The sequence below is a fragment of the Diuraphis noxia genome, unplaced genomic scaffold (genome assembly GCF_037042655.1).
Source record: "Diuraphis noxia isolate RWA-SAM2 unplaced genomic scaffold, SU_Dnox_SAM2 contig0002, whole genome shotgun sequence".
NCBI classification, from domain to species: domain Eukaryota; kingdom Metazoa; phylum Arthropoda; class Insecta; order Hemiptera; family Aphididae; genus Diuraphis; species Diuraphis noxia.
This window is the reverse complement of record NW_028301712.1, coordinates 53,427,084-53,544,622: the sequence shown is the minus strand read 5'-3', so window position 1 is coordinate 53,544,622 and position 117,539 is coordinate 53,427,084. Positions and strand designations below refer to the sequence as shown.

The window sequence follows — 117,539 nt, the reverse complement described above, 5'->3', positions numbered from 1 at the left end:
GTTCCAAGTAGTTGTAAAAAAATCGGGACTTTCTTGTCCCGCTGGCTTGCAAGACGGGACACGGGACTAAAATTTAAAAAACTCATAAAAATCGTGACATACGCGTCCCGCTAAACATTGAAACGGGACGCGGGACAAGTATATTAAAAATCGGAAATGTCCCGCCAAATCGGGACGTATCCCAACCAGGGCCGGATTAAGAGGAGTGGAGGCCTCGGGGCATCAAAGAAGTGGGGGCCCCCTGGCCCCAAATTATTTAAAAATAAAATGAACAATTTTTTTTCAAAGTAGATTATTTTTATTTTATTAGTATTTAACAAACATTATATACAATATATATAATGATAATCAGAAACAAGAAAATAAATTTAAGTGTTAACAAACGGAACCATCCGATCTTTTTTCGCCGAAAAATCGTTGATAAGTTCGCTGAAATCCAGTTCGCGAAGTAAATCACTTTCAATGCTCTGGAGAGAAAGTTTTGATAGACGGGTTACGCGTTATTGTATTATGCTGCTGCTATTCAAAATGTAAGCATTTAAATATAAATATTGATTAATAATAAATTATAATGTCGTTCCACTCACACATAGAAAAAGAAAAATCGAATAATATTATTATTGTGCGTATAGCGCTTGCGAGTGCTGTATACCTATCTCTCGATGATACACAAAATAATCGATGAACAATTAATACTATTTTGAATCACTTTATTATACATAAAACAAACACACAAAAATACGGGTCTCTATGAATCGTTTACAAACATAATATCGTCTCTCACTCGAAACCCGCACTGTCCCTCTCCTGTGGTGCTTACGTCCTTAAATATTATTTTACAAAGTGCTGCCTCAGCTCATTTGCTTCGTTGGCCTAAAATTACGCAATTTTAACATTTAGCTAAAAGAAGTAATATTTATCTATTATCATTAATTGGCACATGCCACATACAACACGAGTTCGCGTCAATCGTTAGAGGCGGTGGCGGTAGCGGTGGGGTTTAGGACGCACCGGATTTACTGATAAACAAACTTGTTGGCGACATAAAATTTCACGGAATTACTCATCGGCAATCAGTGTTAAATTTATTTTTATCCTATTGGCCACTTTCAACGGGATGGCGCGCGGTGGGGGACGGTGCATTAGTAATTTGAATGATTTTTTTTTTCCGAAGTCACTATTGTGGAGGCCCCTTTTTTGTGGAGGCCCCGGGGCTATCGCCCCGGTTGCCCTCCCCTAAATCCGGCCCTGATCCCAACCCTAATGTTATACAATGATATGTTTATAGTTAATTATCCATATGTCTTTTATATTAATTGTTAATGATATTTATAAGTCTACGGCACAAATCAAGAAATACCATATAGGTACCTAACCTGCTACTACCTAGCCACCAAGGTACTTTCCTACACCAGCTCTTAACTGCAGCTCTCTACTGCGATTTAAACTGTAGTTTGTAAAATACAAATCCCGGAATTTTGGTGCACATTGACTTGGGGGATGGGCGTATCTCGAATGCTTTTCATTTAAAACTTTCAAAATAGATAAATAGATAGATTTATTACGTATAGATTTTACCAATTATAGTATTTTAGGGCCTGAGTACAGCAAATCGGATGATACTAAACAACTAAACATGGCTCAATAATATATGATTCAGCTAACGTTACAGAAAGTGCATTTTTATTAAGTCCAAGTATCAGTACTATTTTCTTTATATTATTAGGTACAGAATACAGAACGTCTAATTTACAAATGAAAAGTGCATTAGGTACAAATTTGATTCTTGCTATCATTTATTATAATAAATGCACCCCCAAGCACAAGACAATTAAAATTAAAAACCGAACTAATGCAATCTTAATCTTTATTTCAGTAAAATAGTACACTATCTTTATGTAGGTATATCAAAAATAGATACACATATTTCTTTAATATAATACTACTAAAAAGCGGGAGGTCCTTCGAGTAATAGCGCCCAGCCCATAAGGTAATTTTCAAAAAAAGGACAAAATTGAAATAGGTTCTGAAATCTATTTATACTTTATACCATTTATTATGCATTAAATGTTTTGGTTGATGTTTTTTTGAAAAAGAACGAGGCAGAAATTGATTAATACAATAACACAAATAAATGCTGTTTGTTGAATAATTTAACTGGTTTCTATTTTATTTATACTATATGTGTATGAAACTTATGTAAAACACTATTGTATAATGAAGTTTTTTTTTATTATTTATTTGACGAAAAATTATATTTACAATCTGTCAGAAGCGTACTCAGAAGTTTCTAATGGGGGGGGGGATTGAACATTTTGTTTTTTATCACTTGGACTTTGTCAACTTCTTTTTAAAAATATTCTTACTTACCAATCTAATCTTACAGTTCTTAACAGATAATGCATGCAATCGTTGTATATTGCATGTTGACATACGATTTAAAATAGATATATTTTGTTTATTTTTTCCCTTGAAAAAATTTTTTTTTAGAAAATTGCTCCTGTGAGTTATATTATATATAGGGGAGAGGTGGACACAATGAGACACTAAAAATAACTTTTTAAATACAGGCATGTAGTCCTAAAGTTATTTATGAGTATGCTACATATGTGGCAGCTTTTGTCATCAACCCAGGCCCGTAGCCACGGTGGGAAACGCCCCCCCCCCTAAAGTTTGCTTTGCCCCACCAGAAAATTTGGTCTGGCTACGGCCTGCATCAACCCCTCCACCTCCACCTTCTTTAAATTATATAAATTAATAACATATAATTAGTTATTATTTTATCAAGTTGATTTTAAATTATAATAACTTTAACAATGTAATTAATATTATTATAAAGTATATTTATTTACCTAATACATAATAAAATAATACTTCTGCCAGCTAGTTTAAAACAATTTTTGTGAAGTGGGTATACGCATGTTTTTCAGCGCATACTTCCGGTCTCAAGTTTTTTTCTTTAGTATGCTCTCTTTTAAAAATTTTAAAAGTGGGTATGCGCCGCATACTCACGCTCATGCATACCCTCCACTACATCCCTGTTTAAATATTGTTTTTGTTTTAAGCGATAATCCTTCAACAGCGTTATGGTTTTATTCTAAATATTATTGAGCATTAAAAAACATATTAATACATTCTAAAATTTAACGAAATTTCAACCCAGAGAAATTTCTTTTTTAAATGTCATAGTGTCTCACTGTGACCCAGCCTTGTACACAATGAGACACGTCACGGGGCACTACCTACCTATGGTACATAATATAAAACCTTTTAAATTTGTAGTTTATATTTTATATTTAAACTTTTCATTTCACAACATTTATAATATAATATGATAAAACAATTAAAGAGAATTTTTTTAACAAATTTTAAAATAATTTATTGTGTTTTTGTACAATTAAAAAAATGTAGGTATTCACTTTGTTTATTTCAATAGTTTTATGTTTAAGTTTTAAAAATTAATTAAAAATCATAACCTATAATATCGCTTTATTATGATCACAATTTATTTCAACAGTCTTGTTTTAGAGTTAACTGATGTTGGGTAGGTACAGGGAGACAACAGTATTTATTTGTCTCACTGTGTACTGTTTCAATGTATACCGATCTATTATTTTGCAGATTTTTAATTATTCTCGTATGAATATTTATGATAAAATATTATGCATATAACTAAATTGTGCACAAGAAAAATTTAATTTATACATACCTTAAAATACGTAACTTTGAATAAAATTCGATACCAAAATTGAAAAAAACGAAGCTCACATTTTTCACGCAATCACGCTTTGATAACCAACAAAAAATAACAATATTATGATAATATGATAGTATCATTTTTGACCTGAACTTACTAATAGTACTAGTATCTATATCCGTGACTAATAGTTAACCATTATGTTTATTATGATTTTATGAATCTTCTGGATTCTCCATCTGATGGTTAAATATTAAATTAGTCGACTTATATTTAATGGATCACTGTGCCCCGTGTCTCACTGTGGCCACCTCTCCCCTAAGCACGAACGCACAAGACTACATAGGTTAGTGAGGTCATGGGGGAGGTTCAAACCCCACGAACCCCCTCTTGAGTACGCCCCTGCAATCTGTATTTTCAGATATACAATAAGTAAATGTGATGGTGATTGATTGGCAGGAAGGGGAAGTCGTCCAGTGATGGCACCCCGCGGCCCGCATCATAATGAAGTTATGGCATATAAAATGTATTTATGAGAATGATGAGATTAGCCATTGATAATTCTTATATAGGATGGATTCCCCCATGGACTTTCTCAACTACTTAAAATACTGTGCACCTTACCAGTGTGGCAGTGTCTACATCAACACCCGAAAGAACGTTCGCATGCCTTAAAAGGTTGCAAACATATGATGGCTGAAGTAAAAATTAATAGTTATTTTTCGTTTATACCAGTTGGTATAGGTCTATTTTTGTATTTACTTTTCAGACTCGATTAAATGGATTAACATTGTTATCAATTCATCGGGAAGTTCCTACTACGCCCGAAGAAATTCTTGATATTATGTCACATAAATCTTGGAAAATAGACATTATATTGTAGATTGACACATTTTGTAGAAAAAATAAAATAATATTTTTTATACAAAAATTTTCTAGTTTATATATCCCCCCCCCCCAAAAAAAAAAAATGAAAATTTCTGTCTACGCCACTGAATACTTTTATTAGGTACGTAGTTCTTTCTGAAAAATTTATAATATTTTTCCTTTTTGTTTTTACTATTTCCTAAGGTAGTATTTCACTACTTCTACCACATCATCATTGTATCAACCCTACTATCTTCTACGCAAAAAAAATTGAAAAAATATAAAATACACCAAAATTGATTCGGCTACTTAATCATTGTAATAATAAGTACAGCAGTGTTTCAGTAGAATATATTACTTTATGATCTATATGGATACAAAAAAATAATATTAGTAATAATATAGAGAAATAATTTATGGCCACAATTCCTGAAACTATTTAATTTTTTTTACTGTTACAAAGAATACAATGTACATTTCATAGTAATTTAATCTATGAAATCTATAAGTAGGTACTTACCTATAAGTTATAAGTAAGTTATATTGTTCTTATTTATGATCATTTATCATAAATTCACTGCAGGAAAATATTTAATTTCTTGGAAAAATTATTTTCGAATTGTTATTTACGTATATACCTATTTACAAATAGTAACCTAACCTAACCTAACCTAACCTATCATACATTTTTTTTTTAAGTAATTGAACATTTTATATAAGCCAAGTATATATTATTTTGAAATTCTGAATAGAACATGGAACTATGGAAGTAGACTATAATATGCTTATTAGTTATTATACCTTTATACCTTTATACCTATACATTTCTTACAAAATTATGTTCGTAGTTTTTCTATTTGTATATTTCATAGCCTAATAGTTTATTATGATTCGTGATAATATAGTTTATTGTTATGACAATTCAGTAAACGAGAAGTCGGAAATAAATTTATGAGTACCTACTTATTTATGAAATATATTTTGTAAAATATTTACTTTATATTATTTTGTTTTAAAAAAATTCAAGGGAATTTGGAATGGTTTCATTTTTTATACTATTTATTATACCTAACAGCTAGACGAAAATATGGTCATTTAGAACGGATCAAAGTCAATTTATAGTTTTTACTATTAGAACCAGTGGTCGAAGTGGGTGGGGGAGGGATACGGTAAGATGGCATCCCTCCATTTTTTATAAATCGTAATTTCCATCCCTTCACTTATTTTGTGCAAACTAACGCATTCCCCATATACTCGTAATTATATCTAAAGATTATCGATTTATATTGGTGTTATTCATAAAAATTGTATTTTTCTACTAGAATCTTTTAATTAGTTATACAAGAATACAATGTTGTTGTTAATTTTTGTATGAATGAAGTATTTTTAACTCATATAAATTTGACCATTTGACGTCTACATCTATAATAAATCTAAATGTAATTTCTTATAATTTAAAAAATATAAAAATACAATAAGCATTTTTAATAATTTGTTTCTGAGTTATTACACTTGTATGTTTTATTATATTGTTTTGATTTACTGCGCTCAACTAAAAGTACAATTAAATCTCGTAATGTAATTTTGTATCAATAGACAATATAGTTATACAAATTAGTTACCTATTATTAGTTTTTGTAACAAAAGCGCTTTACAAACGTGTCACAATCTTTAATTATTTTTTTGATAAAACATATTATATTTTGTATAATAAATAAGGTAGGTACCTATTATATCAACCCAACTCCACCTTCAACCACACTCTGACCATAATTATATAAGAAAATTATAAAATTTTAGGTATCCATCTACTTATTTTGAGCTATTTCGACCATTGATAGGAGCAATCTTATATATATCTTATGTATAAAGTTATAATACCCAAGCAATAAGCTTTTATCATAATCTGATGTATAAGACTTCATTGGAATCAACAAATTAATAAATCGAACAATTATTTTACAGAGCTATAGTAAGTTATTTATATTTTTTTATTTTCTTAATTTCATGTAGGTTAGTTAACAATAAGCAACTTGTTAATTTTGAATTGTATCTCAACTAAGTTTAAAGGATACTAACATAGTTACATTTTGTAATAAGTAGTTGTAAATTTAAACAACATTGACAAATTTGTTACCAGGAAGTAACATTATGCAAAAATAATGAGCAAAAAAAAAATGTATTTCAAATCTATTGTTTACTTGTTGTCGTAAAATGTTATTAAACAAAACAATAAATATGTGAATCTTAGGATTAAAATGTTATAATGCAATAGGAAAAATCAATGAATGAAGTAAAGATAAAAATAATAAATAGACAATGTAATCAACCATTTCTTTTAATGTATACAATTTTATTTTTATAAATAAATTAGTTATACATACATTTTTAGGTAGGTAATGATAACATTTTGGAAAAACACTTAGTAATTATTATTATTTTAAGTTATATCAGATTCAAAAACATACGTTTTGTTCCATTTTATTCTTAAATTTACCCAAAAATATTAAATAATATAAATTATAATAGTATACTTTCTAAATGCTTAAATAATATACCTATCTATAATATAATATAATATAATATCTTACTAGGTATATATTTTTATATAATAGAGTGATGACGAAAAAAAAATATAATAATAAAAATGAGAAATCTTAATTGTCCTAATAGGTAGTGTCTTTTAACAATTAAAAAAGTAATCTTAATTACGAATTCGAAATAAAAAAAACTAACTAAAATAATCAGAATTTAATAACAAGCGAGACGTACAATATAATATTGGAAGTTGTAGATAAGTCATTATAACCATTATATTTTGTTCTTTTATATTGTTTCTTTCACTATTATTCTTTCTATTGTTATTTTATTGTCATTATTAAAAATAAAATAATAGATATGAATAATAATAATAATAATAATAATTTAGGTACTTAAAAAAAGAATATGTGTATACTATTTATCTAAATGTAATTTTTTTTTTTTTAATTATCGTATTGTATCATAATAATTATTATAATTCAAATATCTAACTATAAATATATGTCTAACTTAATAATGCTGATGGTACTACATAGTTTAAAACAAAGCGCTAGACAAAGGTTAAAAGATAATTACAATTTACACGTTTTGAGTAGGCATAATTATTTAAATGTTTTAAAAATACTGTGTATAATACGAATGTCCAACATGGCTAATGAAAAACAAGCATGTTTTGACTAGAAAAATGCATTAGGCGATTTCGTTAAAATTTTTTGTAAAATAATGGATATGTTATTTTTTTTTTTTTAAATAGAATGAAAATAAAACGGCACTTTTGTCTAGAAGTTTACTGTGGTCCTTTCTACATCTATGCATAAAACGACGTTAATTTTGTAATTAATCAGACCTATATATTATATATATTATATATTATATAGTTATATAGATACATTATACATATATATATATATATATATATATATATATATATATATATATTGATAATATGTTCCTATTTGTATCACGTACATCCATATTTATGTAAATATTTATGAATATATAGATAAATGGTTAAAAACGCTGCTGGGTGGTTAAAATCGTCTCCTTAAGTACGTTTCTCGCTATGTGGGCTATATTTTTTTTTCTGAAAAATAACATATAAGAATACAAATTATATTTTTGGTGATATTAAACAAAGTATGACAGTTAAATAATTCTAAATGATAAATTAACAAAATTAAAATTATTTGTTACAGGTTGAACGCACTTATTGATCTTTGACTTCAAAATATTTATAAGTGGGATTCTCGTATCCATTTATCTGCATGTTGGCCACGTGACGTTCCTCTTGAGATATACCTTGATCGACTTCGATGAATCCCTAAAAAATGTAAAAAATATAGTTATGTAACAATGTAAACAAATAATAGGATTTAACAAAAGTATAGTGCGATGACGTTACCTGATTTTGTGGCAATCTAGCGTTTCTTCTGCGAATCACAGCTACTCCGACACAAATCGCGGCTATTAACGACAATCCTGCAAATGCCAAAGTTAGGTGGACGTTTCTTGAATCATGGTGGAAGTTCTTTCGGGTAAAGAATGTCTGAAAAAAATTACCGAATCAGAAAAAATTAGTTCACTAAATACATATATTAAGAGGCAGAGTGTATCTTGAAAATTTTTTTCGTAGGGTGGAGGTATATTTAATAACTACTATGAAATAATACAAAATCCAATAGTATACCTAGCAACTTGGTATGAATGTACTCACTTCACTAAAGTATTATCTATATGAAAACATCATATTTAATATTCATTGGGTACATAAAAAATAAATATATTTAATAGTAGTTAGGTAATTCTTTTGATGCTACCCTTTAGGTACGCCGCTGTTATGAGTTATAGTTAATAATTTTAATTATATATTATAAAAATTACCGGTTCTCCGTGGCTTATATCATGCACTTGAGCATGAGAGATTTTAGGTTCGGAATCGTGGTCGTGGTGTTGTACGGCAGCAGCGGCGGTGTTTTGATCTGGTTTGGCTGCTGTTGGTTGTTGTTGAGCCTGTAGCTGCTGACCTGAGTGTGATTGGGTTTCTATGTTTTCGTTAGCATCGAACTCAGCGGCTGTTTCAACTTGAAGTTTGGCCTCCTTTGATTCAACCATTTCGTGCGGTTGATTGCGTTTCATTTCCATCGGGTATCTTGCACGAGATTTGTCTACAAAACAAACACATTCAAATATTACAAAAATAAATCGATTGTTAATCTATAATAAGCTCTTAGTTAACCTTCTTGTGTTGTCGAGATTTCTTCTTTGTATTTATCCAGTATACTAGCTTCGGCATCACGAGTCATGGCTAAAAGCGATCCTGGAGTATCATCTTTGCTCCTGAGTGCTTGGATGTAGTCCGACATCAATTGCGAAATCTTGCGTGACAATGTTGGATATCTGTAATGATACAATAGAGCGAAGTGAAATATTTTTTAAATAATGAATTGACTTAATAACATTGTTCTAAGCTTGCATACCTGTAAAGCATTTGCAGTGATTGGTTGACCATGTGATCAATGTCTACCAAATGTTCCAACGTTACTGATTTTTCACGTTCTGCCAATTCAATACTAGATGCAAGTAAGTGTCGGTAATGTGCTATTGTGTGATGCCGGTCCTTATGCAATGATCTGAGAAGTTTTTGAAGACATTTCTGTACTTTGTGTGTCTGAAATCAAGCATAAAAATCATTAGTAGAATTGATATTTATTATAAGGGATAATAATTTGTTCGATACGAACAACTGCATCTAAATAATAATATTTGATTAAATTAGGTATTTAATACTTACATTCGGAGGGTTTTCGTTAAGAGCAAAAACGTAGCAGTTCATGGCTTCCTTCTTTCTATGATTAATATGGGCGTTCACTCTCTGTTGATGCATGGCAAACAGTTGGTGTTTTTCCGCTGAACCTTCTTCCTCCAGGGACTGTACGGTTTGCTGGAATCGGAGTGTCATTCGTTGTTTGAACTCTTCGGCCATGTGTGGGTCCTTGGAACGCATTTCTTGATACCGTTCTTCCAAATCAGACCAGTCTTTCATTACTTTGGTCACCTTTTCACGGTGCAATTCTTCCAATCGGTTTAGAGCTTCTTTGTACAACTTATGCTCGTCTCTGGGATCGAAATGAGTGAAATACGTGTCCGGAGTTGGCAAGTTTCTTATAGGACTGGATGGTGTTGTATGAGAGCTATCGGGAGTAGATGGTGGCGGAGGAGGTGGTGGTACGGTTGTTGTGGTGGTAGTCACTTTTCTTGTGGTTGTTGCCATCGTGGTAGTGGAGGTACTGGTTGTTGGTGCTGCAGTCGTAGTTGAAGTCGATGACATGCGGGACGGTGGCATGTCATCATAGTTATCATAATCATCGTCGTCATCTTCTTCGTCATTTGTTTCATCATCGTCATCGTCATCGTCATCATCGTCATCGATGTCTTCTTCTACGTCGAACTGATCCGAAGAGAGAAGACTATCTGCAGCTACTGGTGCCGTTTTCTTCAATTGAATTTTGTCTAAATATAGAGGAATCATAGTTAAGTTAGAAATAGTAGTTGAGTTTGAATCATCTTTGACGGATAACAGTGGTATAATAACATTAATAACTAATACATATTTATTATAAATCTATGATAATAGTTAAGTAATTTTAGAATCGCTCTTGATACGTTTTTTAGTAGCTTTTAATCCTTAGTGATAATTACTCCCTCAAAATTAATTATAAATTTCCTATTTAATAATGATTTTATGTATTATTTAACAAAATATAGTTTATTTCAAAGGCCGATGCATTTTTTTTTTTTAATTGGAGCTTGCAGATAATGTTCAACTTTTGTTATTATTTATAATATTAATATTGAAATGAATAATATATTGATTAAACGCCTCGAAAAATAGAATTTTTATTTAAAATAGTTATAATAATCTATGCAAATTATATTTTATTTAAGTATTTGTGTGATTAAATTTATTTACCTTTGTATGGACAGCAAACAAATTCTACACCGGAAAACAACGATATTCCACAAGGGAGCAACATAGCGAAACTTCTTAAGTTGTGGTCACGATCTTGACAAGCTTGGCCCGCAGTTTGGTTCCAGCGATCAAAAGGCCAGCATTTGCTCTGATTATGAACGTGATCGAATATACAATTTTCAGGCACCAAGAGAGCGTCACTTTGGAATTGTCCTTCTGTAAACGTACAAATTACATTAAATTTACATCATATGTAACCATTTATTTACTTTTTTAGCATGTTTATAATTTCAGGACTAACGTAAATAATTAACTACCAGCAACCAACTTTGTACCCCTATAATAGAACATCGTAGAGAACATTTTCGACAGACATTTAGGAAATTCATGGATTCAATTTACCTAGGTGGTAAAGTTGTTTATTTAATACCAGTAAGTTGTAGTTGGTATAATCATTACACCTAAGGATACAAATATACAATTACATCAAACTAATGTTATATTTACCGGTTTAGTTATATACCAATCTAGTTACCAAATTAACGTTGAACAGTTAAATACGAGTAATGTTGAAATAGCGCAAAACTATAAATAAATGATTTAATACTTATGTTAAACTGTAAATAAAATTTAAAATAACATGTGAAATCGTACTAATAAAAATATATAATGCTTGATTCAATCAAAATAATTTTATTGGTATAAAATTAAAAAAATAATATACTAAATGTATCTTATGCTATTATATGTATAGGTTTTTAAATATTAATGAAAAATACATTTAATTTAAGTAAATATAAAAAATTATTTTTTTTATCACATGGATCAGTGGGTTCAATCGATTCTGTTGTAAACAATTACTTTAAACAAGGATAGGATTAAATAGAGTAAAAAAAAAATTTTAAATATTAAAAAAAAAAAATTATTGTATAATACAATGACTTTGCAAATTTAAAAACGTAAATAGGCCAAAGGACACAGTATATGTCTACATGATAAATTTGAGTCATAATGTATACAATACTATACATATATATTATATATATAATATTTTTATGTATAAATTACTAAAACAAGTTACTATAATTACTATGTTTAGGTCATTCATAAGTCGGAAACAGAATCTCTCGAGTTATGTGTCCCTCCGTATTCCCAACTATTGTAGACGACTACATATTTACACAATTTTAGTAGAATCGTAACTCGTAAGTAAAATACGACATTGAGCATACGAGTATATCGAGAAAAGCAAATTATATTTTCCACACATATACTAAATAGACACTATCGAGACAATTCGAAAGATCAAAGAGTATTTTCTGTAAAACAAAATTAAGATAGTTTAAAATTCTTGCTGTATATCATCATATGGTGTAGCACTGCTGCTGTTGTATCTACTAAACTGTAGTGTGCTATTTTTTCACTCTTCTCGCGATACATATCATCTTAGATATAGGTATTTAAGAGACGGAAAAAGAGAAAGAAATTCTATGATATAATTATAATATATTCCTTCTTTTAATATAACCATCTCCCCACTTCTTATTAAATGTACCGGAATGTATTTTTATCGTTTTTAAGTAATTCTGGTAAAAATTTAAATTCATTTTCATTTAGTTGTATCTATTTATAAAAATTGCGAATCTATAGGCACAGAAATTTAAAATTTATGTACAGTGTTTATTTAAAATTTAAAACAATACAATTATACAAACTAAAAAATTAAATATTTATTTAAAATTACATAATTAGGAATTAAAAGTTCTAAAAAGAAGTTCAATTTTTTACTTATGGATTGAAATTTTGAAATTGTTTTTATTGTAGTTTTCTTCTACTTGAAACTTTTTAATTAGGGGATCTAAAGATTAGATAATGTTATGAAAAAAAGTATTATTAATTTTTTTTTCACATGTAGGTATTCCATGTATTTCGAGTACTCCCATATTTGTATGTATAAAGCAACTTCAGTCAGTTATATTTAATTTTATATCTCAACAACTAAAAAATTAAAAATATTTTAATACTTATGAAAAATATTGTATCTAGTAGATCTAGTTTAAAGGTACTATGAAGTTTTTGGTTAATTAATTATGGTTGACAACTTGTGGTAATTATTTACTGTGATTTTTATTAAATTTTAATAGTACATTTTGAGAAAAAACTAGGTATTTAAGATATGGTTGTGCTTTTGATTTTATATGTATTTTTTGTTTTTAGGGAACTTAAAATAAATCTAAATTGCATGATAAATAATAATTAGTAATTATGGTGGTATTTATATTAATTTCTTACACTAATATAAATTTATGATTGATAAATATTGTTTTATCTAGACGTAAATCATAAAGAATTTTCATAATTTAAACATGTAGGCGTCGTAAAAAATAAACAACATATATTAGTAAGATACATATAGGTACAGCAATATAAAAATGAGGTAAATGAAGACCTGTTAAGCATAGTTAGTTAGGTAATAAAGATAATATTAATAATATTAAAACGTTCCGTGGCTCTCAGTTTACCTTCCTTTATGTTATAATTAGGGCTGGGATTTTAATGCCCTAAAAAACCAAAAATACTGCTTTTATGATCTAAAAACTCTAAATAATGCTCTCAAAACCCTCCCAAAAATACGCTTAAAAAAATGATTATATGACCTAAAAACTCGTACTGAACGTCGAACGATATTATCGGACATCGATTTTACCGATTTAAGATTATTTAACAGGAAATGCGGGTAGTGGTTACTCAAATCTTGTCCGATAATATAATACGAATTATGAGTACCTACCTACATATAATCTGTTATATTTATATAAATCCATGTTGGTGTAAAAATCTTAAAATAAAATATCAAATTCAAACTTGGTTTCCAAAAACTCTAAAATGCCCTAAAAAATTAAGGAAATGACCAAAAAACTAAAAAATTCCAAAAAAATGCAAAATAAACTTTCTTATTCTCATTCATAAGCACATTAAACAAATTTGTAAATAGACGAGCATCGTACAGTAAGCTTTGGAAAACAATGCAAAGTGCATCGAAATCCCAACCCTAGTTATAATCATTTGCGTGAGCCGAGTGGATAAAGATATCGGTACCAGATTATGAGCGTTGTACGAGCAAGGCAATTGACGAGTTTTTAAGCCCTGGATAATCTCTTAAGAGTCTATTGTTTTTTAATTATAATTTCAGTGATGGCGTAGGTAAGTAGGATAGGTACCTACTCTCTTTTACGCGAGTTTAAGCGTAAAAATGAGGAGATAATATCCATTGCGTAATACTTGGGTAAAATATACTTTATATTATGAATTTCAATTTCAAACACTTAATGAAAATATTATTCATTGATTTTAAATACTTCGTATAAATAAATATAGGTATTAAATAAAAAAAAAATTCACTTTAGCTAATAAAATATAATAATATTATGTTGTTAGAACCTATAGAACCGCTGGGCCAGGTATGGTTTTGACATTGAACGATTATTTATTTTAACCATATTATAATAAAATTGAATTTTAATTAAAGTTAAAATCAGGCAACTACACATTGTTTAATTGTTATTGAAACTGTACCCGGTAATTGTATTACATTTATTATTTTTGTTTAAGCATTGTATATTTTTGTGTTCTACAGTTTATATTGGATAATATTAGAAGTTAAAATAAGAATATTAAGAACCGTCAATTTTTCTGATAATTATTAGAATGTCATAATAAAATCAATTATTTTTGCTAACGCAATGGCGTGTTTTCCTTGCATGTATCTACTATCAATATATTATAAAACGTCTGTTTTGGTTTTATTTTCAATTCAGCATTCAGAGCATAGAAAAGCTTTTGAAAAGGTACTGCCAATCAGTAAGCCCTCCAAAGTCCAAATACTCGGTGTAATTGTAAGTCAAGACAAGAAATGGTGGCGTGAGAGAGCTAATCAATCACGGGAATAAGGAACGAGAGCCATAAAAGACTGTAAATCGACGGACTCAGGGGTGGCGATGAGTGTGGTAAGATGGTGGGACCAGTATTAAAGGGAGATTTACAGACGAGAGAAATTATGGTCAAACAAAAACGGCAGCAGTTTAATCTCGTTCCGGTTGAAGGGTTCGCGATAAATAAACCTTCGTGTACACTTACCAAGACATCTGTACGGTTTCACCCAATCAGTGTGCTTGCATTTGTTGAATCCCATTTTACACCAGTTACCGATTTTTACGTAATGGCTGGATTCTACTATGTTGGTAATGTCGTTCTTGGGGTAAACCTAAAATACAATAAACGCACGATTTTAGATCGTATTTTGATACAAGTACAACTTTTTATTTATTTTTAATTTTTATAGGCATTATCTTTAATATTATATTTGAAATATTTTACTAATTTAATTTTTTTTCTTAACCATAATAACTATTAATAACTAGGTAGGTATACATTTATAAAATATTTTAGCTACAAGCAATAACCTCTTAAGGTATGTCAGTGGCGTAGCCAGAAATCTCTCAAGGGAGGAGCCCACCAGATATAACACCAAAATCATACGTTTTAATATATTATAGGTATTTTATATTTAATTAAGATTAAGACAATTAAAGTACTTATATTAAAGCATGTACAATTTAAGTAATGTCTATTATTTTGACCAGTCTTGAAGTTGCATTCTCCTGGCGGAGATTTTTATGAAATCTTGTGCTATTTCCTCCACAGTTACATTTTCTTCCTTATTAATGTTTTCATATCAAATCATTATTTAATCATACATTATAAAGTATTAAAGTATAATACAAGTGTCGATTACTGAGTAGTATTGTGTTATACTATTATAATATGTACTACACGGGCCAAGGGGGGGGCCCGGGCCCCTATGGGCCCCTCCCTAAATACGCCACTGAGGTATGTAGTAAAAACAAAATACTATAGTACTATACCTATCATTACGTTAGTATTAGTGCCATGGCCTATCATTATCAATAATTATGTTTTGTTTCGAAAATAGCGTATTTAGGTATAAACGTATTCTTACTTTTTTACAGTAGTCCAAAATGTCAACTTTCTCCTTTAAGCATCCGACTTTGCGTTTCGTGTCGGAGGTCCACCGACCATTCTCTGACATGTACTGGCTATAATATGGGGTATCTGATTTCACATCGCAAAGCACAGCGACTTGTGGCTCGAAGTGTACCGGTGACGGTCCATCTGCGCCTATGCCCTATACAACAAAATATTTAAAAAAAGGGTTGTAGTATATTATTTTCATAAGTTAACAGTCTGTTTAATCAAAAAGTCATTGATTGTCTTATTAAATTGATACAATATTAAAAAAAATATATATATATATAAAATTATATGTCTGATACCTTATCTGCCATAGAGAGTTAAAGTATATTGACAGTTAATATAAGTGACTCTTTTTTAGTGTAACGTAAAATTATAAGAAATTTCTTATCGTATACAACGTAACATAATAACTTATTATCAGCGAACGACGACGATGCATGTTCACTTTCATGATGGTGATATATATGAGGTAGGTATACAATATGTGTTATACCGTTGTCTATAGAAATCTTTGGTTTCAAACATTATAATTTATAAGCGTCTCCCTTGAGTGGGGTGGATGTATCATCGTATTCTGTTGTGCGAGCAGCGCATTCGGACGACGAGCACACCAGACTACTAGAAGATGGTTTAAAACGACATCAACAGGATGTGGAATGAATCCATGTGTGGAGATTGGAGGGGTGTTAGTGTTGGCGTCTGGGGTGTAATATGACGCACTCGATAAGCTTAAATTGTCAACTGCTGACAAGAATGGCGAGGATGTGTGAAATATTATAACGTAATGGCAAACGACAGGCACAAGATGCGACTACTGGAAAAGGTAGATAACGACGGCACTATATATATATATATATATGAGTGGTTTGACGTACGACTTGCATCTATGGTAGATTTGAAATATTATTGCGAAATGGCATACGTCAAGTGAAATACGCCAGTTGAAGACCTTGTGGGTGGACGATGGCCAGTGGTGTCGTGGCGAGGCAACCAATTCATATATATATATGTAATTAGTACCACCTAATAATTGTTTCACGATCAGATTTGTACATGTCTATTACGAGTATTGACTATATACTATATTATTATAGTAATATACTAATATGTAGGTATATTGTTGGTTAAAATTGATTTCCTAGTTTAGTGGCAGTGTACCTATATAAATACCGAGAATATTGCGTCATAGTGGGGTGAATGGGTGGAAGGGAGGAGTGATGGTGGACGAACCTCTATCAACAATTATTGGCGTATAGATATAAGTATGATATTCTATGTTTTACTACTATTATTACCCCCATTTCATTGTTAATAGCCAATTTTGCATACATATAATATGTACATGATGTACCTATATAGCTAATCGAATTTTTAATATAGTATTACACCTATTGTTATAATATCCATTATGTTTGATATGTCAATATATCATCACGATCACGAGTACGAGTGTTTAATTCAGATTTATATTACCTGCTGTTTATATTATATTATCTATTATGTTATACATGCTCCATATGCACATTGTCAACAACTATTAAAGCCGCTTGTATTAAATGTAATTGATTTATTAATAAATGCTTTACTCTAATAGTTTATACGTTTATCACATGTATCCGTTATATATATAAAAAAAAAATGATAGTGACAAAATAGGAGACGACCAAAATAACAATAAACAGTCGCAAATTTAACACGACGTTCAACCTAAGCTAGCGTTATATATTAAATCGATATTATTCGAAATGATTGAATTCATTTTACCTCGAAAAACATCAATATGGATTTACTTGCACGTAGCATTAAAATGTATACGCGTTTGCGTGCTATATTTCACGTTTTTATGTGTAATCCGGAAATCGAATGCAAATTTTCAGGAAATATAATAATATATCACTTTTTCGTTTCAAAAATTCCAATAGGTAAGGTATAGGTCGTTACGCGACAAATTCTGAACGTACATAGTACTGTCTGCTACTTAAACTATTATATTCTACGAGTATAATGTAATAAGTATGAAGTATACTAATATGTAGATTTTAGATTGAACTCTTAACACACGTGATAAATAAACAGATTTTAGCAATAGAACATTAAAATCAATGTATAATAATATAACCAACGAAAAATTGTACTTATAATTAAAAAAAATCTAATCAAAATTTAGGATCACGGAGCTTATAAGTTTGTGCGCAGAGAACATAAGCATAATATTAGATATAACATTTCAGATTTCTGTGTGTGCTTGATGCTCATGAAAGACGGATACACATTTAATACACTTTAATATGCCAATGAATTAATATTAATTTCAATAGGGTTACTAACCATATTTGTTAAAGACAGCATTTATTCTTTTTTTAATCTCAAGGATATACAAATATATTTTTCCCATTCAAATATTCATGAAAATAATTTAAGTAAATACATTTCCTCTAATACCAATAAATGGGACATCACTTTATATTACTGCGTACGTGATCGTTGCATTCAATAAATAATAACATAGATATGCGTATCACATAATTATACATAAACATGACGCTTAATGATATTCTTAAGTATGCATAGGTTTATGTCACGGACTTGGATCTTCTGATGAATATTTATATTGTGTTAAATTGTATGATTTTATAATATACTCACTTAGAATATTAATATTAATTAATGATTTGGTGTAGTTTTAAACGTGTAGATAGTTATCGATGGATTGGAATAAAACTATATTAGGTTGCATCACGAATGTCTGCAGAACTTGCAGTGGTTGATAATATCGTAAACAGGGGTTCTAATCATTTCGTAAATTATCACAGGGTGGATTTATTTAATATAAAAAAATGGTTTAATTTAACTTAATTTTAATTCTATGACAAATATTATAATAAACATAACAATGGAAATCTTATCTATTCAAAAAGCTAAAAATCCCTCGAAATATGTCAACTGTGGTAATAACCTCTTACACGTTTCAACCCCCCGAAAGCGCTGCAGTCACTCACCCTTTTAGTGAAAGCGGCTATAGACGTATTAATTTATGATAACATTATAACTATTGTCATTTCGTTTAATATGTTTTCTCTACGAGAAGTGGATCCAAAATGGTTATCGTTGTGGTTCTATAATTTAAATTCATTTTATGGGTTTTATTCACTGAAATTGTCAGCTTTCAACTTTTCAGTGGGTGGAAGGTTGACGGGGGTTCAACTCTATACACGGACCGTCTCTTTTGTTTAACGATCTTGCCCTTTGCATTGTTTACGTGTGCAGTGGACGTTATAATATTATAATAGTACGGTGGACGGTGGCATCGATGACGCATCAACGTCTCATCATATCGTTTTTGGTTTTAATCGGTACTGATAACACTGAACATGCAGGACAGCCTGTACAGGGGACCAGTGGGTGTAGGTTAAAGATATGGCTGCCGCCGTTGTCGTCCATCGTGTTTTCGTGTCGTTAAATGAGTAGCTCTGGTTGAACGCGATATTATATTGTGCGGGAAAACGATCAATGAGCACGCGAAGGCACTATAATAATAATAATAATAAAATATAAACTACTGCACACAAGACGAAGTAATAACGATTATTTTTTGAACTGGAATTGTCGTTACGATGAGAGATTCAACCAAGGTAGTATATAGGTGATTGCGGTGCGCGAAGGCTATATAGCTGGGCAGAGAGAGGTCACGAATTGGTTTTAGAAATATAATGTATAACCTTCGCATATCAGTGTATTATATTATGCATTGTGTCTCTCGCACAACGCAAACACTATGATTGAAAATTCCACCACAATGTTATAACGGTATAACGTAGTATATTATATTATTATACACATATTACACAAGACACGCTGCATGACGTTGTTCAGATGATAATATGCAAACAACAAACACTGGTTAATTAGAGGCTTGTGTATATCCTGTGGTGTGATATATTGCATTATCTATAGATATATGTTATATATGTACATTGCAGTCAATGTATACTTTAAATAGATGTGATTTCCTGTATAGTGTTCACATCGAGAATATTACGGATGAAAGTTTGAATTTTACATTTGGTTCGTTATGATGATTATTAATAATAATGATTAAGCCCATTATAAACTGGTGTCCAGAGAGTGTGAATTTTTACAAAATATATAATAATATGCCCCCGGTGGTCGAAGAGACGACATTTTAAGATAATTATGGAGTAATAGAAAAATTAATATGTTATTATCAATATCAAAATATTTTTTTAGTCCTAGATATTAATAGTTTTGTTAAAATTATCTAAATTAATGATTACCAATAAGCATTATGCATTGTTTCAATTAAAATAACTATAACGATAGATTGAAATTCTATATCTACAAAAATTAAGGTTTACGTCAATACTCCATTTAAATTTACTTCAAAATCCTAATATAACGTGGTTTATTTAAACAACTGACGCTTATAAGTGAGCATATTACTTTGTTTATAAAGTCTTGGAGTGAGATATGACCGCAACAGTATTTGACCATTGTTTTAATTATAATTTTAGTGATAAAAAATAAATACAATAAATAAAATTGATCCCCCCCCTCTTTGTCGATGTTTTTCTTATTATAGTTAATTCGGATCACTCTCTTTCTCTCAGCTCTAAATTTGTTATTTGTTCACATATTATTCAACTATTCCATTGTTAATGCATCTTGGCCTAGTAATGACTTACACTATACTTATTCTATTTATTTTTTTGTAGGGTATAAGCTACGAGTTGATTAATTTTTATAATTTTATGTAGGAATTACATTTGTAAAAAAAATTAGCCTTTGTTTTATGAATGTGTGGTTATTCAAAACGTCGATTTCATACAAAACAAATATACGTGCAGCTTGAAATAATATCGTAGGTTACAGGCTATAACAATATTGTACACTGATTTGTTGTTAATTAGAATAATTTCAGATTTTGTGGCTAATATTTACGCCATTAGGTTGGCGAAGGCTTTACTTAATACCACCTCTCTGCACTGTAGCAGGCTCGTTACACCGTCGTAGCGGCGCTAATGGCAATATTGTTTCGACCTATATTGTACTATTATTACCACGATCTGTCATCTAATCTATACTCAAGTGAGCCGAATTGTGCCATCGTTCGATAATGCTATAATACCACTATACCACACATGAGTGCATAATACATAACACCACCACAAACGCCGAGGTGAATTTTCTTTCCATTAAGGAGACGTAATTGCAGTAGATTAAGGTTTGTCTTTTTTTAAGTAGTTTAAAAAAAAAAAAAAAAATATAATTAAATTAACTTTTTAGGAATATTATAATCTTAATGGCGACAAAAAAGTTTCAATATTTTTTTACAAAACAATTAATTGTAAATTAGGTTGTCTCATGTATCTCATTTCAAAATTTCAAATTTGTCTAAAAGCAGACATATTACTAATACTATTCAATTGTTTTACACGTATTCTATTCTCGTGACCTTAAAGATTTAATATTTATTGTAAACTTTTTTTAAATATAATACTTCAAATGTTCTGTTTTATTATTATAAACCATACCAAGTGTGCATTATTGTTTAAATAGAGTATTCAAAATATGTCACCTCATCATATAGGTAGTAGATACACGTTTTTGATTTTTTTCGGTAAAAAATTAATTTTTTTCGACCATTTATGTCTTATAGCATACTTTATTTTAAACTCAATCTCCAGTCTTTAATCTGTATACGTATCATTGTTGTTAAATAATTTTGCATTTAGTTTATGTAATCATGTAATTATTTAGTTCATTTATATATGTATTACTTCAATTACTAATACTTTTATTTATGTTTAACTATCTTTTTAAAATAGCCACAAACTAATATGTTCTCTATTATCCATAGATGTAGATAACCATAGACTATGAATGTCTTATTTTATTAATAAAAAAAAGCATACTATATCATACCGTTGTGTTCTATGTATTTTATGTTTTAAATATTATATGAAGATGATGTTTGTTCGCAGTAGGATTATATTACTGTTGTACACAACATGCTATATGTATTATGTAGGTAATATTGTGATCCATACATGATATGCTGGATTACTATTGTCCTCCATGTTGAAGAGGAAACGAAAATCGCAAGACGTGTTTATTTAATCATTCGGATTTCGGAGACGGCAGGTTTTTTTAAAATAATAAATACGAAAACTCTCGAAAACACACTACTATATTACTATAAGATCAGTAATGGTATAGTTTCAATGAAACATCTGGATATACACAACGAATTATTATGTTGGAAGAATAAATACTTTGGTAAACTACAAAGAGTGGACACTCAGAATAAAATTCGTATAGGTACTACGTATATACCACTAGGTACCTATTGGACAAGATAAAAACATTATTATACTGAAAATCTGGTTTACTGTAAGGTTTCCATTTGTTGGAATAATTGTAGGTACGTATTATGGCGAGTAAGCACCACGAAGTCAACGAAATAATTTCAAACACTCCTTTAACTATTATACCACGGTATAGTGCGTATTGCGTTTAAATTATATATTATCAAGGAATAGAGAGGAGGAATGCGTACATCACGCGTTTGTATGAAGACTTTGTGGCTTAATAAACAGTAAAAACGCATTGCCAAATTCGATCGTTTACATTTCTTTTGGCCACTGCAGCTTTCGCGTCAAAGAAAAAACGAATGTATACTATATAACTATGGATGAAATCATTATTACATCGTTGAAAATTGAATTTAGAGTATATGGTTACGAGAAAGAGCTCCCTACTCCAAGAAACTACACTATGCCATATATATATGTATATATAAAGAGAAAAACGGTAAGAGCTCTTCTTAGGCACTTTCATCATCGTCTGTGAGTGTGCGTATCGATATAATAATATACGTACCTACATACGATGTGTATGGATCTCATAGCAGATAACGATCCGAAACATTAACCTTATACACTTTGTATACACAACGGGCACAAATTTTCAACGTAACGATCTTCGTAATTTGCTTATATAAATATATATAATGTTTTTTAATGTGTTTTTATTAAAAATAATTTTAATCAGACGTCGTTCGACGGTTGTGCGGTGCACTGTGCGGGTGGTAATCATAAAAACATTAAATTTTCGTAAATAATTTAGCAGGGTCGTAATAGGATAGCGTTTAGTTATGTGTTAAAATAGCATCGTAAAAATTGAATTATTAACATACGATCTCCCGAATAACACATTAAGTATTTTAGTAACACTCATTAATTGGTCGTGAATATTTAAACTAAACCAAATAATGGAAGAGCATAATAATTACTATTATATCTTTATGGATGAGAGACGAATAGTGCGTTTTATATTTGTAAATATTATAACACAATGTCGACGTGTATTCCACCCCGCCACCGCGGTATAGACACTAGACAGTAAACAAAACTATAATATAATTATTTAAATATTATAATTGATATTATTATACGCTGACATTGTCTTAAATGACGTATTCAAATGCGGTATAATATATGTTATATATTTTATGTTTGTGTTTGCTTTATGCACTCCATACTTTTAAGTTGCATAGTTAAAAGACAACGACATAGGTAATTAATATGTATAAAAAGCGTGCGAGAAAAAAAATTGGATAACTAAGGGGAGATAAATTTAATAACCATTTTTTTTCACCAAGTAACCTATACTAAGTCTTAAAAAGTTTTTTTGGACAGGGATTCATTAACCAAATTTGTTTTTATAATAAAATGCTAAACTTATAACAATATATCATAATATCTTCATAATTAACAACTTGGATGGAAACTAGCAAAGTTCATAACCACAAATTAAGATAATTAACATAAGTGGGTTTAACAATTTGCCGATCCTATGGTAAATTGAATATGTCACTATTCTATTGAGATATTCACTATATTTATGTCTTTATTTTATGATAAAAAAAAAATCACTTCTGCCCAATAAAATATTCACGCATACAAATTTGTTCATAATATTTCGCATTGGTTTATTTATTCTCGTCCGTATGAATTACAATTTAAACAATCTCCCGATTTGAATTATTATATACCATTTAATTTAATAAATAAGAATTAAGTTATCATGTTTTCAAATGCTAATAATAGTTGATAATTTCAAATTTGTAATGCCACAACTCCTCATAGTTGGATAATTTTTTTAGATGAGTTTTTTCTATATTTTATTCTTGCAGAGTCATTAATGCTATCCTTATTAAAATTTAATTTAATTGAATATTATAAAGCTAATATTCTTATCATAAAATTCATTTTGTATAATTATAAAATAAAATTGAAAACTTGTTTTTTAAGCAGTTTCTTAAGTCCACCATTGATAAAGGATGAAAAATGACTAGATGTTGTAGAAACTCTTGTTCTAGCAGAGAACAGCTCAGAATGTTTTCATTAGGAATTATAATTATATCGCTTTACAGTCGGATGTATTTACTACTCATTAGTAAACAGAAATAATTATCATTACATACGGCATTTGTCATTTGAACCCTTTCCTCGTGTGCAACGACATAACGAAGTTATGTACTACTGCAGCCCACACAGTCACCAGGAAAAGTTTCCAAACATTGCGAGCGCTTTTGTGTGTATCTTCGTATATTTACATTCGATTAACAGTGTATATATAAACGTGGTTAAGCTATTTTCACTTTGTCGTTAAAACTGATGTTCGTATTGACGATCAAATCAGTAATATCGTAACAGTCATGTTTGTGCAACGGAGATTGTTCAATGGAAAAATACATATTATATTATACTTTGTAGAGGTATACCTATACAAAATAAATAAAAGAAAAAAACCGCTAGACAGAAAGGGCAATCGTATATACAACAAGTCTTTGTAATGACGGTCGAGAAGGGGAGGTATTTATATATGTATGAAAAATAAATAACCCATGTGATAAGACGAAGCAGACATTTTAGTCATGCATAAACTAGCTTCTGTGTATGTATCGATCACTACCGTTAAAAATGTACGATTCTCAGCCATTCATTACCTTTATTTATAATGTAAACAATGGTTATGGTGTATATAATAATATATAAAAAAAATTTCGTTGATATAGGAAAATTTAATCATTTTTTCGATATCCTTTCAATATATAAAACCTCCTACCACATAAATCTATTTATTTTATGATAAAATGTCTCTAAAATTTAGAAGATAACATTATAACATTTACAGTCACACATCTGAAGGTACATCAGAATTTTAATTCTGCTAAACGTTATTCTATCATCTAATTTTTAAAACGCTACTGGAAAAATACTATGTTGTATTAAAAAATATATAGAACACTTTAAATATACGCTAGCTATGCATACTTAAAATGAAAATTAGTCAAAACAAGAACATACATTTCTTTAATTAAAAATATAACACATTTAGTTTATGAAACAGAATATAGTTAACTAAATTTCAATAGTATTCTCTTTTTAACTACTACAGTCTACAGTTATAATATACAAAATATATTTTATTTAATGATCATTATTATACTACGATATAGTATTGTAACAGCTAGGGTTCTTCTACACAGAAATGTACCTATATTGCCTATACATAGCGCCGTTACATACCCTACTGGTCTTTAAAATACACAGTCAAAATTTAGCTATACTTTAAGTTCAGCCATTTTAATTGAAACAATGTATTTATTTATTGAACTATAAACGGTGTAATAACAAACAATAAAAGTAAAAATGGTAAATATATAGAACGAAATGAAAAATAAAAAGAACAACTTCTACTAGAATAGTAAAAAAAAATATGAAGTACATAGTTTGAATTTAACTTAACACACATTCACTAACTAGATCGTTGTGAAAATTTGAAATATATGCCATACATAAAATGTATATGTATATAAAACAGGTCTTCCAACATGTGTGTTTTCATTTAATCAAGATTCACTTTTTAATTCCACAATGATTAAAAAAAAAATCACGAACAAAATGAGATACGTTTATTTATACGATATTATTATACATCATAATATAACATTACGGCGTGGTATTATCGTCGTTATTGTTACGAATACACAAGTTTTATCGATAGTTCCATTTCTTATTATATCCAACCGTCTGCAAGTCAAATTTTTTTATGCCTACTCACCATGGCAATAACAACCATATCAATAAGGTATATTTTATTTTTATACAAATTTCCGTAACAGTCTAATAGTAAAGTATTCTATATGTATGCATGTCACGTCATTAGTTAACCTTGTAATTTTTTAATTATTTTTCATTGACCGTGCGGCGGCGGCAGCAGGCTCGAAGGAGTGTTGTGTAAACTTGGTATAAAAAAATGTATTCGTGTTTATATTCTAATAAGTATAAAGTATAAAATGAAACATAACCCCCTCCGAGTCCTCTGTTTGATTATGCAACGCGTCTCGCTGTGTCGCAGTAGCTACTAAAATACATTCGGTGTCGACGAATTTTGAAGGGCCTAAATTATCCATCTCAGAGACAATTTCCCCGGCAAGCAACTTCAAACTATTGTAATATAATACAATATTTACATACTATCAAATACGGCCATAAACCATAATAACAATGGACGTATAAAATTCTATTATTATTTGACACAACGACGGCGCAGCGTACACTGATGACGGACGAATAGCCAAATAATAATCACAAAAAGTGCCCCCGGTCGGTGGCGTATCGACGTTTTTTTTCGTTTCATATTCATGTCATTGTCTCGCATATCATTTTTAAGTTAAAGCAATAATAATAATTATGATTATTCTTGACTACTATAGACGCGTATAGTATATAATATGATTCGAATCCGATTGATTTCTCGTTCGCCGACAGTGGTATATTATTATTATTATCATCGTGCACGCACGTGACTATATAATAATAATATACTTATCATTACGCCGTTTATGCGTGTGCAACTATGTCGTCGTCGTCTGCTGTCGTTGTTTTATACACGCGTTGTATATAATATATTATTATCTCCGACCTTATAGTCACCCCCTCGTCACGTCTATCCCTAAATCATGTATATTATCGTATGTAATATGTGTATATATAATATATATAATATATACATAATGCATATGTATATAAGCGATATATATGCACGTACCCCGAGATCTAGCCGCTCTTTACCCGGCCAGGGCCAAGGTTGGCCCGTCGTAGTTTATCGCGTCCGTTTCGCTGTATATATAACATCGTGTCGTACAATAACGACGGGAGACCGGGTAATTTCGTCCCTGCCGCCGCCGCCCGAGGGAAATCAATAGCGAGCGGCGCTTTGCTCCGACAACGACGGTCGCCCAGCGCGAAATAATGCCAGGCGCGCGCACACACACACACACACACAACGAGTGTGGTGAAGTCTCACATATTATTCGATGTTGGTTTGGTATTAAACTCGAATTAATATAGGTCCAATCGTACATCACAACGCGTTTCTTATTATCGATTTCTGTACACGCGCACGTTCTCCGGATCCCCGCGAGCTACATCATCATAATATTATATACGATGACATTATACGAGACGTTTGTTTTGTTCCGTGGCTGCATGCTTTGCAAGAAACGACGAGACGCTCGTAATCATTATGCAAACGGTTCTCGGGAATAATGATCAAACGCCAGCTGTGACAGTAACCGCGGCATGAGACGCGCGATGGCGGCTTAACGCGCTGCAGCGGCGACACCGCGGGACCTATATACGGTTCACGCGCACGCACAGAGCATACCGCGGTCGACTTTTAATCCTAAAACACCGACCACGGTTGTGGTAGCCGGTAGGTATGTTCTAGTGGTGTACGTTCGAAATCAAAACGACTGTGCGCGAAAAAAAAATGGTCGACCCTAACAGCAGTCGTACCTATACAGGTAATATTATGTTAAATGCTATTTTTTCTGTTTCTACGGCTCGAACACACGAGAGCGTTTTTTATTCTACTGGACAGCGTACGTACGCAGGTACACACGTAAAAAAGAAAGACGACGTGATAAAAACGGGTACCTGCTATAGTAAAAGATTATCACGGACCAATCGAACGGTTAATTAGGTATAGGTATATCTACGCGTTTATTATTTTTCAATGACAAAACCTGAACGAATTTCTGCAGAAAGGTACTAAATTTATACTTTTACCAATTTCCCTTAATTATTTCGATGATGTACGTGTAGTTGGATTTTAAAAATATATATTATCCTTTCTAACTCTACCTCAATAGGAATTCTCCTAAATGAATTCTTTCAACTGTGGCACAGATTCGTTAACGATTTTTTTTTGTAATTTAATTTCAAATAATTGATTTTACTTTTTCATTTATTTAAACGTGTCATTTGTTAAAAAAAATATGGGAGGTATGGGTACGAAAAATCGTCGTGGGATTGAATTATGATGGTTAATTAAAAGAGAAAATTGGAAAATGGTTCTCAAAGTGAATTATTCTGTTTCGTTCGCTAAAAGCAATTGTTGTGTAATTGGTGTGCAAATTGCTTGTTGTTTTATGACAAAAACGATGTTGTCTCTACTTCCCAACTGAATTAAACTTTCTCTCTCTTCATATATATATATATATATATGTATTATGTATATATTATAGTGCATACAAATTTCTACAATAATAACATATACGCAGATACGCAGTCGGGCAGTCCACACATCTGTTTGGATGAAAAAAAATTTAATCTAACGAGAACTGTAATAATTATAACCATAATTATTTTGCAGTTAGCAGTTAAATTTTCAGACAATTATAATTATAATTTCCGAAGTAAAGAGTTCATAACGAAAAACCTATAAAATAAATATTTTAAATAATTGTTGGACTATAACTATAGGGATGCTTAGAAGATAGAAGGCTTTGTGCATCTAAAAATGTATTTTTTCTAGACCTTGTAGTTTTCGATTAGCTAAGTCTAAATTAATAGCTTTAAAATCGTATATCAATTTAGAAAAATTAAGGTTTTTATTCAATTACTATTCTCCAAAACAACACATTTAAAAAAAAATCTATTGAAATTATTTACAATCCATGCAATTTAATAATAAAACGTATGATAAGCAATACGATAATATTACCTAATAATAGTTAATGACAGCTGAGATTATCACTTACGAGCAGGCACTCAGCATTGCTACCCGAACTGGTAAACAACATTATATAATGATATAGTTTGAGAAGAATATGTTTCACAGTATAACACACTCGTTATATCATTATATAATGATATAGTTTGAGAAGAATATTTTTCACAGTATAACACACTCGTTATACTTGTTACATGAGTATAATTTATTGAAAAGTCTTCAAATATTCATTCGTATTATTCTTTCTTTAGAATTATTATTATTTTATTTTTAATTAAGTATTAAGAGATGCCCCATATAGGATATATTTATAAAATTAATAACGTCGAAAATGATGCAAATGAAACTCGTTTTATGTACACAAAATCAAATTTTATTTATTCCTATCGTAGTTGGTGTATCGGTATGATATTCTGATATAATATGTATACTGTATACCTACCTACGTCGATAATATTATTATGCGTTTATTTTCAATATCGCCTTATTATTTTCGACACGAGGATCATCTACTACATGCGAATAGTCTACCGTATTTATGTAAATAAATTTGCATATACAATATAACTCGCACATCGTTATGACAAAAGAAAGAACCCGCCATAGTAGTTAGGTCACAGTCTACATCGACGCAATGCCCGTATGAGGTTTATAATAATAATATCACGCTACGTTCGATCTCTTTGTCACTTATTGTGGCCTCTGCACGTTTTTAAGGACGTGTTTTATTTTATTGTCTGAGTCACGTCTATATACTGATTCGACCACCACCACAGGTGAATTCATTATAGTTGGGAGGTATATAAACATAAACCACCTTCATGGCCAATAGTCAATTATCACGATTTATCTGGAAAAACAGTACTTGTAGGTAGTGCGTTTCAATTCTAAGTTCGATGGTTACTAACACACGTATATATTGTCATTGTGCATGTGCATTGACCAGGCACTGCACAGTGGTATTGAATAATACACTACCAACTCCTAAATATTAGATACCGGAGTTCATAATATTAAAGCAGTAATAAATAATAATCTATGGCGTTATGTATACGTATACAGAGGGGCAGTGAAAAAATGTGGCGTCACCAAATGAAAATTTACACGAAGATTACAATTTCTTCGCTGAAGGTCGAGCTTGTATTATTATAAGTACATATACATATATACATGGCTTAATATTTTATATTGTTTCACAAAACCTTTGCTCACATAAACTTCCCTTGTAGTAACTCTTCCAGATTTATTGTGCTGGCCCAACGTTGAAACCCAATTAAAAGCCAAACAATGGCTGCCGCCACCGCCGCCGTTAGAAACGTATATATACACAATTTCCATTTATTATTCCCTAGTCACATCCATCTACCGGCAATGGCACAACCCTCTTCGCCCTCGTAACTCATCCACTCTCGACGCCTACCCTCATCACCTGTAGGAGGCCTGTAGCACGACCACCGCCTCCGATCTCGCTTTACACCATCCCGCGCAAAAGATAAGCTCGTTTTTGTTTCAGGTGTATTAACGCAGTTTTTATCGGTTCGTTCACCTCTCCTTACTCACTGTATATATATTTGTGTGTGTGTGTATGTATTTTATTTTTGATGAATTATCCTTCTGTGATAAAGAAGACGGACGGAGTATATTTCCAAAGCCAAGGGATTACCGGAGAGATTTATAAATATAGGACCAATTTTTATTTATTTTTTTATTTTAATACAACTGAACAATCCACCAGTTACGTTGAATTCCCAGAGCTTCATATTATATGCACACTCGACTCAATTAAAAACAATCAATTATGTCTACCAAAATACGCGGTGTTTATATATTATGTCCTGTAGGAAAAAATAAAAACCGGCCCCACATAAATAGCACACAGGGGTATTGTTAAGAGAGAGAAGTGAAAAATTGTATAAAGGTGGAGTATTTTATATTTGTTCATAATTTATATCCGTCGCCCGAGCTCGATGCGAATAACGTAAACGAGAGTACATTCCACCTACACTGAATTATATGAATTTATCTAGCCCATTTGATTGCTGGTATAGAGGAAGGGAGTAGTGGAAAGAGTTACAATATATTATATTATTACGAAAGTATTACCTAGGTACAATATAGATTGTTTTCGTCGTTCCTCGTATACTACCTACGCTATTATCATCCCAAAAAAAGAACACTCCTAAATTTATGTGAAAAATTGCATAAAAAATATGAAATCATTAGCATAATCATCCATAGCCTAAAATACAGCAATATACAATTGTTTAGTATTACAATATTTTGAGCATATTAATAAGATTGCAGTACAAATTATTTTCAAAAACTAAGCATTGGGATCAGTCAACTATAAATTCTTGTTGGACATCGTATAATAACAGTACAACGTATACGTTGTTTTTTGATTATACCAATATTCATTATTATTGGAGTTGGTGAGTAAGTTTGTTAAACATTACGTATTATACTAAGTAATATTTACTGTGACATAACACATAAAAGTTCTGATTTTGGAAAAGCAACCTCACATTGTGTTCTCCTTCGATGATATTGTTTCATTAAACATTTTTTTTTACTGCAATTCAGTTTATGTTCGATCGAACCGCTCAAAAAAGTAAAAACTTTATATAAATAGCATTACCGATTAATTTATATAACATATGATGATCATATTCAGCAGTTAGGCGCCTAGAAAGAGAGTAGAAGTATTACAGTTACATTGTATACTTTTTTATAGGGTCAAACAAAAGTTTCGTGTATAATGTGTACTGTGTAGAGATGTAAAAGTTGGACGTTTCTTTTTACTATTAATTCTGTGTGCTACTCCAGTGGATATTGTATAAGTATTATCTACGATAACGCAAATGTTTATAGTGGTAGTTTTCACGAAAATTTCACGTAGCTTGACCATTATAATCGTTCCGAAACATCAGAAAAACTTTTTTTATTTTTAATCCACTGTTTATATCCATTGATACTCATACCAAAAATATAATCACTGTAGTTTTTTCCGTTGAACATAGTTTTTAAGAGTTTTTATTTGTGTCTACCATATTCTAATAATTTTAAATATGTCGGTTGCAATGTTTTTTCTTTGGAAAACATTCATAAAAAAATACATAAGTAAACAAAATATTGAAATAATTTTAAAATATAGTATGACTACAAACACTTTTACGTTTATTCAAAGAAATGCTGGGTATAGTCTGGAATGGACATTTCGGAAACACTACTGCGACAAACATAAAGTTCTACGTACGATAAAAATTTTTAAAGTGGCTTTTAAACTATGCATATTTATAAAGAAAAACTTCAGCCAAAAATTGATTAAGCTTTTCTTAGTGTAGAACTTTATTGAAAACTTATTTCTAAAGTTCATGACGATTAAGTATTCCGACGATTTGATTATGTTATTTTTTCAAAAGTTTCTGGGGAATTAAATTTTAATTAATTGTTTGTCAAAATATGAACACGGGCTAATATTATGATCTGAAGCTAAGAGCGGATGCTTGATAAAATTTTAATTGACAATTTAATTCAATACTCAATTACTATCGTCAAGTTATTATATTCTCTTTTTACGAAAATACAGTTTTTGTGAATAATAAATTATCTCACTTTTTAATAATAAAATCCATGTAAAAATATTCACTTTACAGCTAATTAGTGTCTAGTTTCATTATTTATGATTATAATTTTCGGTATATTTATAAAAACTGACTAAATTTGAGTCAAACAAATTACAAAATAAATATGGATTTTTAATGAGTTAATAAAAAAAAGACTTATAAAAAGATACTATATATATATATATAAATTATACTAGTAATTTATTATGAAAAATGTTTAACACAAGAGGTTATAGAACTTACAAACAATAAATATGGTTTTTCGTCAATTATTTTTTTTACTATCTACCTATCCATATTATAATGATACAATATAATATACTTTATTTTTTTAAACAAAAAGAAACTAAATTTGGAATAAGATAAATAGATAATAACATATAATAGTAGTTTAATCTAATCTAATTTTGCAATCAAAGGTTTGACAATTTTTACCGTGCCCAAAGTTTGTAAACACTAAATAGAGCATAACTAATGTAGTGATAATATGGTAAAATAATCAATTTTACATACAGGAATATTATAACTTTTAAAATTTTTATAATTTATTTCTTTGTATATTTTACAAGTAAAATTTTAAGAATAGCATGAATGTTCTTAATTTAAATTTTACACGTGCTATTAACATTTCGCAAACGTGCTACTTTTGGTAAGCATGCTATTGGTTCGCCACCCTTGTTATAAAATATCATAAAATATAATGAATTTTATATGTAAGAAAGTTTAAAAAAAAAATGGGTTTTGTTTCAAGGCATGCGTGTTCAGCTTGACAACATAATCTATTAGGATATACCTAGGTCTATTTTTATCTGTGGCGTATAGCTATTTCAGTATAGAATCTAACCTAACCAAAGCGGAAAACAAAAAATAATGTAACTAGTCGATTTAGGCAGACTGGAAAAAAATATTGTGACGGTGGCGGGAACCATTCAATTAATTCATTTTCGACTGCAGTGTAGGCATCTGCCATACTCGTGTGTACGTATTATGCGGCCAGTGCGGTACATTGTTGAACGATCGTTCGTTATTCGGATTTTTTTCGTTTTTTTTTTCATGCTTTTAAGTAAACAAATATATAATGTATAATAATTGTATATACATATATGCATATAAACACAAACCTCGCTGGAGGTGGGTGGTGGTGGTCTCTATGGGGTACACATGTATATACGCATTACGCATGATATATGTGTGCATTGAAATCGATTTCATCAACTACGACGACGACGGCACCCTCCCATACCTTCCAGAACCAATAATGACCACTACTATCCAGATCCCTATACTTGCGGTATATGTTCCATCCGGAAAAGTGTCTAACGCGCTACTCATATCCTATGCAGTCACGGGGCTTACTCACGTCCACCCGCTCACCGCCATCTATATATCAGTAAAAATATGCGTATACTCGTGTATATTAAACATATATTTATATATTATATTATTATGCAAATATATCTACAAGTAGGAGACTGCAATCTCGCATTCATCAACTTTAATAATATAATATATATAGTAGGAACACAACTATAATAAAATACTACACATCATCAGGCAGTATGTGATGTATATATACAATATATTACGTACTGTATGTGTGTTCGGTGCGCGCGTGTCGATACGGTCGTTAATAAGTCGTTAATTAAATTGAAATCAACGTTGTACACCCGCTGCAGCATACCACCACCACCACCACCACCACCACCACCACCACCACCACCACCACCACCACCACCACCACCACCACCACCACCACCACCATCATCACCTAACCGTCGTTGATAATCTTTCCACCGGTTTAACCCTTAGCGTAGGGCGTACGTGAAATTCAATTTTCCCATGAATTGCTATAGTTAGAAGTGGGGAGGGAGAGGGGAAGGGCTAGGTATATATAGATTGTATTTTTCAAACGTCAAGAACTCTGCAGCATCGTGTATACTACAGCGACCGAAAGACGATCGTCGAGATCGAAACTACGAGTCTGACGAAGGGCGCTTGGCGGCAAAGGAGAAAATCCGAGGAATTTAATTACCGCAAAATAATGTGTATCCTCTCTGTAGTTGTCGGGGAGGGGGTAAAGGGCGTGCGCTCAGGTGGAATGCGAGAAACCGATACACGCACACGTGTACCTATAGTTGATTGCTTCGCATGCGTATTTACTATTTACGAATAATATAATACATCATATTATATACCGCCAAAATTTTAATAATCATCTTTGAACAATACGCAAGTGATTTACGCTGTTCATACTTAAAATCAATAGGTACATACATTTCTCCTACAAGGTTATACTTGTGTAAAAAATAAATTGCAAAATGCAAAAGGGTAGAAGCACCTCCTTAGAATTTTACCTATTTGCAGCACCACTCATATACACCTATTTATATAATCAGTGGTTTGGAAGGGTTAAGTATAAATTAAACTAAGTTTTTCACAGTTTTCGTATGATATGCATTGAATTTATTAGGGGGTAAAGGAAATGAGAGGTGGTTAAATATCCAAAACCCCCTCTAGCTACGCTACTATAAATAAGAGACGTACCACCAAGCGTAAGTTGTCTTCTGCTGTGATCGATGGTAGATCTGTAGTGATGGCAGTTGTAGACCACTTTCTGCTTCTTTGTCCTATACACAATATAATATGATCTCTAGCTGTTATTCTCTCTCAATTGTATCCTTTAAAACGCGAAACCTCAAAAGCCTTCAAGGGGTTTTCAGTCGTCACGCCATCTTATGTTTTTCCCACACGCTATACCACGGCCACTCTTTGGCCGCCCGTATAGCGTGTGTATATGTGAACAGTCGCGTCTACAATAAGTACCTATATAGTTGCAATGTTGGTGAAGGGTATAAAAAAAAAGTTTCTACCAACAGCGACAAAAATCGAAACTCTTCATCTCACGTAGGTGTATAGTGCATTACTGTAGAAAATCACCGCCATCTGTACCACTTGCGAACTGTATATACTTATATGGATGTGAATCTGCTAACATTACGTATATATGTTTCGGAAGAGTTTTGCAAAAATTTGTCGTCCGAAATGGGTTGGCATAAGTACATATAATAATAATAATATTTTCAAGAGAGGAAAATTCAGTTATTATTGTGTTCGGGAGGGGATGGTATTTATGGCTGTCTTTACGAAAATAACTCTTTGGTCGATTAACGCATTACAGTGTATCCTAGCTATGAAAATATATGTGAGGTTTCCGACGATTAAGGAGAAGAGGATGGAATGTCACGAAGAGAGATTTTATTTCTTGAACTACGACATACAATTTTTAAACCAACATAGGTTTCGATAAGTAATTTTTAATGTTACACAACGTTAACTTTATAGCTATCGGCATCGTTATGATGTTAAAACACCCTAAGCATTATTATAATTTACAAAAAGAAAAATAATATAAAATTACAAATTAATAAGACCCCTTATAAAATATTAAGCAATTTATAATAAATAATTAGTTTTTGTTTTAAATTAAAATATGCTTTTTACTAAAATGTAAAAATAATAATGTTAATGAATTTTTCGATACTTTTACTGTAAATTATTTTGAAAAGTTATTGGTGATCTATATTAACAATCTTTATACACGTACACGTATAAAAAAAATATTTTATACTTTTAAATTAATAGAATAAATGCTAACATTTTATTTTAAGTTAAAATAATATGTAGATGTATTTTTTGTTGTATTATTTCATTTGAATGTTTGTAAAACTATAACTTAGAAAATATCGTATAATTTTGATGTGGAAAAATAAATTATTTAAATGTAAAGGAATTAGGAAACAATTTGCAGTGAAAACATTTTACACAAATTACTATAATATATTATGATTTACATGGAATTTTTTAAACGCTAGGTATTTTGTATACTATTTTTTAACAATGTCAACAAGTTTGTGTTAATTCGTTTTTTACATTATAAGTAAAGCATTCAATAATTTATAATAATTAAAAAAAAAAATGCTGTTACACAAAGCTATTAGGTATAGTAAGTAGTGGCCGATACATACACACATGTATACATATTATATATTTTAGTAGACTTATTTAACTACCGAGGTTAATATCTGCAAACAACGTATTATTATATGTGTGTACACTATATATCCATGTAGGTTAATGGGACGTTTTGATGATGACACGGCTTGTGGCCTAATTTTTTTAATATTTAATTCAGGAGTATTTCGAGATAATTGAAAAATTCTTCGCTTAATATGAATAATTTCAGTAGAAATATTGTTTAACATAATAATAAAATGGATAGTCGTGTTCTACACGATATAGCTTAAATACGTTAATACGACCAATGGGCCAATGGTCGTGAACGTAAAAGATTTAAAAAAATAAACTCGAGTTTAATATGACATACGATATATTGTATATTTTAAACTATAATAAATTGTTTAAAATATTTTTATAAATAACTTAAATAAATATTATACGACAAGCAAAATATAATGAAACCTCAATAGCTCTAGCAGGTTGGAGGGGGGGAGAAATCGAGTTATCAAAAATTCGATCCATACTAATAATGTTATATGCTTATAAAGCACGTCTACGTATTTCAATAAAACTATATATATATTTATTGATTTCGCCATTACAAGGTCGAAAAAGTTCAATTTAGGTTTCTATAAAATATTTTTACAATCTATAACTATTATCATCTTAATAATAATACTGTACGTCAAGACAAATTTCTGCTCGGGAAACGACCGATTATTGAATTTGTAATTTATTATTTAAAGTCAGGTGTTCATGGTGCTATTATATACAATATAATAACATCGTATTGCAACCATAATGATGGTTCAATACAATAATATCGTTAAAGCTTTAATATTATACGCGTTTATAGAACGGTGCGGCGGTATAGGACGAGACGTTTGACAAGGGGTTGTGCACTGTGCAATGTACACATTTTATATTTACGTACGCGTTTTATATTATGCATTATTACGTATTATATTTTATTTATAATATTTGTCAATACGTCTATGGGTTTTAATGTTTTATATATATATATATGATACTACAACACACGATAGCACCCGAGACCGATGATCGTCAATGCGCGATAGCCGATATCGATAATAGTGATAAATCGATGGCATACATTCGACACGTGAATGGCTAACAACATAAATTATTTAATTAATAATTATAAAATACAATACACAATGTGGGGTGTACGCTTTACCTATATTATATTGCGTGAAATCGATTGGCTTTCGTGAATTATTGATTATATTATACACGGTGATTTTTTTTTTGTTTTTTACTTACCTCCATTTTTCACTTTAATAGTACATTTTTATTATTAGAAAATATAATCAAGAATGGATTACTATAATCCCAATGTAAAATATATAATACCTATGGTACTATTGTTTACTATAATTAATGTAGATTGTTAAAATATTCACACAGGTTAAAATTATTTGTAAACATAATAAATGTGAAAAAGATTTTCATTAAAAAAAAACAAAAAATGTTTCATAGATAATTTTATGATTTGTTTTATCAAGAAAAAGCTTATTTATCATTAAAAGATAACGAAATTAAAGAAAATTATATTATGAATATTATAGATTTATAGATTAAATACTTAATATTTTGTAATAAACTACTAGGATAAACATAAGTACTATATAAGTATGCAGTGGTAAACTGCTAAAAATGTTTGTGTTTACCTAAGCCACGCCTGATATTTGTAAGGATCTCCATCGTACTATGTGATCCAAATAGAGAAATGTTGAAGACGAATTGATTGGAAAAACGACAGAGAAGAATAAAAAGGAAAACGGAAAATTCATACTCAATCGTAATACGTATTTTCGTTCGCTGTTTCTGTAATAACGTCGAATACGAATGCTCTCGAAAACTGGCTGGCTGATTGCCATGGAATTTGTCCGCCACATATTGTTCAATATAGGTACATGCGTAAATCACTAATACTATATTTTTCTCCGTTTTATTATCTTAATAAATAAACATAATATAATATATGTGTGCACAGATATAAATAAAAAAGCACAATTTAAGGTTCAGGATGGAGAGAGGGAGAGACAGAGAGAGAGCAATATAATATTGGTTTTACAGCCATTATGAGTATTTTATCTGTGTTTATTTTTGATGAAACATTTTTGGAGCAGTAAAAACTCTAAATCGCTTAAGCTCTAAAACACCAACATATAGCAACATATATAACCTAACCAAATAGAGAAGAAGAAGGAATTCTTCCAAAATCGTTATAACTGTTTGAGAGTAATTGTTTTGATCAAAGTAATAACGAATGTTGGTAAAAATTAAAGTGATACTGATTTAAATATATCTACTTAACCATTTCGAACCAACTACAGAGTCATTGTGTTTATAATCGTTCTTTGAATTCAAGAATCGATAGTTTAAATTAAAAAAAACATTTATACAATCGTTATATATATTGTGCAAATACTAGAACATTATTGTTAATGTTCAATTTATTTTTCTGCAAAATCAATATTGTATAAAAGAGGGTCATAACTATGTACAAAGTAAGGACTAAATAGAATAATAATATTCATTCTTCATTCTTCTTCTATTTATTTTATGATATAATATAACTATCAAGTATAAATTACTGCACTATATTTTAATTTATTTCTTATTATTTTTTCTACCATCTCTGGCTAAATATATTTTTCTGTTTTTAAGCTAATTGGAACCTCAGAAGACATCTTCGTATTGCTCTTTTAAAAAAAAATTTGTTTTTCCATCGAATAACTTAGTACACCGGTCTAGGGGAAATGTTATTTTTTTCTTTTATATTTAATTTCACCTTCCGGTGTTTTCCAGTAATTTAATTCAACGACCCAAAATACATTCCTTTTGATGCTATAAATCCAACGGTCGTAAAGAGGATTAGTTCTTTACGTTCTAGAAAAAAAAATATATTTTTTTTTTAAAGTAATCACCCGTGTTTAAGATAAATTATATGATAGCAAAAAAATAATAAATAATGATATTAAAAAATAGATTTTGATTAATTGCAAGGTGAAAATATTTAATCCCCGTTCCTAGACCACGTCCTGAAGCTGTATATGTACCTATATATAATATTGATTGCCAGATTTGTAGATGAAATTTACATCCGCTAAGAACAATTTTTCCTTAGGATTTCACGGTGGAAAGTTAATCTATTTGGTCATCTATATAAAACATTATTATTATTATTATTATAACCACACACTCTTTGACAGCGCTATTTATATAATATGCACGCGTGAGCGGTGTTTCCTGGTACACGATTTTTTCAATCGCATACGAATTCATATACCTACAACATAGTTGGCAATATTATTATTATTATTTTACACTCCCACTTTTCGGATATAACATTACTACTCGTGTGAAATTGCCAACATATCAATAGGGGTGTGAATATAATATAACTCGGGATAAATCGATACACGAACGTATTATATGTTATTATGTGAGTGAAAAAAATAATATATGATATAATATTATTATGTTTTCCCGTAGTGTATATATTATATCTCAGCTGTTGTACGGCTCGAGAATAACTGCGATATAGTGGTAGTGCCACTGGCATGGTGTACGTTCTTATTTTTGAATTTAATTTTAATCCACGTGCGTTGTTAGGTATTATATTTATATATGTGTGTGTGTGTGTGTGTGTACGTGTTCGTACTGCTGCAGTAATAGTGTATAGGAAATTAGTTTTGGGTTAGAGGAAAAACGGATTGGATTTCTGTCCCGGGAGACGATTGTTAGGGAATATTTATATGGTTGTTCGATTTCTTTTCCTCGCCCATATCGTATACCTATTACCTATACCAAAACATAAAATTGTATACATTGTATATTGTATACATTGTATGCCACACCGGTGAAGCGTGAGGGAGGTGGGTCTCTCGAGAAATTTCAGTCTACGTTTAAACGTCATTTTCATTTCACGAAACCGTTTTCGCACGTCATGTTTTTAAAAATTTTAAATAAAACCATTTACAAATAGCATTGTGTTCGCATGCCACGTATAATAGTAGTATTAAAGTATTAGCTACATAACATTGTATGTCGCGAAGTACTATACATCTATAATAATATGATCAAACTGTTTGTGTTGGACTAAATGTCTTATAGGTTTAGCACGTGTACGACGATATTTATTTATGTACGTCGCTTTTGCATTAAAAATAAAATAATAATTGGAAAACAACGAGTCAAGTATTTAAAAGGGGACGGGACAGATCTGAAGAACTCTCTAAAATCGATTTTCACGAGTTGGGCCCATCGGTTTTACCATTATGAATATATTTTGGACAAAGGAAAAACGTAGTTTCGGTTATCAGACCGTGGTCACTGGTCACGAAGACGATGCTCGAGTTTTTGAAAGTAATCAGTTGGCATCATATATTATATAATAGACTCTGCCAGTCGGCTCATTCCAGAATTATTTCCATTACCAGAGAATTTTAGAGAGGATAATATTATAATATGAATAAAGCAAAACAAGTCTTTTGCAAAGTAATTATTAGGGATCGCAATCCGGAGCGATTTTTTTTTTTAATACCATTCAAATATGTAAATCCGTACACATTATGATAGGTATTATTTAAATAGTATATAGATTAATGCTGTACAGAATTACCCATATCGCATGACGGGTATTGAGATGACTAATTTATTTATAACGGACACTTTAAATTTTTTAATCATTAAACAATGCATCATCCCATCATGTTATGTAAACACGATTCGTTTAATTATTATAAAATATTCGTGTGTGCTTCGATATAATATGTACATGAATAACAAATCAAATTAAAATGTAATTAATTGATAAAGACGGACCGGGGTAAAAAAAATCAGACATTAAAATTGTATACGTAGTTTTACCAAGCTGATAACACAAGAACCAGTGCTCCGATTATAATATTGTTATAATATTACAGAGTTAATAACACTATAGTTATATGCAGAAAATTCTTAACAGCCTGAGGGGTGACTGCCTTCGCACCGATCGTTTCAATGCACCCCAGCTAAGTTGTATTCTTTTCATCTACCTACTTGAATTATGTTCTCTTTGTGTACATTTTTGCTGAGCTAAATACATATACGACGCACTGTTATATAAATATATGATCCATGACGCTTTGTAGTTTATGGACGATAAATATTTTTGCTTCCACGCTAACGGGTTCTCTGTTCATGGATATAATAATAATAATAATATCAATACTAATTCCACCACAATATTTCGCTTCGATAAATTTCACTCTGTGTAATATTGCGTTTGACCAATCAAGTTGCGATAATTATGATATTGCGTTTATAATTATTATTATGTTATAATAATATATTTGGTCAAATCAATATTATCTGTGTTATAAATTTTGCTTACAGTATTTTCTAAAGGGGATAATATTATTCATCAAAATCTGTTTGGTAAATACATTATTAAACTATAAGGAGAATACTGCAGGTAACTTATACCAAAAAATAAATAAATAAGTTGCCTTAAATTTCGAAAGAAGGTTTGTACGAATAGAATAAACATTATTTTTATACTATAATAAAAGTGTATAAAATAATATGTTTTAATAAAAAAAATATGATATATATATTGAGATGAACTTTTACGAAATTGATTGTCATTTCATAAATAGCTTGAATTTAAATCTTTGTCAAAGTACATTTATTTAATACCAGCCATAATAAAATGTGCTCGAACAGAGTTTAAAGAAAAACTTTTTTTTTGTATTTTTTCTTTAATTACATTTTTTTTACGCGTTTTGACATCATAAACTTTTTACAATCAGAAATTAATAAAAAAAATAGTAGTCATCAGTGTTATAGAATTTTTTTTACTGAACATATTTGACATGAGCAGCAAAGACCATTAGTCACAATTAGTAAACACAATTTTTTTTTTGATTTTATTATACAGATTGGGTTTTTTAAGAATTTGATAACCCGTTTGATAGCGATAGCGTGCGGTCCGAGGCTGCGTCCAACGTGATGGATACGTTTGAATTTCTTCGTTCATTCGTAAATTATTGACGGTATTCCGTGATTATGTGGCAGACTGTTAGTTTAGTTCCACAAAAAATGCACAGTGGTTTTTCTTCTTTTTTCATAAGATAATAAGATTTATTTAATATAATTTCAATTTTAATATTCCTAATAATATGCAAATAAAATATTATGTTAAATACAAAATATTATTTCTAATCGTTTGATTAGGTATATTTGGCTATTTGGCTAGCCATTGCGGTATCCTGTCAACTATTTTGGTTCCACATCAAAATCAAACAATTCTCAGAATTCATACAATAATATAACCACAGTATCCTCGTCGTCTATATAGGTATTTTTAAACAATAGGATTCCTTGTCAAGAGATTATAACAAATCCGTCTTTTATTCTCAACTTTTGCTGTGGAATAAGATAACGGAAATTCAATTGGTTAATTGGGAAGTGCCACGTCGGATTTAAGGACCGCAAGTAGAGTTAATCAGAGAAAATAACGAATTGTATTTATATCAATATACACCTATCAGCTATTGAGTCTGCGTATTAAATTTAAATTTGGACCTTAGATAAACGGAAAAGATAATTTAAAACTGTCACTGGAATACAGGATGTACGATATACATGAATAGACAAGTTTTGGCAGCATTATTTCATAGATATATAACTCTGACCACGATGAATGAGCATACTTGGCGTCATCAATATTGTTGTATTCTAGGGTCGGTGGCTGTATTCCCCGGAGTGCCGAAGTTCGCAAAGTGGTTCCGGTCTTTAACAAAAGGAGTCCTGCAATAACTTTGGGCAGGTCAACATCACGCTGGAATTGGACGGAAGTTATTAAAGAGTCAGCGTAGATGTTTTGAATCGATAAACTTTTGTCCTTACTTTCAAACTTCATACAGTTTTACAGTAGATAAATTTCACCAAACAAATACTCTTCGAGTAGGTATTTATTATATTTTAATATAATATACACTATGTAAATGGTAGTAGGTAGATCATTACTCATTTTTACGTTTAATTATTTGCTTATATAAGAATTCGGTAGAATTTATATCTCATCAATAACAATGTGCAACGGGCAATAAACAAGACATATTTGATACAATTGAATTTCCAAATGTGTTTCAATACTTGTCGGGGAATTGTCTATAAATCGGCAGAGTGTTTTTCAGCACGTGTGTGAAAGACTCGAACAAATTCGACTACGAACTTTTTCTTATAACTTGACGTATATTAAGGGGTTACTTTTTCATTTTGAAATTGTTTGTCGCGTTATCGAACCATCCTCTACAATGGGTGTGTGCAAGAGAGGGAAAAATAACAAAAATAACGTAAAACTTTTCTCCTGAGACTTTGTTTTTAACTAAGTTTTAAAAGAGATTGTTGAAGTTTGGCTACACGATCGATTTCTAGAAAGTGACACAATCAGAAGGAAAAGGAGGTGAGAATGCCAGTTCAATAGATTTTTTTTCTAAGTTCGTAAGATATGTTGTATCAACATGGCTCTATTAGTTCTGGTTTTTTTGGCAATATTTTTTTTTATTTCGTGTTAGGCTATACCATTTGGCAATGGTATCACAATTGGCCATTTCCTTAATGTCACTCGTGTTTAATAATAAGATTTATCGTTTCTTTGTCAGGCATGTCATCATTCCATTGGAAAAATCTGACTTTTAAAAATAATTAATTTGTTAATTATATACGAAAAATGATGAAAATGTAATTTTGTATTGCCTAAAAAGTTATGTTATGTATAATGTATTCATAAAGAAGATCATAATTTTATATTTCTTTAAGATACCTAATCACTATAAGAATAAATTATTTTAATATTTCTCTTTCTAGTGTTTATTTTAATTAATTATTAATGAATTCAATCAAGTAATGTAAATATAATCTGAATTATTAATATCGCTTTATCAAAGCCATAAAAGAATTTTCATTTTATATTATAATTAAATTCCGTAGTATATAATGTAAGAGACCACCCCGAATACAGATAATTACATAAAATGTAAGGATCAAATGAAGTTGATCTAATTATTATTTAGTTTTCCAAAACTAAGCATTTATGAATATTTACATGAGTATCTCTATAGCAATAATTATCTAATTATAATGTTACAGTTTATTTGAGGTATATAATAATATTATAATACCCTGCAGTGTGAAATATTATATAACCAAGCGTTTTTACAACTTTTCTACTTAATACAAATTAATGGTATTATATTTTGTACATATTATTTTGTTTAAATTTTACCTAAAGTCTTAACATCCCAAAACCTACAATAATTATAGTTATTCGAATAGCATAAATTAAAATATTAAGTATTACTCGCCTATTATTATATTATAGTGTTAATTGTGCAAAAAAATATAATTGTTTAGTTGAATTATTTTTAAGCCACAAGTATGGTAGGAAAAGTACGCGGGGATGCATAAATTGTAAAGATCATATCAATATCGATTTATTCATCAATATTAATGAAGAAAATAAAATATTTCGAGTTTATGTATTGAAGACCATTATGAAAATAAATTAAATTAATAAATAAATTATAATAAATTATCAAAGTAATTACGAAAATATTATTAATATTATTAATATTTAAATAGTAAATAGATTTAGTGGAATTTTTCGCTAGGGATTTATGTAGATAATTTTGAAAAGCGCGAGTTAATAAATAATTATAACAAAAAGGCTTTTGTGAAATATTTCACATAGAAGTCTGACGGCGAAGGTACTTAAGAAGTATAATTACCTTTACTGCAGTGCTGTGTACAATGGCGAGGGGGAGGGGGTAGAACCGATAAAAAAAATCTAGTTTTAAATAAGTGCGTGTTAACATCAATCAGATAAGAATAACGAAAATGAACGGAAAAGACATTAAAAATGTTTTCAGCGCACGTAATCTGCGAGTTTATAATGTATAGATACTATATAACAAATATTGTGTAATCAACGAAAACATTTCGCTGTTTTTCAAAATATAGGTATATTTTTGCATACATAAGTAATGGACAGACAATTACGGTGGGTAGATATATGTACCGAATGAATAAATGGCTAAATTGAGTTATGTTCACGCGAGTCAATACGATATCGATATAAATTATACAGTATTTTTATTTTTATACATATGCGGCTTGAGAGAAACATTTTTCTAGTGCGTAATTCATTAAGGCGAATATATATAAAACTAAGAACTAAATATTAAGTATCATATTAGTGTACAATGATTATATAATGTTATATAGGGTTATTCAATAAGTATATAGAATACGGATAAATGTGGATATTTGATTATGTATATTATATTGTTATACATAATATACTGATTCAATAATTTTAATTTAATAAATATATTTTACATTCTATGCCTACTATACAAATATTATTGCATTATGGCTTAAGTAGTTATTTTTTAATTTAATTATTATTAATTAAATAAAAAAAATAAATAAATAAAAAAAATAATTATATTTTACTAAAATTGTCATACATATGTGATGCACTATATAATTATGCGTATTTAATGCCTGTTATGTGTATTCAATTGATCATATGGTTTCAACAATAAAACTTGTAAAATCAATAGGCGCTCAGGTGAAATCTTTGACTGAGTGGTGATTGTTTAATATACAATTGTAATTGTATATACTATTATAACATAACAATTTATCAATATTTTTTATTTCGATTTAAATTGACCTATGTTTTTAAAAATACAATTTTTAAAAATTCAAATTCAAAACCTCTAATTATAATATTATTTTAAAAATATCAATTGAATCACGTAAATGATGTTATGATCATTAAACACAACTCAATTATACAACTAAGTAATTATCTACCTTAAAAAAAAAGAAATTGTGAAGTGTGGTGACTTTTGTTTGATAATATTATTTTGTTGTTTCCATACATACAAATTAAGATTCTATATCGCTAAAAATCGATAAATTTTAACTATTTAAGGATAATAATTAATGTATAATTATAATTGAGATCAAATATGACAGAGATATTGTGAGTGTCCTATACTATTTATACCTATTACAATTGGTAGTGGAGCATTCAATGCCTTTTTGATATTTATTTGTACCTATTTGTATTGTGGATATAACACGTCAGAAAAAATATAACGAAGAGAGGTTCGATTGATTTTCATCCTTTGACAGGTTTTGTGTTGATAGTGTGCATAACAATTACAAGTGGTACCTATAGTACCTACCTATATACTCGTTTTCCATTTGTGTATGTTGTATTTTATTTTGTATAAAAACTTTGATAATCTGTCGACGAAGCTCTCGAATTAATAAACGATATAGGTACTTGATGTTGGCTTTAAACATATAAAAATATATAAGGCGTGACCTATATCTTTCTGAGTTCAAAAATTATTATTAACCGAAAAATTGAATTTCAAAAGTTAGTAATTATTTTTTTTTTTTAAACTCATGATTTAATAATATCGAAATTCAAAAGTTTAGTAATATCCTATTGGAGGTTGCATAATAAATAACGTGATAGACAATAGTTAAAGTGAAATTAACTATATTATGTATTATTATGATTTTCTCACATTTGAAAATTATCGTTTTAGATTTTGGAAAATCGACAATCGGGGGATTAGAGTGGTTTGGATAAATTTAAATTACATACTCCTGATATATATTATATTATATCTACAGTATACACTTAAACTAATTTAGTCCTACACGGAAATCGTTTGAAAATCTTATTTTCTTATTGATTTCTAGATATATTATAACTACCTAAATGTAAAAATACTACGAAATATAGGAAATTGGCATTATACGTTTAGAATATTAATTATTTTAGTAAATTCGAGTGAAATTTGGTTGTATTTGAGAAAGTTACGTGGATTTTATTTCACGTTTAATACGTTTATATTATTAATTATTTTCATTATAGAAACGCTTTGTTTAAAAAATAATAGAATAGATAAAATGTTTGTTACACTGCTGACAATTGTATTTTCATTTCCTATTGTTTCTTTGATAATATTGACAAAATTGAAACAATAGAAATAGTATCCTATTTGTAAAATATTAATTCAGATTTATCGTGGTATTATATTTTATCATGGTACAATAAAATGGAAGCCTATTACAATTAAAAAAAAAACCCAACATGTTAAATGCAATACCTACGAATGAATGTTGTACGTTTATAGTACAGTTTAAAATTTGTTTACGAATTTAATGATTCAGTATTTTTAATATAGGTACATTAAAATCTAGTTTTAATAATATATTGTATAGTTTTCACCACATCCTCTGTAATGTCCCAATAAAAAAAAGCTTCATTTTATTAATGTTATATCTGCTGAGCGTTGACACGATTTGTAAATGTTATCTGTTGCGTGAGTTAATACATGATTTATAGCATTTTTCATAATAGCACATTATAAATATGCGATATACATCTGATTTTGGTTATCAGTTCGGCTTCACTTATCTAAAAGTCGAGTAAACAAATCGCACAAAATACACTTCGATGATAATGGTATGCGTAGTAGTCCATCATACACTATATATATATATACTAATATAAACATTATATTATAATATAGTAATTCAACCGAATTAAATGAATATACTGCAATATCAGTTGGGGTGATTGTTTCATTCACGTATAACATTATAATATATACCTAATATTGAAACGTAGACCAAAATTCCCTAATACCTATTACCTATATCCTATATATCATTGTATTATTCATCATATAATATATATTTTTATATTCGTGATTGCGAAAGTCATCCGAGAGCTTTGGTGCGAGAGTACACCGGAGTATTACAAAAACAAAACAAAAATTAAACCATCACGATTAATATACGATACATAACACAACGTAATATTTTTATATAAAGCCGTGACTCGATGATTTACACACAATACGTTATAATATATATATCATAACATTGCCTCTAATCCTATAGCTTAGCAAGTTGAATATAATATAGGTATTCACTGCCGCGACGTAAAATATACATATATGTATTACGAGAATATGTCGTATGTATATAGGTTGTTGTGAATGGACTGGAGGAAAAAAACACTACAATGCATAACATACCGAATAATGATATATAATACTTAAATGTGTATTGTATATACACAATGTCGCAATGTGATGTGCTGACTCGGCACGACGTTCCAAAAACACGAGTAAATGATGGTCGATGCGAATGTTGTGCTGACGAGAAGAAATCCAACGATAAAAGGTGGTGTGTCGCGTATTTTGCATTTTTATTATCAACGCTCTCTACATAGCTCGAACTTGTAGGCGGACTAGGCGGAGGAGACGTCGTAATGACATAATAATAACAATAATAACAATCATTAATATTATTATTGTTATATTCAAGTCGTGCAAAGGTTCACGCTCGGCGACATTTGTCGTCGGACTGTTTTATTATTATTAGCTCAACGCTACACTGCATTACTGCAAGCGTATCTTCCATCACAATGATTATATTTTTATATAATAATATTGCTTTTATTGTAATATATTGTTATTTTTAATGGATGTTTAATACCACGTTGCAAACACGATTTCTGCTATTATGGGACCTGTAGGTATCTGTAATTTCTCTGGCCACGTATTTAAGTATTTAATGGACATGTCGAGCCTCCCAAGCTGCAATACCCATAAGTTCTTTACTCTCAGGCCACAACACACTAATGCAGGTATATCACAAGTCGGCTTGGATAAATTTAGAATTTTCAAATTTTATTACATTATAAAAATTGAGTCTTTTATACGTCACGTATTAGCTTTTTGTCCTAAGTTCAATTATAAATTTAAAAATCATTTGGTTGTTGTACCAATTGATGAGTGTTACTAACAAGGAATATAATATTTACTAACATATCTGAGTGTTATTTAATTGTTCAGTGCAAAACGTGTCACTCGTACGCGGTTTGCTTATAATATCTTAACATAAACTATTTATAGCTTTTAGCTAAATGTATTTGTAGAATAATATACGATATATAAAATTAAACTTTTTTTGTATAAAAAAATGTTATGTAATTATACTTTTCGAGACCAATATTAGGTTTCATAGTTGTTGATACCTATATTAAAATGACTGTAACAGAAGTAAGTGATAAATGGTATGAAATAACTTTATTTATCATTTTTAACAATTACTTAAAAACATAATAATACATAAAAAAAATATTAGAAAGATAGTTCTTTTATAGTTATTCAATTACATTTACCAGTTCCATCTGTTACACTTTATAACTTATCGTAGTTATATATTTAATATTTTGCTCCACTACAATAGGTAGAAGTTAAAACAGTTTCTTTACTTTTTTTTTAATCATCACTAAACAATAACTAACTTAGATATTTAAATTATAAATATCTAAGCTTCTAAATACAATGCGAGAGCAGTTTTACTTTGTTTCCGGGGCATATTATTTTTATTCTGTTTCTATTTTTAGAGTTACGAATCCATTGTTTTGTTCATAAAATTAAAACTTACTTTCTGCGCAAACAATTGACAATGGGCATGAGCTTACCTGAAACAACAAAAAATGAAATTATAAGTCTTTTAATTTAACAAAAAAACAAATACTAATGCGGTATTATATGTGTTTTTAGCTCTTACAATATTGCACTTTAATACATTATTATGAAAAACGGACCAGTGGCAGATCAAAAATGTAAATGAGTATTTATGTCGGTGGATTAAATAACACAAAACATTTCGTGCAATGTTCGCGACAGACTAAAATTCTTCTGTATATTATCTCCTTCACGTATAAGTATACAAACAACGAGAACCGTTTTGGGTTTCAGAATTTTGATAGCGCCACGGGTACTATATATACCTAGCCAAACTATATTATAATGCGAAATATTTACAATACATACGCATACATTTTTAATAAGTAAAATAAAAACGCTAAAAAGGGTAACCGTCCGTTCAGCAAGCGGTTGCCACAACAACTCGTGGTTGCACAACAAAAGCGGTTCCTTTTCCGCGCAGTGATAAATTATTTACCATTTTGTTCGTCCGCACACGTACAACTCCACCAACGACGACGGACGTTTTACTTAACTCTAAAATCGCGCGCGCGCACACACACACACACACACACCACCCACACACGTACTCGCTGCATCTGTTCAATTCTCTTAAAAAAACACATTAAAAACACGTATGCGTTGTGGGACTATCGCCAGCCACAAATCGAACGCGTTTTCTCGAACTCGTAAAAACCACTTGCTCTCGCTTTCTCCACTTCACCGTCACCCCCTATGGGCAATACATAAAATACATAATGTATAGCTTCTCATCGAAATTTCCGCAACCGACCTATTATAATATATATATATATATTGTATACGAACTGTTATAACAATATTTCTTTCACCCGTGGCGCGGCCGGCTTTGAATTTAATAATAATACATATAGCCATATAGGTAATATTATCATTTTACCGACCAGTCAGAGGAAATAACATTTTAAATTATAAGTCGCATTAGTGATTATAGTCAGACTAACCTAAACCTACCTACCTACGAATATTATGACAATAATATAATACGCATAATGCGGTCACAACCGTCCTGGGTTGGTGGCAGAACGAAATAGTATACAATGCGCGTGGTATATCGTACAAGGAATATGATATTGTGGGTATGTCGAAAAAATCGACAGAACACGAAAAAAAAGTTTTGTGTGATTTCGTATTATATAGGTAGGTACCTACCCTTATTGTTCGACGAAATCGCGTGAGTTCAAACGACTCAACTAGCGTACATAAATATTATATTATATTATCGTACGAAAAAACTAGTAGGTATATTGATGGCGAAAACATCAAGCAAATATCGATTGGATACGAACAGACTGAAAATGTATAATATGCTCTGGGCATGTGGTATTATATAGGCGATGCGATATTCAACACGCTACTATACTTAAACAATTTTATGTCTATAGTGTTTATAAATCATGTACCTGCAGGGTGATGAAATGTGTGTATGTGTGTGTTTAAATGGTTCAGTACTTATATTTTAATGTATAGTAATTATTGTAATATATGTGCATCGAACATGTACGCTTTTTAATCCCTTAAAAGTGGTAAATAATAAATAAAGTTAATAATAATATTATGCGAACTGCGTTTTCAGATATTATTGTATTGCGACCTTAGTGATTTTAAATAGGCTATATCAATACTTAACACTTTAGAGTTTAAATAATCTTATATTTTAAGAGTTGATAAGCCATCGTAGTTATCAAAGTTATTTTTTTTATTATTATTTTTATATTAATTCATATTATAAAGACCCACAAATGGCCTTGAATGAAATCGTAAAAAGTAAAAATGAATAAAAAAGCATTTAAATGACCAAAAGTACTGAACATATTATTTAAATTTTGATTAGGATAACTGAACGATAACTTTTTTCATAATTTCGATGCATTTGAATAATTAAAAATTCCTACTAATTGTTATAAGTTTGTTATCGCTTAGAAATAATTTTCTATACAGGGTAGAGGTAGGTAATATTGAACTCGTCGAGTTGTCGTGGGTTCGTATCTCACAGTGAAATAGAAAAATAATAGGTTTAAATACTAATTAATGTTGTGTTTCGATTAACCCAGGTGACGACGACCCTTTCAAAAAATAAATGTACAAAAAATAGTATTTTTCGCAAGAAATGTGAAAATCAATTGTTAAATTTAGGTGGTAGTCAATACTACCTATAGATTACAAAACATGTAGCACTTTCAAACGATTTTATCTCATATGCTATTGGCACGAAAAATATTTTCCTTAAACACGCCCGTTTTGAAAACACTCGTTAATCGTTTTATCTTCCATTACAATACCTACTGACGAGTGTGTAACTCGAATCAACTGTACCATAATATAATATATTTATTTGGTGTGAAGCAACAGAAGCAGCAGCAGAAGTGAACTACTAAAATATACTATCAAATACTCTCCTCGGATTTGTGTATTTCGTTTACACTTCCACACACACGAGGTATTTACTCGAAATCAAACGAATTGTATTACACCGAATTACGACGTATATATAGTGTATGAGACTAAAGTTTGCATGCAATTTCCTTTTGACACAAGCGCATCAATCGTGTACACGCGTGGCTTCCACGGTGTTCGTATACATTTAAAGTCTTTACGGAGTGAACATATATTACACTCATACAACGATATCGGTCGATATATAATAATATTGTTATGTCAATTTACACTGGTTTTATGTTTTAGTTTACATTTACCAATTCGACCGGCATATGATATATATGTTATAGGTATAAGAATAAAATATTAAAACATACATTTTTTTATGATTATGATGAAATGGTCAATGTTTTACGCGTTGATGTGAGTACGTAAAATTCCATATAATATTATTAATATGATATAATAAGTTATTATTATCGGTATTTTTTTACGATTTCGATAATTTCTAATAATTAATATTCATTTTATATAACTTTTTTATATTTTATTATATATTTTTATGTCATATGCAAATATTATATTCTTGCAACATTCATATAAATTCATACGAAAGTCTGCAGAATTAATATTCGGTAACGCATGTTAAAATGTAAGATATTTTTCTTATATTCATAATGCTCTTTTATATGCTGAAAAAAAATATATATACCTACATGACAATTTTACAAATACTAACTTCACCAAGATTTTATGCACCTACGCATACGGTATATCTATGAATCATATTATATAATAATATATAATATATATATAAAATATTGAGTAATATTTTACGATCAAATTGCATTATTCTATATACGTGCGGTTAGGTTGGGGTTGAATTATACCCGTTGAAATAGTTTTTCGCGTACAATATTATAATTTATAATATACTACATTGAGTGAATTTCTGTTATAAGTTGTAATATAGAAATAAAAACTGACAAAAACAGAAAGTAAGAACATAAATAATAAAAAAAAAAGTTTCAGGTTGATAAAAATATCGCGGTGTTGCAGGTCTCGAAAGTTTAAGTATATTATGTTATAACTCAGGGCTGTGTACTATGTGGGGTTTATTTTTCGAACGCATTATAATATATAGGGCGCGGATATTAACGGATGTGGTAGAAAGGTATATAAATAATATTTAGTCAATATATGTAACGTTTTCGAGACTGAGTGCCTTACCGATTACTAATGTATGGTTTTTCCGAAGATAAGAACTTTGGCCTAGTAAATATATACACAACACACAAAGTTTTCCGTCAAAGGAGCTTATTTCGAAAAATTTTGCCGCTTTTACTATACCACCGTAGCGTGTTCTGGCTGAACGCAGCAGAATGTACCATCACTATATTATGTACGACAAGTATATATTGTATATATAAATAAACAAACTGTCATATATGAAGTCCTGACAGCATCGCAGTAGTAAGTATACACAAGAATTATTATTATTATTGTTTTACCGCAGATGATCGATGAACGTCTGAGAACATTATTTCATTACGGCGACGGTGTTATATATATTATATGATATTATATTATTATGTGACAACGTTGTACATGTATCTATGTTTCTTCAGTGAGTGTGTATGCTATGCTTTATATATGTATATATATATTTTTTTTTTCTAGTCGTCGTTGTAAATTTGATAAAAGCACACTCGGGACTCGACGACGACGAAGTAAAACGTACCACACCGTCGTCGTATACAATACGCGTTTATACACGCGGTCGGGGCAAAAATGGCGTTGGAAACATAAAAGGGTGACGTCATGGCCGAATCGATTTTATGGTGACCGGTGGGGAGGTGAAAAAATATGCACGCGGGGGGAGGAAAAGCCGCCGAGTGAAAAGCAAACCCTTCGGCTCGACCCCCTTCTGTATCATCTATATCCATACATAACACACGCACACATACACACAAACACACGTATCTGCCATCACCAACATCTCTTCTCTCCACTCGACTTCTCTCACTCATACTTTCCCCGACGACTTTGCTTGATTCATACACTAACACACGCGCGTGCTAGGTATAGTCAACTACCTAACTTGTGTACTAGCCCGAAATATCGTACGCGTACCACACGCGAGCCACCACCCCACCCCTTTAAACATACATTGCATTCGGCCAAGTGCGCATTAACGATTTGCGCAAGCGACCCTTTCTCATCGCGTTTGTACGATAACACCACCGCCGTTACCTGTCGTTGTTTTTAGTTGTTCTTTTGTATATATCTGGCACAGACCGTTTCAATAACAAAAAGAAAATAAATAACTTTTTTGTGATAATAATACTACATATTATATAGATTGTTCTGCGAAAACGTATATGGCTTTAGAACACAAACTTATTGTTTCGACGTGAATGGAGGCACACGATTACCAAAACCGCCTCCCCCACAAACACACACTACTAAATACTTCTTTTTTTTTTATCGTCGAGCAAGCGGGTGGAGAAATAAAAACTGTACGTAAACCGTTGCCTATAACATAAAACAAATCGTGTAAGACGCGATGCTGAGTTGTCGATCGTATATTTTAATCGGCGAAGTAACGGCGACAAAACGGAAACATAATTGGATTAAATGCCATCCCTCTGTCACTATCCGTCAGAGTTAAGATATATTATTTCTTATGACTGTCGCGAACGTAACTGTGGGCGGCGGTGGTAGTGCGGTGCCTTCGACGACGGTAAACGATATAATAATATACACAGTGGCGTGGCGAACTACTTTTTGACCAGGGGCCAAATACAAAATAGAAACCTACCCACCCACCTAAAATTAATATTTACACTAAATTCAAATGCTGAGGGTAACTTTATATATTTATTTAAAAAATAAAAATAAAACAATTTTATACATATATGTATACTCGTAGTATTAAATATTTTACCCACCCATTTAATCACCAACTAGGGCCGAGGCCCCTGGAAAGCCACACCACTGAATATAATATATGCAGATGATTTTTAGCACGTTGAATTTGGTGAACGCAAAATAGCTCTAAAGCCATCCGTTCTCTAGGACCCTTGCGTAATATCGCCGAGACGTACAACTGTTATAATATTGTACAAGTTTTAATTTCTCGCGCTGTCGTGTGTAAGGCGCAGATGACATACTTTCGAAATGTCAGTCGATTGTTTGAAACTTTGAACGTTTGAACTTTATGCTCAGGTAATATAACGTGTGCACGGTTGCGGTCGCTTTTCGCTTCACCATCATGTAGTTGCCGCCTCCACATCCGTTATCCTTGACACTTTAAGGCAAATGGTTTGAATATAATATATTTTTTTATTTAACACGATGTACCGCAAATATTTTTTTTTATTTAGCGAGAAAAAGAAACTACTTTCGTGTTTATCAGAGTTGTAAGCTCGGTTAGTACATATTGTGTTTTGTGTGCTCACATTAGAATAAAGGGATATGAAAAATAAAGAGTTTTGCAGTGTGCACTCACATTTACCCATAATTAGACTGCACGAAATGTGTTTGTACTTTGTATACATATTATATCGACGGATAGATTATGAGTTAAGGTGGAGTGGGTACATAGTGTATATAAAATATATAGATAATAGATATGTACAGTGTATTACGCATGCGCGTGTTGGTTTTTTGTATCATTTTCAAAACTACATTTTTTTGCAGTGCTAATACAATGTATTTATATTTATACTAAACTTTTATATACGATTTGTTTTAAAAAAGAATAAAAATAAGTTTTGAAAAACAATGTCGTTACAAAGGAATAAATTACTAAAAGATAAACGTCTAAAATTCTGTTAGCTCTTGAATCTAATGAAAAGCCAAGTGATCCTACTACTATGGTAGTGTATGAAAAAACACAGACTGAGGATACTTGATCCTGTTCAAAGAATTGTCACTTGTTGTAAAGAGTATCAAGAAATTAGTCTATAAGCATAGAACTTTAATTTTTATGAAAGTGAAAAGTTTTAAATGAACTGATTTTGTTTTACAGAAACACAAAGACAGTTTTAGAGTTTTGTTATATAAAAAAGGAAAGATTTAATCGTCAAATAAGACCCTTATTTATTAACAAATAAATCATTTTGTTTTTCTTTCGTTAATTCAAGATTATTTCTTATAATTTTTTCACTATATATGTTTACAATATAGTGAAAACTTTTCTCTTGTTTTGCATAAAAATATCCGAATTCTTAAACATTGAAAACAATTTAAAAGGCAGCTTTTTCCCACTTATTTAAGATGTTGATAGTTTATTCGTAATACTAATAAAAGGTTAAAAGTAGAAAAATCTGAAATATTATTCAGATTATTTAAAATTTAAATTAGTATAAATCAAAAAAAAAATAAAAATATTTTAATAAATTACAAACCACGAGAATGTTTTGATTATCATGTATAGAGTTATTATTAAGTAAGTAACTTTAAATATAATTTCCAAACTACAAAATGTTTATTTTTCACTAACTATTATTCCTCTTTGTGAATGACACAAAGGATTTTAGGTTTTGATCTATCAATATTTCAATATTAGTAAGTCATCATATCTATTGTCTATATGCATAAAATGTATTGCTTTAATAATTTAAGTTTATAATCGATGATGATTATTCAACTATTGTGTAGGTCAGTACTTAAAATTACTTAAAATACGCTCAAAACAATTTAAAAAAAAAATATGAAATTATATATCTTGACATTCAATTACAACTAATTTAATATTACAAACCCAATAAAACTGAAATTTAATGGGAGCTAATAATTTTCGTCGATACTGCAAAATGAATAGTGATCATTAAACACGTGATTGGAGTTTGCAACGGTAAAATGATAGCTAGAATGATACTAGATGCTGCGTTTTACCTGTATGCTGCGGCACTGATGAAACTCGGCTATATATGACCTATTTTATTCGAAAGCGTCAATGAGGTTTAAATGGGACATTTTTTTCATTAAATTCCCGAGATCTTCTAATAGACCGGCGCTTTTCGATATTACGAATTCCTTTCGTCGTACACACGCGTCTATATACGTTATATATATATATATATATATTTATATAGGTTTATAATATTTCTTTTTTTTTCACCGCCGTGGATTACATATAAAAATGACTGCTCGCTGCAGATAGCCATCCCGATGGTTTTTCTCCTTCTTTTTGCTTTCGATATTTTCATTTGCATTTCTCCTCGTTTTTTTTTTTTAAATTTTTTTATTCAATACGGGTGACGAAGATACAGGAGAGAAGGTAAAAAAAAATATATAAAAGGTTCTCGATAATCCTTGTGAGAGAAGTTTACCTTTAAACTGCGGTGTCTCGGGCGAACGTTTAGCTAAAATTCTTTCATACCTAGGATCTACATAAGCCCCAAGGAATACTCAGATCATGGCCGTCTGTAAACACCGTAAGACCATATGGCGGGGGGAGGAGGAGGGAGAGAATAAAATCTGCCGAAGCTTTCACACCAAACTTTTTCATATTTATTCATCTGATATTCTGATTAAATGTTTACTTTATGGAGTTGAAAATTGATTGGTATATGTTCCACGTATTTCTCATATTATATAAGTATCTCGTTCGAGGTAACACGACGTCTTAAAATGAACGTAACTTCGTGACTATCAACGCCGGATGTATAATACTGTATTTATGTGCATATATTTAATATAAATGTGTACTAATGTCTTAGATATGTTATTTTCTTTAAGGAATATTATTCGATATTTCGTGAAAATGTTTTTCAATTCAAATAAAATATTTATGTGGCTTAATATATATTTATTAATAGAAATCCAATTTTCCAATTTTTACGGTTTTCGCGCGAGGACTGTCAAAATATTGCAAAAAATATGTTTTTTCGAAAGTTATGACAGTCATCAACCTATGTCATCAATTCACGTCGGTATAATGGAATCCCTCGATACTGACCGTATATCCCTGTGCGAGGGTACCCATAGTTTTTTTTTGTTTTTAACAACCTTGTTGTGTTAATTATATCGAGAGGGTTGTTGGTGGATATTAATGGTGAAGGGGCAGGGGGGAAAAGTTCTCACTTTATTAACCTTTAACATTAATTCTTTGTAAACCAAAAATAAAAACATTAACTCAAATTGACACTCAACTCGGATAGGATATCTTGTATCTATACCCTTCTATTGTACATACTCAGTCAACTGTTGCTTTTTCAAGTTTTTCTACATTATCCGTGATGAATTTATTGAACATGTTTTATGATGAAATTATTATAGTGGTATGGTTTAGCTATTGTTAGGTGAAATTGTTTACCGCGAAAAACACACACTTCAAGAGAATAATTATAAAACAAATTATATTTTAACTAATAGAAGCTTTTTTTTCACTAAATCAAGATGTTTTTAGTGTAATCAAATAATATTGTACATAATATAAACGAGTATTGAGTGACAAAAAAGTTTCTAAGATCATCTGCTTATTGATCAAAGAATGTTAATGTTCGCATAACAAAATTTTAACAACTTAACTGATTCAAACTTTAAAGGTTTACTGTATTTTAACTGTTAAAGCATAGTTAGTTCATTCTACACTATGGTTTACAGGAATGCCATTAAAATCAGCATAAAAGGAACGTAGTGGTTCCAGTCACATTCATTTTAAACGAACTATTCGGAGCATTCTTATTATTCAAATATTTATATTTATATGTATATAGCTTTTTAATTTCACTTTCCTTTGTTGTAAATTATAATTTATAATTCAACAATTTCTTTTATATCTAAACAGTTAAGCGTCTCGAATAATCTAATTTTTTTTATCCCTATAACGAATCTTATATGAATAATTATGACAACCATATAATAATTTACAGTAACTTTTCGATTTGTCTGACATTATTTTTCGCAAACTTTCTGTAATTTTGGCAAACAGATGTCTTCAGAAAAGTATGAATCTTGCATAAATCAACACCGTCAAAGAACTTTACACCTCCAAAAACTTTATATAAGAAAAGTATATGGAAAATCTAATAAATTTAAGTAAGCCTTAAACACATTTGAAACTGAATTGTATATTTAATGTCGTGGCTTATGAAATCTGTACGATACAGACCGTCAAAACATTTTATGATTTGACAGCTCACAGCAAAACAACTAAAACGTATACATAAACATTTAAGACAGTTTCTGTTTTGTTTTATCGTAGGTAATGCAAAATAAAATAAAAAATCTTGACAAATAAACTTATTTTATATGTATGTTTATGATACAAAATAAAGTATTAACTTTCAAAGATTAAAAATAGAATAAAAAAATGTGTAAAAATATTTTCTCAATCTTGTCTATGTATAATGCATATGCTATAAATAAGAATTAAATATTGAAATTAAGTACCTATATTAATAGTGAATGACATTTAGAAAAAAATTTAGCGATGATGTATATAATAAACATTAAAAAATCTTGGTAGTATAACAATTATAAACAAAATTAATTTTTGATCCTACTTGATGCAACGAAATACGCAATAATTAATTTTTGATTTTAACACGCAATATTAGGTATTAATATTATTATACGTTGATATTGTAACAAAATTATTGTTTAGTTAGCATGATAATATAAGTCTAAAGTTATGTACTAAATTTATGTATAGCGATGAAGGAAAACACAATTACGAGAAACAAATTGCTTATAAAATCTAGTCACCGAGGGTAAGAACTAAGAGTAAACTCGTTTACTAAAATTGAATCAATTACTTTAATTTTCAGAAATAATGCCATGGATGCGTGCATTCTATGTTACATAATTAAAGTAATAATGTAAATAATAAAATAATGTTAACTGAATCATATTTCATACAATTTTTAACATGATTAGTTACCAAAACTATTATTAGAACCGAGCAGTTGCATGATGATATTGGATTTTACTGAAATTCCCTAGATCGTATACGAGACTATACGAGATGACGTAAAAATTCATAAATTTAAAATATTTTACTAACGGTTTAAATTTATTCATCTATCATGGCTATATATCACTGGTGATATAATATTTAGTGTGCAAAATAGTATGATATGTATAATGTCTTATATTGTAGTATGGTAATTTGTTCGCAAACAAATTTATTCCGTCATAATAATTTAAACTCCAACATTAAATAATTGTGGTACATTCGAAAAATTAACGCAATGTAAATTGCGTCGATTAATGCACAATTCCGATCATATGAAATGGATATAAAATGGCATTTATATTTTCTAAAATCTTAACAATCATACTATCATATACTTTACGCATGTACACAGCATACACGCATATGATGTGAAATGCGAATATATTATCATATCAAGCGAAACCTAACGCGTTCTATAACAGGTCTATTTGCACATACTTTATCACCCAATTAACATGTTACACGTCATATATCATTTTCATATTATAATCCCTCATCGTAACGAATAATTATTGCCGATTCCATGAATGATAATTTCACTGTCACTGTTTGTTTGCGTTAGACGGAGATGTTAATATTAATTTATACAATATATATTGCATAAGTGTAGTATTGTAGTTATATACGTCAATATTGAAAATATAATATGTATGATGTATATCATAATATATGTATAGGTAGATGTGTAGGCACACACACTCCACACACTGCAGTGCAGAGTGAATTCATGTGTTCGCGGTCAATAGCACCGGCTGGCCCTAGACCGTTCTTTCAAGTTGTAAACAAAGGCGGCGCGTGTACATGGGGGGTTGGCACCTCCCGCAGCCAGTGAAAAAATGTGTCTGTGTTTGTTTTTTTTTCATACGCATAATAGTGTTCAAATATTATGTTAGTTACAACACACAAAATCTCAATGCACGGAAACTAGCCTTAGTGATAGGGATTAGGTTATAGTGCATAATAATGGTTACTTACATACATATACGTATAATGCAATGAACAGCACGAATTTAATTAGTAAAATATTTCAGACGAGGTACTTTCACTAAATATTGACGAAAAGAGTTTTAATTTGCAGGTTCCGCGTAGTAAAACAATATTATTGACGTTTTAATTAAAACAACACTGACTAATATGCGTTGGCTTACGTTTATTTTATGGCGGTGTGGGGTGAAAGAGACTTTCTGAAGTTTTTGTCCACCGTCCTTTCCAAAACATTATAATTGTCAAGTTCCAATATAGAGTAGGGGGTTAGGTTAGGTGGTGGTGAGGAAAAGAGATACGAAAAACACAGCTCTGAGTGCGCATTTGAAAGACGAATGACACGCTGCCACCCGGTGTCATAGATATATAGGTATCAGGGGTACATGGGGGGGGGGATCACGGGAACTCGAGGTTTATTCACATGGAAAAAAGAGAAGGGATACGAGATAGCGAAAGAAATTGAAATAATTGGAAACGAGCCTTTGGAACTCTGCTAAGTCACCTCCCGTCTAAGCGTTCGCATAAGTTTTTCGCGTCCATATCGATTTCGTTGAGCTGCTGCTGTGCTCGCTGTCTCTCCTTCGCGTCCGCCGCCGCCGTCACTACCGACTGGCTCCATAAACTTAATGAATATTCACAATCGTCAATATAGCGATTTCGAAAACACCGTTGTAACGGATATTGAAAAAAATAAACGTAGCTGTATATATATATATATAGGTAGGTACGGCGTACACGAAAGTCGTTCGAGCTGATTTCCAAACAACTTACAAGACGACCGAGCCGAAACAGAATGAGCTGCAGACACTGATCAACGCATCGTCATTATTCATCGGGCGAACAACAATATTAATAATAACAACAATATTATTAAACACTTGGAGAAGACCGCAGCGATAACCGCAAAGACGACGGCGATGGATGATGGAAGAATGATGCGCATTTTGGCTTGTCACCATGGCCCCGTTTAGTAATTTTGACGTGGACCACCGCCGCTTCACCTTCGGGGTTTTGTATAATATGTTTGGTTATTATTGTTAATTGTTTTTTCTCCTCTTTAATCAATCATCATACCCGGTCCTTCTTTTACCGGGCTCAAACGCTCGTTGGGTTTTTCTTTTCTGTCGCGTCGCGCCTGAAAAATCGTGTCCAGTCGGGTTTTGTCATGGACAATAAACGTTCGCAAACGATTCGGGTCAAAGTGAGTCACGTTTTGTCACGAATTGTATAAAATAATAATATGTAGATTCACCGATTACCATCGGGCCAGAAACAGAATGACGCACAGTAAGAAGAAATATTATATGCGCTTTTCTCTGCTCCACCACTCCCTCCTCCCGCTTCTCATCCGTTCTCTTGTTCTTTTGCCTACTATTAAATATGCTTTTGTTCAACCGTCCGTGTTTAATACGCATTTTGAACATTTTATTTAACACGGCGATATTCTCATTTAATTTTATCTCAACAATTACAGTCTTGCACCCATACGCGGCGTGCAGGCCGTAAGTAATTAAAAGTAGTTAAACAAAAATAATTAATGCGCAAAATAAACAAATTATATTAGCACCTCTTGATTAACGCGGACTTCTATAACATTTTAACTCCAGTTAGTTACATATTGTTTAACAGCATGATGCAGAGAGATAATTGACGGTTTATAACAAAATAAAAAATAAAAATATTGACGTGGCGTATTAATCATATTATAGCGATTACGTTATTTATTTAATTAAATTTTAATTACAAAAAATAAACAAACTTCGGTTATATTCATGAAATTAAGAAAGTTTTTATAGTTGTGCTTATTGAATCATTAATACTGGAACGAATTAAACAAATCACAAGACACATGCGAAAGTCTTTAAATTAAATTTTTTAACATAAAAAAAAATATAATAATAATAAACAAAGTAAACTGTATTGAAGGCGAGTTGTTTAATTCATATCTATAGCAAAGATAATATAAAATATTATCTGAGTATTAAATTCCTATAATGTAATTAAATATTGGTTTATATTAATGACAAATAATCTCGTTTGGCTTTTTATCTGTATTTATAGTACTTATACTATGGTTATGATGATCAAACAATATAGTCAACCATTTTTCATCGATCATGCTAGTCAGACCTATAAAGAAACATCATCGACAAACAACTTTAAAGAAAAAACAATTAACTATAATAAAACCTTTTATTTTCAGAAAAAAATTAAGCCCAGAATTATTTCAATCTTTTTAAAAATGGCCCAGGTTTCGTTAAAATCTGTTGTATTTATTATTATAGCGATACTCTTTAATCATTTTTTGGAGAGTTAAATATTTTATAATTGGACTTGAGTGATATTGTGTATTTTTCGACTTTTAATAAATGTCTGAGACTGAATCAATATTTTTGACCTCTTTTATTAGATACCCTTAAAAGTATTTAAGAACATTAGTAGAAAAACGTTCATAGGTACGTTATATTATTAATATAAGTTGTATAGCCAGTAAATCTCTCTAGTCCCTATATACACTCTTAATCTACAAAATGTATTTTGATGTGATGTGACAGTATTCTTCTTCTTTTATTTTATTTCTCTTTAATCAAGCAAGTGTTGACAATTGTGTTATGTTCGACTAATGGTATAAAATTGATTTTCCACTTGTGAAAAATATGTATGAAATAAATGTATTTTTATTTTTAATTAAAAAATTTTGAACTGAAATACTATTATTAAAATGTACAGTATAATCAACTAGGTGAAAGAAAACTCTTTAAAAATGCATATTATTTTATTTTATTCATGCATTACTTATTAAAACTCAAAAACAATATATTATGTATTTCTTTAATTACTTATTGATAAGTTTTTTATTTGTATTTCTAGATAGGTCGACATGCACCACCTGACAGTTGGTCAATAATATCTTTTATTTTAATCAAAAGTAAATAGTTTTTGAACTAGGTATATGCGATTAAATATTTATACATATTATATAACAGTACTTGTAACATTTGTTTTGTTATTGAATATTACAACATTGTATTATTATATAATAATATGTGTTAGTTATTTTGAAGGTTAAATTTAAGTATTTGTATTAAATATTGAATCCAGTTATTGATCAATCGTTAAGGTTAAACGGACAATATATTTGAAGTTTGGTACCTATTAATTTATCATAAAATTGTATAACTCCTAAAATTTGGCGATCGCAATTCGTATAAAGTTTTAAAAATATATAATAGAAAATTACAGTAAAAAAATAAATAAGTAAAATGAAATGTATTGTTTTCTTTTTCGTACAAGTTAATGTCAATTAATATGTGTAAAAGAAAAGGTTAGCGAATTTATTAATGTATACATTAAATTCGTGTTAGTGTTGTGTGACTTCTTTCTTCACGTCTCCATGTCTTGTACCTATATATATTACAAGCAAAATATAATAAAAAACTATATATATACTATACATATTTTTTTCCCACATTATTATGCTTATCGTAAAAATCTTTACAGGTTGTGTATAATCCAATAAATGTTTAAAAATAAAAATAAAAAATAAATAACAGTATTATATATTTATATATTTTATATGCACACATTTTATTTAAACGACATGAATTTAATTTAGACATTTAATACCTAGGCAGGTAAGTGTGTTATAAATTATTTAGCATCTTAAATGTTTGATACGTAGGGCGTAGGAGTATCGTAGACAACAATTTAAATGCATTTATTCTTTTAGTAGGTACCTATATGGGGAGATTTGCAGTGGCACCCTATTTCCAACACGGATATCGACAAAATTCGAATACAATTTTTTTTTTTAAATTTTCATGTAATATTTTTGGATTTTATTTCGTCCGGTTGTAATTTAATTTTTGTAGACATTTACTTTAAAAGCAACAACGCCCACCAAGTACCGCAACTCGTAAGTACCACAACATCCCACGGGCATTACTTTATTATATTATATTATATATACTATAATATGGTCTGCAGACTGACATTATTATTTATTATTATTATTTATTTTGTCATTCAACACCTCAAGCAGTATTTCCTTCGTTGTTTACGGACAACGTATATTAGCGTTAATATCCATCATCCATATCGTTGTGTATTATATAATTATAAGTATACGTTTTTATATTATTATCATTTTAAACGCCTCTGGTAAATTATATATACTATTTTATAGTTAAGTTATAATATCACCAGTTTGTGGGATATTGAGTATATTCTTTTTTATGTAAGTTGTAACTTTCACCTCCTCACCATTCCCTCTATATGACATGCGTGGTTTGTTTTCGAAATTCGATAGATTCAAATGACCCCGACCGCATAGTCATCATAGAAATTGAATGAAAATTGTATAAACATATTTTTGAATTCAATAATTTTTTCCACGTTCTTCCTACAATATACATTTAATAAACAGATGATAAATAAATATTAATGATTGGATTTTATGTATTGATTTTAACATGATGTGTGTGTTTTTTTTGTGTCTGTCATCACGTTTTGGGGCATTAAAAGTGCTTAGATTTTCGACTTCAGTACCTCGTTCGATCAGAAAGCGAATCTAGTTGGTACTTTAGGAGATCAAAAGTAAAATATTCCCCAATATTTTCCTAAATAATCGGGATAAACAAACTAAAAATTAAGGAAAAACGGGAATTTTTACGCATAATCAGTTTTCGACAAAATCGATTTTGGTTTTTGATGTAATTTTAAAACAAATGACTATAGATACATCGATACATGAAATTGTTACCGAATGTTTATATAAGTATATTATATCCACATGCAATTTTCAAGAAATTTCGACTGAAGTTTAGTAGTATTTAGAGGCAATAGGCATATGCAATATTCGATAATTATTAGTTTTTTTTAAATTAATTTCGATAAAAATTTATTTGCTGGGTAGAAAAGCTTGAACATTTAATACAAAGCTCCTGACATATTGTTACAATAGCAGTTGAAAAATAAAATAAATACAAAGTCACAATTTTTTTTTACAGCCATTAAAAGTTTGAATTTTGACAAAAGACGTAAAAATCAGAAAAGTTCACAAATTATTTTAAGCTAGAAATTCATAAAAAATTTTCTTTTTAAATCTAAGATTTGAAAATGTTTAATAATCTATAATATATCCTAGACAGCTAAACTGTCTCCGCTCAGAATCGTTTTTCGTATATAATGATATAATATCATTGGATTCGAATTTAATTCCATCCATTACAGTAACCCACTTATAACCTACTGTACAGCAGAGTGACATCCGCGACCTACCCTCTTTTTTTTAATTAACAACATTTTATATTATTTTCAACTAGCACCGACATTCGAAACACAATAAATTTGAGTACCTAGTTACACAGCTATGTACTGTTTTCAAATGACAGACGTTGTGCAATGATTTGAATAAATTAAATGGTATTACAAATTGTTTTCCTTCTAGAACACAATCATATAGTAAACAATATATTCATCCGATAGCATTTATAAATAGCTACTTTTTAACGAATCTCTCACGTAATAGGTAAAATGAGATCCTAAATTTCACACGTACAAGTATGGAATTGCATTCAATGTGCATGTAATTACCACTTATATTTATTATATTATTTTTATATATTTTTTTATTTAATTTAAAAAAAAACTTTTAATCGAACTGAGATAGCTCGGGTTGAGACCGAGGGTCATCTATGTCTTAAATACTTTAATGAAGGTATAAATGTTTACAATAAAAAATACTAAAATAATATGACATAACATAGTTTGAGACAAATATAAAAACAACAAGAATATATTATTATGTTGTACAAGTAAAAATTTTCTCATGTACCTATCTACAAGCATTGTTCTATTCATTCATTATCCAATGTGAAAACTATTGATTTTTAAATCAGTAGTTTTCAGATATGGTTGCATGTTAGCTAAGTGACGAGTCGTCAAATTATAAATATATGCGTCTCGACAAAATCAAAAATCTTTTGACAGTCAGTTTTTTTTTTTTGCTTAATTTGAGAGTATATGTTTAATGCACGCCTATCATGCACAGGTATACTGTACAATATTGATTATTTTACACATTAGGATGAAATCGTATAGGACAACAAAACATTCCAAATATGTAGTCTAATCTTGTACATTACTTAACATGACATGTATTATAATATAATAGTAGTACATAGTATATTCTTTGTACATACAAAACATAAGTTTTACTATAAGTTAAAACACGAGCGAAACAGTTTATTGCGGTAGTTGATGCTCGCGGTAGGTATAGGTTAGTTTGTTTACAATAATGATTTATTAATATAACAATGGTCTATAGGTGGCTAACGATTTATGCAAAAATCTTGTTATTTTATTTGTACAGGCGATATAGCCGCCGATAAAAGGTAGATTTATTTCTATTGTCTTTCATTAAAATTGATTTAGAACGTGATAATTCTTTTTAATAGATAAATAATTTATAAAACACGAATGAAGTGCTGTTTGAACTATGTATAGAATACATTTAACCGTGAGAATAATTACATGGATTTAGGTACATTCCTATAGGGCGGGACACGGTGTTTCTTAAATTTTATTTGTATAAACATTTAAAAAAAAAATATGTACAGATGTTTTTTTAAATGTATTACGATAGGTAGGTAGGGTAGGTATAGGTAGGTGCCTATAGTAATTTATTAATTGACAATTGATAACTGATTTTGATCGCATTATCGAGGTGTTTAAAAAAAAAATACACGTCACTGCAGAGATAAATTCATATACTTATAGCACAATGAACTTACAATACTGAATTTTGTAATGGGTTACTTAAAAATAATAATCGCAATCGATTTAAATATTATATTACCTAATAATAATGTAGCGTATAAGCTATAGCAAATTATACCAAATATGTCATAAGTTGGGGTATCATGTGTTTGAAAAAAAGTATTCAATTTATCATTTGTTCGAAAATGTATGTTCAAAAATTGCATATTCTAATCATGAAATAACAATATTTAAGTAAGCCGAGAGTAAATAAATTAAGTGTATTTTGGTTGATTTTCAATGGATGCAAGTTCATGGAAAAATTAAGTTGTTGGGTTAGTTAAGGTTTTAATCAAATTAATAAAGATATCATTAAGCAAGTTAAAAGTAATAACTTGAGTCAATAAATCAATTGCAAATAAGAAGTAACTTAACAACATTATTGCGTAAAGTTTAAAGTATATGGACAAAAATATTATAGCTTAACTTAGTTAAAAAAAAGAAAATTATTTTAATAAATTACCACATCTGAGTCACAAATAGTGATTTTAAAATTTGATTTAAATAATAACTAAATATTTAGTTAAAAATGTATCCAATTGTAAATTCTGTTTTTGTTGCACAATAGTTGTAGTTAGGTAACCACTCGTTTTCATTAATTCGTTATTTATTTATTTTAATTAAAAATACCTATTTAATATTTATGTGCTCATTTGCGTGGTTAAAAAAAAAATCAATGAATTGGTTTTAACAACCTACACGTATAGATAATATAAAGCGACATGATTTGAACTTGCGTATTATATTTTAAAATTGACTTAATTAAATTAAGTTGTTACAATGGATAATTTAACAAGTTAAGTTATCAGGTATTAATTATAAAATTATCTACTCACCTAACTGGCTAAAATAAGAACAAAAATTGTTTATGTAGTTAGTATAAATGCTACTAGATTTTGTGATTTCTCTTATAAAATCGTTTTTAATATTATAATCTTAAGATATATTAAAAAATTACTACAATATTATTTGATAAATAATATTTTAAAACTTCATATTAAAATAATATTATTTGAATTTCGAACATTCACAGATAATTGGACATAACTTTCTATATACTTTTACCAATTTGTACATTATATATATATATATATATATTATATAGATGTATATAAATATCACGCCGTAGATTTATTTATGTTTGTATATTATAATATGTTTATAGTTACTTAAACAAAAAAACATCCGTCCGTCTTGTAAAGTCACAATATTGAATTCCTCGATTGTGATGATATAAAAATATGTATTATAGTGAAATTTGCATTAATTTTCGGGCAGCTGCGCGTGATGATCGTCCGAGAACCGGAGGGCCGTGGTACCGGAAAATTACGTTTCCGAGACGGTTTTCGAACTACAGCCGAACGGCAATTGTGCTCGCGGCGTGCGTTCGCGGGGCGGAAGCGGTGGGCGGACATCTTGAAAATTATGCAAAAGCATGGCTAATAAAATTCCGTTCGCGGAATCTCGGACGACGATCGGCCTGCAATACGCACGCGTTAAGACATCGAGAAATTATGATGGCGATCAAACTTTCGTTTCGGGGGTTTTTTTATTTTTTATTTTTAAACATGCCGAGACTTAAATAAAAGGGGAGATTATAACGTCCGATTTGAGCGTGATTGAATTTTCGTTCGGATTTCGCGCGCGTTTATATTTACGATTCAAATACTTATATATATATATATATTATGTGTTATGTAAATTGTATATATGTATAGGAATTTTGCCAGTACGAACGTATATATAGCGCCTCCACTGTAGTAAACTCGATCGCCATTTCTCATTAAAAATCCTCTGCGAAGGTTTATCCGGTCCTGCTGCAGAGGGGTCGTGCCGTGACGAATATTATGCCACCACCACCTCCGCCGCCGGCGACTGCATCGTGACCTGCGTCGTATCTGCCATCGTCCCCGATGAGTCCTTTTCAAAGCGCGTTTCATCCGTCGTCTCGTATTATTATATTATCAATAATAATATTATCGTGTCAACTCCGCCGCGAGCTATACGACCGACGACGACGAGGACGTTCTGCAGCTGAACTTGAATGACGATTATTGTTATTATTATTATCAAAAAGGGACTAAATCCCATTAGGTCTTGTATACACACGCACGACCAAAGTCGATAATTTATAAGCGGACCCACGACGACGGGTACGTGTAAATATGTGCATTACACCCGAATCCTGGGTTTCTGGGTTACAATTCATTGAAGCGATATAGGTATAGGCATTTTATTGTAATATATTATTATATTTTAGGCATTATTAGATTTCACGCGTCGAACGTTATGGCCGTTTTTATTTCTCTTCGAAACGTGCGTTTGCCACATTCGCTGGTTTTATTCGAAAATATACCGTGAACCTATATTCATGGTATTTGCTCGTCGTTAGAATTATTATTGTACCCCTACAACAACTTAGGTAGTTTATCGGCGAGCTTGACATGTTTTATTCTTTAACTCTACAAACGTCACTTTGTCATATTTCCGTCCTAAACATTAAGTGATATCGTATCAAACGACGAAATAATTAAATCTTCTCTATAAACTATAATTTTAACATTCATAATAAATTACGAATACTTTTCTTCTTGATAATTGTATAGAAATTATTATTTTGATAAATATGTTATTAGCATTATTTTACTATTTAGTTATAAACTCCTATACCTATTTGACTATACAATAAAATATTTTAAAATATACAAGACTATAGAACAACATAATATGCAATACCTATAATTATCTAAATACATAAAGGAATTTGTCCTCCAGAGGGATCACTGTAGAGCCCAAACCACAGGGCAGATCTGCTTGATTTTTACAGGATAGATTAACATTATAATTTCACCGTGCTTTAAGAAAGGATTTTTGGAAATTAAACCCCTAAAGGTAAAATTAAGAGGTTGTTAGTATACAAAAGTGGCGCCATCTATCAAGCAATATCTAATATTATTAATATTATATTTATTTATGCTATTAAATTATTATTGTTATTATTGATTAGAGGTTGTCATTGGAAATATATTATGGGCATAAGATATTATTTACTATTCAGTTATTTTTTTCACTTTCATTTATAAAAAATGTCATCTATTGAAGAAATTACTGCGAATGGAATGTTTTAATGTTTCTGCAAATTAACAAACTGCAGCAGCAAAATTTTGATACTGTGCAACTTTGATTATTGATCACACCCAGAAATGAATTTCCGTAAAATTCCGGTGGACCTTCGAAAACGCATTATTTTTTATGCGTGGTTATAATATATATAATAATAAAAATACTATAAAACGTATTAGCGGATAATAATAATAAGTTTCTGTGAAAAATTCGAACATAAAACTTCGATCTGTGAGGAAAAAAAACCTAAAAATTTCACTGGCTGTTTGCGATGACTAGACGTTGCGAAAACACGATAAATGACATAATAACTATTCATTATTATAATGTGGGTATTGTGGAGATATGGGACGAGGTTCATTATAAGTCAGCGTTTTGCTTTTTACGCAATACTGGAGGTGTGTAAAAAAATATTATAATTCCTTTAGTTATTATATTATACTTATGTCGAAGTGGTCCCATGATTTTGTAGAATGATGGGAACAAAAGTTACGATCCACGCGACATTATAATAATATATTATAATTGTCTGTGGTATATAGGTATAAACCACACCCCAGAGAATGAGCGCGCATACAAGTGACCACTATAGAGACCACATAAAAGTATCAGTGGTGGGTATAGCGCGCGCGTGTGGTGCGGTAAAAAGGACGTTCAAAGTTTTCCGGAGACTTAACTACCTGCCTATAATTCGCAGTCACGTTTACGTAGCTATAGATAGGGTGTACACTTATTATACACAGAATTATTGTTATACATTTTAACCTATAATACATATTATATTTTAGGTAACCTATTAAAATAATATGTACATTGTCGCATCATTAATCAAGCATGTTACCACCGTTGCCCTCGGAGTGCCATTGATAATATTGTTGATGTTATTATATGCGAACAAGGACGAATGAATAAAAACAGAAAAAACATGTAAGAAACTATTTAATTGACGCTGCGTGTGTGGTCGTCTCCGGGAAACGAGGGAGTCTACGTATATTAAATAATAATTTACGCGTATTTATGATGTGTTCTTATACTATAGAAATTAGAAAAACTGTTTATGCGTTGGCGCCGACAAAAAGAAATGTATGCAAACAGGTCAAGTATTACGTCATAATATGAGCTCGCCCTAGCTCGTAAGTATAATGAAGACGTTGACGTTGCACGCACTGAGCTCGGAAATTATTTGACCCCCTCCCTCCCCCTCAGCCACAGACATATACCAAACATCGTTGAGCGTAGAATGCTATTATTACGACGACTTGACACGAAACTTCCAAATGGTAACACTATTGGTTAAACAAAAATGCACTTATAATAAATGTGTAATAGGCGTATATATTATAATGAAGAAGATAGTATTATTATCACATCAAATGTTGTATTTTAAACAAAAATGTATTTTAATAGGTTATATTATGGTTTGGTTTGTCCAATACTTACTTAAGATGTATTAATAATGTCAACAAGTTATATTTTAATAAACGCGTGTGGTTATAAAGTTATGTTATAATTTCGATACAAATATAGTGCAGACACAAGAAAAAAATCTATGGCGACGACATTAAAATATAAGCAAAACTTAGACTTTTCTGTGAACATAAGACAACAGATTTATTTGACATAGCGGAAAATTTATCTGTAAATTGTAATCCATACTAGCAAACTACGCAGTGACGTAACTTTTTTCGTGAAATTGATCTTTATAACAAAATGAATGCTCAGTGTGTGAACCTTGAGAAATCTGTTTATCATTATCCGTCAACTAGATTGTCATTTTATATACTTCTAGAACTGGATACTTTTTTTTGGAAACGGATACCTACTCAAAGTATGTAACTATGTGTATTGTGTAACTCTTTCGTGAATATGGACGTCTAAATAAGGGAATATAGTAAAATGTTTGAACTAAATATTATTTTGGCTAGAATAATCGTCAATATCAATTAATAAACGTTATTAATAGTTGTATATTAAGAGTTAAAAGAATTGTTACACTGTACGATTATGCGTATTATTGATTAAGGTTTAAGAAATTGAATAATACCGCAGTAAGTTGTTATGTTCATGAATTTGTTCTGAAAATTAAATTTGTATAGTTTAAAACTAAAAGTATATTAGTTATACCAAGAAAAAAAATGATACGAGTATTTATTTTAATGAAAAACCACACACATTTAGGAAATCGTATAATGACTAAAAATAAAAAAATGGTGATTTTTTTTACGAATATTTTAATTTAAATGGTTTTATATAGTCATTTGGTTGTTAAAATTAAATACGAGTTATGTGAAATTACATTAAAGCATACATTTTCACTAACATGAATATCGTATATGTTTTTTAAAATGGATAAAATGAGTATTACGAATTTCACAACGTTGATGAACTTCAATTATTTAAATAGTAGGTACATTTTACGAAATGGATAAGTATGGCATTGTACTATTACGCATAAATAAGTATATATAAAATATTATTTCACACGATTATTGTTAAAAAATCATACTTTTAAGTTTATGTTATTTTCCAAAGCTTTCGAGATTAAAGTTTATTTTAAACTCGTTAAATTAAAAAACTTATTTTAATCGTAATTTATTTTTAACGCATTATTCATGATATTAAATTCATCACTCATAAGCATAGATTAAAATTATACAAACTTTGTACGCTGAAAGTTTTGTTGAACTTTTTGACATTTTTTGCGTTTTATTAAAATAATACCTATTTCTTATTTGCATATTATAATCAATCACATAGGTACCTACCTTTCATTTAATTTAAGTAACTGGTAACATGTCATAACCATATAATATCAAATAATAACAAAAACGTACAATGAACCAATGTAGTAATAATTTGCGGTCGCAACTAGTATTTTACTTTATATTTTAGGCAGTGGCGGATTTAGGGGCGGCAAAATTGGTAATCTGACAGAATCAGTATCGCATGCCGTTCTGCTGCAATGTGCAGTTTAATAATACGCATAGTAATAATATTATATATTATTATAATAGGTATAATAATATAATACTATCGAAATCGTCCGGCCATCCCAGACGTTCGATTTTTACTTTATTTTTATTTTTTGTTGCATCGTTGTGTGCAACCGAGTCGAAGAGTAATCGGGTCCAAAAATGTTAGAATTTTCCGTGAAACATTAATGCAATCTTTTTCGGTGACCACGGATGACTTGCGTTTGGCACGCCATTTACAACGTATACATGTAGATATATATATATACAGTATACACCCCCTCAGAGAGGTCAGTATGGCGGTGTGTTTATATATAATATATGTATATATAGGTATATACCTAGTACCATCTATTCGGTCTCGCGGGGGTGCAGTGGACCGTGAGGTCGGTCGGTATATGGCTATAGCTATATAGACGGCGTTTCCCCAAATCGGGTCGCCTGTGATTCGCCCGGTGAGTTTCGTTTTCGTTTTATTTTCGGTGCGATCCTAAGCTGAGTGCCACGTCCTAAGCTCGACACGAGGTCGTTCCGTGAAATCCCCGTCGGATTAAAAAATATATCCCTATACTGTGTGCACACATATTTTACATTCTTATAATGTTATATATGTATAGCCAACACGACGTGTGTAGAACCATAATATATTATATATAACGCACATACAAAAGTATTAAAATATAATATAATATTATAAGAATTCGTCGAAGTAATATTTATAGGCAACGGTTTTTCACTCAGTCATATACATATTATTATAGCTGAACACCGTCTCCTTATGCAGTGTTCGTTTTAAAAAGTCCACCTGCTCGCATCACCTGTCGTTTGGTTAAAAAAAAAAAAAAAATAACAAAAAAAACCGGTTGACCGTAAGAGCGTATGGCGCGCCATGTGTTTTAATTTTTTTTAACAACAACGAATCACGATTTTCTAAATACAACGAAACTTTAGAAACACTATACTACGCGTACCTACCTATGTAATATAATGATAGTACAGTGAACCTCTATAACTTTGATCGGTCGGGGACAAGAATACAATTCTAGCTATTGAAAATACGAGTTATAGTAAAAATATTATTAAATGACCATATTATTTAAATACAGGAGACATGACATTTCTTCAGGTTAAGTTTGACTTATACATATATACTTCTAGAGTTATTGAGGTTCTACTGTATAATAATATATCATACTATATACTGCGCAGTATATTATTTTTTTTATTATTAAACGTAACGATAAATCGAACGTTGAGATATCTGCAATTATTAATCATACCTCCGGGCGAAATATTATGGTTAAATAAGAAAGCCAAATCTGATTCTCCCTGATGGTGAAATATTAAGTTCATTACTTTTGTTATTATTATTATTACAATATAATATAATATTTAATATTGAAAATTGTTCGGAATACAAAGCGCTAAATAACACTATAGGTATTATGTGAATACGGAATATTTGATACATATTTGGAAGGTTTGAGTTTTGACGAACAGCGATATTCCAAGAAAACGTTGTATCTCTATGTAGAATAGGTACGCCAAATATTCCGCAAGACAAATTTTAAAAAAGTATAATAGAAATTCAAACAAAATTTAATGGAAGCTCGATCAATAGTTGCAAGATATATATATATATATATATATTATATATATACTGCAACTAACGAATATATTTATCTCGAGATCAGACTTTATTTTATCATCATTAGTGTGTGTAGTTGCAATAGTCAAAGTCAATTATTATGTCGCATTCAGTGATTTGTACTGAACGATCGCCGTAAACCGCATGATATAATCGTATAAAATAATTCGGTTTCGGGGGTATTGAATCGTGGTGAAACACAAATTTTATCGTCGTATTGAGGTATTTTGGTCTGTCGTCTGTCAATAATAGATAATATTCACAACACAATATTCAGGACCTATATATATGCACTCGACAACACACTTTTATTAATTATTTTGCTCGACCACACCGATATTCGAGTACCTGCCTATATTAATTGATTTCTGTACATCGTGTGTAGTGTATAATCACCTAATAATATGTTTGTCAACAATGAGATTTTCGATTTTGATTTAACGTTTGTTTGGTACTGGTCTGCTGCCCCCAACAAACCATCACCGGAAACAGCCCTGTGGTACCTACATATCGAGAAGCATGATGATAATAACAACACGCCCGTCACGACACACGCATTTCGACAATATAATAATTACCACCATCGCGTGTGTTTCCGCAGACGGACAGTGCGTATATAGTCATAACTAATAATTGTAATGAAATTCATTATAATAACAGCACTATTATACACACGTCACGATGCCGCTGCAGGTATCTACGCGCATTTTATTCCGGACGAGAGGAAAATAGTGTGCCCATCGGACGACCAGTAAATTGGAATTTTCGACGCGGATAATTAGCCCGGAGGGTACCCACTTTACATCGCGGACGTTTGCCTGAATTGGCAATCAACGGGGTGTTAAATTGAATTTCTAATGATTCGATTCGCCATTGCAGCTATAGGTATATCGTATATATATACGATAACATTATTATACGTTCAACGTTCAATAGAACTACGCCGAATCTGTTCAAGTGACTGTCGATCATGTTTTGGGCATAGACATATCCGTAGCAGTTATTTCGTCCTGACAGACAGGCGACTGTGCCTGACGTACTCGGGTACAATATTATTATTATAATTTGATGAGACGAACTTCAAACAGACATCGTCGAGGCAGTTCTGTTCAAAAGAAAACTAAGAAACATAAAGATCAGCCCAAGGGTTGTTTGCAGTTTCAGCGAGACCTGTGTACAGTTATCACTGTTATTGTATAACAACAATAATGGTTGGACCATGAAATAATTCCGAGCAAGATGTATAGTACGGTATAATACTCTTACTCTGGTAAAACGCGTGGAATATTCTAACTTAAAGAAAAAATAATTTACTACGAATGACTATATCGTTAAAATGTTCATTTAAAATACGCATATATTTATAACTGTTAGTAGTAATGACCTACGACGTTGCAATAAAATATCTAAGCTTGATTATTATTATTTTTTAATATCTGTACTGCAGACTACATAGTATCTGAGGAAAAATATTAAAAGAACGTTCTTCTTTAATGTACCTTCATTTACATTCACAGACTACTGAGAGATAATTTTTTGATTTGTACTTGGTAAATATGACGTGTTGCATGGGTCGGCATTACTGTCGACGAAGGTATAGATTTAATTTGCGCATCGTCTCTCGGTAGAATAATTATAACATATTAATTTCTTGCCTAATATAAATAGGTGCATAATATTATGGCTGTATCAGATAACTATAGCGTTCAACACTTCAAAAGCTTTGTAAACCATTCAGCTTTGACAACACGTATATCATTTCACGCTCTCTCACACCGCACACGCGCGCTCGCACATACACACACACATTCTAATACTATATATGCGTTAGGGGATTTTCGGTCATCTTATACGACTACGCCACATTCCACGCAGCAGCACTGTACTTATATTATTATCAACGTGTCTTTTAACCCGCCCGACAAATATTCCGTGCGTTTTAAACATTCCAAAACGGCACTCTCACGTTATTTCCATGAATAACCAGGGAAATGGTTGTGCGCGACCCTACCACACCTTACATTTACCAGCCGTGTATATATATATATATATATTATATAATATTATACCGAGTAGAAAATGTAATATTATAAAATGTGTCATTAAGTCATCCGTTTTTCGTTCAAACATTATATATGATTCAATACATTGAAATAGATGTATAAGTATATAACTACCTACCTATGTAGGTGATATATTATATTTTAGTACTTAATATTATAATGACTGAATATTATTATTTTATTTTATTATTACTCTGTTGTTCGTGTGTTAGACGAACCTAACCTGACTTAACTTACTCGTTTCACACTTTATTTTATCATTCAAATATTTATCTAAAAATTATGTTTAAATGGAATATATATATATTATTAATATACCAACTGATTTCATGTGCATATACATAATATTATGCACAATAATTAATATAATATACATAAAAAATGTAGGTAGGTATATATAATATAGCACCTGCAGTTATATTATATTATTATACTATACATTTTAAATTATTTTTAGTATACCTACCTATAACTTGTATATTACAGGCTTTTATCAATATTTGTTACAAGATATGACATTGTATTAACGAACGGAATAGATAAAATGATTTATGCAAAAGTCTTTAAGAAAAAATTGCAAGTTGCCATTAATAAAATACAAAATGTATTGTACAATTTTTTTTTAAATTTTGTATCGAAAATAAAAATTTCTGAGAAAATGAAAATTACAGAAAATTTATTTTGTCTTGCAAATAAAATGTACCATAACAAACTCATTATTAGTTAAATGTGTATTTTTTATCAATTATTTGATATTTATTTTGTATTTATTTGCATATTAAAGTGAGTAAAATTGTTGATAAATATGTAGTGCTTTTGTAAACATCTAATAGGTTTTTTATAAGCTAATACGAATTTACGAATTCGGTAAACCGATTTACTTTTAAATTAATTTAAGTTATTCAAAATAAAATACAAGAAGTTAATATTTAAATTTCTACCATGTATCTACATTTTAGAAAAATATTTACTTTCAAAAATCTAAAGGTAAATTGTATACCAATTATGTATTTAATACACGAGGTCGAAATCACAAAAAAAGAAATAGAAGTTTCACCGAGGATAAATATACGTGAATATTTTTATATACAAATTGTAGTAAAAATATTTACACGTATAGTTAAATATCTCTGTTTTTGATTTCACATAAATATGAGTGTGTCATTGGGCGTAAACGTAGGTAACAAAGGCAAGTGAACAATTATTTTATTTTATGCATACATTTGCATTTCGGAAATGCCATTTCCCCTCAAAGTGTGTTCAGTAAATATCAATATTATTTAAAGTATATTCAAACATTAAAATTCATTATTTCATATTAAATTCTAAAATAATTTAACATTTTTTTATAAACATAATATCAAATATACCTATTATTTTGTTTTTAAAATTCATCTGTTTGATGCTACATTTCTAGATATTATTCGTACTACGATTCGACTTGGCAGGAAGAAAATATATCAAGTTTTTAATCTTTTTTCTCAACTATTTTAGAAAAAAAAATATATTTTCTAGGAATGGACGTCTTTGGTACACTTCATGTAATTGTTCAAATGTGTGGTTGGATTTTGTTATTTTCAATGAGCATCTACGGTACATCTGACGGTCTGGACGTAAAGCCTTAAGAACTTGCGGAAATGTATGTGTCTCAGAGAATTGTCAACAAAAACATAATAAAACATAATAAAACATAATGCACACAACGCTAATACAATGTGGCAGTGCCACAGTAGGTGCGAAAAACTATACATACACATATATAAATATATAATTTAACGCGTATGACAATAATTATAATAATAGCTATAACATATAGGTACCTAGTTATATGTCATACTACATAATAATTAATAGCCACTGTGGTAGGTCGGTCGTAGGTATAAGTTCTGCTAAACATGTGAGTGTGGGTATTTGTATAATATATGTGTGTACACATTACCGGAAGGAGAGGAAACGCAATCAGCAGACCGATGACAGATGGATACTTGTATTCGGACTGGCTATTTATACGCGAGCGCGCGCGCGACAAGTCATTAGTTATCAGCGTGTTATTGTGTTAAAATCATCACACACTAGCGCTCACACACAATGCGAATGCCGAGGACGTGGAAGAAATCTTCATTACAGAGAAATATACAGAGGAATGACAATGGCCACGGGGTGGTTTAATTCGAGACGTCCGGCAGTGGCAGCATCACGTCGAGACGGAACAGATAAATAGAGGTAGAGAGAGAGAGAGTGTATATAAATATATATATAAATGTAGTATTTGTATAATATGCGCGATGATGACATAAAACAATGGTCCATTCGGTCTGTTTTAATTAAAACTATCTACAATAGCGGCGTCTACCGAAAGCCTTCTCACGTACTTTATTCCGCACAACGACTAAGCTTACCCCGCGCCCATCATACTATATGTATACGCAGCCACGTCATCTCTCACCCATCACACACGCATCTCCTATATATCCTACCCCTGCAACGAGAAATATGACCCTCTCTACATCCTCTACGACTATTTGTATTTTATAATGTACATATAATTATTGTTATTACTGATGTTATACAACTGCAGATAACGCAAGAATATGTTGCTTTATAAGTAATAACGAAATGTTTTATTTTCGCGTACGGTATAACTTAAATACGAATATTGAACGTTTTCCCAGCGTCCACAATCATATTAAACACAATATTATTATAACGTATATAGATACGAATTTAATAAAACAAGTCATCTGCATTAATCTGCCACCGAGCTTTTAACCGGATTTTGAATATAACAAGGACGGTGTTACTGAATCGGAAACTTGCACACAACGTATACGCACGCACACACATATATAATATATATATATTATATAAACTTATATACCTATAGACTAGTGTATTTATATATGTGAACGTGAAGCCAAGAGCGATTTTGCAAGGTTTTCGGACAATCAATCGAATTGCGTATAAATAATGATTCATCGAGCAACACCCGTTCGATACGGTTTTTTTTGAACGGACGAGGTATATATATATATATAAGCTTTTAACGCTGTTTCGCATCTTCTGTTCTTCAGAAATATGACATATATATATTGCATGATGTGGCTTTTTGTGTCATAGTTCTGAACTTCTGATCATCCGTATAATATTATCAGTGAATCAGATTCAGAATATAAAGGATTTAATATTGTTGAGCATATTATAATGAAATAACCGAAAGTTTCAGAAATAAAATTGTCACGGAATAAGGTAATGTCTAATATTATATAAGAAGAAGCAATAACTGATAATATTATGATCGAACGAATAAACCACGTGTGCGGCACAACACAAATTATATATAGGTATGGGTACAGCTTTTGCGTTTATAGGTACCACGAGACCTGCGGAATTGATCGGTGCGAATTGGAGCGTCTAAAATTCAGCAGACCATAAAAGGATTTGTCTATCGGTATATCGTGATGCGAGGGATGAAGAGCTGTATTGACAGAGTGAGGGAGGAAATTATAACCTATACGACATGTGAAAATAAGCGAAGGTTTCAAAGGTTAATGGTGCGTGCAAAACGTCCGTTCTTTCAGTAAAATAAGCAAAATACGGACCGTGCTGAAAATTCATCGTCAAACAATGCTGTGAAACAAAATTTTCAATAACTGATGTGTCAAATGCCTGTACAGCGTTAAAAACAAGTATTTAGGTAGGTAAGGAAAATCACACTCAAAAATGTATATTATGCCTACTATATAATATACATGTATATATTATATTTTCCAAGTTTCTATGCGTAATTTATGAGTCTACATTGGAATATAAAAAATAATAATAATTAATGGCACTATAGTCCTATTATATAATAGCCACACAAAGTTATTTATTTTTGTTAAACCCGACATAATATTTTACTAAAATGGTAATAATAATAAATCACTTGCATTAAAGTTGTCAAAATAAAATATAAATAATATAGTTAATCTGATAAAAATATAAAGTGTCTGAATATACCCAAAAATATTTACCAAACAATAGTGTTCGAAAATATAATTATAATTCAATAATCGATAATAATAAAATACACTAAAATTGTGTGCATAGGGAGATGTGGTGAGCACGTATTCAACAGCAGTACCTATTTATTGCTACAAGTAACCAAGGCAACAAAAGTCGTGATGGTCTGACAGACTTATAAGGCATCAAAAATTTGATACGTACGATAAAAAAATATTATATAGAAAGTATAGAAGTCCTAAATTTATGACAGCTAGTGGTTGGCGATTGCATGTTCGAGCGATTTCATTTTTAAACGACAAAAAATGGAAAAAAAATCAAATCCATTGCGTTTTTATTATTTTTGTAGTTTAAGACCTGGTCAACTGCAGAGTGTATTTGTGTGTTTCGATACATAATATAAAAATATATATAACGAAAACTGGGGGTCAAAAAGTAGGATTAACCTCAGGAAATTGCAAAGCCACGTTCTGAGATCTCACTGCTTCAGTGCGTAAATGCATTAAGCAATCAGAAGTGTAGGTATATATGTTCGGATTAGATTTATTTAACGTCCACAGTCCATTACACTTCTAGGTTGGTAGGTATCTATCTAATTTTGCGTTGGTGAAGTAAATGAAATGGCCATTGTTTTACATATTTCGAGTTGACACAACCGTAACTATATTTCATTCAAATACTATTAGGATTTCGGACCAGAAGAGAATTAAGTTTAAATCGCACAATAATATTATAATAAAATATAAATAAATGGCGTTATAAAGTACAAAGAAACAAGAAATAACAAATAAAGAAAATAAAAAATGCAAAATAAGAATAATATAAATACATAAATATTAATTTAATAGTATATATAATATAATAATGGAATCCATAAATACGTTTATGTGAAAAAATCTCGATACATTTTTCTGTTTGACAAATTGGCTAAATCCGCATAACAGCGCACATGTGTTCTACGTATAAGACAACTGATAAATAATTAATTTTTTCCGTGAAAAAAAAACAATAAATTATTAGTTAGGTATTATAACAATACCGCTAAATTATTCAATTCGCTCCGTTAGACGACGAATATCACTCGCTTATTATAATATAGAGTGTAATTATTAACATATTATTATAATTTTATTATTGTATTATTATTATAATGGGTTATACGCATTCTATTGAATTGTAATACTTATAATAATAATAGTAAGTCGTCAAAGCAACAGTTACTTGCATAGAGGAGGTTGAACGAAAATTCGTGGTATTGTAATTTTTGTCTTTTTCAATTTATTCATCTCATCGTCATCGTGGCGGCGGTCGCTGTTCATTATAATAATAATAATATTATGTATGAAATCGGCGAACGCGTTTAACCGGGATTTTCTTTGATCGACCGGTGGTAGTGGCAGCGTTGAAGGAATCTCGATTGGTTAAATTTAATAAGGTATGACGGATCAAAGTAAACTAAAACCTGAGGGGTATTCGATTATTATTATTATTATTCACTGTATAAGTTGTCTTTAGACGATGTAGCTCTTCTCCGCTCACAAGAATAATATTCATCGTTTTACACGCTTACCTAGTAATGCAGCACATCGGTGTTGTATAATTAATTAATATACGATGTTGTGCGTGAAACTCAAAATCATCGCCAAAGTTATCCAAAATTTTTAAAATCGTTTTCCGACTATATTACATTATTATTATTATGTATCGATCGCAAATGAGAGTGAACATTATACGACCATTATCGGGTAAACGTTAATAAATATATAATTTTTTATCAGACAGTCGTCCGTCGATCATCCGTATCTACCAATCTGCGTGCATAAAACTCTCATAATTCATTACTCATTCTATTATAATATTAGGCGTGGATATATATTTTATAGTCTATACTTGATATATTGTTTATTTTATAATTTTAAGAAGTTTCTAGGCTTCACGATAAACACCTGCGTCAACTTCGCATCGTAAGAGATTTTATTTTTCATTTATTGTCGTGTTGAAGGCACTCGATGCACCTATAGTCATTCAATTTTTGTCATGTTATTACCTACGCGTTGTTTTCAAAACGTCATAATATAATAATATTTTATTATTATGATCGTCAAACAATTAGCAATATACAATGTTGATCCGGTTAGGCATAGAACTGCTATATTATGGTTATAAACGCGGTAGGTATAATGTCTTGTACACGATTTCAAATATAATTATTATGTTTGTTTAGTTTATGACAACTTCATATCACATTATAGGTAGATATTATAGATAATACAATATAATATGATGCATTATGATCATCGAATAATACACGGATTTAATGACAACTGATAATAACAATCGTATACATGGTTTATCACAATAGTTATAATCTTTTTGTCTTTCTTATTTATTGTAAATTAAAATGTTTCAGGACATTTATACGTGCTATTACAATTATTTGCTTAGTGTTATAAATTATAACCTTCTGATAATGTAAACATATATTGTGGTAAAACGTTTAATTCCACGCGATGACTGCGGACTTCGGTATACTTTGAAACGCACTCTCTCTAGAAGTGACCTATTTTCGTACCGGCAGCGTTGGTACCCAGAGATTGGATCCGTTTGTCTTCCACTATTGTACCTATATATAATAATTACTATCGTAGATAGATATACTACTCAATTTACACAAATGTTACTTTGTTGTTAATTAAATAGGTTTATTATTTAAATAAAAAAACAACAGAAAACTCGATGTGAATACTCTTCCACCCAATAAACTAAGGTGCAACATTGTGTTAAATATAGTACGGAAAATGAATTAAAAATATGAACTATTTAGGCAAATAATAAAATGTGTATCATTCTTTTATGGTCGTTATGACGACTACGACAACCTACACATACATGACATGATTGTATTTATTTTATAGTACAAACATTTTTTAACGGCAATAAATCGAACAGTATGTTTGCTTAAAATTATAGATAATATAATGGTTGTTTAGAAAAAAAAACGTGTTATTTGACAAGAACATTTCAATTGGTGTAGTTTTTGTAATATGTACTCAAGTGATATACAGTCAAATAATCTAAAGAATTTTTTTTATTGCTCTCTACTACCACAGGTAAATGGTAAATGGTGACGTATATATTATTATTAAATATCCTTTATAGGTAGTTATAAATATTCTAGACTTGTATTTTTTTCTCCTTGAAGTTCATTATTATATTAATAAAAAAAGTGATTGAAAGATAATTTGTTTAATTTATTTTATTAGTTATTAGTTATTACACACGTAATGTGAAAATGTAAAGGTGTATAATTAATATTTTTTCATCGCGTCCGCTATGTATACGTGAATAAAAATTAATCAAATTATAAAAATATTATAATTTATATTTGTTTGAGTATACATATTTCATCATATAAAATAAATATTTGTGTTTTCTAAATAATATTTCGATCATTGATCTACTACCTAACTAGTTTGTATGTCATAATAAATATATGCCTCTTTTGAATTATTTTGTTTTTGATTCAATTTTGTTTTAAGTTGGTTTTTACTAAGAATATGTACATAATATAAAGAACATTCATAAAAGCGATTTAATGATGATTAATAATATTAATTGATGTACCATCAATAACTGTCAATATGAATGTATCAAATGAAACATTTCTGTGCTCGAATTTGTGATTCCGATATTATTTTCACAATTTTTTGTTTGGTGTACAAATGTATACAATACTAGGTAAAAAAGATATTAATAATCGTGTCTGCACGCTTTCATAATAATATACAAGTGTGATGTATGCGCATAAAAAATGCAATTCATATATATATATATATATATTTTTTTTTGTATGTGTTGTATTATCCATCAAAGTAGCTGGTATTCAACGTAAAATCCCACATATATGAAGCACGGGTAGTGCTCAGTGACCATGGTGTATGAAATTTTAACGAGACGACGGGCTTAAACTCAAAGTTCCAAATCGAGATTTAGTAGGTACATACTTTGTCTCTTCCACTAGCTTTCCTCGATTATTCTGTGTCTGTCACTCACTCTCTCTGTCTCTCGTCTATATATGTCTCTCCTCTGCGCAAGGTAAGTTTAGACGCGTTCGCTGTACATTATTATACCTATTCGTTGTTGCCTAGTAGTTCGTGTTAGTTTTTCTGAAATTCCGAGCGTACCTAGTAAATGTTTGCTACTCTGCTGTTTAACCGCACGTAATAATTTACTGCCGCCTCCTGTTTTGTACAGACTTTTGATTAAAGTACACGAGGCCCCTGAATAGGACACCGGGGAATACCCGTAGGTATCCGCTTGTCGGATCGCGATATAAAGTTATCACGAAGTAGTCACCCAAACAATATAATGATAATACTCAGAATAATAATAATAATATCATATGTTGCCCCGGCTGATATATATATATATATTACATGGCATATTACATCCTTCACGCCCGACGAGAAGACCGTCGAGTTGCACACGATTTAATTTTGACGCACTGGAGATAAAACTATTTTATATTATTTTCATCATTATATTACTGGTAATTCATGATGAATGTTCACCAACATGTTAAGCCCTTCAATTATATATTAATATATTATACAATATACTTTATACGTTTATTCAAATCCTGACTTCGGAATATAATATAATAATTAAATATAATAAGTTTTTATGGCCAAAGATCACTCAACGGTGTAATAAATGGTATAAAAAATCTAAGGAATTGAAAATATGGGCTTTAAGTATATGTATATTTAAAAATGTCAAAAATTAGAATTTTAACAAACCTAGCATTAAATGTCGTGAAAATCAGCGAATTTTGGCGATAAATTTTCGGTAATTTGTATATTACCATCGGACAGCTTTTTACTAACTATATCTATAATACTCGATAAAAATATTATGCCTAAAATAACGAAATAAATGTGTTATTACAAATATTATACATTGCTATCGAAAAGCCAACAACACTAAGAAAAATCAGTATATACATAAGCTAATTTTTTAGTTCCTATTATTAATGCAATATTTAGTATTTGATAAAATGTTAAATATAGACTATAAACAATATTATATGATGGTTATTATAAAGTATATAGGTACATAGTATTATAGTACGTCATACATTTTCATTCATGATGGTGTGCCATTTTTACAGATTAACCTATATTGTTATGATAATAATTAAAAATCACATTAAAGTGTTCAAATAACGAAGGTCACATATTGCACCTTATCAGTTTAATATTGCTCATAGCAGCGATGTTTACCTATCGTAAAAGACTATCACATTAATATAATAAGTAGGTGCCTAATATTATACTGTTGATTTAAAATGATTAAAGCCCGTATTAATGACAAAAGTACTGCATTGTAATCCTCGGGTATATTCTAAGGTCGTATTAAAACATACGGTGTTGTGAATTAATATAATTGGGTTTAGCAGCAACGACGAGCTGTTTCGACAATTTAATCAACTTTTGAATTACATAAACGAATAATAATAATAATAAAAACCCCGGGGAAACACATAGAATATACGCGATGTAATAATCTGATTAGACTAATCCCCGAACAATGTAAAAAAAAGAGTCGAAGGACTCAAAGGTAAACCGAAAAAGCGAAAACGAACATGAAAAATAAGTCCCCGATTATAGCGGCTACTACCGTTCTCGTGTGTAGACAAAGCGCCATTGATGATGATCCCCCGAGATAAATGTTAGTGTGTGGACTAGCAGCTTTATATGCGTACGTATTTGGCTTTTGACATTATATCATATTATAATATCATTATAACGAACGTATAATAATGTGATATTTCATAACTGGGCAAAACCTGTAGCAGCTCGACTTATAATAGTAATAATATTTAATACGTAAAATATAATATATTTTAATATAAATACGCGGATGGTGGAAAACCGTGAATGACATTTATATGCCACGTATCACAATACCTACATATATACTCAATGCAGCGTAGTTGAGTATTATATTCACAATACAGAAATCTATATTATTATATCATTGATGCATAATATTATGATAATATCGAATGTACGATTAAAAATTATGCTCGTAAAATGAATGCAACGACGCGATAATACTCGATAGCTGTTGGAATGAAAAATGCTATTATTTTAATATAATATATTGTTCATAACATAATAATATCAAAACGTCCTGCAAAGAGCACGCGGCATTTGACGAACCTATTCATTCCGTATCTACGCGCATAAAGGGAGCAGACCTCGACAGGAGACTATTATTTTACTATTATTCAGTATTATTATTAATTATTTTTGTTTCGTTTCTCATATTTTTATACTGAAAAATATCATTATCCGACAAACAACGAGAATTCACGAATTCATGCTACGCAATAGATATTATTATAATAACAATGATAATAAGCGCTTTCAGAAATTAAATTTTTATCTTTAAAATATAGTATATTGTAAAATGTTGACATCCGATTGCTTTTATATTATATCAGTTGTAATTATATCGTAATATTTCCATTCAAATATGAAAACTTTACAAACTAAAACTCCTAACCAAATAGACTTCAGTTTCTATTGTATAGTATGACATATTTATAGGCATAAAGATTAATAAGAACTGAATAATTGCCGAATCATAACAGATTTTTGAGTGTAAAAACAATTTATGAATTAAACTCACTACAATGACATTTTATACGGTTTTTTTTTAGCAAATAAACAGACGATGATGAAATAAATGTGATATGTAAAGATACAAACCCTCTATAATCATTGTCGAAATATTATTGTTTATGTTGACTTTAAACTTTAAAGTTTAGAAACGCTAAACACAATATTTTTTCATAATTTACGTATCAATTGTAATTTATTTCTCCAAATCGAATGTTATAAGTTTGTACACATATTATAGGTAAGAATTATTAAACAAACTTTCAACCTATTCGACATTAGCTGTTATTAATTAATTTTATTAAATTTCAAGAAAACTGCAAAAATAATACATTATATCTAGTTACACATGAAAATAAAATAAATTAATTATAACATGTCTCTGTGAATTAAATTTTCCCTAATATAGTAATGTGTTCGGGTTACATTCAGTGGTTGAAAATAATGTTATTAAAATCTGAAGATTGTAGGTGAGTTTTGACTTTGGTGTATTATTGAGATAAAAACCAACGCGATGAAAAACAACCTAATAGTATGCTGTCTCAACCTATATGTGTGGTGGGTGTACAGAACCGTAAGAAATTACATACATATTAAGTAACCATGTTTATGATGGTAATTTAATATTTATATATTATTATATTATACATAATATAATACCTGTGTAGTTATAGATTATTATTCTCATTTATAATCATCTTTTGTGTACTTTTATAACATAATATAATATATATATTAAGTACCCTCGAAAACTATCGGAAAATATATTATGAACGAGAATAAACTATGTGTAGTTAACAGGGTCGAACGACATGCTACCGAGCGGTAAGTTTGTTCAGAAAACAGTAATTAAGAAAAATGTACGAGCGTGTTGTTTACATCCCGACAACCAACTCTGCAGAAGAAAAATAACACCTATCTATTTTGGCTGTAAAAATCGATCCAACAACGATATTGTCGTAAAATACACGCTATCTTAGTAACAGCAGCATTACACAATCATATTAATAGATATTGTAGAATCTCTTCTTTTTTCTCCATATAATAAATAAAGTAATATTCATTTAATATTTATTCTAAGTAATATAATAACAACATAGTAATGCATAAATAGAAACGATGAACTGTAACGAAAGTACCTAATACATAGGAAATATATTATAACGTTAATTGATAAGGCATTTGTCGGAACGAGTGAGAGGTACTAGAAAGTGCTACCCCAATATATTGCACTCATCACAATATGCTTACAACATAATTAAAAAATACGTTAACTCATGCGAGCCTTTGGTTCATGATGTTTAGCGATATTTACCTATATTAACTATAAGTACCGAAAGTATCCGTTATGTTTTTTCATTAAATCTTCTAAAAAATCGTCCTTCAAGTTTAAACGGAAAGATCCGGCTTGTTGTTATTTTTTGAACTAATCTAAAGTAAAAAGTGATGAGTACAACGGGAAACCACCTCAGATAGATACTACCGAACCAGAGCTTATCTGTCGCCATATTTTATATCGATATTGTCTTTATATTATTATGCGTGGCCAATAATTATAATAAAAATATTACCATATATTATGTTTAAAATATATTCTTTCAATATGATTTTCAGCTGTCGATCTGCCTATGCGTTGTATATAGTGTCACGAGGATATTATACAATAACATACTATCAGGTATATATATATATATAAAGGCTACGTAGAAAATGCATATATATAGACACACCTATATAGGTACACCTTAGGCTTATAACTATATAAGTCATAAGTGTATAGAAACTATACACATAATAGTATAATATACTATACGTCGTTCTTCTCGTCGCCTGGGTAAGTCGCGTGCGCGTGCGGAAGCCACTGAAAGTCGAATCTAATTTGTGTGTTACACACGAACGTGGAAACGTGACTCTGCCCGTATTGCCACCGCCCAGTCCCGTACAATTCCAGTCTTTGCAGTTGGTATCTATATGTATATACATTATACACACGGCAGGCGTATCGTATCGTCGTATTATACAAAATATACATAATACATATTATATGTATAATATATACATATATATGTATTATATATATATATAATACATATATACGATTTCCGACGTGGAAATTAAACTTCGCTCATCTCTTTACCGGCGGTGAACGATTCAAAAAAAAAAATCGTATTCATTGTGCGTGTATATGTGTGTTGTTGTAGAAGGGAAACCAAACAAAAAAAAAAGTATAAAAATAACCGAAATAAAACAATAGGGAAAAAAATAGTGCGCACACATACACAGGAAATGGGTGCTGGAAATCAATAAATGGACTACCGCCGGTGAGCGTATACACTTCCCGACGTATATATAATACTGCAGCTATACACCGCCTCCACCGCCATGGTTGTGTGCGCGTCCGGCGAATGTGTACAGAAATCCACTAGTGTGTGTGTGTGTGTGAGTGTGCGTGTGTGTGCTTGTCTGTGTACAATATGTATATAATCATGTAATAGTACATATATATATATATTAATTATTGTTGTGTGTTTCATTAACTAGTTCTTTCCCCCCACCACCCTCTGCAAACAGGTTGAACCTACAGCGCGATCACTGTCCACTGACCACATAAACTTTGCCGGACGAGGGTTCGTAGTCCTCAGGTCCGTCCTTATAATATTGCACAACGTTGGTGGGCTACAATAATACAGTGGGTAAGCTGTAGTGCTGTACATATAATATATATTATATTGTATAAGTTAGGTTAAAGTAGTTAGCCCAGAGGTAGGAGTACCCAAGTACTCGTGAAGATGACGCGCGGTTTTGACGCCTAGCCAACGCGTCCATGCAGTGTGCGTTCGTTCGACTACCGGTATTTACGTTATAATATAATATAATTATTAAATTGTATGTATAACAACTGTTGTAACAGAAATCATCCAAACAATAATATACGTGATAATTATGATTGCAATATTCTTGTTTATTTTTCTTTGTATATTTATCTAGTATTATATCCTTCCATATAGTTATCCGTTCTTCCAAAGTTGAACGTTTACAACGTTACCATTCGCTATCAATCACATCTTCCCAGCTATTCCAAGTGGTATTTCCTCTAGTGCTTTCCATATTTCGTCACCACTTGATCCTATTTACTCCTCTTTTCAAAACGTATTCAGGCAAATGGATTGAGGATACACATACATATTACTCGTATGTCCTTCATCAACGATCAACACTAGCCATTGGTTATACGGTCTTGTAGCTCTTTATCGAATTATTTTCATCAACAGTCCGTGTCTAGATTAGATATCGATACACAATTTCTACTCAACGCTTTGTCTTTGTAGTATGTATTCACTTTCATTTATCTACTATTCCACACTAAACTTCAAGAAATCAAATCAAATATCAATAATTGAAATTATTCTTTCTTGAGCTGTTCATAAAGTTTGAATCAAATTACAACACAACTTAGATTTGATCACTCTAAAGTTTTGTGAATTTTATAAATAGCCCGATAGGACGACTCGATGTGCACCTGTGCGAAGTTTACGTGACAATCAAACATATGTTCATTGACTGCCGTCAATGCTCAGGACAGAGATCATTGAAAGTTCTTCAAATCATTAGCCGAATCGTTCAATCCGGACCCCTGCACCGACTCTATATTTCTTGTAGATATCATTAAGTTTGTTGTTGTTATCCGTCGTTCGTTTATTAATGATGTCTCTTTAAGATAAACGTAAATAATTATTATAGGTAATCGTTTTAAAGTAAATTGTTATAATAAATATACCTAGTTATTACCTTACGCGTTTGAAATGTCACCGTAAAAAAAATCGATTATAAAATTATTATTTTACGTATATACTCTTGCGAGACTCGCAGGCGGTAATTCGATAATTTTAACGGCTTTTTCCTTCTTTTTTTTTCAAAACTACTTTATACTTTAAAATATTTTTAAATTGATTATGTAATGTCACTAATGGATTGTAAGTGCTTAAAATCAAAAGTTGTTATTCATGTTGATCTTTTGTTAAAACGTACAATGTAAGGTCGATAAAATAATACTCTTCGAGACGTTGAATGATAGCGATGTAGATTTAAATGTCATCTATTGAAAAATCTAAATAATATGAGTAAAAACTGAATAACAATATTATTTTTGTTATTGCTGTTGGTTTAATGGTTAGCAGGCTTACAATTTAATAGATTGTTTATATGAAATGTATAATACTATAAAATCGAATTTTCCTCATAAATTGTTTTTATGTAAATTTTAATTTCAAAAACACAAACGCTTAGGTTAAATTTTTAAAATAATTATAGTATTGTTTCAAAAATGCGTCGATTTTAATACAGTTGCATGAAGAAAAATAAAATACAATACCTATAGGTATAAATCTACAAAAAAACCATTAAATAAATAGTTATTTAAATTTAGAATATTATAAAACTTAACTATAATGTATTTTTGCTTGTTTTCTTAAAAATTGTTTATACAAATTTTAAATTATTTATATATTTTGGACACATCAAAACTCGAATGGTATATATTTTTAATTTTGAGTTAATTTTTATGTGATTATATTAATTTTTATTACCTATATTGTTAAAAATTGTTTTAAAATCACGTTTAGGAGCAGTATAAAGGTTTTTGTATCAAATTTTATCGATATAATTAGAACACATGTATGTAAATGTATTCATGTAATCTAATCAATAATGAATGACGAAGCATACTTGGACCTAATTTACAGCAAAATGAGTTTTATTTGTGTTTATGTTGTATGTTTTAGAGAAAATTACTATAAATCATTTGAAATCAATTGAAATCAATTCTACAATCGACTTCATAAGTCTATTACAGTTTCTAAAATTGGACTAAAATAAACAGACTGCGCTGAAGTACGAGTAATATAGGTAGGTATACTTGAATAAAATATAGTGTTATACTGAACATATTATACTAAAAAAATAAGTTTTAATTTACAAGAATTTAAATTAAGTATATATTTTAGTTCATTCGGTAAACACGCATAATTTTTGTGTAAATAAGTAAATATTATGTAAAATACACATGTTATGTAAATATTGCTTTATTTGACGTAAATATTACCATGGTGTCGTAGGTGTTGCGGTAGTTCAGTGGACGCGATAAAATAACAAAATAGGAATATTCTGCTTATTAGTCTTTTATGAAGACAAACAATGAAATATGTTTATTAATATTAAGTACTAAAAAATACGTTGATAGCAACGGTCCAAAAAGCTAAATTGAAAAAATATCAGACTTTATAGACTGGAAGGATGAAACAAAGCTAGTCTAAGCTTATTAAGTAATAAACAACCGATTATTTAAGGCAGCTTTGTAATTTATAATATATTTTATAGTTTTTTCAACGTACAAATTAAAAATAACACCTATTATAGTAAAACAATGAATTTATGAAGATAAAAAATAGGCTTACAATGTTACGTTGATAAACGATTAGAAAGACGAAATAGATTTACACTTCAGGAAATGTAAATCAAAATTTAATTTCCAGAAAACATGATTGACAAAGTCATTTTGGATCCTTTCCAATTCCAGTTTAGACAACGGAGATGTGGTTTAATTTCTATGACGTAATCAAAAAGCTAAGAGCTACTTTGAACAACCTCAAACAAATAACCACCAATACAAACGACAGAGAAGGTATTATCGGGGGACAAAGACTTATATAATAAATCCTGGTTCCTGGATGTTGATAAGCAAAGCATCAAATCAATACAAAAATAAAATCGTAATGATTTATACATACTAACTGTACGGATACTGAATGCAAGTACGTATCAATGTAGCTATAGATAACAAAAAGTTGTAAATTTATGAATTTTTAGTTTTAGTCTTAAAGTGCCTACATACTTTATTATAATGTGTGATAAATATTTTATTGCTCAATATGAACCATCGCTTAATGCTATTGTTTGGTAAGACATTGATATGGTTGAAAATATTCGAACCTTGAACATTAAATCATCTTCAAAACTTTTATGCATAAATTAAATCAGTATAATAGATAATGATGTAATATAATTTAGCAATGAAAGATCAGGATCGTTTGACGACAGCTGCCGATTAAACTACAATCAAATTGTCGTAAATTCGATAATTGAACTTGGTAAGAAAAAAAACCTCTCGGATTTCTACACCAGTAGCTATGAACACGATAATTGCACTGTGTTCACGTTATCGAGAACAGAATGACACTTTATTACTATAATAATATAATGTAATAAAAAGGTACAATATCCATATTATTATCTTAACATAAATAAGTACACGTTCATTATTGAATAGATTTTTCTATCTTTTTTTTTATCTGCAAACACCATTATCAAAGAACCAAAGCTAATTCAAACGATTTTATAACAAGCTAATAAAATAATCTAGAAGACCTATGCAAACAGTTTGAATGCTATTTATGTTATATTACGGATTTTAGGCTAGTTGATTTATATTTTATTGTAATATAACTCTGTAAATGTGTTAGTAAAATATTATCGGACATTTGTTAATATGTTTTGCTGAGCACAACTCATTGCTTTATATTTTAAAGAGAAAATCTGCATACAGGTAAAATGTCTCCACACAATTTGGAAGTAGGATAAAGCCAAGGTAACCAATAATATCATAAATACGATTAGATGAATAGATATACCAGGGACTAAAGATTTACACTAACTACCGAACAAAACAAAGTTGTAATGTTGCTGATTTTTTATAAAGATAAAGTTTGGTCTTGTTATAAAATTGAAAAAAGTTGGAAAACGAAAAAAATACGAATGAAATAGTAAATTGCTTGACGATAAAACGGTATATCATCTATGTAGGCACTTAAATATGTATATACATTAAACTAAATATAGTATACGGTAGATGATGATAGTATATAGGCGCTAACATAACATTATAGGTATATGTGTGTAAGTAGATATAAATTAATAAATTACTAACCTGTACAAACAGTTGAAAGGAGATATTTATTTAACTAATGTCTATTTTATCTATAGCTGGTAAAAACCTTACGTCTATTAATAAATTAACTCCTCTAAAAAATTTCAATCCACATCTAAACGGGGGTCAAGTATAGATACCTACCTATATATGTGATAGGAAAATATATCATAATAATAATGATTGTGATCAATGTAGCTCGACATTGCAACACAATATGTTAAATTATAATATAAGTTTTACTACCAATAAACTATTATAAAACTATTATTGAAACTAAATAAATAAACGATATGATTAAAAAGCTGCTAATGCATAAAAAAAAGGCAGTCGGAAATACTAAATAGCGAGCACTTAAAGAAAACTATTAATGTGTATTTATTTGTTGTTTTATAATTTTTACATTGAATGTCAAACCTGTTATTTTAGTAATTTGTACACTATATGAATTATTATGTTAATCATATTATTGTATAATTCAAGCTTTGGTATGGACCAGATGGGTCCCTAAACAGTTATGGTTAAATAATGTATTATGTCATTTTGGTGTCTGTGTGATGGGGTAAAAGGCTTGTGGAAAAATAAGAAAACCAAAGGAAAGAAAAATAGGGAGCCGAGAGAGAGAGAGAGAGAGAGAGAGAGAGAGAGAGAGAGAGAGAGAGAGAGAGAGAGAGAGAGAGTTAGAAAGAGAGAGAGAGAGAGTGAGTGTGAGAGAGAGAGTATGTGAGAAGTTGAGAAAAAATGGAAAGAATGAAGAAAGCGTAGAGAATAAAAAAAACCGTCGTCGAGACTCTCTGTAATTACCCTGTGGTTGCCGTCCACGCGCGTAAAGACGTTAGGCACCGCCCCTCCCCAGCGCTTACTCACTGTGAGATAAGGGGTGTTACAGGGGTGTTCGGTGGGTGATGTTTGGAGCGAGCGGTGCTTACCGTGGCAACGTCGGGAAATATTGATTGTCCCGCGCGCCCTCCGCTGGCACATGTAGAAAACAACCCCCGCCCGTCAGGCTATTGCCGCCACCGCCGACAGTGTTTTGCCGCCGGGTGAAATTTAATAATCGAGCCCCTCAGGTTACGACGACGACGGAAAAGGGACGCTGTCGTCGTGGAGCGGGCAATGCGTCGAATTCTTCTTTTTTTGCATTAAACGGTTTATCTACCCCCGTTCATACACACATGACTGACGTACACACATGTACACATGACCATCTACCTAAAACAGCTATGATTTACCCCTCATCGTTAGCCGTCACCTGCAATGACCAACACTACTACCGCAGTCGAGGAAAAGTCAACCCTCCACACCAAAGTGTGCTCGCATACCTACGCCACGCCACCACCTCTGATAAATATATTATTATTGTTATTAGTCAAACACACGTGCTGGGCGTACCCACCAGATCCAACGCATTAGTAACGTTCTTAGATACCTCAGCCATATAGACAGTGTTTTCGAACGAGTTTGTTTACAAAAATTAATGTGATTATTCTTGATGGCATCTTCGCTTGAAGTTAATCGACAAAGCCAACGAACAAATACAATAATCGTGTACCATTTATAGCAAAGATAAGATAATATAAATATAAATTTATTCATTTAGATCGCTCAATTTCTTGTCTATTATACATGCGCTATAACATATTATTAAAGATTTATTCTATTAAAGCTTGGGAGTAGAAATCATCGATGTATCTATTATATACAATTTTATCAATACGGCCGAGTTTTTCCGTATAGTTTCGTATATTACTTCCCACACTATAGGTATTAGGTATGTGACATAAAGAAAACTATCGGTGTACTTGTATAGATGAGAATCGTTGAAGTAGTTTTTAGTGGCGCGAAAAATATTAATCCCGGCGGTGTCTCAATAAAGTTCCTTCTGTAAGTAATGAAGCGTTCTCTCGGGTACAGTTGAAACTCGAAGGAATTACATCGGGGAATTCTTAATCTCCGCTACATTCACCAACGAAAAAATAAATAAAAAGAAACGTCGTATAATAATGCTGTATAAGAGTTTGCATTCAATAGTTGATTACCTACATAGGGTCGCGCCAGCATATTTTTCTGTACTACTACATTTATGAGACAAAAATAAAATGAAAAACTTCATCTCCGTCGGAGTTTTTGCAGGGATGTTTGTAATTAATTTTGAAATACTCAGAAATCACAGTCATCTGGTGTGTCATCTGATATGAAAATCGACTATGTGCAGGGATGTAATGATGACAAATGTATTTGAAAGGAAAACTGGCATAATATCACGTAATAATGATAATGATATAATAATGACAAAAAAATATACACTAGAAAATTAAATTGCTGTTGACTACTCCACGATCAATTATGCATGTGATACACCATACATAAACAATTTTGAAGTATCAGTAAATATTTGTTGCGATAAGACCGGCAGGTGGATAGATAAATCTTCAATTTTATGTTATTATTTTGATGGCGAGAGCAGGATAACTATATAGTAAAAAAAAACTAATTCTTTACGCGTTTCAAAACGACAAATAACTCGTTGTTGTAGCTCAATTACCAACACGTGATTTTCCTGTATCCTAATTATTATTGCAGTTTGTTATTTTTAGGCTGGTCGTCTCACCGAGTTCCACGACGAGCAGGTGGAGAAAAAGAGCAAATGCTAACTAACCGGTTCTATGTGTAACATATTATTCACAACGTTCGTTTGACTTATATTAATACCATAAGCATTGTTGTACAGACAATACAGCGGTACCTGTATATAGCCTGTAAAAAATATACACTTGCTACGTTATTATATGTTGGATATGAAACATAGGTATTAGGTATTTCTGCGTAAGCGAAAACTCATTATTTTCGCCAAGTAAAACATTTTTAATGAGGGTGTATTTTGTCATCTACTTATTTAGATTTATGCAATGTAGTGGTAGTGCCGTTGTCGAAAAAATGAATTGCGATTGGCAGTTGATTATTTTTATTTTTATTCCAATCGCATGTACCTATATCATAAAATGAAAAACACGGTCCACGGTCGAATAATAATAATCATTATCATTACCGGCAGAGATGTCATCGTCGCGGTCGCATATCGGCTATTATACTACCATTATAATTGTGTTACGAGGGTCGTCTCGGTGGACCGCTTTATCTGGTGTTCGGGTCATCGAGAAAAAAAATACTATCCACACACGCTATTGACATAACTAACACACGAAACTTATACCTACTAATAACGGTTTGCCTGATTATTTTTTGTTCGTATAGAAAAAAATCACGTCGTACCTATTGTCATTATCCACTGCTAGTGCAGTTACCGAAATTTCAGTGATTTCAAATCAGGATTAAAAAAGGGGTTATTTCAAGAAACAAAAATGCTCTTTAAAAAAAAAATAAAGTTAGTCCTGCTTGTAACTTTTTGTTTCAATTTTAAGTGTAGGTGCCTCGATCAATTCAGATGTTTTTATGAATCATTACTTATGATACATATATACTTGTAAAAAAAAAGGAATAGTAAAGGATGATTTGTATGAATTGAATGTATAATTTTTATTATAATCCACGTATAATCCAAATTTAACATAACAATATTACAATTAATAATAGCAATATTATTATTAAAACACTTTTTAGGTAATTAAAACGATACTACCCATAAAATATCTATACTATTCAATCTACCAATAATTCAAACAATTTAAATACAGAACAAAAATGCACATGCCGAAAGTTAAGAAAATTCCTATGGTAAGAATTAAGCCGATCACACCAACTGGCCGTTTTTCAAATCAGACATGGCAAACGGTCACCTTGTCCAATGTGCTGCCCAAGCGGACAAATGACACCCCCAACAGACGTTTCCCACACATTCTATACATCGCACTGCAGTTCTCCATAATATATATTATCAGTTTATACTGTCCGTTAAAATATTAAAATCACCTGGTGATGGTGCACTTACCTTGAGCGTCAGGGCGTACAGAGGCGCGACCAACAGGGCTGCGCACAGGACGACGGCCCGCATGGTTGCAGTGGCGGCCGGTGTGGTTATAGCGCGCGTCCGAAAGCACTCGGGCGGACCGGACCCGGCGGGTGCGCTCGGCGGTTAGTTGGCGTAGAACGAGAGGAGCAAAAATAAAAACGAGCTGCAAGTGGAACCGGCCGATACGAAATCGATGCGAAACGTGGCGGCGGGCGGCGGATACGATGTTGTATAACGTTGCTTTGTAACTGTTCTCGAACCGAACGGCCGTTCGAATACTACTGACGGCGACGAGGTACGGTATTAAACCCACTACACCCGGTCTCTGCAGTCGGAGGTCGTGTAGTATGCGTGCGCACGCGTGCGCACTGGTGTCTGTGTGAGTGGGTACGTGTGCGTGTGCCGTAAACGACTGTTATACGTGTATATTATATATGTGTATAAACGTAAATAATATATATATATATATATATGCTGTGAGGCGGTGGACTAAATGCGCGAGCGCGCGGGGAACGACCGATGTGTCGCTGGCTCGTCGCAGGAATGTCGTGTACGACGCGACCGAGTGGGGCCCGGGACGAGTGGAGCGGCAGCGGCGGTGGAAGACATCGGTGCCGGTAGTAGAGGCGGCGGAGGTGGCGGTTCGCCGAGTGTGCGCAGGTGCGCAGCCGCCGCCGCCGTCCGGATCTAAAATGTATACGCGTTTTCACTCCGCGGCGACGGGGCAGAGCGCTCCGCCATCTGTCCGCAGCCGGATCTAACCGATCTGGTAGCCGCCGCCACCGCCACCGCGGGTCGAGATGTCGGATACGTCAACCGCCGTTTTTCAACGTTTTCAAGAAGACTTCCGTGATTTCGTTTTTCCCGCGGCCGAACGAACCAAAGACGATGCTCGATAATGATATATGTATGGGTATGTCTGCAGCAATTAATTGATGTTTTTATATTATCGTGTGTGTTGTAGTGATAAACTGAAAACAGTCGTCACTCAATATTAAAATGCTACCAAAGTACCTACAGGAGCAAATTAACTATCCTCTCCCTATCTCAAACGATATTTGTGCCTATGCCAAGATGGTGCGGATGATTCTCGGAAAGCGGATCATAAAATATATTGTCATCGGCCCGAAGGTGGTCTCGATCACAAATAATCCGTTCTCAAATAACAATATAATAGGGATTCGTGAACGGTGACCCAAAAATATTATTGGTTAAAAACTGAGATTAGTGGCCAAAATGTCGTCACTATTTTCGAATAAATTAGTTCTCACAATAAAAAAAAAGTTACAAAATGGTTCAATCGAGTATCTCACGGTATAGAGATGAACGCTGAGAAAACATCAGTGACGTTTTTTCATTGACTGATTGATGAAATATATCGTGGATAACCATTAATTGTCACGAGTATACCATAAACAATATGGTTAGCAATCGCCTCGCAAACTCGGCCATGTGCCAGACCTTACTATGATGGTTGGATCGAATAGGGTTAGAACCTCTCTGGATTTAATCAGTATCGGTGACAACTTTCCGAACGCGTCAATCCGGAAATTCCATCATAGGAAGGTCATTAATTAAACATTAAAATATTTTATATTTTATCACATAATTTACAATGAGATTTAAACTCGGCCTATTTCATACTGTTGTGGTCTCGTAATGAGTGAGTGAATAAGAATAACCATAGTAGATCATAATTATCTATTATTGATAAATTATGTACCTAGTGGACATACTATATTATACGTATATGACGTTTAATGTGTGTGCCTGGGATGAAATTCTGATCGCGAGTATGTATTTCATTCTTCAACCTGCTGCTTATACAAGTCCCTAATATTGTAATATTATAAATAATTTTGTCACGAAACAAAATATGGAGAGTAATAGGTATGTTATGCAGTTGTCTTGACTGTTGATCATTTTCTGACTGTTGGTTACGCATCGAGAGTGTAATGTCAAGATAGGATACACTAAGTCATCCATATTCATAACAGGTTCCTTATACGAATAATTGAGACAGATCCAATAGTAATCCGACGCTTATCTTCGTTACATTTGTACACATAATATTGTATACAGAGTGTAACAGACATACCTGACAAATGAAATAATTTTTTGATCTAATTGATATTTAAACTTTTTTTTAATAAAAACAATAAATGTTTTTAAATATTATTGTCTTTGGAAAAATTCAAAATAGTCACTTTTGTAAATCTAATGTTTAGGCAAATTTTGATGGTAAAAGTAAAAACGTTTATCCAATTTAATTAGTTTATATTAAACAATTTTTTTAAATGGCAATTTTTTTTTTTTTAGTAAATTAATTTGAAACATATTATAACTTTTTCAAAATATTCTTTTTGAGATTTTTTCTGCATTAGTATAGTTTTCTTAAATTATTTGATCACCATATTATGATATTCACAATTATTTTTGTAGTCATACAAAATGTTTTTCTTGTTTTTTTTTTTGTCATGTATTTCTGTGATTCTGTCGGGTGCTATAATTAAACAAGTTTGAACAATACAAGTAAAGGCTCAGTGTCATGCGACCAATAATAATATTATATTAGTGCTATCATGCATTTTTGTCGCTTTGTATTGTTCATATTATACAGGCTACAGCCATATAAGTAGTCATATAATATATGGATACAATAGCTAGATCAGCATCGTTATGATAATGCTGTGACCCTGACAGTTGACTAAAGAGATATAATTGAGTGTTGGTTGAAAGTTATGTGGAAAGAAATATAATAAAACTACAAAGGTAGAACGGACTTGTATTTAATCAATTTTTAGATAATGGTGTATACAGTGGGGCACAAACAAGATTGAGGAAAGAAGTTACCTTTACCTACAACTTAAAAATAATTAATTTTCTTGTAATTTAAATTTTTAAATTTATTTTATTTTTATCTGTACTATATACTGTATAAATTTGTATCAAAATTATGATTAAGTATACATAGCCTGTTACCCATAATTTTTTACCCATTCATTTAAAATATTGATCTATTTTTTGACACTAGTTTCTAATTTCCTATAATATGCTGTTTAAATGCCTTGTACCAAACTTCTAAGTAACAATTATAGTTCTTTGCAAAATTCAACGTTTTCTTCAGTCCATTGGATAGCTGTATTCAATGCTTTTGCAGCTTTTTAAGTAGAAATCACGAAATATTATTACATTATGCTATTATACATTCATACATGTGTGTATGGATATAGCGATTCCACAATTTTCAAGCTCGTTTGGATTAGCCCGTGTTCGGACTAACAAGACCTTACTGTACTGTATATTATGTGTGTTGTACATCATATTGTATAAAATCTAAAATAATATAATTTTGTAGAAATGCATCGGACGAAATAAGTCATTTTGGTGAGTATATTAATATTGTCATAAAGTAATTCAGCGTTCGTGTTGTACCTAATGGCTACTGCACTTTAACACTAAATAAAAATAATACTATATAGGTAAACTATTATCTATTATAGCAGGCATTATCCTTTTTATAAAACAGTTTAACTAAAGAAAAATAATAATTTTAACAAAATACTTTTGAAATCATTAAAATTTGCAAATTAACTCGAAGTTAAAAATGTATTAAATTGTTTAAAAAAAAACTCACGGTTGAATCTAATAAAACGTTTCTTATAAAGTTTACATTAATTTTATCATTAATAATATCATATGAAATACGCATATTGTGACAATTTATTTTTACAGATATTTTTAAGTTAAAAAATTTAACTGGCTATTTAAACGAAATATTTTCGATTTCTATTCAGTCACTGAACGCATTATCTCGTATAATATGCGTGAATATCTAGCTATTGCCAAATTACGTTCCCTTGGTTTTTAAATGCGTGGCCTTTCATTCATATAATTAATATATAAATATAAATATACATTTTATATTATTATTATTTATTTCGTTCAAAAACGTGAGTTGCTTCAATACTTCTTCACAATTCAACCCTATACATCTACCGCAAATCTATTCACATTGTTCCACTATTGTATATTGTGTCTACACACAATGCAATTTTAAAAATTATAGCTGAGTAGCAAACCTTATCCTTTTAATTGTAAAAAAATAATAATAGAAACTTAAAATGTAAAATAGCATTGAAAATATATAGGATGGCAGATATAGGATGAGTATCGTCGGTCGGAATCGTTTTCACTTACAGTTATTAATTATTATTGAATTTAAATTTAAAAATATAGTATCGTGTTCGAGAACACGAGGTTCACTCGACGACCAAATTTATAACAGCGTGAGTTCCCTGGTTTTTCTTAACTGATCAGTGGTCCTTATGTGGCTGCACCTATATTGTTTCAAGGAGTACACACACGACCGCGACAGTGTTTACGTTCTACGGCCAATCTCTTTCCATGGCGTCAATGGTCAATTTATTATTTTAATGTATACAGTTTAGTGTTTAAACGTGTATGCATTTTTCAAGCAATCAAAGACGACATTAACTAATGATTATTATTATTGGTAAATGGTAGGTATTACCAATAAGTATGCCACGTTGGGGTTTCCTGTAGCGATTGGAAAATGTAATATATTTTACACGTTTTCAACATTTATTAAATTGGTTCACGTCAGCCACACGACTACAGTCTGTTTTAGAATGGGATGGACCAGGTAGAATATTAATTCCTTGTCTTTGTAGTTAACATTGTATTTATATTAGATTTTATACCAACTTGTAACCTAATGACTTGATACTTATAATAATAATTTATTGTTTTATAGATATTTAATACACTTTATATGTATATCGTTTTACTAGAATTTTAACTGAATTTAAGGCTCTACGACGGTGAATCAATAATGATTTTTAATATATTAGTCTATTAAGGATGGCTTATCAATTATCATTAAAATATTATTTGAATATTATGTCAAATTCATGGTACATATTTTATAGTCTGTAAAATGCATTTAATTCAAATCATTTACCAATACTAAATTTAAAATCTAGTGCAAATTAAAGTTTTTTTTTCTCTTGGGTTTCTTTGCCATAACTTATGTCTTCTTATTCTTCTTCTTCTTATTATTATTATTATTATAGTTTCTTAAAACAAATTTAGTCCAACTAAATTTCAATATATAGCTTTAAAAGACTAGAAACTCCTGTAATATTATGAAATTTTGATATTAAAATAATTAATACAATTATCTAGTGTTCCAAAATTTGTTAGATTTCAAGTTTTTATATTAAGTAAACATACGTTAAAATAGTCAAAATATCGTATTAACTAATAATACGATTACATAAATTTTATATCTATATCAAAATTTTACTTAAAAATGATATAAAATATTTTATATAATCGTTAAACTGTATCCGACAGTGTTAAAAAAAATTATAGTACCAAATGAAAAATTATTCAATGCGTACGTTAATATACGCGATTCATTCAATATAATATACATGTATAATGGTATACATTTTTAAGTAAAAATAAGAGTTAGAATCCTAAGATTTTTATGTGATATAATCGATTTTTTTTTTTAATTGCTAAAAATAAACGTCATACTTTAGAAAAATATTAATTTACAACAATAATTATCTAATTTTCCCTTTGATTAAATTTAAATAATTAGTTATAAAAAATATTATCTCACTAAACCATACACACGAGCATAAATATTAATAAATATAATATAATATAATAAATATAATCGTATTATACATTTTAATAGATACTATAGCGGAATTACATCTACAATCAAACATATTATCACCGAATGCAGAGACACAAAAGAGGCAAGACAAAAATTCAACATACCGGAACACCTTCACGACGCACTGGGCCCTGACGAAAAATCCACCCAAAACATAATTTTATTTTTGAAAGATACTGAACTGTACAATTTAATTTAAGTCGTCATTTGATGTAAAAATAAGCCAATGGTCACGTTATCGAGGCTTTTCTCTTAATAAAAAAAAAAAAAAAAAAAAAAAAAAAAAAAAAATAGATACTATAATTTTTCACTTTTAAAAATTAAAAAAGATAAACGAATAGAGGTAGGTACTTGTATAAATGTATTATTATGTATGATTATAATTTATAATATGAGGGTAATCCACCCACCCCTCTTTCGGTACTTCCGCATGATTTACCAACGTGTTACCTTAATACCTAAAATAATATGTGTATAATTTACCGTCTCTTCATTAGGCCCACAAATTGAATGAGTCGATGGGCCTAAATATCGCGGTCGGCTATTATAAATTATAGTCTGTTATAAAAGCTGTAATCGTTTTGCCGTATATATTTTATTTTTCTATTTTTCATTTATTTTTCTATAAAAGTATAACGCCCCCGCACCCATTCACCTTCGGAAACTGTCACACGTGTGCACACCCGGATGTCGACCGTGCCTGTTATTATCATATAGTAAAATGTAATTTTTTTTTCTCTGTTCACCGACTTTAAACCGGTCCATTCGTTTATGGTGATGTTATGTTATTCGGTGACGCTTTATACATTATTATACGTATGTATATTTAAGTGCCTATGCATAGTGTCGTGGCCGAACAACGACGACTCTTTGTACGGTCGCGGAACAGATGTACTTATACAGTTATACATTACTTATTACCCAGTAAAAAATATTAATACTATCGAAAAAATTATCGGCGATGACCAGACGAATATTACTTTTAAAGAGTTTTTCTCTCACTATTTCTTTCGGTGATCTTATTGAGGTTTTTAGTAGCTATAGGTATGAATTATTTTGTTTTTTATGAAGTGTAAAACTGTTATTAAGGCGTACTATCCAGTGATGGCTAAATGGGGAGGGATGAGGGGGTATATCCCCTAGGACCTTTTAAAAAAAATAGTTATAACAATTCATATTATACATATACAGGGTGTCCCGCGAGGATTTACCCATTGCGATATCTCACGAAATAATGGAGATATCAAAATTCTGGTTTATAATAAGATTCACAGGGATAAGAACTAAAATCATTTCATTTTAAAATTTATTTTAATGTTTTTGTAAAAAATTTAAAAAAAAATTTTTTTATTTAATTATTTCCGAAAAAATTAAAGATAGCCATTTTTTAGTGATTATTTTTCTGAAAATATTGACATTTCAAAATTGTATTTCCATTAATTTCCTGATTTTTTATATTTTTTCTAGTTTTGACGAAATAAAAGATGATTATAAATATTAGGAATACGTAGAGTATTCGGCTGGCCGTATGAGAATGCGCGCGATGCGGCGGGTCACATGTTTGATAACATTATGGTGTTCGCAATTTTTCTCGAAACTAAAAAAAATATTAAAAATCAGGAAATTAATGAAAATAAAATTTTGAAACGTCAATATTTTCAGAAAAATAAACTCTACAAAATGGCTATCTTTAATTTTTTTTGAAATAATTAAATATAAAAGTATATTTTTTAATTTTTTTACCAAAACATTAAAATAAATTAAAATATGAAACAATTGTAGTTCTTATCTCTGTGAGTTTTATTACCAAACCAGAATTTCGATATCACCATTATTTCGAGAGATATTGCAATGGGTAAATTCTCACGGGACACCCTGTAATTTATGATGTATTCAATTTTTTATACATCTTACTATGTATAATATAATAATATTATATTGATAATTTTTTTTTTATTATTTGTCGTATGTCCGTGAACGTTACTTATGATTAGGTGTGATTTGATAAAAATTAAAAAGTGATAAGTATATAATAAAAATAAGACTAGCTGATTTATTGTTTTAAATTTGAATACACGTTGATAGAATAAAATGAGCTTGTCTAATGTACCTGTTATTATGAATATCCGCAATTGGTGAATGTTGACAGCCACCAGGTGAATGTTAACACACACCTTATAAATTGGTGAATGTTGATAAATTAAAATAATACAGACATTTATTTGTAGATGTTGACATTTACATTAGGATTTTGGTCAATGTTGACACAAGTAGGTACGTATTCACACATATAATATTATAGTATTATAGTAGGTAATATAGTTGAATATATTATATATTATAAAATAGAAACAACATATTATGTTTAATTAAATAAAAAAAATATTATTATTATTATTAAACAATATTATATTATATTTGTATTATTATAAGGTATTTAAATTGTGATTACTTTATATTATTACTTATTACAGCATGACAAACTGTCATGAGAATTCAGAATGTGTACTACATAAAAGACATCAGTGACTGATATTAAATTATTATAAAATAGTTCCCACATCTATTTAAAAAAAAATTGCCTAAAATAAAAATATATAACTAGTTACGTTGAATGCTAATACCATACTAAATAATAGCAAGACATAATAGCATGGATGTTATCCAGATATAATAAGAGTAGTTAGGTAAGGTAATAAAACATTTTATCGAAATCATCAACTTGCAGAATACTTTGGGCGATGCCCGTTTCCACCAAATAAAATTATTTACCACGTTTTTACAAAAACAATTGTATACTACTATATTTTACGATTGAAAAAAAATATCAACCAATTATATATATAAATAGATAAAATATATAGTATATACATAACTAAATATATCATTTTTTAAATCCAGCATTAGTATTTTAAATAAACTTATTATTGTATTAAAGATTTTAATCTAAGCGTAGTAGGTATACAAATTATTTTGATAAATTAACCGTGGTTTAATTATTATAGGTAGATCTCATATGGTGGTAACGGATATTGGTGGAAAAGGAAAAGATACATCTTTGGTGGAAACGGGTATTGGTGGAAAAGGGAAAGGTCTACTTTTGGTGGAAACGTGTTACGCCCAATACTTTATACTGCATAGGTAGGTACTAGTTAGTATAAGACATTGCTTTTTAATTGTGACCCTTCCGTCATTCCTGAATTAGATTAAATAATATCGACATCACCAACATTCACCAATATCGTTGTATAAATGTTGACATGTTGACATTCACTTGTGAACGTTTACTAAAATCACAAATTTAATCAATAAGCAAACATTCACCAATGATTTTGGTGTACGACGACATTAACCGGCGACCGTCAGCATTCACCAACTGCGGACATTCACAGTAACATACTGGTTATTTTTTACTGTGATTGCGTGAATTTCAGTTAAAATAAATTATATTTTATAGTTTTAATTATCTTATACCATATTGTTGTATTTTATCTAAATACTAGAGGTACATACTTATAATTAGTTAGTTACTTAGGATTGAGTCAAATAGTTTAATCGTTTAATGTCATGGTTTAACAATGCGATGTGTAGTTTTCATTTTATTTTCGTGTCTGTTATATTTTATAAAATAGTAGTCAAATTATTTAACAGAATATTATCGTTAATAATTTAGAGTGACATTGTATATTTGTATATAAAATCAATAGAAATTTTTAAAAAATCTTGCGAAATAATGAAAAAAAAACGTGAATTTTTCATGCTTCAAATTCTTTAGGATCTTTAACATATTTGAAATAACAAACGAACAAAATGCCTAAAGTTATATTGCTCTTATACAATTCTATTGTGTGCATCACTTATTATTTTACAGTTCAGAATGTTCTGAGAAATGGCCATTTTGATTCGTTATTAAAAAGTTTAATATTCAGTTTATACGTTACATGATGGTTTCATAAAATATTAGATTTTTGATTTCATACAAGGTATATACTTACGAATTATGATAAATAAATAAATTTAAATATTAATCGTTTCTACAGTTAATAGGTTTTTTTCGGGAGTTCAAAACAAATATAGGTATTAGTTATTATGAATAAAATAATATCTTCATAACTTAATCATTATGTAGCCTATAATTGATGTAACTATATGTAAGTAAAAAATATATTTTATACATCTTGATAAAATTATTACATTGTTTACATTACAAATAAGATGATTTTTATTTTGTATAGGCATATTATTTGATTTAACATTTTGACTTTTGTACCTATATAATAATAATTATATTATATTGCGTCTTTTAGTATTTCAAAGACACGAACAAATAATGTATTGTATTTTTTTTTTCATCATACTTACAGTGTATTTATTCATAAAAGAAAAAATAAACAAATTAATAAAATCATATAACACCTGTTAAAAGTATTAACTTATTGATGAAACGAAAAATGCACTATATGTTCATGTATAAAATATTGTGAAATGAAATTTATGCATACAGAATATTCAATACACCACTATAATGTGAAATTGATTATTTTATTTTTAATTTAATAACGTTTATACAAGTTGTATTTGTTGTTTTATAAACGTCGACCAGTATTATATTTTCTTGACAAATTAATTTTCTTTATTTTATGCATCGATGCGCGTAACAACTGTTGACCTCGGTAAACTCGATAAACAATAATTTATATTATTAAATTACCCTAGAAATTATCGAACGGCGAACACAATAATGCCAGCCGATCGACACTCAAATTTACCATGCATGACATTGTTAGGCTACGTCTATTTTGGAAAGTCAACCTTTTATTACACAGTAGATGAGTCTGGTTGGCCCAAATTGTCTAAATTGCGTTAATATTTATAATAAGAATAATACACAAAACTTTTTAAAAGGCCCAATTTTAATATTTCTTAAAATTGTCTATATAAAACGAATTTGTGGTGAAGTAATATTATTAATATATCAACTGAAAACCGATTTATAATGTATGGCTCGGCCACCTTAGATACATATAACTTTAAAACTATTTTATACATTAGTAATTATATTATGAATGCTTAATCAATAATTTTTAGCTTATAATTATTGAAACTGTGGCATATGGTCATATTTTTTTTTCCTTGGGACATTACAAACTTTTATTTTGCAAATTAGAAACCACCCTTTTTTCCACAAATTATTCAGCAGATGGTTTTCTAAAAATGTTAATGTATCTAAACCAAAACTCTAATAAGAAATTTCTGAATTGTTAAAATATTTATACTAAGGATAATAACCATTAAAAATGTGTTTTGTTTTTTAAATATAAACTATATTTAAGACTAAATTTAGTATGTTATGTACTTGGATAATTTTTGTTGATATGTCGTCATAGTAATTACTTACTTTTTAAAATTGTCTAAGCTACCAATCTATAATAATCAATCCATTACCATACGCTATACGCATATTATGCATATTATCCTTAACACACAAATTTATATGACTTTAAAACTGTATACTCTCTCGAATTTTGATTCAAATACATCAACATTTTTAAGAAAATCGCCTCTTATAAATAATTTGTAGTGAAAAGGAGTTTCTCTTTTGAAAAATAAAAGTTTTATATAGTCACAAGACTATACTTAAGTGGTACAAAAAATACCGAGGATCATCAAATATATTTAAAAATTCCAAAAATCAAAATTTGAATATAATATGCATAATTTAAGCAAATTTAATATGAATATTATTTCAAGCCTGCCAAAAAATCACCAGTTACACCTACTTAAAGGTACTTAACTAGAGCACTGCTGCTGATTTCGACAATGAGCTCACTTGATTGTACTTAGTTCTATAATAAAACCTAAAAATATTAGAGGCTACGTGATACAGTTTATAACACTATTGTAACCACTACGGACCTAATCAATTGTCCAGGTGGCTGCGGTACACGCCCGGGTGGGTATATAAGTGTCTGAATTGTTTCTATTGCGGTTATATAGTCTACATGTATAGTAATATAATATAAGTATACGATTGATCAAATAGGAAGGAGCACCGCAATATCGTCAGTGATGTGATGGTTGTATATTATACGAACGCAATCTATCTTGGAAGTTTCATGTATTATTCAAGCGATTCGGACGTTACGGGTGGACGGCTGGCAACACAGACTACACCGGCGCGCTTGTTTAAATGCGCCTGGTCGTTTAGAAAGAAAACTTCGTTTATTAGGAAATAGACCCAAAGATAATAATAATAATAATATTATACGGAGGAAACATCACTTAGACTGAATGAGCTCTGGTGCTCTAACACTAAATGTGTTTAAGAGCTTTGGCGGGGAGATGATCACAGATTTAGCTGAACAAGAAGAAATTGTATTATTTCTCTTTTTTAACTGTGATTTGTTGTTTTTGTTTAAACTGCAAATCTTAACAGTTTGGTCTTTTCTTACACAGGTGTTCTTGGTTTTCATTTAATGCATTAAAATTAATATTTTTTGTTTAATATCGTAATGTTTTAAATTAAAATCCTGATTTGATTGTCTTTTATAAATATATAACAATAAAGTGTGTATAATACTCGTTTCCCAATGGCCTATGTTATATTAATTAGTTAAAATGATCTGATCACAATGTTTTAAAAAATATTTAGAATTAATGTTTTTTAACTTCTGAACCCGTCGCAAAGATCTAAAGCTTATTTTAAGAAATCAAATAGATAAGATGGTTTGCAAAAAAATTAAATTTTTATATTTTATAATTATAACGTTAATATTTATTTTGGGATGTTACATCTCTATACTCTCATATGATGATGGTAACTGGTAAGGATATAATACTCACTATACATTTATTTGTATTAAATGCCAGGTAAATAAGGAATCTAATACGTGTAGTTGATTATGGAAGTAAAGTGGTCAATGAATGTAAGCGGCAGTCACATTCATCCCCTAAAATCTAAACCTATATAGAAGCAAAAAAGAAAAGAAAAAACAACATTCACATGTATTATTTTATTTTATTCTCATATCCAGTGCACTCGAAGAATTTTTGTTTCCAGTGGCTCAACTATACATAAGTGCCCGTCATAAGTGGTGGTTATTGTTCGTGGTCGAGTGATAAAGCAATGGTGATGTCTATGAAAAATGACGCCTATACGTAACAGCGGGAGTTGAAATTTGTCATTTTTTTGACATCTTAAATAATTTTATGTGAGTTGGAAAAAAAGCCTAATAAAAGCAAATATTTCGTTAACAGTTTATTCTGCAATTTGATTAAATTTAATTTATTAAACTTAATTAAAAATAATATATCATAGGTTTTATATAAATTATTAAACGATAAAATGTTTAGTTTAACTTTAATATGTTTTAAATATGTTTTACGTGTACTGAGTAAAATGCTATTTTACGGTGACGATTAAATTGGAGTGAATTTTATCTACAGTAAGTACCTAATTGCATTGGAAAACCATTTGGAGGTATTACATAAAATAACTTGATTTGTTTTTTGTAAATTTATATATATGTATATCGTCACGTATGTCGAAAAATTCGATTTATCTATATTATAAAGTACCAAAAAAAAAAAAATAATAATAAAATAGTTCGAAGATTATTAAACCATAGTCGACTTCAGTTCCGGAAAAGAATTCAAGTTGGCGGAATTCCACGTGAGAATGATATAGGACACGAAAACGATAATGTTTCTGTCTCAACCAAAAGAAATTTAAAATATACTTTTGTATACCATTTATCTGATGTGGGTTACAAAAAAAAAAATGAAAAATAAATAATGCCGTGATTTTAGTTTAATGTCCATGGATTATTTACGGCTCGCGAGATCTATGTACATCAAACATTTTCAAAGCAACTAATGCTATATCACGATATATTCTAAAAATTATCACACTCTTCGAGCTTAAACTTTGAACATTTCGTCTGATGAAGACATATTATTTTGTGTACAATTTGCATGGAAACACACGTTTGTATAGTCTATGTGATTGTGATTGGCATTGAGTCACTGATTTCCATGCTATACCCTGCGTATTTAATACTCTACTGTTACGTATTTAATTTTATTTGATTATAATATACTTAATTGCATATTTAACTGTCTTTAAACCCATCGAACTGCAATAATACCAATAACATATAATGTAGTCTGAATAGTTTATTATACTCAACACTGAGTTAGTACTCAAGTTATAGGCGACCTGTTGGGGAAAGGCAGTCCGCTTTGTATATTATTTTTAAATAAAATTTGTTCTATCTCTATAATATATATTATCAAAGCAACGAATGACAAATACTGATATTTTATTCTAAAAACTGTTCTTTTCAACGAGCTTAAATCTCGAACATTTCGTCCGATGCGGATATATTATTTTGTGTACACTTTGAGTGGAAAAAAAATACGTTTGTGTATGTCAAATATGTATTAGGTACGATTGATCGTCACACACAAAGACGTAAAAGTCAAGGTACTCGGCTTATGTCGAAGTGACGTAGTTGACGTGTGTCATGTGCAAACGTTGAAAGTACAAATAGAGTAAAAAACGTGTACTTATTCGATCCCTTTGCACGTTACATAATAATGTGTACTTATCTGTATGCACTGCTTTATATAAGAGACGCGCGCAACTCGTATACTCGTATATAGATGCGGTCAAGTGTAAAAACGGAAAACGCTCTGGATGTTGAGAGTATAGGGGTAGGTAGGTGGGAAAAATATGTTTCTACCATCGAATTAGCGGTCTTCACTCTCACTTCGTCGGATGTCAGTGTAGGATTCGAGTTGCCGATTAATTCATCACGATAAGTGCACCATATTGGATGGTATTGTAGTGCGTATATATTGTAGCTGCATAATATGTGAGACGTGGAGTATTATAAAATCGGATCCCACGAAAAAACGATAAAAAAGTGCTTTAAATTATTATTGATCCCTTCAAATAAATTGAAAAATTTAAAAAAAAAAACCTTAACTATAATCGCCGATTAGTCCTGGCAATAATAATATAAAGTTTTATAATATTTTTTTAATAATATTATGTTATATATTGAATTAAAACATTAATTTAACTTTTTGTATCCATAATATTAATTATGTATTTATTTAATAACATATAATACAGGATATAACAGAAATACCAGATAAATGAAAAATAAATAAATTATGATAATTATATGGATGATAAATTATTTATGACTTACTTATGTCTGAAAATTCTTAAAAATAATATTTTGAAAAAAATAATAAGATTCAAATTAATTTACTCAAAAAAAAAAATATATTAATATTAAAAAAAATAAATCACTTAACTTGAATAAACGTTTTTAACATTAAAATTATTTTTGTTAAATTAGATTTACATAATATTCACAAATTTTCTCCGAAAAAAATGAATACAATTTTTATATACATATATTTTTTATTTTCAGTATAAAAAAAAAACTTTGAGCGACTATAATCTATAAATTATAAAATTATATTAAATTGTTTAGACAAAAAAAGGCATTTCATTTGTCAGCGATGATATACGATTGTCCCTTTTAGTAAAACGATTGCGTACGTTTTTACGATTGCGTACGATTTCTCTACCTAGGCCTCAAAAACATTACGATTGTGTACGAAAATGAGTGCAACGTTGCCAACATGTACTATTAAATTAAATTAAAAAAATACTTAAATACTAATATTATAATATTATAGTTAATTAAAAACAATATAAAATATTTAGGTACATAAAATACAATAATAATACACGTCATAAGCTATTAATTAATACAATTTTATAACTAAAAATTACGGAATTAATAATAATCTAAATATTTTATGACACTTTATTTTTATGTATCAGAACATAAACTTTAAAGTTATATTGTACAAGAATACTTCCAAATTTTTTTTATAATTTATAAAAATATGATACCTTTTATTTATTGAAAGTTCTTCAGCTCATATATTAGTTGGAAATATACAATTTGGATGTACCTATATAATTATTTAATACATAGCCTGGAAATAATAGTCTCGGTAACGTTTATGAAATTGTATCAAATATAAGCAATCGTTTCCTAAAATAAGTAATATTACAAATTTACACGATTTTGAACAACGGTAACGTTGTATGAAGTATTGGTAGGTAGAATGTACGCAATGGTAATAATGAAAAATATCCATACGCAATCGTAACGCATCCTTTGTCAGGTATTTTTGTGGAACTCAGTATATTGAATAATAACTTGCCTAAAATTAAAATATACTTAGGTATATGTTGAGGTTTTATCTTAAAATATCATACATTTTTGCTGCCTTTATCGGTATCGTTAAATATACTTGTGCAGATTATCCCACAGGTACGGCTAAAAATACAAACAAAAGATTTTTCATAATTTACAGTAGAGACGTTATTCTAATATTCAACACGAATATAAATAATACGAATATTCATGGCGACCATATTATCAAAAATTACCATACCTATATAGGAAATTGTGTTGGTACAAACTATAAATCTATGTTGCAATTACAGAACTGAGTTCGTATTATTTTTTAATTAAAAAAAAAAAACTTTCACTGTGCTAATTCAATTTGATTTTATCGGTGGTTAACAATACTTTAAAAATTTTTAATTATAACGAGATAAAATATTACACTAACAGTCATATTTTAATACTCATTATTGATAAGAGTAATAACGTTACAAGTTTTGTGTGATATGATGACTGTTTCCTTTCGCACGTTTGACGTGAGGTCTATCGTCAGTTTGTACCAGTCCGGATCAGTGTCAGATGTCACAGGACGCAAAGCGTCAAGATGTCAAACTAATTTAACTTTTCCTCAATTGAGTATAATATTTTACTTTAAACATGCTAGCTAACCATGTAATTTATTGTTGATAGTTGTAATCAATCGCGCCGGACTAAAAATAATTCAGTATGGCGAATATCAAATTTTAATAGTACCTATCCAATTTTTGTACGTAAGATCATTTTAATCCAATCTGGAACAACGTGTCACCTACTCGGGTACCCAGTACCCATCCATTTATCAATGAATAAAATCTTACGAGAATAAAACTTAAAATGACTTATTTCATATTATAATGTTACAATTTAGCAAAAGACTGCAATTATTAAATTATTAACATAATATTAATTTGTTCTGTATCCTGGAATTAAACTTCAAGAAATGAAATTTGACTTAAATTTGTATCGTCATATTTTCGCTACATTAAGATTTTATATTTTAGAGTTACATTAGATAAATTCTAAAACTTAATTTAAAATGAATTGATGTTATATCTTATATATATACTCATCATAACGCATAACTATTTTAATATACAGATAATTTATCTGCTCACTCAATTAAATTAAATTTTATAAAATATAAAATGTAAAACTTATAAAAAAAATCAACATCCTTCTCTTATGGTTATGTTCATCTTTTTTTATACAATACACATAGTATGACATACACGGCATTGAGTCTAGGTAAAACTTAATACACAGGTGCATGTATTGAGGTGTACACGACGTGTGGTTGTATACTATTATTTTAATATTATTATAAAAAATCAATTTCGATTTCAGCAAAAATTATGTTCAATATGAATATATGATAGTTCTATTGGTTATTTTTATATTAATATGTATTGTATTTGTTAAATGTTAAACTATAGTATTA

General features: G+C 30.1%; 1 protein-coding gene across 1 annotated transcript; it reads right to left on the bottom strand.

Annotated features, from left to right (window-relative positions):
• Positions 1-6,896: 6,896 nt before the first annotated feature.
• Positions 6,897-100,650, bottom strand: Appl (amyloid-beta-like protein). The gene is made up of 11 exons (XM_015508445.2): positions 100,109-100,650; positions 16,096-16,281; positions 15,213-15,339; positions 11,076-11,291; positions 9,897-10,615; positions 9,583-9,773; positions 9,342-9,502; positions 8,987-9,270; positions 8,508-8,651; positions 8,313-8,426; positions 6,897-8,189 (listed from the first exon to the last, which is right to left on the bottom strand). Exons 1-10 carry the CDS (start codon positions 100,169-100,171, stop codon positions 8,313-8,315), a joined length of 2,205 nt encoding a protein of 734 aa, XP_015363931.2. The 5' UTR covers positions 100,172-100,650; the 3' UTR covers positions 6,897-8,189.
• Between the last annotated feature and the right edge of the window lie 16,889 nt (positions 100,651-117,539).

Bases quoted from the DNA above. Each gene is read 5' to 3' on its own strand.
- Appl (XM_015508445.2), bottom strand. From the start codon at position 100,171: ATGCGGGCCGTCGTCCTGTGCGCAGCCCTGTTGGTCGCGCCTCTGTAC. The intron at 9,774-9,896 runs GTAAGTATTAAA...GCTTGATTTCAG, and splicing joins TTAACGAAAACCCTCCGAAT to ACACACAAAGTACAGAAATG. The intron at 9,271-9,341 runs GTTAACTAAGAG...TTTGTTTTGTAG, and splicing joins AATCTCGACAACACAAGAAG to ACAAATCTCGTGCAAGATAC.